The sequence below is a fragment of the Haliotis cracherodii genome, unplaced genomic scaffold (assembly GCF_022045235.1).
Source record: "Haliotis cracherodii isolate W230 unplaced genomic scaffold, xgHalCrac1.p SCAF_10, whole genome shotgun sequence".
NCBI lineage: Eukaryota > Metazoa > Mollusca > Gastropoda > Lepetellida > Haliotidae > Haliotis > Haliotis cracherodii.
The window spans coordinates 41326903-41471081 of record NW_027266265.1 but is presented as its reverse complement, the minus strand read 5'-3'; the positions used below and the strand labels follow the sequence as shown (position 1 = coordinate 41471081).

The window sequence follows — 144179 nt, the reverse complement described above, 5'->3', positions numbered from 1 at the left end:
TGTTTCTTTTATTGTGCTTTCCAAAGATAACTACATTGATAACAACCAATTTGTACTTTCCACCAATTCTCTCCTCCCACAGGTTACACTTCCTTCCTCTGCACATAACATTATATTGCGGGGAACAGTTGATGCTCTGAAGCAATCTCTACTTGTTCCATCATGTCGAGGAGTTTACTTCATGTCAGGGAGTTTACTTCATCATGTCAGGGAGTTAACTTCATCCTCGGAGAGTTCATCAGGTGCATCTGTTACTCGCTCTGCCGAGTACATGACGTCTGTCCTGACCGCGTACTTCCGTCCCTCCATCACCTCCGACCCCTCGTGGAGAATGTCGTGTTGGAATATCAGCGCTGACCCTGTGGAGGAGGGTGGCAGGGCATGGTCAAACATCAAATTACAGGGCATGGTCAAACATCAAAATACAGGGCAAGGTCAAACATCAAAATACAGGGCAAGGTCAAACATTGGCAGGGCAAGGTCAAACATCAAAATACAGGGCAAGGTCAAACATTGGCAGGCCAAGGTCAAACATCAAAATAGAGGGCCAGGTCAAACATTGGCAGGGAAAGGTCAAACATCAAAATACAGCAACACATATAAACTATTAGTTTAACAGCAATATGCACTGATCTGTTCTTACTTCTTTCTACGTATGGACGAATCCCATAATGTTTTCAAATCTGCGCCAAAGGGATTTTTCAATCTACAGCAATATTAGGCGTAGAACACTGAACTAATTGCACCAGAGGTCTACAGTCCCCTTTCTTCCGTGATATAAAGCTTGAGTGACGAGGATGTGATACCCCAGCGTTTAGGATACAATTAATATTTATCTGAACACCTTCTTGTACCTTTTTTACACCGTTTAGGAGATTTTTTACAAAGACTGAAAGATGGACCTGCATGAATGTTTCTTAATGTAATGTTCATGCACAAAAGCAACTTTTTCACACCTGATGTGCGCTTCGGCCTGTGGATATATTTAATACATGTGGTCAGGGTCCATTCTGGCTCGGTAGGGGTGGGATTTCTATAAGAGACAAGGTATTTCCTTCTGTCACTGCTTCAAAACACGCAAATATATTGGGGGTTACAATATTGTTTCACTGTATTTTTTTCTGGAACAAAAGATCAGAATAAAATACCAGTTACTTTGGTCCGGAACACGTACAACGTGTTATGTTGTGTTGTGGTTTGGTTTGGTGTGGTTTGGTGGCGTGTGCTGGCGTGGCGTGGCGTGGCGTGGCGTGGCGTGGCGTGGCGTGGCGTGGCGTAGCAATTTGATGTTGATATGTTTAGTCATTTTGAAGAAGATGGGGTTTCTACGTTTATCGCTAACTGACGGATGGAATATTCTGTAAATACTGTACAACGGTACCTTGCTTGGGTACAACTGGCACCTTCTGAACAGCATCACTGGAAAAGAAAGTTGTGCATCCTCCTTGAAAGCCCTGTAAATATATAACTGCAATGCTAGAGAATAACCAGCCTCGAATTTCCACAGTCAGAATGACAATAGCAGTAAAGCCTCCTGGATCTAAATCTAAGCGTAATCTACACACGCCGTGAGTTTCTTAAAAACAGGGGTTTAAGAGAACATTTCGAAAATGATGAAGATATCCCACCTACCTCATTCAGGAACAGCTGTAGTGATGTAGCTACCCCCACCTCATTCAGGTACAGCTGTAGTGATGTAGCTACCCCCACCTCATTCAGAAGCAGCTGTAGTGATGTAGCTACCCCCACCTCATTCAGGTACAGCTGTACAGTGATGTAGCCACCCCACCCCACCCACCTCATACAGATACAGCTGTAGTGATATAGCTAACCCACCTCACCCTCACCTCATTCAGGTACAGCTGTACAGTGATGTAGCCACCCCACCCTCACCCACCTCATACAGGTACAGCTGTAGTGATATAGCTACCCAACCCCACCCTCACCTCAAACAGGTACAGCTGTAGTGATGCAGCTACCCCCTCCTCATTCAGAAGAAGCTGTACAATGATGTAGCCGTCCCACCCACCTCTTTCAGGTACAGCTGAAGTGATGTAGCCACCCCACCCCACCCTCACCTCATTCAGGTACAGCTGTACAGTGATGTAGCCACCCCAACCTCACCTAATTCAGATATGCATATGCCCGAACAGTGATGTAGCCACCTCACCTCATTCAGATACAGCTGTACAGTGATGTAGCTTCGCTCCATGTTTTTCTTGGTGTAGATCCCATCCTTGTGAATCCTGAAATATTCTCCAGGTTCGTAGCGGAGGAAGCGAAGTCTGAAGACATATAGATGCTGATTACTCGTTAGGAGAAAACACCAATCACAAAAAATGTGGGTCAGCGTGTTAACTCAGGACCCTATCATAAGACTGTGTTTTCATAGGAAAAATGAGAAATTGCCTGCCAAAAAGATTACATTGTTGAAGGGTTTTTCTATTTAAAAATCAGGCTCAAATGCTAAAATAAACAAATATCTGGTTTTGCAGCTGCAGCTGAAACACAGCCCCCAGAATGTCAAATGGCCGGTCCTTTAGTAACCACCAGATAGATAACATTGATACAGTCAAAGTACATTTATGTGGAAGACACATATCTGTCTTACCTTTCATTCAGACCCAAAGCCTTCCTCCCGTTAAACACCTCGGGGATATATGTCTTCACCCTGTTCCATAGCTTCTCCGACTCCTTTGTCGACTCCCACATATATCGGGAACTATTTCTCAATTCCGGTTTCGATTCTTGCCTGAAGAAAGCACAGAATTAACTTCCATCGAAAACATTTCCGTCATATAATGCATGTCACCTTCAACATCTTATGATACAACATATATCAGACTTCTCTCACATCATGTATGTGTTGTATCTGATATATCTCCTACCAACAGTACAAGGAATTGTCACATGTTTCCTTAGTGATGTGTATTTTATCTGTTTCCTTAGTGGTGTGTGTTGTATCTAATATATCTCCCACCTACAGTACAAGGAATTGTCACATGTTTCCATAGTGACGTGTGTTATCTGTTTCCTTAGTGGTGTGTGTGTTGTATCTAATATATCGACCACCTACAGTACAAGGAATTATCACATGTTTCCTTAGTGACGTGTGTTGTATCTGATATATCTCCAACCAACAGTACAAGGAATTGTCACATGTTTCCATAGTGACGTGTGTCATCTGTTTCCTTAGTGGTGTGTGTGTTGTATCTAATATATCGACCACCTACAGTACAAGGAATTGTCACATGTTTCCTTAGTGACGTGTGTTATCTGTTTCCTTAGTGGTGTGTGTGTTGTATCTAATATATCTCCCACCTACAGTACAAGGAATTATCACATGTTTCCTTAGTGACGTGTGTTATCTGTTTCCTTAGTGGTGTGTGTTGTATCTGATATATCTCCCACATAGAGTACAAGGAATTGTCTCAAGTTTCCTTAGAGACGTGTGTTATCTGTTTCCTTAGTGGTGTGTGTTGTATCTGATATATTTTTCATCGATAATACAGTACAAAAAGGAACTTGAGTTGCATGTTACATACCGATCGCCAAGTGTGACCAGAGCTCTTTTGTACCCTTTCTGCTCGGTCTTCTCGATGAACCACTGACATTCCTGCAGAAATAATTAATCTAAGTTTATTGAAGCGACACGAGGAGGGATGGAGTGTAGGGAAGGGAAGAATTGAAACGGGAAGAAATGGAGTCTGATGGGGAAGGGAAGAGGCCAACAGGGAGGGATGGAGAGTAGTAGGGAAGGGTAGAGGTGAACCAGGGAGGGGTGTAGTGTTGTGGGGAAGGGTAGAGGTGAAATAGGGAGGGGTGTAGTGTTGTGGGGAAGGGTAGAGGTGAAATAGGGAGGGGTGTAGTGTTGTGGGGAAGGGTATAGGTGAAATAGGGAGGGGTGTAGTGTTGTGGGGAAGGGAAGAGGTGAAACGGGGAAGGTGTAGTGTTGTGGGGAAGGGAAGAGGTGAAACGGGGAAGGTGTAGTGTTGTGGGGAAGGGTGGAGGTGAAACAGAGTGAGGTGGAGAGTAGTGGGGAAGGGTGGAGGTGAAACAGGGATGGTGGAGAGTAGTGGGGAAGGGTGGAGGTGAAACAGAGTGAGGTGGAGAGTAGTGGGGAAGGGTGGAGGTGAAACAGGGATGGTGGAGAGTAGTGGGGAAGGGTGGAGGTGAAACAGAGTGATGTGGAGAGTAGTGGGGAAGGGAAGAGGTGAAACAGGGAAGGTGGAGAGTAGTGGGGAAGGGTGGAGGTGAAACAGAGTGAGGTGGAGAGTAGTGGGGAAGGGAAGAGGTGAAACAGGGAAGGTGGAGAGTAGTGGGGAAGGGTGGAGGTGAAACAGAGTGAGGTGGAGAGTAGTGGGGAAGGGAAGAGGTGAAACAGGGATGGTGGAGAGTAGTGGGGAAGGGTGGAGGTGAAACAGAGTGAGGTGGAGAGTAGTGGGGAAGGGAAGAGGTGAAACAGGGAAGGTGGAGAGTAGTGGGGAAGGGTGGAGGTGAAACAGAGTGAGGTGGAGAGTAGTGGGGAAGGGAAGAGGTGAAACAGGGAAGGTCGAGAGTAGTGGGGAAGGGTGGAGGTGAAACAGAGTGAGGTGGAGAGTAGTGGGGAAGGGTAGAGGTGAAACAGGGAAGGTGGAGAGTAGTGGGGAAGGGTGGAGGTGAAACAGAGTGAGGTGGAGAGTAGTGGGGAAGGGTGGAGGTGAAACAGGGATGGTGGAGAGTAGTGGGGAAGGGTGGAGGTGAAACAGAGTGAGGTGGAGAGTAGTGGGGAAGGGAAGAGGTGAAACAGGGAAGGTGGAGAGTAGTGGGGAAGGGTGGAGGTGAAACAGAGTGAGGTGGAGAGTAGTGGGGAAGGGAAGAGGTGAAACAGGGAAGGTGGAGAGTAGTGGGGAAGGGTGGAGGTGAAACAGAGTGAGGTGGAGAGTAGTGGGGAAGGGAAGAGGTGAAACAGGGAAGGTGGAGAGTAGTGGGGAAGGGTGGAGGTGAAACAGAGTGAGGTAGAGAGTAGTGGGGAAGGGTAGAGGTGAAACGGAGATGGATAGAGGTGTAGTGGATTGGACCGAGTTACAGTAGGGATAGGTGACGAATACTCGTTTTAGATACGATGTGTTTTATTCATATTGGTTGTGACAAATACTCTCTAAGTATAGTTAAGGTGATAAGTTTTGGTAGTGGTTATAAAAAAATACTCTTTAGGTATTGTTTCGGTGGCTCTCTGATGCTCAATGTTATTTTCGACACTGTTGTATGTTTCTCACCTCTGGTGACAGGACATTTTCCAAAACAAACGCAAGTTTGTGTTTAGAATCCTCTGGGAGATCGACTTTCTTGTACACAATCTCTGGCTTGTCACTGATCTGGATATCAATAAAATATACTGTGAACTAGAAATAAAGTTAGTATTTAACTATACCAATAAACTGATTTTCCTATACTTTTTAGGATTTTTTTTATATTCACAGAAAGTATTTGAAATGAGTAGAATTAATACCATGTGAATATTAAAAAGAATTGCTTTATTATTGCAATGTATGAAAAGAGCCAAGTACAGTTATGGCTTCAAGTTGTGTTATTTCAACTGTCTACACCATTTTGCCACACGAGAAACCTATCAACGGTGCATTTGTCCCTGAACGTGGTCCACATAGATAACACACATGTGAAATTTAGAGATCAGACATTTATGTTAGAGTGAGTGAGTGAGTTGGGTTTAACGCCGCTTTTAACAGTGTTCCAGTTATATCACGGCGTGTCAGCTTAATGTGGGAGGAAAGCCCGAAGTGATGCAGGTCTCACTCAGACGTTTACCACTTCGGTGAAACCCACGAGCACGGGTATGGTGCTGACAAACCTAGAAACATAATCGGGGTGAACCGAGATTCGAACCCACAATCATAGGTTTCTGGTGTGCCCAAGGGACGCAACTCTGCACAGCGAATCGCGGCGCCTTAGACGACTGGGCCACCCCACCCCCCCCCCCCTTTATGTTAGAAGTAGGCGTCCCAATGGGCACCAATGTTTGCTCCCACACATTTCACTTGATACAGAGCTCACTGACATCGATATCATGGGCATCGATCCACGCAATCGGGATACCATGACATGCATCAACCAAGTCAAAGAGCCTGACCACCCGATCTCGTTTGTCGCCCCTAACGACAAGCATAGTCGCCTTTTACGGCATGCATGGGTTGCTGATGACCAACTCTACCCCGGATCTTCGCAGATCGTATGTCTCTCAGACGTGTGAGACATTGTAATAATGAACTGAAGCAATGGAAACGAACATTCTCTAGACAGATTGAACCTGATGCCGAACGCTCACAGACAACTCAACATGATGTAGACAGATGGAACCTAATGCCGAACACTCACAGACAACTAGACCTGATCTAGACAGATGGAACCTAATGCCGAACACTCACAGACAACTAGACCCAACCAGAAGAACATACAACAATAGATCTAGACAGATGGAACAGCTCAAAACTCACAGACTGTTTCGCGCCCATGCTCCTGTGGTTCAACCGATGATCAGTATTTCCAAATTTCTCTCTCCTGCCTTTCTTCTGGGAAATCCCTTTTTACTAATTATAGCAGGAACTGCGTAGAATATTTGCCACCATTTCATTGGTTGCCGCGGTTTCGTACAAATATGCTGATGGTTCGTGTGCTCTATCGATTAGTTGGTCTCACATTCTCCTTTCTGTGTGTGTGTGTGTGTGTGTGTGTGTGTGTGTGTGTGTGTGTGTGTGTGTGTGTGTGTGTGTGTGTGTGTGTGTTGTGTGTGTGTGTTAGGCCATTTGCCCACTAAAGGGTGTCACCGACTTTTTATTTGTTGTCCACAGTGTTTGTGTCAAATATTCAATTAGCAGTCTGTGAAGGTATTATTGTTAACATATTTATTTTTAAGAATTGACGTCAATATGTTTTGCGTTTAGTGTGTTACAGACGTAAAACTAAGTTTACACACCTGTTTAACCACCCTCCCCACAATAACAAATATTGAAGTCAATTCTTAATACCAGGTCATTCTCAGTGGGAATAGGGTGACTTGGTTTGTGTATATATTGCATATTACGTGCTATGTGTAAGTATATATAATATTAGTTTTTAATTCCACAGTCATGGCGCAATACTGCACTCACTCAAACACTTGGTTATATATCCACTAATCAGGAAAATAATTAGTAAACATAATATTTTGATTGGTTTAAGTTTGGCAACTGCTTCACCCACGGGATTTTTTTAAAGCGAAATTCGCAGTATCAAACGACCCTTAAATTGGAAAGCTCGTCCTGTGGTGGGGAGGTTAATGAATATGCATGATTTTCGTCCCAGGTTGTTTCCACCGTTTCTAAACCTGTCAGGAACACATAGGAACAACCAGTATCAGTTCTAAGGACGGCAAGCATGGAAATAATTTCATCTGTCATCGTCTGTTGGTGTGACATGCCGAACTGTACATGCGTATGCAGTCTGTCAGTACAATCTCCCCTAAAAATATTATAATCCATATTATCACTCGTAATCAAAGAATAATTAATTAATTTGTGTTTCGGTGTAATAATGTCCTTTTTTGTTTAAAACATAAATCTATACGATTAATTCCGTCGCATCCATCCTCTGACGTTTAACACGCCCAATGATATCACCATTGACCAATCAAAATATAGTTTTTGCGTATGATAATGAAAATAGATTCTGGGATTTCCTCGCCAAATGGGAAGTAATGACAGGCACAAAATGACAGTAGACATATTTTCCCGACTCAGTAGGCAGTGACACACAACTAGTGAGTATGTGTTTGTATGATCTGCGGTAAATTGACACAGACATGACAAGGCATGATACAATCCCCAGGTTGAGGTATGATTTCAAGTTTCACGTCTTGACCTGTCAACATTCAAGGTTCTGCCACCGTTGGACTGTCTGGCGATGTGTAAAGAAACGGTGACTGGACAATCCGTACCCGTACGTTTTGGGCGGACTCGTACCCAACTGTTAGATACCCGTACCCACTTCTGCCTAATCAACTTGTTGACTCGTACCCAACTATTAGATACCCGTACACACTCCTGTCTAATCAACTTGTTGACTCGTACCCAAGTGTTGGATACCCGTACCCACATACATACAGAGACGAAGTTTAGTGTTTACCTGTGAGGAGAGCAAATCGAAACAGCAGCGGAACCACAATTCAGTCTTCAGCAATGACATCGTTTCTTGTGTGAGGCCATTCCGACATCACGTCACAATAAGATTCGAATGACATCAACAATATCGTCCATATGTCGAAAACAATCCACTGTTGTCTCGTGACGTGATATGACCCTTGGGCATCTATGATTTTTATGAACCCCGATAAGTTTGCCCTCGTAGGTAAGAAATAAGCTTTATTGTAGTGTTTTAAATGAAAGAGCGTACTCCTAGTCCGAGAGCAACAATACTATTTGTGATGAACCAAATTATTTTTTCACCGAGGGCTCTCAACCGCTAGTCGACCACGCTAGCTCGTCAACCAGCATCATAGACACCAGAAAGCTCCAGAGGAAAAACGTACTGTTATAAAGAGAGAGATGATGTGCGTCAATCAATCATTTTTTATTCAGAATGTAGACCATCCAGGCCATTGTTCACAAAATGCATTGTGTTATTACATAACAATTCAAGTTACAACAATGGTCATAATATGTCCCTATAAACATACCTATCAATACACACAGTCCATAACACCTCTATCAATGTGCTGGTGTGAATACAACACATATGATAATATATTAAATTAACTCAGTACCAGCATCCACATTTTGTATGTATATACGATAAGGATAGTCTTCTTTTCAATCTTACCTTAACATTAAACTAAACGATAGATATGCCCCCACTTTCCAAGCTTCAACTTCACTGTTACCCACGGTATTCATACATAGATGATTTTCAACTCCACGAAGATATGTATTGAGAGAGAAGTTGCGAGATATGTTTGCATGAGATGGATCATCACAGGGAATGAATCTTTGCTTGCACTTTATAAACTGTAAATCTTGAAATCAATGCGTCTCCAAATTGATACGACTGCTGACCCCTAGCCAAAAATGGTACTCAATATCAATGCAGCTCCCCCCCCCCCACACACACACACACCTCCCCAGTGGAATGATACATATTCTTTACTAAATCCAACGAAACAGCAAATAGCACCGCTTATTAGCGCTGAGTAGGGCGCTTCAATAAAATCAATAAACAGTGTTTTCCTGAAAGCAACACACAGTTTCTATGTTTATTCTGTTGACTGGCATGAAGGAAGGTCAAAGGCAATACATAGTTGAACCAACAGCAGTTCACTGATTGGTCTGCAGTGAGGGTGTCAACAAACTGGACTGCTTGAGTGGTCAATGATGCCCAGTTTGACAGGAATGGCTAGAACTCTTGACCACAGCATTGATAACTCACCGGACACCTATTTTGTAATTCCTATTCTTTGAATGACATGGTTATATACTTGTTTACAACTGCTGCTCAATAAACTGTGTTTGTGTTTATATTCAATTTGTTATTTTCCCCCAGAAAACACATGGAACCCAGTGTTAGCAGCCGCTGTGACCAACCGATCACCAATTTAGTCACCTTGTATGACATCTAACGTACTCAAAGGGTCGGAAGTACAATGCCAGCCTCAGTGTTCAGCAATATTACCTGGAACCACCATTGTACACATAAACATTAGATTGTATTTGTTTTACATACTTTATAAAACTGTGGCATTTTGTGAAGCAAAGAGTGAGTGAGTTGGGGTTAACGCCGCTTTTAACAGTATTCCAGTCATATCACGGCGTGTCAGCTTAATGTTGGAGGGAAGCCCGAAGTGATGCAGATCTCAGACGTTTACCACTTCTGTGAACAGTACTAGTGGGTCTTTTCGGGTCGTACCTACGGTCGATTAACAATCGCCACGAATAGAGGCCACAGATGCCAGGTTAGCTCTGGTGCTTTGAATACGGGATATTAGTAACAGGCATTTAATGACATCTTGGTTTTGTGAAATACAATGCATAAAGCAGCGCCAGTGTCAAAATAGGGGTGGCAATCTGTACTTCAATGCATCATGATACTGTTGCCTTTAATTGCTCTCAGTATTTCTTTTCTAGTACTGATACAAAAGATTTGAAATAATTGGGATGTATCAAGTTGATGCAACAATTAGATGTAAATCACAGATCAAGGCTATTGTCGTAGGGGATCAACATTGATAACCCCCCTTCATAATACAGTGCTACAGCTACGGTCGTTTCATTGCGTAAAAACAAATGTCGCGTCCTAAACCTTTTTTGATATCTCTGACGTCATACATGTCTATTAACATAGCACTAGACTCCGTGTGTGGAAGAAGCGGGAGTCTACAATTCACCCCAACTGACCACATTGTCGTGACTGATGCATCAAATTTGCAAATATCCTCGACATTTATACCATAAAACGTGCTGAAACCGACGGCCTTGACTGTTGTGACATAAACAACGCTTGAACAAGATTCATAAGGCACATGTGTTATTTTAATGTTTGGCTAAATTTGTCAGCCATCGCCAATAACAGAAGGGATGATGTAAATCCAGCTGGGGTCCATGCAGGTAGCAAGCGTACTGTGAGTCCCCTTGGTCCCTTGCGTGGTGATCTACCTTCAGTTGGTGGCGATCTATAGTTTGTTTTTATATTGTGTTATTGAATGGTAATTTATTTTTACATGCTCTCAAACTGGTTTTACGTAAATCTGTGATTTTCTAGTTGTTATACTGTCCTTCGGCGACAGATTGCTATACAATTTAAATATTAATATATGTTATTAACGTCAAATTATTCTCGTCACAATATGGCTGAAACATTGCCGATGTGACGTTAAACTTAACTCACTCACACACTAAATTACATTCTAACCAATTAAACCCTGCATACAACTGTGTTTTTCAACCCCTTTATGAAGAATATTTTCACAGTAAGCCTAAGCTGGTCCCACCACAAGGCTTTCGGATTAAACCCCACATTACAGCTGCCAATATTGATTTAGATGATATTTCTTCTTACATGCTTTTGTCTTCTCCTCCTTGACAACTTATCAGACTGGAAGTAGACTTTACTCTTGCACATTTTAAAAAATCAGACACAAACCAATAATATATCAACAAAAATATACAAAGTCAGAAATAAATATGAATCCCACCGTTCCATTTTCACAGATGGATCCAAGGATGGTAGCAAAGTCTCCAGTGCTGCTGTCATTGAATCAAAAACCGTATCATCCCGATTACCAGACCATACCTCAATTTTCACCGCTGAAGCCAAAGCAATATTAACTGCTTTGGAATATATCCAAAAACAGCCCAGCTGTAAACGATTCATCATCTTTTTAGATTCATTATTGTGTCAGCAGGCCATAAAATCGAGCTATTCAAGGCATCCATTCATTTCAGATATTTTAGAACAATACAATGACCTTGCTACTGGCCAAAACGACGTCGTCTTCTGCTTGTTGTCAAGTCATGTTGGAAGCACGGGTAACACTGCAGCAAAACCAGCTCTCAACACCACTTCTTATACCATACAGTGACTATTCACCTGTAATAAGATGCTATATCAAAGACCTAATGCAAATGAAGTGGGACACCCAAGTAGGCACTAATAAATTACAAGCAATAAAACCAACTATTGGTAACACCTACTAGGGTTGTCAGTCCAGATTTGGAGAGGTCATTATGCGACGAGAGAGTGAGTGAGTGAATGAAAATGTTACATCGCATCGGCAATATTGCAGCCATATCGCGATGAGAACAAGGTAAACCTCTTGCTTGATAACGGTGTTACCGGTGTTAGAACCTACATCGAAACGTCGCTCTTAATTGTAATAAAGAAGTTGTTCATCCATAAATTCTTATCCTTACTGAGAACAAGGTAATTACTACAAATAAAGACCTGTCGACAAAGGACAGTAACAGGTAAAGTAAATATCACAGTTTAGATATAAAACAAACCTAAACAATAATAAAACAAAGACATTTTCAGTGGATTAGTTCTTATAAATTAAAACCAGGCTATAGACCACTAGCAACCAAAGCAAGACAACCTAAATGGAGATCATGGTGACTTACAGTGCTTTTGCTTATTGCATGGTTCCCGGCAGGACTTATGCCATCACTTTGGCCATCATCGTTTGTATGTAATGCTAAACAATATTTAAAAAAAATAAGCACAATCAATACATTAAAACACTAGTTGATATCATACAATTCAACATAGATGGACTCACGTGTCACTTTCAGGGGGACAATGATTTTACCATTATGCGACGATGTCGTATTGGCCATTCGCGTTATACTCAAAAGGTGAAGATCCTCCCTCTGAGAGGGCACGTAGGTCCCATTTCATTCAAAGTACTTTTCGTTTTCCATGGTTTTAATCGCAGAATACTTGTTGGGTTTGAAATGCTTTGGCTTAAACCTTCTAACACTCACCAATTGCCAGAGTGATGGTGTACATCCTGCTGGGGTACCACGCAGGAAGCTGATGTACCGCAAGTCCCCGTGGTCCCTTGAATGGTGGCGTAACTTTGGTTGCTGGTGATCTCTAGCCAATTTTTATAATATATTGTACTGAATAGTCAAAGTTTTATATCTATAGCTGTGATACTCTAGTTCTTTTACTGTCCTTTGTCGACAGATTTATGTAGTCTATATTTATGTATTATTACTGTACAACTTGATTTCGTCACTATATGGCTGGAATATTGCCGATGTGACGATACAACTTAACTCACTCACTCTCTACTTGTACGTGAGTGAGTTGGGATTAACGCCGCTTTTAACAGTATTACAGTTATATCGCGTATTTAGAATATCAATAAGGTAATCATGAACTATAATCATCAAAGCACATTTTTTAAAGATTGTTTTGGAGACTAGATATAGATCTAGTTTGGCTACATCTGCAAAATCAGATAATGATTTTTTATTAAAACTATGAGCCTTAATATTTTTTGTACCGAAAATCACCATGCAACAATGTCTCTTTATCAACAGTCTGAAGCACAACTAATTTTTTCAAGCATTTTCCTGATGCGGCGTTCACTGTTAACTGACGTTGACGATTTAATTTTTTTGAATGTGGGGTTATCTCGTGCAAATAGGTAGACATGCACCCCATCGCGTCTCCACAGAGATAATCTGCACCTTGATCTGCTATCAAACTGGTTACGTTCGAACGCACACAAATAATCCGTTTTACCTTTTGTTTCAATTAGTATGGAAATGACATATTTCTCTATTATTTCGTTCACGCAGACATAAACAAAAACATCATTACTGTGTACATATTTAGTCATTCTTGTATCAGAGAAAAAGCGTTGGTTATTATATGTATATTTGGTGGAATAATTGTTGTTAAAAAACAACACAGTCGATAACAAACTCCGACTACAATGCAGTTTTGAGAAGGTTTCAGATGTAGAAACTTCCATTGAAGGTATTATACCTTGCACGCTGGCCATGTTTAGGTGCCGGTATGTTCCAATCCTCATTGAAAATCGGTGATATGATACTCAGCCCCGGAATAATAACGTCAGAGAATATTATTACTCGAGTGCAATTTGTTATGCATTGCCCCTTATTGTTTGAAATCGGGAACACTTTCGAAGAATTCCATATTCTTACGATTATGTTCTATAATGTCCAGTCCAGCTGTGTTCATTATAACACCATACATTCCCTGAGGGGTCGGGAGCAAAAGACAGGAAACACCAAGGATCGAGTAACGTAACGTCAGCAAAATAAGCATATCCGTTTGGTTAACCTGCGAAATCAATTTCAGACTGCAACTTTGACAGCCCGCAGCACCCCCAGCTTACGACCCATTAGCGCAAGGATTGTGAGGACATCAAGAACATATAAAGCGAGTGAGTGAGTGAGTGAGTGAGTGAGTGAGTGAGTGAATATTTATAGTCGCATCGGCAATATTTCAGCCATATCGTGACTAAATCAAGCTAGACAGTAATACTACATTCAATTTGATTATAAAACCTGTCGTCAAAGGACAGACAGTAAAATAACTATATCATCACAGATTTATATTTTAAAACTAGTATGGAAAAAGATGTCACGATAAATAACAATACATTATAAAAACGGGGAAAGGGATCGCCAGCAACTAAAGGTCACCATACTAGGAACCGTGGGGACTTATGATACTTCTAGACCGCCTCCGTGGTCAAGTGGTAGAGCGTCCGCCCGGAGAGTGGAAGGTCCGGGGTCCGATCTCCGACCAAGTCATACCAAAAGACGTTAAAAGATGGTACTTGTTGTTACCCTGTCTGGCGCTCGGCATTAAGGGGCTGAAACAAGGACTGGTCGGCTCGGAGTCAGTATACTGTGTCTGAGTGGGGTATTCATGTTAAACTGCGGCATGGTATCTCAGTGAGCTAGCACTATAAATCGGCATCAGTCCGGACAAGCAGCCACACAAACACACACACACGTACATGCACGTCGCTATATGAGTGCGATAATCTTGGACGCGACGTTAAACCCCATTTCACCTCACCTCACCTTATGATACCTCTGCTACCTGCACGGTTCCTCAGCAGGATTTACACCATTCCTTAGCTGTTGGCGATTATCATCAAGTTTAGCCAAAATTAAAACAAAGAAGTATACTACGGCTAAAACGGTAGGGACACAGAGTGGAGGATCCTCCCCTTTCAATATGTACACAACAACAAAAGTTCCCGTGACACCAAGATTTTAGTGTATTTTTCAAACAAGTAAAGTTGGGTTTTCAATATTGTAGTACATGTATGGAATAAAGTCACAAAAACCGCAACTGCTACAGAAAAGCATGCATTCCATGCAAAAGTTGATTATTATGCAAGCCCCATGGATTTCACTACCCAAGAATGGGTATAAAAACATGTGCGTTAGCGGGATTCCATATGCATTGCTTGGCATCGTACTGACAACAAACACTCAGAAAAACAACAAAATTACAAAATTATTTAACATTACGAAATGCCACGCCCGTCCGAAAATGAGAATCTGCGAGCCATTGGTATGCTTGAAGCAGGATCGAGTCAACGTGATGCTGCAAGGCAATTTAACGTCCACAGAAACACCATTTGGTGTTTATGGCAGCGTTGGCAACAGACGAATGCAGTCAGAGACCATCCTCGGAGTGTCAGGCCACGCGTAACCAATAATCGACAAGACAACTGGATTCGAACAACACACCTACGAAATCGATTCCAGCCAGCAACAGTGACTGCACGAAGCATCCCTGGCCTTCGACGAATATCTTCCCAACCCGTACGTCGTCGCCTCAGATGTGCAGGGATTGTCGCCAGAAGACCCACCAGACGTCCCATTTTGACAGTGGTGCAGACGGCGTCAACGCTGGACGGCCATGCAGTGGGGACAAGTTCTATTCACTGACGAGTCTCGATTTCACCTCAGCCACACCGATGGACGGATTCGAGTGTACCGACGTCGAGGTGAACGTTACGCCAATCATTGTGTCATGGAAGAAGATCGGTTCGGGGGCGGCAGCGTTATGGTATGGAGTGGGATTACAGCAAGACAGAGGACCCGTTTGATAGTGGTAGAGGGAAATCTCAATGGACAGCGCTACCGCGACGAGATCATCGGCCCTGTTGTTCAACCGTTTTTGCGTCGTCATGGCCCAGGCATTACCTTTCAACATGACAACGCCCGGCCTCATATTGCTCGATTTGTTCAGGATTCTCTTCACCAAAACAACGTGAATGTCATCCCCTGGTCGGCTCGCTACCCTGATCTCACACCAATCGAGCAAATGTGGGATGAGATGGATCGGCGCCTTCGACGTCAGCCACATGTTCAACAGACACTCCAGGAACTTCGAAACATACTCCAGCAGATATGGACAGATATCCCGAAAACTTTGTGCGACGCCTGGTTCATTCTATGGGACGAAGATGTGTTGCTTGTATCGCAACCAGAGGTTGAACATACACGCTATTGATTTGTAAATTGACATTTTGGCTTGTTCATTTTTTTGAAATCACCCATTTTCTGAAGTCAGTATGGCAAATTAAACCATTTGAAAACTTACAGGAGTCTTTCATCTGATGCAAACCGAAATTGTTTCAGATTTGGTAAAAAACATAACTTTGCAATAAATCTTATTCAGTGTCACAGGAACTTTTGTTGTTCAATATATTTACAATGATGATTCAACCAACTATTAACATCCTACAACTGGAACGTATTCAGCACTGGATTTTTCATTCACAGATTCAAATGAACTCGAATGGTCGGTCAATGATGACCTCTGTGGAAGTGATCACTTTCCCACCATTCTTAAAACTATTAACCCGACTGCTGATCCATCTTCATCTCGATCGAATTTAAAAAATGCAAATTGGTCATTGTATAAAGTATTATGTGATGCACAATTAACCCCTGAACACTTCAAATATATTGAAGATCCAATTAAATTGTTTTGAGGAAAAATATTAATTTTAATTCTGATAATGTGGAAGACTGTAACGCAGTATTTTCATTACATGAGTAGCCCAGTGGTTAAAGCGTTCGCTCGTCACGCCGAAGACCCGGGTTCGATTCCAGACATGGGTACAATGTGTGAAGCCCATTTCTGGTGTCCCCCGCCGGGATATTGCTGATATATTGCTAAAGCGGCGTAAAACCATACTCAGTCAGTCAGACATACTGCCCTTGGGCAAGCTCAAGATACAGCAGCGGATGATGGAAATCTGAGATCAAATATGGACTTTAGGGAATTTTCCTCCTTCGTGGCATGATGCCATTGTGGTCCCTACACCAAAACCTGATCGGGATCATAGAGATCCATCTAATTACCGCCTATATCTTTCACCAGCTGTGTCTGTAAAGCCATTACATGGAGTGGATGGGTAATAACAGATTAGAGTGGTACTGGTGAATTTGGTTTGAGGGGTTTACATAATTTTATACCCCAATTTTTAACAGACAGACAATTTCAAGTAAGATTGGGTGCAACCCTGTCTGGCCATTATAATCAGGATCAGGGTGTTCCACAAGGCAGTAGCTTTTCTGTTACTTCATTTAGTATCAAGATTAACAGTCTTTCAAAAGTTTTAAATGATTCAGTTTATGTATCGTTATTTGTGGACGATTTTAACATTTCTTGTCGTGGTAAAAACATGCACACAATTGAGAGACAACTGCAATTGTATTTAAAAAAATCCACAAATGGTCGCTTGTAAACGGCTTCTAATTTTCTTAAACTAAAACTAATTGTATACACTTCTGCAGAAAACATAGACAGCACAAAGACCAAGAACTATATCTATCTGGCACACCCATCAAAGTAGTTGAGGAGGCCAAGTTCTTGGGGCTGATTTTCGACTGCCACTTGACTTTCTTGCCACATATAAAATATCTCATGGCAAAATGCCTGAAAGCTCTGGACTTGCTGAAAGTCGTATCAAACGCAAAGTGGGGCGGGGATAACACCACCATTCTCCAATTGATCTTTGATCCGCTCAAAATTGGACAATGGTTCCATCATTTATGCAGGCGCCTATAAAAGTAATTTACCAAAACTAGATTCAATTCATCATCAGGGCCTCTGGCTCTGTCTTTCAGGTCTGCAGTGAAACTGAATTGTGCGTTTCGGTCCCAAAGGCGGCAAATGGTGCTGTGGTGGACGTTAACGTGGCGTGCAACAGAAGATTGCGATTCCCCTCTTTGGATACGTCTTATGGCGATGTTCCGATCGGCAGCGCTGAGTCTCGGGATTTTCGAACTTGAAAAATGTTGACAATTGAATGACAAATTGTTGGCTTATGCTTGCCTCTTTATAGACACTACCACGAGTATAGAATGCCATAATTTGCACGTGCAGTTTGCTTGACTGTGTTTGTCTATCACGTTTTTGAACAAGTGTGAAAAACAATGCCGTTTAAGACATTGCGAATCGACAATGGCTGCGTTTTGACGCACCGTTTGGCGAATATCAGGCCGTCATCATTTAGGAGATAAACATACTGTGTTTTCAATGTAGAGGTAGGTTACCTGTAGATTTAACCGCGCTAAATTGAATTTAGAACCGAACGCGCAGCGTGAGGTTTCAAATGTTAAATAACCTACCTGTCCTCAGCACCCCATTGCTGGTCGTAAAAGGCAACCGAATCGGGCAATCCGTTTGTCGTGGGAGTCTGGTGGTTTAGGGCACTGGAGCTGGTCATGCCAAGCCCTGTGTATAATATTGTGTCAAATATGTGATAAACTGCACCAGTGGGTGCCATTGCCTTTAATAATGTTCTGGGTGGCTTTTCCTCTCTGGCACATCACATTGAGGTTGACTTGGTGGTTAAGAAGTCGTCGGATGGGGCAGACGAATGGAGCTGTTTGTTGGCGTAGGGTGGGAGTGGCGTTGTCGTTCTGGACTACAAGTCTGGGAATGTCGTTGCTGTAATTTTTGAAGACATGTCGTAGGTTTTGTAGTTCAGCTTCAGTGTGTTCTGGCGTGAAGCAGATGTTCTTTTACTCGTAAGGCTAGGGTGGCTATTGCTTGACTTGTGGGGGATGATTTGATGAGTGGTGAAGGTACTGGTCAGTGTGGGTGGGTGTTCGAGGTTAGGTCTACTAATGCCTACAGTGACTAATGCCTAACTTCATTCCCCTTTACTATTTCCTTCTATCTCTACCCCTCTTTACTTCCTCCTAGTTTACAGTTTTTGTGGCCAGCCGATTCTTTTTTATTCCCAATTATTAATTTTTATCCTAACCCGTCTGGCCCCGACTGAGAAATAACCGACGGCTGAAGCGGTCGTAAAATCATTAAAACTCTCTCTCTTGGCATGTTAGAGATCTACGAAGAAGGTCCAGTATCATATGTCATGGGCAGTGCTCCAGAGATCCCACAAGCAGTTCAATGACTACATGACCGACACCTGGATTGATGACCATGCTCAGTCTCGGTTGGGATTGTGGAATCATCAGGACAACATTGGCCCCAGAACCAACAATCATCTAGAAGGGTGGCATTGTCATCTTAACAAGGTAGTCCAGAGAGCCCATCCGAACATTTTTGCATTCATTAAAGTGATCCAGAGACTAGAAAAGACGGAAAGAAACAAGCTTGCTCAGTATCTCCATCGCGCCCGTCCACCACCCCGCAAGAGAATCTACCTAGAGAGTAGAAAGGCTACAGGAGCAGCTTCGACTGGGTATCAAGTCTCCTCTCCAATTCCTTGATGCAGCTGGAGGTGTTGTAAAACTGGGCTAACAAAGCAACTAGTTTGTGCAATTCTGTGACTCATGAAATATGATAAATGAAAATGGATGATACATATGGAGGATGTATGAGATGATATATGATGAATGTTAGTCTGATATGTATATAATGTACATGAAATGTGATAAATGAAACTGAATGAAATGTATATATGGATAATGTAAGGTGTGTGATAAAATGGGAGCGTGAATGTGATGTTTTAATCATAATGTACATGAAATATGATAAATGAAATTATGGATGATGTATGATGTATGAAATATCAGAAGAAATGTATGAATACAGAAAAACCACTAAATATCAATTGCTAGTGTTTGTCATTTGTCACTGTAGGCAATAGTACACTAAAATTGGCCAGTTTAACTCTGCAGAGAGGTAGCAGGGTATCACATGTAAAACCACTGAAGCTTATAAATGTTTGTTTTAGACTGTAGGCATTTGTCACTGTAGGCATTAGTGGACTCCTCCGTGTTCGATACACGTCAGTACCTTCAACATTCATCAAAACACCCCCAAGCTTGTATATATTGTGTAGATATGACACCTTCGTGTTAATTGTGGTTATACTAGGCACAAATACAAATTGTTCATGAGTGATGAATTGGTGTCTTCTAATTATAATGCAAAATGAAGGGAAATATTTCAGCAATCCTAACGTCTTCATTCCATCACATTGGATCCAGGACGACGCCAAGCATATATTAGCGTTTTCTCAGAAAAAAAAGATTTTTTTTCTCTTTACGCCGACCCTCGGTGTTTCTACGAAGATTGAAAAACCCCGTCATACGACCCTTGCTCAGAAGCTGTTTGATCAAACTAACAACATTCAAGGTCTCAGTAAACTTTCCCAAACGTTTTATGGTCAACATGTGGAGGTCATTCTGTAACGCATAAGTGACAAGAATGATGTCCTATGCAATTCTCCAATTTGTTAGTACCATATTTTATCGTGTTTTTCAGGTGAACATTTCACTTGCCTTTGCATGTGTTTGTGACAGGTGCTACTGGTGGGTACCCTCACCTTTCGCGAACACTTGGTACATTATCATCACTATACAATAGTTGTTCATAAACACATGCTCATGATATGATCGGAATCATACAGAGATTTCTGTAATGGAAAGGTTTTTGTCGCTTTTATTTTATGTGATGTGCATGGCATTGTAACACAGGGTATAGTTACAGTTAGTGTATTATTGTTTCAGTTCATGCGGTATTGGGGTCACGGGTGGCACGTCCAAGGCGCCGCGATTCGCTGTGCAGAAACCTATGATTGTGGGTTCGAATCCCTCGCCCCGATTATGTTCTAGGTTCGTCAACACCATAACCCTGCTCGTGGGTATTACCGAAGTGGTAAACGTCTGAGACCGGCATCACTTCGGGCTTTCCTCCTACATTAAGCTGACACGCCGTGATATAACTGGAATACTGTTAAAAGCGGCGTTAAACCCAACTCACTCACTCACTCACTCATGCGGTATTACCCACTCATACAGTTGTATGAAGACGAGTAAAGTTATAATGAAATAGTGTCTGGTTAAAGATTGCTACACAAACAGTGGACAAACAGAAGAATTGTATATGTCCAATATGATATCAACATCCATTGTTGTTTACATTTACTAAAGGAACATGATACGGATAGAAAAGTGCATTTCATTTTACCTTTTCAGTGTAATGCAGCTTGGGCATCGTGTCTTCTGTTTAGCCATTGTCAAACAAATAAATATCAGTCAACTTTTAACTGTTGAAATTAAGCTGGAAGGTCGATAGTTTCAATACAACTGTGTTATCCCAGCAACATATAATTAAGGAAAGTATCAGAAATGCACATCCAAGCTTAATTATATCTGAAAATCACTATGTGACAGCTTGTGTGACATTAATGTGGATTCGTCTGCGTACTTCCATGAAAGTCAGGTGACAGACGTTCTACTGGATGTACGCAACATACTTGATACACAAGTATGCTTCTGGGCAGCCAGCCCGCAATTGTTGAGAACTGTTGATGATTCTTACTTTGTTTATACAATCAGCACATCAGATTGATATCACTATCAACGCCAGAAAAGGTAAGCGACGTCTTTCATTATTTTGAGTCTATAAATCTATCGACTTCCTGAGTTTTCCGACACTTCCTATTTCTATCACAGTAAAAGCAACAAAACTATCTCCATAATCACCTTGTACAATTCCGACTGTATAATAGTTTGTTTGTTTGTTGTTTAACGCCGCACTCAGCAATATTCCAGCAATATGACGGCGGTCTGTAAATAATCGAGGTTGGACCAGACAATCCAGTGATTAATATCATGACCATCGATCCACGCAATTGGGATCGATGACATGCATCAACCAAGTCAGCGAGCCTGACCACCAGATCCCGTTAGTCGCCTTTTACGACAAGCATAGTCACCTTTACAGCAAGCATGGGTTGCTGAAGACCTATTCTATCACGGAATCTTCACGGGTTCCGTATAATAGACTATCTATTGCAAATAGTAATGATACCAGTTGGTCGCGAAAAGGTGAGCGAATCTTGCCTCAGCTGTGACACCCTTTCATTCTTTTCTTTTCGATACTGCTTAAAATTATTGACAAAACACAATAAGATTCGACAAAAGTCGGAATATCAAGACATTGACATCAATTACATTTACACATGTTTGGCTTTATAACATCAATATCAAATGTGTGTACGATGGTGCTCGTACATGTGTACAATTAGCAGTGTAACTGTATTAAAAATGTGATAGCCGTGGCAGTGAATGTCGTTAGAGGCGGCTAAAGGATCGGATGATGAGGCTCATTGACTTTGTTGTTGAGGCATGTCTTTGTATACCAATGGTGTGGATCGATGCTCATGATGTTACGGCATTGTCTAGACTCGATTATTTACACTGAGTGAGTGAGTGGGTGAGTGAAGATTTGACGTTATATTTCGTGACGAGATAAAGTTAAACATTGCCAACAAATATATTTAGTTCTCTGTCTCCGAAGCATAGTACAATAACTAGACTATCACAGGTTTACGGTAAAACTGGTTTGAGAACATGTAAAAGAATAAACTATCATTAAACAACACAAAATAAATAAGGGCTACAGATTGCCAGCATCCAAAGTTAGGCTACCAGGCTAGAGATAGTGGGGACTTACGATATTCTGCTGATTCACACCATCCCTTCGGCTGCTGGCGATTATTTGCAATCTTAGCCATCAATTAAAATAACAACTATGCTGTGAATAAAACTAAGGTAGGAATAACATACTTTGAAAGACATTGATTAATTGATTAATGGATGGTTCATTCAAATATAGTTCAGGGTTCTTATGCAGCTTATATCATTTTGCAGAAAAGTATACAATTATTTTTTTATATAGAAAATTTCAACCCATTTTCAAGGGACCATTTATGAATGTTATTGAGACAGATTTGTTACTGCCTCTCTGTTGTGTGCATATTTTACCACAAGATATCTTAAAATCATCCACAAAAAGTGATCCATCTACTGCATCACTTAAAACCTTTGAAAGACATTTATGTTTATACTAAATAAAGTGACAGAAAAAATACTGCCTTGTTTGTTTACAATTGTAATTTTGACATTGAAGAGCAGACACCTCCACTGTCACAGGGCACACCAAGGACCCATTCTGGCACCAAGTCAATGCCGGGACCGTCTTCAGTGGGCAACACAGCACCAGCATTGGTGCCACCAGCTCTCTTCTCAGACGAGAGCCGTTACTGTATCTCATGAGCAGATATCAGAGAGAGTGTCTGGCGACGCCGTGGGAAACGTTATTCGGATACTTGTGTTGTTGAGAGAGACTCGTGGGGTGGTCGTAGCATCATGGTGTAGGGTGGAATTGGTCTTGCACAGAGGGTCGGCCCTGTGGTCTTCCTGAACATCGGTCCAGGGAGAGGCAATGGTGTCACAGCAACTCGGTACATTGATCAAGTCTTGAGACCACACGAAATATCTCATTTGGCACGTCGCCGCAACCACGAGTTTCAGCATGATAACGCCCGTGCCCACACTGCGAGACCAACAAGAGACTTCCTCCAGCAGAATGGCATCAGAACCATGCAGTGGCCTGCCCTCAGTACCGATTTAAATCCCATTGTGCACCTGACATTCATGAAACGGCTGAATGACGTCCGACCAAGGCCGACAACTGCAGCTGAACCGCGTCAGGCGTTCCTCAGAGTGTGGGCTCAAGTGCCTTCATCAACCGACTCATCCATTCCATGTATCGACGTTGCACGGCAGTCATCAATGCACATGGCGGACACACGGGATACTGACTTGTGTTGCCCTTTTCTCAGAGACTAGTGTTGTGTTTCACTTTAAGAACATTTGACTCTTTAATTTCATTGATGATCAGTTTCGCCAAGTTTCATCTTTTTAATATGTCTCAAAGTATGTTTACAAAATAAGGTTTCTCATATATCTATCCATGGTGACGTTTATTTTGCGGTTCAGTATGTAACTTGAGGAAATCTATCACATTTTTCATAAATCATTGCGCTAGATATGTTGGGTTTTACACCAAGAGTCTTTTTACATGCAAATACGTGAACCTTTTCGATATCTTTAATTTTTTTCAATCCCCATATTTCAGCACCGTAAAGTAAAACTGGGTTAATTTTAACATCAAAGATCTTAAAGAATGACTTGTAACTCATAGAACCTGAACTGGCCCGAACTGATGCTTCTCGTATATGTATAGACCAAATTTAGGCTGTTTCTGAAATAAACACCCAAATATTTATAGCGTGTAGTTACATTCAAACATTCACCTTTAGAGGACCAATGTTCATTTTTGGCAAGTTTCCAAACATTTTTGAATACCATAATTTTATATTTGACTCAATTTTACAGTGAGTTTCCATTGGTCACAGTTATGTTCCAAGACATCAATTTGCTTTTGCAAGCCACATGACGTGCTTGAGAACATGATAATATCATCTGCAAATAATAAAAAAGGGTTGAACGATATCTGGATGTAATTGAGTGCCGTTTGTACAATTGTTATGGATTTCCGTTACTAATTCATTTATGAAAAAGGAAAATAAAAACGGACTCAATATACATCCTTGACGGACGCCAAATTTGCCTTTAACATTTAACCCTTGTCTCGTACACACGTTTTAAAATTTTCATATATACTATATATTTTGGAACTAAGTCCACGTGCAGTAAATAATCTCCATAGTTTAGACCTGTGTATAGAATCAAATGCTTTAGAGAAGTCAACAAATAATCCATACCACCCCCCCCCCCCCCCCCCCCATTTTTTTGCTGATATAGCACTGTATCAGAGATTGCAATATAAAGACATTATCCACTGTTGAATATCCTTCCCAAAATCCAGCCTGCGATTCATAAATGTTACCCATGGTATTGGCCCAAGACACAAGTCTCTTGTTGATAATAAAAGTAAATATTTTACTGAAGATACACAAGAGAGTTATCCCTCTGTAGTTATTGACATCATTACAAGCACCTGCTTTATGAAGCGTAATTAAAATACCAATAGACCATGTTTCCGGGAAGTACCCTTCTTCAAACATCACATTAAATAACAATTGTAGATATGAGACAAGATCAGCCGAATGTAAACATAATTCTGAAATGGTGTCATCCATTCCTGGAGATTCGTCGAAATACAATTTGCACGTTCTACATCTCTGGAATTGATTTGGGAACATTTCTCCTCAAACTCTATGGCACTATTCAGTACTTCCAGTACTTTCTCCTCACTCGCCACATTTGATTCAATTTGTGATTCAGGCACTCCATCTAATATTAAATTATTTCTCCTGGCTCTGAATTCTTGGTTTTCTATCTTGGATTCAAATACTGAATCAACGTCTAACCTGAGTATGTCGTACTGACTTCAAATCACTGATATCACTGATATCTCTTCTCATCCTTAATTGAACTTATATCTTCAGATAACCTGTCCTTTGATTCCTTGATTTGATTAGTTGTAGCGTTCTTGGGGTCGCCTAGTTCACTGCCAGAGGGTCCATGGTTTAGTTCCATGTCGCCGGACCTGTGTAACAACATGGGTAGAAACGGGTGAATCCGAGTCATGATTGGAGTGTCCTGTTTTCGACATGTAAACATTGTTTCTCGTCGATAAAATAAGTCACAGATCTCTAAATATATATCTATAAGATATATCGTAAGACACGATTCAGGCTAATGCTTCAACAACTGATAGTGGCTATTATCATCCACTGCTGCAGTATCATAAGCTTGCTCAAGCGCAGTATGTTGTTCGTGTAATGAAAATACAGTAAACTACGGTTATAACGAACTCGAGGGGACCACTAATTTTAGTTGGTAATAACCGTAGTTCGTTATAAGCATACATACAGCATATCTACAACAAATGGTCGGGACTAAAACTAAGTAAGTTCGTTATATCCTTCAGTTCGTTATAAGCGTGTTCGGTATAACGTAGTTTACTGTACCTCATTGAAATCCTCACCGTTATTAGAGTGAACATTTTCTTTTCCTGTTGTTTCTGATATCTCTGAAACTCAGGAACTCAGGAACACAAGTTCACGATGACGAGTGTTTGGCAAGCGTTTCGCCAAGTTTATTTGCAAAGTCAGGTTTAAATTGTTCAGCACATAATATTTTATACAAAGGCCCATTGAGATGAGGAGGGTTCATCATCCGGTTTAACGTAGCTCATTACAGTGGGGAAGTGATCACTTCCACAAGGATCATCATGCACAGACCATTCAAATTCATTGTAAACATCCTCGAGGGACAGATCGAGGGCAGAATACGTTCCAGTTGCAGGATTTAAAGAGGTGTTTGAATCATCATTGCATAAAATATTATCAGAAATAGTATTTTCAATGACTTTCCCCTTATTGTTTGTATTTGTACCTCCCCATAGAGGGTGATGCCCTTTTAAATCGCCCATGATGATGCAGGGATTAGGGAGCTGATCATATAGATTCTGAATTTTTTTGAAGAGCCGGTGAAGGTGGTATATATAAAGAGCACAAAGTAAATGCAATGTGCAATGTAAGGCGGATAACAACGGCTTGAAGGTTAGTATTCGGATGAACAGCACTATGAATGACGTCATGCCTGACTAAAATAGTAGAGCCTCCAGTCGCTTTGTCACCCGGAGGAGAAAATGAATGATGACAATTGTATCAAATGTCAAAGTATTTCTTGGAGACATAATGCAGACGGTTTATAATCTTGGACTGATAAGTGCATCTCATTAAAATTCTTTCTGTGTCCTCTTCAATTCTGTTGGATCGAATTCATCAATCGAGTTACGGTGGCTCAATTTGAGACCTTTCGCGGGAACGTGAAGAAGAAATGCCCCTTCATCTGTCCTGTGCTGATGGTGTAACCTCCAAGTCCAAAGGACCAAACGAGTTAGGTACAGTAAGTTCCGAAGGAGAAGGTGTCCTTGTTTTAATTTGTAGAGAGAGACATGTACACTTGGCCCAAGTTCATTGTGCTTGAGGCCACTGAAGTAAGCAAATTAACATTTTACTCAACCTTTCCCCTGGTAAAGTTGCGGAAGTCTCTGATGTGAACTGAAGTTTGGCGCGCTTCTTGTGGAATGCAAAACTCGTAAACAGGCTGCTACCCTTCTTGAATCCACTAAACTGACAGATATCAGGATCAAAAGTTATGCACATAAATCACTCAAATTCAGCAACGGGATCATCCGGTATCAACTAGATTACCATATAACTCATCCATTTTCACAGCCGAATCAAATGCCATGTTAACTGCTCTAGAATATATAAATAAACAGTCTAAACGCAAGGAATTGATTATATTTTAAGACTCGCTGTCATGTCTTCAGGCTATAAAAACACTTCGTGTCCGCATCCAGTTTACGTGACATAATTAAACTACATAATAAACTTGCTACTGGCCAATACGACATCGTCTTTTGTTGGTTGCCCAGTCACGTTGGGAGCGTTGGTGACACTTTGGCTGATGCTGCAGGTGAAGCAGCTTTCAACAAATCAGTGACACCACTTCTTATCCCATACAGTGATTATAAAACTATCATTAGATATTTCATCAAATACATTCAAAGAAGCAAGACACCCAGGTAGGTATAATTAAATTACATGCAATAAAACCAAACAGAGGTTACACCTACTTTGGATGTCAGTCCAGATTTGAAGAGGTCATTTTAAGACGAAGTCGTATTGGCCATTCCCGATACAGTCATGAATATTTATTGAAAGGTGAGGATCCTCCGTTTTGCATCCCTTGTGATGAAAGAATCACGGTTTAAGCATGTCCTGCTTGATTGTATTGATTTTACCATACTTATTTCAAATCATCATCTCTTAAGGATATTTTAATAGTATTAGTTCTCATTTGATTATAGGATTTTTAATCTGTAACTTATATGGTTAGTGGCTGGATACTCAAAGGGGGTTGAAGTAGCGTAAAATTATTGTCCCCCTGAGAGGATATATAAGCGAAAGTACGTTTATTCAAAGCACAATTTTTTTACGTAGTATATTTGTTTATTTTAACTGATGGCTAAATTGCGTACAATCGCCAGCCACTGAAGGTATGGTGTAAATCCTACTTGGGTCCATACAGGTGGCAAAGGTACTGTAAGTCCCCATGATCCCCTGTATGGTGATCTACGTTCAGTTGCTTGCGATCTATCGCCCTTTTATATTGTATTGTTACAATTAGTGGTATCTTTTTATGTATGCTAGTTTTAAATATTAATCTGTGATATTCTAGCTATTTTACTATCAATCGATGACAGGTTTTTATTTAGTCGAAATATATGTATTAATAATGTATAACTTCTCGTCACGATATGGCTGAAATATTGCCTATGTGACGTAAAACATTAACTCACTCACCACAAATATAACATATATTTCCAGTGTTTGGACATCTCTGTTAAAAGATAGTTAATGTGCGAGTGATCGGCACCATGAAACTAGTAAAACCGAAAGCAGGCTTACTCAGAGTATATAAAATACCTTTGATTGTTAATAGCTTACATATTGTATCCTATTCGTTAAAGTATAGCATTCCTTAAGTGAGAAACTTCATCCACTGGATATTTGCTACTAAATGTGGTCCCCGTAGATATAGTTATCTGTATTCAGAGGTTCAGCATAATTGTCCAAAATTAGGTTTACTGAGAAAACAATATGTGAAATGGTGTTTTTCTCATTGGTAACATCTATGTAAAATGTTGGGGAAAGAAATGGTCATCCCCAATGACACCAATTCTACTCCTCTTCTTGTTACACTGTTAGGGGGAAGAGGTGGGTGAAATGGGGTTTAACGTCGCGTCCAAGATTATTGCACTCATATAGCGACGTGCATGTACGTGTGTGTGTTTGTGTGGCTGCTTGTACTAGTCCGGACTGATGCCGATTTATAGTGCTGGCTCACTGAGATACCATGCCGTAGATTAACATGAATACCCCACTCAGACACAGTATACTGACTCCGAACCGACCAGTCCTTGTTTTAGCCCCTTAATGCCGAGCGCCAGACAGGGTAACAACAAGTACCATCTTTTAACGTCTTTTGGTATGACGCGGTCGGGGATCGAACCCCGGACCTTCCACTCTCCGGGCGGACGCTCTACCACAAGACCACGGAGGCGGTCTATTAGGGGGAAGAAGAAGTGTATCTTAAGCTTAAGGTATACCGTTGATCTGATATCGTTTAATAATTGTCCCATAGCCAATTGCCTTCCACTGATTTACCCACCTGAACTAGAGATAGAAGAGACCAGTGAACCCGTCTCACATGTTTCGTATTTAGATCTATGCACACAGATTCAGAGTGACAAAAAAGTATCCACAACACTGTGAGTGTTCTTTTGGAAACGAACATTGGTTTATTGATTGTGATGTGACATATTCCTCGTAATTATCGCACAAATGAAGCATTGTTTGCGTGAGAATATGAATTCCCTTTTCTCGCTGTTCAGTTTCTACATTCCATGAGGAATGTTGGTCATCGGTCCATGGTCATGCATCCAGGTGTGGTCAGTCGAGCATTTCGTACAGTTAGCTACTTAAATATATACATGGTTAGTTGTGGTATTGTGGATACCATGTACAAGTTCATATCCTGAAATTATTATGTTTATTCGTTCAAATAATAGTGAGTAATTCAGATAAATTCTTCAACAGAGCTATGGCGGATGAGGAGAAAGACACTTGTTTGTCCGAGCTTGGCGCCAAAGGGAAGGTAAGACGATGTTCGTCTCTAATACACTCAGTTGTCTTCATTTTGTATGAAATATACAGGGGGAATACAAATAATTGTATCAATGATTAGTTGAATATCAGTTCTAATCACGCGACTCAATGAAATAAACGTTGCCTTTGTCAACCACCACTAAAACGTCAGTAAAGTAAATCATATGACAAACCCTCTTTTCAGGTACATGATTCACGTAGAATTGAAACATCAGTGAATGTAAGGAAACCACAATGGTCCAACAAGTTTCAAGGTATCATTGCTGTTCTTGGATTCTCAGTTGGACTTGGTAACCTGTGGAGGTTCCCTTACGTCTGTCAAAAGAATGGAGGTGGTATGTATTTAGTTATTTTATCAATTTGTTGTGTCATTTGCCGTTTAAGTTTATATTATCCTCCTCCTTATCATTTATTTTATCATCATCATCATCATCATCATCAGCTAATGTGATTAGAATATTTTGTGGTATGCTTCAACAAGAAATTGGGGTTACCTACCTGAGTTGTTGTTGGGGAGGGCTATCTGGTTCGAGATGTTTCACGAGGTAACAGTTTCTAGAAGGCTGGCTGTTCCTATATACAAGCATGCGAGGGTGTTATAAATGTGGACGCCTTCTACGACTAGATCTAATTGCCAAGTGAGGGCGGGTTGCCTATCGGGAACCACCGACTTATTGCCTGCATCCAACACTGTTTCTTGGACTCAAAAAACGGAGCACGTGTACCATCCAAATCATTCGACTGTGACAAATACTAGACATTCGTGCGTCCACTGACTTGCGTAATAGAGACCACCATGATACGATCGCCCCCAAACCGATTATGGTCACGAATTGTTGCCACTACGCCACAACATAACGATTTCTGACATCAAAAGCCTGATTCGTCTCTGTAAGGCCATTGGCGCACAGCCCGTTGCTGGTGTTGCCTAGCACACCCCAATCTTTGGCGCCTATGGTTATCTCGGGTACTCCTTTCTTAGGACGCCTTGCTTTTGGGCTGGCTGCACAGAGCCAGTTTTAACGTTAGATGTTGAAATTCGCCTTCCTGTTATTTTGTACGAAAGTCTCTATTAATAACAGTCGCAGATTTGCCTCGTTTGCATAGTGCAATTAATGAAATGAGAGCACCTTGTCTTGGTGTCGTTTTTAGACCTGCCACGCTCACGCTCAACTCCAACCGTGTAATATTATTTGTTCCACAGTCGAGAAATTACACTCTTTGATTTGCTGATATACTTGGGATATTGACGTACGGTATTGTACATGTACATCTCAACGGTAGCTACATTCAGATCATTAGTTCCCTTATTTGTTGTCAGTGGTATATCTATTTTAATGTCTATTTATTTCACAACCAAGACCTGGGGAGGTGGGAGCAGTTATTGAATTTAATACAGGCTTCACACTACGATTACTGATATACTTAACCTTTTCGCTAACCATCTGTGTCTTCACAGGGGCGTTTCTGATACCTTACTTCATCTCTACAACTGTGTTAGCAATCCCTCTCTTCATTCTGGAAGTTGCTCTCGGTCAGTTTTCTGCTAAGGGTCCAATTAAGGTTTGGGCGATGTGTCCAATCCTCAAAGGTAAGGACATAAATGTCTATCTATACATAATTCGTTGACTAAAGTGTGGATGGCACACTTATGCTTTTGAAAATTTTAAACCAGTATATAGTTTATTCTGAATATCCTCTAACACTACCAACATATGCTACGACATACGAGTAATTACTGATTATCTGTGAGCATGAAGTCTGTGAGTCCCAATTACTTGATGTTATGCCTACCCATGGTACCAGTGAACATACAATCGAGACATATTACTTTTAGTATGTGTAGGTATAGAAGAAATTTAGTTTTTCAAATATATTCAAGTGTACAGTAGTGTAATTACTTTATTAGCGATAGTGGGGGCACGGGTGGCCCAGTCGTCTAAGGCGCCGCGATTCGCTTTGCAAAGTTGCGTCCCTTGGGCACGCCAGAAACCTATGATTGTGGGTGTGCGAATCCCGGTTCGCCCCGATTATGTTTCTAGGTTTGTCAGCATCATACCCGTGCTCATTGGTTTCACCGAAGTGGTAGACGTCTGACACATGCATCACTTCGGGCTTTCCTCCAACATTAAGCTGACACACCGCGATATAACTTGAATATTGTTGAAAGCGGCATTAAACCCAACTCACTCACTCACTCACTATTAGCGATAGTTACGGTAATAATTATATTAATCTTCGTTGTTGTGGGTACATCTATATCGGGCACACATTATTGTGGTATTCCATCTCAATGACAAACGTCGGGTTGCGAACAATCATGTGAGTATATGGATATATACATTATATGATTATTTGAACATTTCTAGGTGTTGGATTTTGCATACTGTCTATCAGTTGCATCATCGTCCCGTACTACAGCATGGTGTTTGCCTGGGCCCTCTACTACCTGTACAGCTCCTTCTCAACCGTCCTGCCCTGGACCACGTGTGACAACTCATGGAACACACCGCCTTGTATTGCTGTAGGAGAAAAAAGAATAAACACTTCTATATTAACTAACACCACACCCATAGAGGCTATCAACATTTCACATTATCCAAATGAAAACACCGGATATGAACACATTAACCGAACACAAGAAACTACCAATATTTTGGGGCATACATCAACAGAGGAGTTTTGGCAGTGAGTGTTATTTTGAAATTACATTCGTTTACATAACAATAAATAATTACAACAAAGCTAAGGTTACGATCAAGTTTTACAGGGGATTATCCAAACATAAAACTACTCTTTGTGTACTGTACCCTTTTGTATAAGCATAGTCAGCATGCATCATTGAGATGGCAATAAATATTTGCATAAAGCATCCAACCTTTTAGGTTAGACACGTTGTCCAAAGCATTATCTTATAAAGGTACCGTTGTACAAAGCAACCTTAGCGCTACGACTGTCGCAAGTCTATGTGAAGGTATGGGAGTTACGATCACCTTAGCGCTAAGATCCCTTTGTACAACGGCACCCAGAACAATAATAAGTATTGTAATCTTTATTCTGTTGTGAAATATTTGTATTGACAAACCACGAATCATTATCTGGTATAACCCGTATGATAATGGTGAAGAGAGGCTTTAAGCTGACCTGTAGATACAGTTCTCATATCATCTCGGATCATTCGCATCCTCCTCTATGCTCTATTAAGCACCATACATCCTCAGGTACAAAGTTTTAGGTGTTTCGTCCGGGATAGACGACCTGGGCTTTTTGCAACCACATCTCGTCATCTGCTGGTTCATCACGTGTGTTGCCGTCTTTCTTTGCATCATGAAAGGAATCAAATCCTTGGGAAAGGTAACATTCATTTGGTGTAATGGCATTTTAACCCCCCTCTTTTTGAGACATTTAATCATGTCTCTGTCTTCCATGACATCCATAATCCATACAGTCCAATCCTCGTAGGTCCGATTCTTGGAAAAAATGCAATCAGAATATTATGTGGTTGCAATGTTGAACCTTGATGATTATGTCCCAGGACGTCGTGAAGTGTTTGTTATGGTACGAACCAATGGAACTGTAACAATCTTGGTCGCATATAGTGGCCGTGGTGACTGCGGCGTAAAATATCAATCCCCGTTACAATCATCTATAAAAAAGTATTGTCTTTGCCAAGGGTACTGTGCTGAGGTTGTGTCTGTATCTGTGAACAGGTTGTGTATGTGACAGCGTTGATGCCATACGCCCTACTGTTGGTGCTGTTGGTGAGGTCGTGCATGATGCCTGGTGCCGTGGATGGGATTCTCTTCTACCTGACCCCGGATTTCAGCCATTTACAGCACCCTCAGGTGTGTAGTCGCACCTAAACGATCATGGTTAATTATATGGTTAATTCTAGATTCTTATCTTGTGAAGATTTCAAATGTAGCTGGCATCTTTATTAAATTTTGAAAATTGTCTCATACCCGTATTCAAATAAGTATTCCTTATGTGGTCATATGTTTTGATACATGCTGGTTGATGGTGTCCATACTTAGAGACTGTATATAACCACCTTGTACCCCATGCATGTACACCATTTTGAATACATGTATCTCTGTTTGTGTAGGTGTGGTTAGATGCTCTTGTTCAAGTATTCTTCTCTGTTGGTACGGCGTGGGGTACCCTTATTGTCATGGCAAGCCACAATTCTTTCCATTCCAATCTGATACGGTATGTGTATGCTTGTAGTCAACGGAATGGCATCAGAATCTCAGCTCATGTGAATTGCTTTTCCGATTTCATTTGACTCCATTAGACTCCAGTGCCTGTTAAACTAACAGACATCAAAATAAATAATTAAAGAAATATGTTTATGCAGGTAAAAACGTGTAACTTAAATAGCCGATACTCTTACGATTAGATACATCAAACCAAAGACTAATAATTTCGAGAGTACTTTCTCACCTTCAATAATGTACCTAATGTAATAAATCTAACCTCCTGTACTGCTTGTTAACTCCACGTGATATGAATGTATCAGTAGCATTAAGTGACACGTGTATGTCCAAAAAATCAATAAATACCGTGGACAATTATATATACAGGGACTCCATCATCGTAACGGTGATTGGCGAGTTGACGAGTGTATTTGCTGGCTTCGTGGTTTTCGCAACAGTGGGCTTCCTGGCTCACGATTTACAGAAACCTGTAGCTGACGTCATAACTTCAGGCGAGTGAACAATTAAAAACATTTTTCCCATTAGATGTTGCCTACCCTATCCGAATATTCAGAATCGAATGATTTCACACAAAGATAATTTGAGTTCTTAAGCAATTGTAATGTGGAATTGAATACGTAATCAAGACTGATCCAGATCATGAAACTCGACTTAGTATAGGAGTTTAAATGTTGTGGAAATGGGCATATTGAAACATACAAGGACTGCACTCAATACACTAGTTTCGTTTTAAGATTTTCACATCTGGATGGTTGCAGGTCCTGGCATAGGTTTCATCGTCTACCCAGAAGCAGTTGCGCTACTTCCGCTTCCTCAGCTGTGGTCTATCTTCTTCTTCATAACGATGCTGATGATGGTTGTCGACTCCATGGTAACAAAAACAACGTCTTTGAATGCAACTATCCTATTTCGTTATCAATATTAAAAAAAACCAGTCGACCCTTTCAGCAAATGCTTGCATTGGGTTCAGGTCGAATTTATGTTTTTTTACGTCGACATCTAATTGCTTTCAGAAAAATGAGAACTCTCCTTTAAGGGCCTAACCATTTAATATTCTATTTTGTTTGAAGAGACATATTATTTAAGTATTTTCCTTTTGCATTTTATGTGGACAGTTTGGATATGTGGAGACAGCTCTTGGTTGCATGGATGATCTCCTGCCACGGCGGTTTCACACACGGCATCTCCAGTCAATCATGGCTGCTGTGTTTATGGGAGCTGTGTTCATTGCTGGCCTTGTTTTCACCACGCATGTAAGTTTTGTTGATTGTTATAAAACTTAGCCAAAAGATCCTTTACTTATTGATTCCATTTGTCCTGTGGTTCGTTCACCATGTGGTACATACCAAGTCTTATTAATAAATTAAATACAAGAAACATTTGTGAGCTAAATGTTTTTGAGGCATCAGCACCTTCCAAGCTAAAAGGAATATTCGTAACATTAACCATATTTGGAATACGTTTGAGTACGTGTCCAATTTTGCTAAAGTTATTTGAATGTGTGAAGGTGATTAAATATTACATACACAATCTGCATTTTCCCTGTTTATGTAAACGTTTATTATTTAGAAACGATATTCATAAAGATTTGAGACAACATACATATTATCATTTATCAGGATATACTTTGTAAGTACATTTCCACTAATTTGTATATTTTTTTCATCTACATTTTGAAAGTAATTTAATAACCAGTTTTATATCTTCATTAAACTTGTCATGGTGATACGAATATCTGAGTTAAAATTAACGCATGTGGCTAAACAGATGGCAAGAAATGTTTGTAGCCATGAGATTTATCTATGTATTGAGTGGTAGTTTTATGACGTAGTCAGTATTAGTCGAGCTATATATCACGGCGGCCTGTCATAATCGAGTTGGATTCAGACAAACCAGTGGTCAATCATGTGAGCCAAGTCCCACGCCATTGGGGTCATCTCTCAGACAATCAGCCACACCACTGAGCTGACCATAGTGAGATCCAATTTGACCGTGCAGATTTCTGTGTTTTAAAAAAATATCTTTGTGCTATCACAATAAATCAAACTCATAATGAGAAGAATCTTACTTCGAAATAGACAAAGAATTTCTCTTGCGATGGAAAATGTTGATGGATATTTGGATGAGATGACTACATTCCAGGGTGGAGTCTACGTGTTCCAGTTGGTCGACTGGTACATGGGTGCAGTAGCCTGTTTCGTCATTGCCATTCTGGAATGTGTGGGTGTCGGTTGGTTCTACGGTAAATAAAAACGACAAAACGTTTTCAATATTCATGAGAAATCTCGACTGTACGATTCCGACTGTATCATGAGCATGTCTATGAATCACTATCAAATAGTGATGACACCAGGTGTTTGCGGAAAGGTGATTGTATCCTGCCCAGCCCTGCCGCACCCGTCACAGACACAAAAATAGTCATGCAAGGACAATTCAATTGTTCACCTGAAAAAAACATGGGAACATATGGAAAAATGAAAAGGGATTTGCATCTAACATTATGTTTGTCCCTGATGCGTCACATTTGGAAATAACCTCCACATGTCTACCATGGAACTGTTCAAATGAGTGAGTGAGTGAGTATGGTTTTACGCCGCTTTTAGCAATATTCCAGCAATATCACGGCGGGGGACACCAGAAATGGGCTTCACTCTTTGCACACATCTCGGGAATCGAACCCGGGTCTTTGGCGTGATGGGCGAACGCTTTAACCACTAGGCTACCCGACCGCCCCGGAACTGTTCAAAAGCTCTACTGAGGCCTTCAATGGTGTAACCTTGATCAAACAACTTTTGAGCAAGAGATGTATGACGCTCTTTTAATCTTGGTAGAAAGAGCATGCTCGATTGCAAAAAAAGGTTTGTGATATGTACAGTATTGGAAATACTTTTGATTTAAACTCTTTGTATGTATATATGAACCGTGACACTACTTCTGTAAAGTAAATGTCAATATTTCTGTTAACAGGTATATGACTGCGGACGGGATGCATATGATTTCTAGTGCTATTCTGTACATGTAATTTCTATTATTTTTATATGGCTTCTTATACCATTTCCGTATAAAGGTTTGCTTATACTATTTCTGTATAAGCACCTGACTCCATTTACCTTGATTCTTTTTATGTTTGCATTTGTCAGGCGCTGGGCGTTTCTCTGCTGATGTTGAGAAAATGGTTGGAAAACGCCTCCCTGTAATCTACAAATTAGTGTGCTTCATCCTCCTCCCAATCCTCTTGTTTGTAAGTATTCTGAGGTGAGGTGAGGTGAGGTGAGGTGAGGTGAATGAATTTTAACGTCGCTTTCAAAACGTGCATGAACGTCCTCTTATTTGTAAGTATTCTGATGTGATGTGATTTGAGGCGGGGTGAATGAGTTTTAACGTCGCCTTCAAAACGTGCATGCACATAAGCGTGTGTCCGCTTGTAATTATGCCAGTTTTATTGATCTAGGTATGGCACAGCGTAACAAGGATAACACTCAGACACATTATACATTGTTATACCGTGCCAACTAGTCCTTTCCTAATAGCAAGTACCATGTTTCAATTCCTGTTAGTATGATGCGGCCAGGGGGTCGAAGCACCGACGTTCCGTCGTAGATAGTAACATGTGAGGCCATGTCGTTGGCTGATATGTAATCATCTGCATGTCTCATTTCTCATGTCAACCTTACTGAACGCAGTCAGAGATCTCATTACGAAACAGGGCTCAAATCTCCAGAAACATACTTTATGGGAAATCAAAGCATAAATATCGATATAAATGCCTGTCATATGTCATAGTTGTGTCAAAGGGCATTGTTACTTTTGTAAAATTGCAGCTTATTCATATTGTGGTATGGAGAGTTCATATTTGTAACACCACCCAGGTTTTTAGATAGAAATGCGATTAGAAACCGTTGTTAGTAGATAGATATGTGATTGGAGACTGTTGTTAGTCAAGAATCACGCCCTGTATATTAGGAGTCAAAACAACATCTTTACACACTGGCTGGAGTGCTTATGGTTGATTGTGTTATGACACTTTATATATTTTATCTCTCCGTCGGCGTCTGGCCTCTTTTGGAGATCTGGATCACAAGAGATCACATTCTGAACCATGGCTAGTACCCAGGTATATTCGGTATAATTCGTCAGAAAACAACCTGTTTTCGAACAGTCAAGATTTATTGCCTACTGAATGCAATTTTGTAACTAGACATGTTCTCGCATCTTTTTGGCGAATGTTAAGGTCACAGCTTGCATCCACAATTCTTGAGTCTTTGGATTCATGATTAAGTATAGATTAGAATTACCCTCTCAGGAAAACGAAATTATTAATATTACGTCATAAACACTTTCTGTCGGCGTCAAGTTCGAAAGCCAAAGCCAAAGTCACATTGAAAAACTTCTTAACGTTATTATTCTGGCAAAGCATAATACATATATCCATAATACAAATGCTATGGAGCTTGTACATTTGTTACACCAGATATGGATGCAACTTGAAATTGTCTAGCAGCTCATGTTCATGGCAATGAAATAAGACATGCATATAACAGCTTGATTCAGGTTGCCAGAGGACATGCGACTTTCTTTTTGAAAGTTGCCCTGCAATTTGTGCATACTATCGTGAGCAAAATACCGTGAGCAGCCTTCTACCAACTTTAAAATCATTATGCATGCTGTCGAAGAATATACCAAAATTAGGCCAAAAGAGGAGAGGAACCTGTTGAATGTCTTTCAGAGTGGGTTTCAGTGCGTGATGTTGTCATTGATAAGGAAACGGAATTGGAATAAACCCATGCTGTCCAAGCCAGCAGTCATCTAAAGTCTGGCTGCACAGTTACGTATCTATATTCAGAGGTTTGGGACAATTTGTCTGCGAAAACAAATATGTGAATAGCTTGATTATCTTATTAATAACATCTACATAAAATTTGAAGTTTAGACATTTAGGCAAGAAGAAGCTCGCCTGTTAGCACGAATTGCGCTCTCCTTCTTGCGGATCTGTTTCTTTATGAATCATCATTTCCGCTCGGATTGGCAAAGACAAAACAAAGTAATTTGGCCTAGAAGTTTAACTTAAGTTTCAGCTATATCGATGATCTAATATCGTTCAATAACAATCAAATAGGCAATTTCCTTCATCTGCTGTACCGACCGGAACTAGAAATAAAGGAGACCAGTGAGACCGCCTCATCTGTTTCATATTTAGATCTATGCATAAAGATTCAGAGGGCAAAACACTCTCGACAAAACTGTATGAGGAGAGGGATGACTTCAACTTTCCAATAGTTAGCCTACCCTCATGTCAAGCAATATTCCTGTAGCTCCAGCCTTTGGTGTCCACATTTCACAACTTTTGAGATACAATCGAGCATGCTCTTTCCAGTGCAGTGACAAAGATGATGTCCGATCTTTGTCCCTTGTTCCAGTTGTACCATATGTTCCCGTGTTTTGTTAGGTGAACAATTAACTTTCCTTTGCATGTCTTTGTGACGGGTGCCGACCATAGGGCAGGATACGCTCACCAATTCGCCAACACCTCAAATAGTGATGATACCAAACATCGTAATATCGAATCTGCTTTTTGCAGAGATTTCTATTGGATATGGAAATAGTTTTGTCGCTTTATTTATATCATTAAAGAAGCTAAAATAGGACACTTTCTTTTCTTAAAGATGTAGACCACAGCAGTGAGTAAGTGAGTGAGTGTGTGAATGGGTGAGTGGTACAGTACTTTGATAAGTATATATATGTTAGTTATATGATGGTGTGTGGATGGTGGGAGGAAAGCACTAAGTGATGTTACGATGAGACCATAATCACTTTTATAACACCGTGGACCGCGGGTATGGTGCCGACAAACAAATATATTCAACCTTAATCAAGGCGAATCTGACATTTGAACCCACGATATACGAATCCTGGCACACCCAAGTGATGCCACACTGAAAGGCGAATGTATTGTGTAGGACGTACATGTAGGTGGTAACTAGCACATATCTTTTCAGGTTGCTTTGGTTTTTACTCTGGCTTTTTACAAGCCGCCAACATATGGCGAGTACCACTACCCTGGGTCTGCCGTCATCTTCGGCTGGTTTATTGCCCTCGTGTCCGTTGTTCCTATCCCAGTTACCATGGTGATACAAATACTGAAGATGGAAGGGTCCTTGTCTCAGGTTGGTATGCCATATCAGTATGTCCTACATTTGTAAATTAATGGAGGTTTAACGCTCTGGCTTATTTTTCTCAGATGATAGAGTACAAACTGAACCCATTTGTCTTCGCATGTGAAGTTGTAGGTGCATGTCCCTTATGTTATCTGTTCTGTTACCTTTGGTTGTACAACCTCTCATGTTTCAGCGTGTGAGAGCAGCCATGACGCCCACGTCTACATGGCAAAAACACAGAAAGCGACATGGAGTGGAGGACAAACTAGAAAACAGATCTTTGAAGGACAACTTCCTGTTTATGATCGGACGATAATTACACTTGCACATGATGATGGATCAGTATCGGATGTAATCTTTACGTAATCCGGAAAATCAACGGGCAGACCACTTCAAACTTCACTCATTTCTCAAATGAAGCATTATGCAGTAAAACTATATGCAGCTTACAAAAGCACATGCAACAATACACTTGCATGGGTGTCAGTAGGGTTGTGAAGCGATAGCTATGGTACACCCGCTAAAGAGCTGGACACTTCCGGTACGAACATGTTTTGCGAACTTTGTCAATATATTTTGTTTGCATTTCCTTTACTGGGAACTGCAAGCTGTATCAGAAGGAGAGCACAATTGCTGTCACGTTTATATACAACTGTCTGTCTTGCTCTTTCACTTTACTATAAGGATACCATTGCACGTGAGACCAGTGAGAACGATTCATCTGTTTCATATTTAGTTCTGTGCATAAAGATTCAGAGTGACGAATCAAGAGGGGTGGCATCTACTTTCCAATAGTCAGCGTTCCCTTCATGTCGAGCAATATTCCTGCAGCTCCAGCCCTTGGTGAAAAAAATGACACGGCGGAAAACAAAATGGGGCAAGGGTTTTCACAACTATATGTGAGGGGGGGGGGGGGGGGGGTGCATGAAAAACTGACACATTTCTATTTCTATATTATTTTTCAAGTATGTCAGCATAACCTCTGTTGATGTAATCTTCTGATGTATCTGAAAGGAATAAAAACACAAATCCGTTCATTTATTAATTCATACTCTACATTTGTAATATTTCCCAAATAACGTTGGTACCTGTTTTTGTCTGGGCGCGAGTTGGGTGCGTAACGTCATTTCGGGAAAAATGTGGTGTTGTTGAAGGAAATCTGAAGATGGGTTGGTTGGTTAGTTTGTTGTTTAATGCCGCACTCTGCAATATTCCAGCTATATGACGGCGGTCTGTAAATAATCGAGTCTGGACCAGCCAATCCAGTGATTAATATCATGAGCATCGATCCACGCAATTGGGATCGATGCCATGCATCAACCAAGTCAGCGAGCCTGACCACCCGATCCTGTTAGTCGCCTTTTACGACAAGCATAGTCGACTTTTACGGGAAGCATGGGTTGCTGAAGACCTACTCCACCCCGGATCTTCACGGGTCCCTGAAGATGGAAGCCTAAAGCCCACAAGCACGGGTTGGTACTCCCAAACTAAGAATCATGATCAGGCATCTAATCAAAGTATCCTTTGCCGATTGAGGGACACAACTCTGCAAATCGAATCTCCACCTTTTTTAAGGGAGATTTGATTGATTGATTGATTGATTGAGCATGGTTTAACACGTCTTTTAGCAATAATCCAGCAATATCACGGCGGGGACACCAGAGATGGGCTTCACTTTTTACCTACTTGGGATATCGAACCCGGGTCTTCGGCATGTCGAGCAAACGCTTTAACAACAAGGCTACCCCACCGCCACTGATGTGTTTGAGAAGCATATTAGTTATTTCATTGCATGTCAGCTTGTGTGAAGGAATTCCAGTGTACTGCACTTTTCCACATTGGTGAAAGCGGAGTACTTGTACATGTGCGATTTCGACAAGATCATGAACATGTGTTGATGAATCGTTATGAAATGGCGATGACACCAGGCGACCACGAAAAAGGTTTAACTTAGCATATCCTACTTACTTAATTAAACTGGGTAACATTGCCTGAGTGAAAACATTAGTAAGTAGCAAGCACTCGCAATGAAGTAATTAATAATCCGTGGCTGTTCGTTGACCATTATCACATACCTGTGTACGCTGAGTAATTGTTAACCCGTGCTTTATCGACGCAATACATCTAAATGTTGTTTTAAGAATGGCTTAGAGGGAGAATTATATAAAGGCTGTTGATGTGATGGGAACCTGTCCCCGCATTGGGGACATGGATTGTTGATTAAATTAATAAACAGTTGTGATATGAACAATTATCTTTCCTTGAGCAAACTAGTAATTGAGGTAAATGTTAAGTCACTTTGGCAAGTTATACATTTTTTTTTCAAAAAGAAAACGTAGGACAGCATAACAGCTAGCAATATATCACTGTTTGACTTAAAACTAGTTGTAGAAATATCTGATTATTGGAGCAACGGCACGAAATAAAATAAGGTTATAGATCGCGAGCAACAAAAGTGAGGTCACCAAACTAGGGACCAAGGAGACTTACGGTACCCCTTGCTTCCTGCATGGTTCCCCAGCAGGATATACACCTTCCCTTTGTTACAGGCGATTTTGCAAGTTAAGCCAGAAATATTCTGCAGTTTAAATGAATATAAATATAGGTAGATATTATTATACTTTGAATGAGGTGGTCTTACAATACTTTTATTTCAACCCCTGTAGAAGGCATAGTCACGAACAATCTCAGCTGTAATCATGCACTACCGATGAATAAAATACATAACTTTTCACATCCAAATTTGTGAATTAGTTCTCTGAGTAAAGTTGAACTGGAATTAACGTTTACACTGCAATATTTATCCCTTGTAATGGAAAAATCAATAGAGTGAAGCAGGACATGCCTGATCTTGATTCTGGCATCACAAGGGATACAAAACGAATCATCCTCACCTTTCAATAAATAGTCATTGGTATATCTGCTGTGGCCAATACCACGTCGTCGAATAATGACCTCTTCAAATTTGTAATGACAACCGAAGTAGGTGTAACCAATATTTGGTTTAATTTCATGTAATATATTAATACCTACTTGGGTGTCCCACTTCGTTTGCATCAGAGCTCTGATGTGACATGTGATCTCAGGTTTATACACGCTGTATGGAAATTGAAGTGGTGTCACAGATTGTGTTGAGTCCTGCTTTGGCTGCAGCATCAGCCATTGGGTTAACCAACAAAAGATCATGTCGTACTGGCCAGTAGCAAAATCATTATGTGGTTCTATAATGGCATGTAAAAGTAATGTTGACAGGAAAAATTCTCAATGGCTTGAAGACAAGAAAGGGAATCAGAAAAACCCAACTAATGAACTGTTTATATTTTTGTAACTATACTCACACGCAAAAGAAACGCAAGTCGAGTTTGCAGTATACATGTTATTTATTTTCAACAGTAAAGACAAGAAATACTAATAGGGCAAGATTGACAAAAAATTGACTGAAGACAGTTTAATGGATTAAAAGGCAGGTGACATAATTGTTTTTTTCAAATGTTAAAGGCTTACACAATTTCGGGTCAATACCCAAAATGTCTGTCAATACCTGGTGTGACCACCATTAGCATTGATCACTGCCACACATCTCCTGTACATTGAGTGGATCAGACGATTTGTGAAGGCCCTAGGGATCCTCCTGCACACACCCAGAGCAGCTCTGCGTAGTTCATCGGCAGTTGTAGCGACTGGGCGCACATTGTGCAGACGTCTTTGAACCTCATCCCACAAATGTTCGATGGGGTTCAGATCAGGGCTGAGAGCTGGCCCCGGTAAACACGGATGTTGTGTTGTTGCAGAAAGGCCATTGTAGCTCTGGCAACATGGGGACGAGCGTTGTCCTGCTGGAAAATGTGTTGATGTTGTGCAAAAAATGGAACAACGTGGGGTCTGATCACTTGGTCGATATACCGCTGAGCAGTGACGCCGTGTCCCCGACCTTGACCAACATTCAGAAAGCACACGGGTCCAAGTCTGGCATTAAGTCCAATCCCTGCCCATATCATGACGCTAGGTCCACCCCATGGATCCCTTTCCACAACGTTTCTGTCAGCGAAACGATCACCTCGACGCCGCCAAATTCTGACTCTTCCGTCTGCATGGGAGACACAAAAGCGACTTTCATCAGAGAAGATGACACGCCTCCACTCACGATGACGCCAATTGTGATGACCCTGTGCCCACTGAAGTCGTGCTTGTCGATGCCGTGGTTGGAGAACAGAGCGACGTGCTGGTCGGCGACATCTGAGGTTGCTGGAACGGAGACGTCGGATCACAGTGTCCCGGCTAATGGGTCGATTATATGTTCCTATGGTCTGTCGAGCACTTTCACTTGCAGTTAGGAACGGATGACGCTGGTGTTGACGGGTAATCTGCCGATCTTGTCGAGGTGTGGTGACCCTAAGACGACCGCTCCGAGGAAGGTCATCTGTGGTCTGTGTAGCATTACATCGATGCAGGAGACGGTAAATTGTGGTTATGTTAACGTTGTAATGACGGGCAACATCTTGGACAGACTATCCATCTTCAAAACGTCCGATAGCCTGGTTTCTCTGAATTTGAGTTAGGCGTGGCATTGTTGACCAAGGAGTGGTAGGTCCAAGAATCGGCCACGGTTTTATACCCACTACAGTTCGTGCATTTACGATTTCGCCAGAAATAGGTGCATGATAGCCACATATTCATTGAAATGGCGCGTTTTGGCGATTCGTTTTTTATGTTTTATGTTTTTTTACTCAGGGCTGCCAAAATGCAACCAAAAATATTGATAACACCATCAGGCTTCACTACATGCTAAAACTCGTATCAAGGGGCATTACTCTCATGCCTCATTACACCAAACATACTGCTAAAATACATACCGCACTGTGATATACTCATGTGTACACAACAATTGCTAACCATTTGACACAAATGGCAACCTTTGCAAAATTTAGCCACATCATTCCGGAAATTAGGCCAAAAGTGATGGGACAGAATTTGTCACTAGTTTTCTTCACACCCAAATGTTCCTGCCAAAGGCTTTTCATGTGCCAAACTCAAGTCATGGTTTCGATATGAGTTTTGAAGAACAATTGGATGGTAAACCTTCCATTCATTATCAGCAGGTACATATGGCGGCATCAAAACGGTATCTTTGTAATAATAGCAAACTGGAACCTGTCAGCTTCTTCTGAAGAGAGAACCCTGTTGGCAAGAACTTTGAATTCTGCGACCTTCCCCTGTAACTTAACTAACTGCTCCCTACCCAGAGCTGGTTCCTTATTGCTCTCCCTCGAAACATAGACAGGTCAATAGAATGAACCATTAAAATGTCAGACAAATAATAACTGGAATCATTCTCAGATAAAACTTTGCTTAGCCATAGCACGAGTAACAACACACAAAGAAAAGATATCTGGAATTTCCTTTCAAGATGTTCAGCACTTTCCGAAGTGCTGGGCTCAAGACAAACAACGGGATCAGTCAAATATCTTGACTTTTTGTCAACAAACTCAGAACCAGATTTGTTAGAACTAAATCTAGGAGGGGATAAACTATCCTTCCCTGTCTGTAAATACTGACTGCTTAAAACTAAACCTGTGAGTAAGCGAATAATAATCAGCCAAACAAACAGCCTTGTGAAACTGATCCACTTACCGATATGTCCGGACACACATTGCCTGAAATACTCCATCTAAACCGACTGTCTCAAACTATAAAAGTCACACTTGGCCTCCTTTGAAGCACACCACATATCAAACAGTTACCTGTAAGCTTCAGGAACCTATTCATAAGCCTTACTCCTATCAATAGGTAATGCAGAGTAAACTTTCTGAACTTTTCCCTTGAACACATTTTGAACAACATGGTCCACTGATCTTGCGGCCATTTCAAACTGTAAGCCACATTTTCAGAATGTACGAAACACATGCCAACATCACGTTCAGAGAATGGCTGAACAAGTCTATTCTACTTGGAAAGATCAAACTATTCATCACCTGTTGAGGTTGCAATTGGGGAGAGAGATCATTCTGTAATTCAAGTTATTTCAGCCTAAATACTTCATATTTGATGAATCCGAAATTCCCGCTCTTCTTTAAGCCACATTTCTTTTTCCATAGCCAATTTTTCTCTCCAAAATATCTTCCTCAACCAGGAAAGTTATCACATTTTTTTACATCAGCCTTAAGCATACCCGATTTGATGGCAAGTATGTAATGTTCCGCTAATTCGACCAGTTCAGACTTTTTAAGCACAGAGACTTTTTCCGTCGAAGGCTGGCTAACTACATAGTGACTGTTGACGTCACGCAATATTAGACAATACAATGTCTCTGGCAGTGATAGCAAACGTCAGTGATAATAATATATATTCACCCAGCGGCGACAGTGGCCAGCTTCTGAGACGGGCCTAGGCAGGGATGTGAGTGATCCACACACGAAAGCAGGTCTTGATGTGAGTAAATGTATGAGGGATACTTAAACACGTTCTTGTCCCCTTACACATCTTGTGCCCTTAAGCGACACTAGAACATTACAGAATATTCTGCATGAGTCCACGACCTTACGGAAATTTACACATCACACCAGCAATTAAATATACTTCCCGACGACTGCTTACATTAAATATTACTACATTCCTGACCACTAATCAAATCCCAAACACAATGCAATGGGCGTCTACCGAATCTTATCAGAAACAAAGTAACACAGTTCAATTTCTTTTCAACAATAACACACACTGCCATATAACCCAATGCTTATGCCAGATTGTTATTGTGCTATATGAGGGGTTCAACGGTTGTTGTATGAATGCTAATATCAGGACATTTTGTAATTGTGCTATATGTGAGTAGTTCAACGGTTGCTGTATGAATGCTAATGTCAGGACATTGTTATTGTGCTATGTGAGTAATTCAGCAGTTGCTGTATCAATACTAATGCCACGGCATTGTAATTGTGCTATGTGAGTAGTTCAACGGTTGCTGTATCAGTGCTTATGTCACGACATTGTTATTGTACTATGTAAGAAGTTCAACGGTTGCTGTATCAATGCTAATGTCGCGGTATTGTTATTGTGCTGTGTGAGTAGTTCAACGGTTGCTATATCAGTGCTAATGTCGCGGCATTGTTATTGTGCTGTGTGAGTAGTTCAACGGTTGCTATATCAGTGCTAATGTCACGACATTGTTATTGTGCTATATGAGTAGTTTAATGGTTGCTGTATCAGTGCTAATGTCACGACATTGTTATTGTGCCGTATGAGTAGTTCAACAGATGCTGATATTCGTTCACAAAAGTTTTCTCATTTTGCAGGTGAAATGGCGACCTCCCAGAAGTTAACGGAACACATCATGATATGCACGTTTTGTACAGAGGCTGAACTGAAAGAGATGTCTGACAAACACATTGGAGAACTCTACAATCTGAATGTGACATGGATGTGAATGAGAATTACCAGGGATGTGAGGCCGGTGACGCAGATCTGAAGGAGAAGGGAAGAATACACAGGGTCTTGTTCAGACAGGACTCGGACCAGCTGAGTAGAGCACTGGGCGATCTACAGCTGGGTTAGATAGACGTCCTGTGTAAGGTTGTGCCTTCAAGGAAATGGCACTGTATTTGGTAGATATATTTACAAGGGTTTAGTCTCTCGGACACGCCAGCCAAGCTTTATTTTGTGAATGTTCATGACACACATTTTACATGTAATGTGAGAGGCTGGACACAACTGTACATGCAGTGCTATTTATTCATATATAATCTGTTTATTAGTACATATGGTTAATATTGTATAGAATATTGATGTTATATATTTTGATCGTAGTAATTTCGAATCAAACTGCAATTGATAAAAAAATGTATGGAATGAATTTAGAATAGTCCATTGGTAATGTAATGATATGTTTGTAATAACTATGCTAGATTAAGTGTATTTTGGAGATATTCGTACTCCGTCATAAAGACAGCATGTTGTGAGATGTTTTTTGTGTGCGATGGATAATCACAGAGCAGTATTTGTTACGGAGGTATGTACATTATTCCTATCATATCGATCTGGGAGAACGTTGCACGGTTGTGTCACGGTGACCTGCACAGGGGCCCAGGAGAGTCAGTGTTCGATTGGCGGATCATGTCACATTGGGTACGAGACCAGCCAAACCAGTCTAAGTAAGATCAACCGATCACCTTGTATGACATTTGTCGAAATCAAGGCACGAAGTTAAGTAAACTACAAGACTCGGTGTTCCACAATATATACATGAAATTATTATTGTACACATAAACATTAGATACAGTAATTGCTTTGCTAACTTTCGTAAACTGTGGCGCGTTATGACTAACAGAACCGATAGCCTTCGCGTTGCTTTCCTAATTACATTCACTTGGTAACTGAGCGGTCTATGGGAGATAAATCGTGACGGGATGTTTGTTAGGTGCAATAACATACAGTAAACAAGAGTAAATAAAATCATGAACATGTTATCGCAGAGTGTGTTGTTTGTGTTTGTTAAATAAATTAACTGTACATCTATTTGTGATGGTTAACACCGCACTCATCAATTGTGAATAACAGAGAAACCAATGATCGACATCAAGAGCACCATCGAAGCCGACAATCCACCAAATCATGGAGCCGAACATCGCATCAATTGAGTCGCCTCGTGCGACAAGCATAGGTTGCTGAGGACCTACTCTAACCCTTACTCTTTAACTTGGTTTACACTTGGCTGTGTAAAAATGGTTGGCATAAAATAAATCTGGTAAATAATGAATGTATCCTTTGCTAACTATTTGGAATAAGCAGTTTGAACATTTCCGTATGTTGCGCTTTGGTATCTTTGTAAGAAAATGTCTTAAATACATCTGCAAGGAGGATTTCGTCGTATTTGCAGACGAACGTCTTGTTAACAATATTTGTATCAACAAAGGTGGACGGATTATCTTTTCAGTGGAATTACAATAAAATGTTCTGATGATAAAGTTTCTGTTGGCAGCGATAGCGCCATAAATTGTCAAAGGCAAGAGGACATTTTTGGAAGATTTTGAATCCAAACTCAACAATGTAAAATTGTACATAAGTATGGTTTGAGAATAAACTGCGTTTTCTTGTAACGTGCATTTCTCTGTGGAGAAACCATTTGGATTAAAAAAGTAAAGTCACCTGTCCGCGATATGTTTTTCAATAACCCAGTCTCTATTACGTATGTTAAGCAAGATAGCTCCCAGCCATTGACATAATAATAGATGATAAACTTTGCTTTTATTTTATTTCGACTACTATGTACACACACAAAGAGACAAGTCTACACTGAATTGCAGGATAGGTTGACAATAGAATCCACATTTGAACACAACAACACAAAAGCTGACTGACACAACATATATTGCAGAGTCGGAGATCGGAAGGTCTGGGGTTCGATCCCCGGCCGCGTCATACCAAAATACGTTAAAAGATGGAACTTGTTGTTACCCTGTCTTGCGCTCGGCATTAGGAGGCTAAAACAAGTACTAGTCGGCTCAGAGTCAGTATACTGTGTCTGAGTGGGGTATCCATGTTAAACTGTGGCATGGTATCTCAGTAAGCTGACTATAAATCGGCAGCAGTCCGGACTAGTACAAGCAGCCACACACGCACTTACATGCACGTCGTTAAATAAGTGCAATAACCTTGGACGCGACGTTAAACCCCATTTCACCTCACCACACCTCACCTCACCTCATCATTTGTTAAAATGTGCACTGTTCTCATATTGTGCTGTAAAGTCTCACACAATGTGAGGCAAGGAAATGAAGGATAGTGATGCTAGTTTAAGGTAATGCTAGATACTAAGCTGCATAAGCAAACAATCAAAACACATCGCACAGATTCATATATACTAATACACAAAACAAATAAAAAGCAGGAAACCTTGGTTCAAAAGAAACAACTCTCAGTACGCCTGGCTGGATAAGATAAGTAATAAGTTGGCCATGTTTATGTCATGCTCTGCCCATTTACAATCAACGGGCACACATATCCCATACCATAACTTCAACCTGACTTGATGTCCTTGACAACAATATTGAATTAGCTACCAGATGTGAAGAAGTTCGTAGAGTGATACAAATGTCTTGTGTTGGAAATGTGAGCCTGAAGAGATGTTTTCCACTCCGTCACAAATTGTGTGTACAGGACCAGTATGCTCGTTGATGGTAGATTAGCGTTTCTTTTGGGTAAAGACCTGTCGGATGACTTTGTGAGATCAAAACATCCCTGATATTTGTTATCTCCACTTTTTAGAATCGTGAATGAGTTCACCCGTTAGTCTGCAAGACAGTGGACACTTTATTACTTCAAGCAGAAAAAAGTGTCAAATAACAAATCCTTTGTAATGTGAAACCCGGACTATTGTCCATTGTAATTTGCAAAGTTAAAACCTAATTTATATTTTCATGATATGTCAATTCACCCACAATCTAGTAGCGTAATGTTATGGAGGCCTTTCGACTCACTGGTCTGGCACATATGGTACTGTTTATGTTTGTTGCATAAACAATAGTCTTCTTACTGTACATCTCTGTTTGATGGTTAACACCGCACTCAGCTATATTCCAGACAATATTAATGACTGTATCATGTAAATGTCGAGTGTGGATCCGAGAAACCAGTGATTGACACTACGAGACACATTCCAAACCGTCGGGGTACGGGGACACTTAATCAACCAAGTCATGAATCCTGACCGGACCCGGAACTACGACGTGGAGACAATCATTAGTTGCGCCTGACCTATTCTGATCCGGAATCCAAAAGGGGAGGAATATCAAAATTCCGACTGGACATACTGCTCTGCGTTATAACACTGGATACAGATAACGAACCGTTAAGTCAAATCACGATGTTGTCCACACGTAAACTTGACTCTCCCCAGGGTCCCGAGAAGGTGGGAGAGAAAACAACTCACGATTTGATTATGTTGTTGTACTTGTGAAATGCCCACCTAAAGTGTGTGATCACCTGGGGTCCTTAATTGCCAAATAAACATAAAACAGTGCAGCATTAAATATATGGAAAAATATTATAAGAAAGCTACGCGATCAACCACAAAGACCACTGAAGAACTGAGCGTGGTTTGTTTCACGATAAAACATTGTTCTGTCATGACGTCATTTCTGGAGATTCGAACTTGATGACGTCGTAAATTGGACAACATTATTTCTGAGAGGGAAGTGGATCCCCATAGATGTAGCTGGGAAACGTAAACAAAGTGCAATGGCCGAACGATCGCATTCAAAAGTGAGACAATCGGTATTGGGAGAAAGGGTACAGATAATCGACGAGGAAATTGTGAGAAAATGCGGGAAAGACCAAATTAAACATCCCCTGTTTATAAAATCGACTTGTCCGACATTACCGCGGTCGGATTCTATTCAGGGAGTCATCATTATTTAAATACGGGTAGTTCTATATTTTTAAAGCTTGTACTTTTTACTAACATCCTTAAAGAGGCCACACATAGACCCTACTGTCATGGTGTGTGTCTACCATGGTGCGGATTGATTGTTTACATGTATTTGAGTGAGTACTTTATCAAGGATATTTGCCAAAACATTTATATGTGTCTTCAAAACGTTTTATCAGGTTTTATCCAAACAGTGATAATTGAAGTGAGATTTTTTACTCAGTTTTGGGTAGAATTTTGTATTTTCCGATTACGGATAGATGGCCTCGAATTGAGGAAGTGTCAAGGCTTGACAGCGTTATGAGGATCTATACCGAAACGTCGCCTTTTCACTTATTAAAGAAGTTGTTATCCATAAAATTGTGTCTCCTTTGTCATCCGTCAACTTCTAAGTAGTGCCTATCAAACAATTCATTTAACAAGTTGACACCACAATTTCGTCCCTGACGTTTTGTTTATTTTTTCGTCGAGTTTTCTCATATGATTCTCTTTGGTCAACCGAACAGAGGCAATCACTTCATCGAATATGTATTTACAACAGGCACCCTATGGGCTGGCTTACATTGGTAAACTATTGAGTCTATACTTCCGGCTCTGTAAGGGATTGATAAACTGATAACAACAAATGAAAGTCTCAGGGTAATAAATAGAGAATCTCACCAGAGTGTCTTTTGATATCAAATATATCAAAACGAGTTGATAAAAGTGGAAAAATTCCGAGACTTTTTCAATTTGTAGACAGTAATTAGCAGTGTCTTCAGTGTAAAAAAGTACTGCAAATAGCTTCAGTAGCAGAGCCATTAGTGATGTCATTTGATTGTGACGTCATGTAACAGTGACGTCAAAATGGTCTGCAAAGTATTGTGATGTAATTTCATTGCAGTGATATATACAGTGTAGATATCGCTTGATTTCATCCAAGCGATATCTCCTGTGGAAGCCAGTTTTGGATGATAAAGAGAGTACAACAGCACAACTGGCAACATGCCATTGGGAAGAAATAATACATCGAAATGAAGGAAATCTATGACGTCTAATCAAAGGAACTATACTGAATTATATTGAGGTCACCACCTGTTGGTAAATAAATCCAAAAAGGCTAAGCATGTCACTACATAAAGAACATGACAACAATGACACCACAATACCGCCTGATGCTAAATATATTGTACCTTGCAGCTACTTGGGATTCAATGTGATGTACAGAAAGTTAAGATAACTTGTATATTTCGTTCATGTTAGTATAAATGAGATTAAAATGATCAACTATATAGCAAATGGCTGCGGAAGAATGTCGTTTCATTACATCTTATGAGAGCATATGTGTCCAACGATGGTTCCGACATCCTTTTTTAATAAGCTCCGGAATGCATTTACGGGAAATTAAACGACTGAAGAACCAGTATCATGTGGGATTGCGATGCTTGTGAAGTCATCTCAGCCACGTGCGCTCCACCTACGCCCCCATTAATATTGTAATAACTTTAACAGGTACTGTCTCCTTGCTTAGTTCTTTTGTTGCAGATCCTTTCGAGGTTTTGATGAAATGGGGCGACAGCGACCTTTCAACTTTTAAAACAACACAGCAAGTCTCACCAAAGCGAACTTTGGCATCCTTTGAGGGATTACATATATATATATATTACTCTGTGCACTTACTAAGCATTCACCTGATGAAGGAGCAAGACGTAGCTCTGAAACATCGTACAAAGAATAAAAGAAGTTACTATCCATAAAAAAGTGTCATGCGTTCATGTTCTCCCAACTTCTAAATGCCTCTCAAAGATTTCGTCATTGTTAATGACACTTTGAATGGCGTACGCTATCGGGACGACATTGTTCGAAATCATGTTCTGTTCTACGATTGTGGAAAACCAAGGACGTAACGTCACGTTGTTGAAGAATAATGCCCTCTACAGATAGACGTGTTGTAACAGGGGCAAAAATAACATTGCTGTACTGTCTTTGCCGGCTGTTTCGCCAGACCTCTCCCTAAAAGAACATGTCTGGGATGAGATGGTTGGACGCCTATGTCAGGACCAGTGCCGGTAACGCCAGCTCAGTTGCACCAATCATTGGTTGTCATTTGGACCAACATACCCCAGGCTGTTTCCAATCAACCTGTTCACATCTGATACATACATTGTTGATTGAGTCACCAGGTATGGGTTTTATCAATGATTTTTTTTATCTTAAAATATTGATCGGAGTAGTGACCAATATCAATATTGTTATTTTCAAGATCGTAACATTTACACCACTCTATATGAAGCATAGTTACCTTAAGCATAGTATCCGTTAGTATATAACTATCTTAATATAAATATATTACTTGAGTGGATTCGTTAGCCTGTAGGGGGCACGGGTGGCCCAGTCGTCTAAGGCGCCGCGATTCGCTGTGCAGAGTTCCGTCCTTTGGGCACGCCAGAAACCTATGATTGTGGGTTCGAATCCCGGTTCGCCCCGATTATGTTTCTAGGTTTGTCAGCACCATACCCGTGCTCGTGGGTTTCACCGAAGTGGTAAACGTCTGAGACCTGTCACGAAGGGAAAGAATTAATAACCATGTTCAAATACCACATGCCGTTGTGTTTTCACTTCATCGAAGCACTACATTTTACTGCTCTCAGTTTTAAGAGTGGCTCAGATAGAGAATAATGCAAAGCGTTTGCACATGATGGGAATCTTTCCCCGACATGTTCATGTGCATTGGGGATGCGTTATTTTGTTAAATGACTAAACGTTTGAGATATGACAAGGTTCTTTTATACTGTAAAAAGCGACGTTTCGGTATAGATCCTTATACCGTTGTCAAGCAAGACTGAATGAGGGACTTAGTACAATATATATATAGTAGGTGGCGGATTAACTGTAACAACAATTGCATATATGAGTGGGATAACATAGGTAAGGTGTTGACAACAAGGGGATAATACTATCACGATTGAGATATGAACAAATTTCTTTTATTAAGTGGACGAAGGTTTATCATTTCCAATTGTAGGTAACAACTAGTTCCTTTAGTCATTATCTGTTAACGAAGTCAATTCATAGTCATACACAATCTGCTGGGACATAATGGTGATCGAGACTAGAATTTATACATGTAAAATGTTACAGGCCCTGCATTTAGATGAATGCTTATATGTCAGAACAAGCAAATTAGTAACCTGTGCCATAGGTACATTAGTTGATCCCACATTGTAGGTCGCATTTACCAGCATGCAATTATCTTTCCTGATTCACTCACAAACTGAGGTCTGTACACTTTTTGGCTGTATTCACAACGCTGAGTGGAAATGTATTTAGTTCAGATGACTAAATCCAGCATTAATACCCGAGCTTTTATTTTAACATGACATTGAAGGCCTCAGCAAAAGTATTTTTGGTAGACATGCTGAGGACATTTCCAAATTTGATGCATCAGTTACAAACATGCATTTTTTTCACTTTCACAATATGTTCCCTCGTTTTTAACGATGTGTTTGTAATGGTAGCAGAATACGCTCAACTTTTCGCGACCACCTGCCCTGGTAACATCACTTTTGGATTCTGATTCATAACACATGCTTTTATATAATCCGAATCTTCCAGTGGATATTTCTTATGATTATGGAAATGTTTTTTTGTTGCTTTTATTTACGTAACTTACATCTCAAGTTCATGTTTCATGCAGATTGTCAGATCTAATCTTCCTGCTTCACTCATCATACACAAAAAATCATTTGTTCTCATTCTCCATTGTAACCGCCTCCGTGGTCTAATCATTATGGATAGAGTGTCTGCATGAAGAGCGGGAGGTCGGTGGTTCGATCCACGTCCGCGGCATACCAAAACACGTTAATTGATGGTACTTCTTGTTTTCCAATATGTCGCTCGTCATTAAGGCGATTAAACAACGACTGGTCAGCTCGGAGTCAGTGTACTTTGTCAATATACTGTATCGCAGTAAGCCAGCACTATACAACTGGTATTCGTCCGGACGGGTACAAACACCAAGACAAAAACCAACATACAGGTTAAGCCCAATTTCACTTCACCCCACTACTTCTTCATTGCATGCATAGCATGTATTGAAACATCAACTGCCGGGCAAAAGGAAGTATACCCTTGAAAATGGGATCGAACCCCAAAATTACAAGCTGAAAACTTAAGTTCAAAAGTCCAAAACACAACTTTAATACATCACCATCGAATACCCATTTCCCGTTTGTTTCATTTTTAGCCACCATGAAATATGGGTGTGTAGTTTCATTTTCCGGGCCGTTTCACCTTTGATACCTAAATATATCCCAAACACATTAGAATTTTACTGTAAAATCCAAGCACGTTCAGAAAAATAACGAGCCTTTGATCTACGTGTTTAGAATAAAATATCGGAATTGCTGAGTTGGAACGGGATTTGTCGACAGGTGCTCGCGAAAGTCTAAGCGTATTCTGACCAATGTGCTCGCGAAAGTCTAAGGATGATCGTATCCTACCCCACCGAAGGCGCCTGTCACAACCACATGTCAAGGCGAGTACGAGAAACTTATATTGATACATATATCCATGTTTAATATGTTTGTAAATTGTGCAATGAACGTTACCTGGTATAACTGGCTCTGGAATGGTAACAACAGGACTGCGTCATCTTCAATTAGGTTTATATACTCGTACTCAGTACTTTGAGATCTAGAGACGGTCTTCAGCAACACATCCTTGCATTAAGAGGCGACTGCGCTTGTCGTAAAAGGCGACTAACGGGGTGGGGGGGTGGGGGGGGGGGGGGGGGGTGGGGGGGGGGGGGTGGGGGGGGATTGACTCGATTAAAGACCGCCGTCATGTAGCAGGCATATTGCTGAGTGCGGCGTTAAATTACAAACCTTCCATCTGAAGAGGAAATCTGCCAAAACCATGCATCAGTACTATCGACTTTTGACGTAAGCCTGAAAACATCTCCATTCCTCTTTTGTACTGGATTCCAAAGCTCCACTGTATGGGATAAGAAGTGGTGTCACAGACTTGTTGATGATTCTAAACTAACCAAATGTTCAATTGTACTTCGGCTTTTACGGAAACGGCATTGGATATCACTGATTAGATTATTGGTTTCTTAAAACCAAACCAATCGATTATAAACCGTGCGCTCCACAACTAGTTGACGAAATAGGTCGATAATTTGATGGATCAGTATGATCACTGCCAAGCTTTGGTATGGGTTTAAATAACATCAAATGTCCTAAAAATATTCAGTAGAGTTTCGAGGCAAGGTTCAAGCAAATGTTTAGAGTTGATAATGGACATTCTACCATGAATTTGGAATTTACTCGATTCTGATTGGTCAATCAGAGGCTATTAAATCACAATAAACCCCCTCTGATTAAAACAGCTGGTTTGACATGCGCTTCACGGCCGGCGGAAGCTAATATTCATAGAATAGTACTATTTTCAGGCATTGTCAGTAGGCATATTAAAATAACTATATCTATAATACAGGTTACAAAATGCACAGATTCGGTTACTACAATATTCAAAGGATGTGTGGCAATACATTTCGTGCAGTAACACGATATAAACCTACAAAGGGAATGTATTTACGTGTTGGAGACAACAGAGAGCTTCGAATTTTAGCGCTTTTCTATTTACGACTGTGACGTCATATCCTTTGAGGCACAATGAGCGATATGACGTCTTAATGGTGACGTGCGATGTAGAGCGAAAGCCTTGCAAAGCTTGCTTTGTTTTCTTTATGGATGCCTACCTCATGTTAGCTTACCAAGTTGCCGTGCCTATATGCTTTCAATGCCTGTCATATGTTCAAGTGAAGTATTACGGTGTAAACAAACTGCTTGAGTATATACAGCGCCATATTTTGACGGTTATTCCGTAATTCAGATCGATAACCCACTCAAAAGACTGGACTCAACCAATGCCGCTTCACTCAGTATATTTTTTTCCAACACCAAAGAGTTCGCGTTTTATTAAGTCATGGTAGAATGGAGACAAACATACTGTGTTTTCAATGTAGAACTAGGTTACCTGTAGATTTAACCGCGCAAATGTAGCATTTAAAACCTCACGCTGCGCGTTCGGTTCGAAATTCAATTTAGCGCGGTTAAATCTACAGGTAACCTAGCTCTACATTGAAAACACATGATGTTTATCTCCTAATCATCAGCACCAGTTGCAATATCATGAGCTTGTGCTGCATCACGTGCAGCTCATGTGGAGGAAATACCTCATTATGATTATCACCACTGTCAGAATTAAAATTCACCTTTTCTTCTCTTGATGATACTTCTGAAACTTTCGATATATAATTAGACGAAGAAGAATGTTTAGCTAGAGTTTCACCCAACTTTTTTGCAATATAAGATTTTTCAGCTAGTAACTCATTGCCATCTTTGAGATGATGAATACTGCATTTGGAACCTTTCCCATTGATATTTTTGGATCATGTACACTATCTTTGACAAAGGCGTGCGTGAATTATTTTGGAAACATATTTTTCCAAATCTGACGTTTATTTTGTTTAAAAGTTCGTCGAGCCTTGGCACAATTGATTTTTACATTACGCAAATAATGAACAGTAGGATGGCGTCGGAAGTATTTCTCTGTCTTCTTCCTAGACTTCCTTGTCTGTTTTCAGTTGTCAGTAAACCATGGCTTACGAATATGTGAGTTCACAGAGGACTTAGGAATAGTTTCATCACGTATATGTTTCAGTTTGTCAGAGAATAACAGAATTGGGTTAGAAGCATCAATAAAAAGACCTTGTTGCTATTTTTCAGTACAGTTGATCTGAACGGGAGATATATTGCTGGGTCCAGCAAATGTAGCACCAAATCCCTGTCTCCAAAATTAACCATAATCCTTAATACAATAAAGGTATGACTTTCGTGATACGCAGAGAAAAAAATTATTTAAGATAAGTGGAATTAATACCATGTGGATTCTCAAAAACTCAAAGTATTTGCTGGACGTTTTAAAACCTCAGAAAAGAACCAGGTTCAATTCTGACAAAGCATTTGATGTTTCACCATCAATGCTTCACTTTGTACACCACAATCCCGCATGGCAAACTTAAGGAAAACTTCATTCCTTCATCCATGGGTGTTTTGTTACAAGACGTGGTGGCCATAGGTATAGAGCTTCAGGTCAATTTGTCAAATATGAAAGCAAATGTTATTTGAAGTTTACTGAGAAAACAATATCTGAAATGCTGGATTTCCTCACTGATAACATCTATGTAAAATTGGGGGTTAACACATTTAGGCAAGAACTAGGTATCCACATGGGCACTAATTGCGCTCCACTTCTTGCTGATCTGTTTAATCATGCATATAAATCAGAATTTTTCCTCGGGAAGTCTAAACAAGGTAATTTGGCCAAGACGTTTCAGGTATATCGATGAAAGTATTTCCATTGTCATAAGACATTTATCCCAAAAGCAGAGCTCATTTTACGTTTCCAACTGTATCATAAACATGTGTGAAATGATCTATACTGAGCCGCAAAAGAAACGTCACCCCAAGTAACATTGCATGAAAAGTTGTCATTTAAATATCGGGGTAAGTTTTGTCAAAGTTTTCTAAAATTTAACATTATCTTGTCCGGAAAAATGAAATATAAAACCAAAGCAGATGACAATAAAACCGAACGCTCAAACGCATCACGGCAACGGCCATGGTAACCCGATGCACGTGAGTTCCGTGCAAATTGAAATGCACATGCGTTCCCCCATTTCGTGCCCTATAAATATCCACCCAGATCGGATAGCATTCCTTCGTTATTGAATTGCTATCACATGCCAAGATTGACAAGAAATCAGCGACACCAAGCGACACGATTGCAAGCTGGACAAACCGCCCGGCAAGTAGCCATTGCATTTCAAGTCCACATAAGGGCCATATACAGGCTCCAGCAACGGTACCAGACCACCTACACTACAGATGACCGACCAGGTAGTGGAAGACCAAGGGTCACCACCCGACATCAGGATCGTCAAATTGTGCGACAGCATCTCCAAGATCGCTTTTTTACTGCTGCAGAAACTGCTCGCCAGACCATGGGGGCACACCAGCGACACACCGTGCGTCGACGATTGACAAGCAGACACCTCCACTGTCACAGGCCACACCGAGGACCCATTCTGACACCACGTCATCGCCGGGACCGTCTTCACTGGGCAACACAGCACCAGCATTGGCGCCACCAGCAGTGGAGAAGGGCGCCACCAGCAGTGGAGAAGAGTCCTCTTTTCAGACGATAGCCGTTACTGTATCTCAACAACAGATGGAAGAGAGAGTCTAGCGACGCCGCGGGTAACGTTATTTGGATTCTTGTGTTGTTGAGAGAGACTCGTGGGTTGGTCCGGGCATCATGGTGTGGGGGTTAGTCGCCTCTTACGACAAGCATAGTCGCCTTTTACGCTTCCATGTAGTGTCCTACACTGCATGTTAATGGCATTCTTAAGGAATGACTCCAATCAAACTAAATGGTCAATGGTTCTCCGCCTTTCCGCCTGTTACAAAAACTGCTTTGAATATTTGTTATGAGATCATATGGCTCTAAGTACAATGTTAATCTATTATTGACCAAGCATTTCATGGTTTTGCAAACACAGCTGGTCAATGAAATAGGTCGATAAGGTGAGCTATCGGAATGATCACGTCTAAGTACGAGTATAGGAACACTTATAGCATCACACCACAAAGAAGAAAATTCTCCCGATGTCCAGATTTCATCAAATATTATCCAAAGGGTTTCCAAACAGGATTGCAGTATTCATTAAAGAGTTGTTAATTAGAGTAGATACCTCTTTATTTTAATTTTGAACCGATATCAAACTACCGTATTTCCTCTATTTGACGCTACGCCGTCTATTAATTTCGCGAGAGCCCTTGACTCGGAGTGTATTAGAGGCCTGGCTGGTATTAGAGGAAATAAATGTTCGTTTTTCAGTTTATATGGGGGTGATCATTTTTTATGAATCGAGAGCGGAAGGCCCGGGGTCTCAGTGGGCTGACACTACAAATAGGTATCAGTCCGGACAAGTACGCACGCACGCACGCACGCACGCACGCACGCACGCACGCACGCACGCATGCACGCACGCACGCACACAAACTATGCAATAATCTTGGAAGCGATGTTAAAACCCATTTCACCCCACCACATCCTCACTTCGACAAGGTATTTTTAATAGAAAGCATTTGTAAATTAGACTATGACTTTGCACTAATGAAATGGGTTGACAATGATGCACGTGCGCCAAAACTCCATCGCGAATATGATGTTTACAATGCGCGATACAAGGTTCTATGCTATTTCAGGAGGTCCAAAACGAGTTTTATTTATCAATCGCTTGTGCGCTTATACTACACGCACAAGGAGGTACGAGGAGATATGGAGCCCTGAACAAGGACAAATGTGCTTCCAAAGTATATTTTAGGTTTTTTTCTCTTCAATTGTTAAGTATCTAAGTATGTGCTCATGTTATGCCGCTTCCATTGCGAGCATACACCACTAACATTTATGAATAATTTGATCATGTAGAATATGAATATTGTAATAATGAATCATAATCATTCAAGCACAACTTTTTTTGTTTTTTGGGAGACTAGATGTTTGTTTGCTTCGTCTGGAAAACCAGATATGTTCTAATTACAACTATGTTCCTAAATAGTATATTTACAAAATAACACACCCTGCTACAACTGTTTTCAACAGCATAATTATTTTTTTAAGGCCAGAACGTTGGGTTATTTGGTGAAAGTCGGTGGAACTTGATATGCTATCAAACTGGTTACGCTCCAACGCACATTAATGATCACAGTCTTTTTTATTTTTCAATAAGTGTTGAAATGAGATATGTTTCTCTATTATTTCTGTCGAGCGGAAATAAACATCATTACTGTGTACATATTTAGTCATACATTTTGTTTAAGATAAATATATATCTCCAACAATGCGGTTTTGTGAAGGCTCCAATTAAACCACGCACGCTGGCAATGTTTGAGTGCGAATATGTTCCAATCCCCATTTAAAGAACGTCAGAGAATATTTTAACTCGAATGCAATATGTTATGCATTGCCCGTTTTTGTTTGAAAATGGGAAGAGTTTGGAACATCACCTTCGGTATAAGGTGTTTAGGAATTCTACATTCTAACGAGTTAATGTTCAATAGTGTCCATTCCAGCTCAGCTAATGACGTTACACCATACAGTCCCTCAAGGGTCGGAAGCAACAGACAGGAAACACCAAGGGTTGACTACGTTCAAAAGGGCCCAAGGTAACGTAACGTCCGCAAGATAATCATATCCGTTTGGTTAACCTGCGACATCAGTTTCAGACTGCAACTTTGACAGTCAGCATCACCCCCAGTGACCATGACGTCCAGCATGCCAAGTCATCGGACTGCATGGTCAATACGACACATGAGGGTCAGGTTACAGTACTGGGGGATAGTCAAAGTTTCATATTGATAGCAGTATGGCCGTCAGAGTGTTTATCAGATTCGGTGGTGGGAGCGTACGCTTAGGGGAGGCATTACTGCACACCATATGACCCGTCAAGTCGTCATTGATGTCAATGTGACAGGCAATATCAAGTTATTTCTACAGGGGAGCACGGGTGGCCCAGTCGTCTAAAGCGCCTCGATTTGCTGTGCAGAGTTGCGTCCCTTGGGCACGCCAGAAACCTGTGATTGTGGGTTCGAATCCCGGTTCTCCCCGATTATGTTTCTAGGTTTGTCAGCACCATACACGGGCTCGTGTGTTTCACCGAAGTGGTAAACGTCTAAGACCTGCACCACTTCGGGCTTTCCTCCCACATTAAGCTGACACGCCGCGATATAACTGGAATACTGTTAAAAGCGGCGTAAAACCCAACTCACTCGCTCACTATTACTACAGTCTTAAATACGAGTACACACAAATATTATTTCATTGATTTCTTTTATGTTGTCACCCAATGCCACTCAACCCTCTCATTGTGAATAGCCAATCTAATATTGTTGATTAATGGCTACAGTTCAATTAAATAATTTAAAATAACGAAAACAACATTGAATATAAATGTATCTATATGATACATATCTGTCACAGCATCACCCCCACCCCACAGCCATCTCGCAACCAACCGTTGAGTCATTGTCAAACACATGAATAATATCAGTCAACTTGTTGAAGTTCGCCGGAAGTTCGATAGGTTCAACACAACTGGGGGCGGTCAGGTAGCCTAGTGGTTAAAGCGTTGGCTCGTCACGCCGATGACCCGGGTTCGATTCCCGACATGGATACAATGTGTGAAGCCCATTTCTGGTGACCCCCGCCGTGATATTGCTGGAATATTGCTAAAAGCGGCGTAAAACCATACTCACTCACTCACTCACTCACTCACTCAACACAACTGTGTTATTAGTAGATTATTAATTAAAGTATCTGAAAAAGGCAATTCAAGCTTAAGAATATCCGAAAACACTATGCAACAGCTTGTGTGACATTCGTTTGCGTACTTTCATAAAAGTCAGGTGATAGGCGTCCTATCGGATGTGCGTTACATTATTGATCTTCGTATTCATGTGGGCAGTCAGAACAATAAATGTCGAGAACTGTTGCTGATTCTTAGTTACAACAGATTCATATCATTATCAACGCCAGAAAAGGTAAGCGACATCTTTCATTATTTTGAGTCTATTAATCTATCTACTGACAGTTCCTATTCTTATTTCAGTAAAAGCGACAAAACAATTTCCATTATCACCTTGTATGATTCCGACTGAATTATAGACTATCAATTGCAAATAGTAATGATATCAGTTGGTCGCGAAATAGTGAGCTAATCCTGCCCCACCTGTGACAGCCTCTTCATTCTTTTCTTTTCCATACTGTGCAGTTAAAAGAATTGACAAAACACAATGGGATTGGACAAAAGTGACCCAATTACGCGATCCTCTCCTTACTGGAATATCAAGACATTGACAGCAATAATTACATTTACACATGTTTGTCTTCAAAACATCAGTTTCAAAAGTGTGTACATGTGGACAATGGGTGGTGTCACTATCATTTAAATGTGATAGCTGTGGCAGTTATTGTCGTTTGGATTACTTTCCTGTTTGGATCCGTGAAGACCCGGGTGGAAAATAGGTCCCGACATGGGTACAACGTGTGAAACACATTTCTGGTGTCTCCCGCCTTGATATTGCTGGAGTATTGTTAAAAGCGATACTTGATTATTGATTATGTTATTGCCTCATCATCGCTTTTTGAGTACAGGAGTGATTTTACGATACCGTCACGTACTGAATCGGCACATCTTCCGCTCACGTTGAATTAAGCTCGCCTCACGTGGGCCGACAATTATCCGATGAAAGTAAATGTGATAGGTCGTTTAAGTTTGTATGGGATTACGACAAACAAGAGCTCTTTCGATGAAACTTTTGAACAGATAGTGTCCCAAAATTACTCAATAAATCTGTCTAAATAGCGTTTAACAATATTGAAAGCAGCCTAGATTATATCGAAGAAGCGATATGTTTGGCTGGTGCCGATATGAAACGACAAGCCCGTAATGTAAAATCAGATATTGTTGATAATAAATGGTTTGCGCTGAGTGTGAGAAACTGAAAAGGGTAAGATGCAAACTTCTAAAAAGGTTTAGAAAACAGAAAGACACAAATCCGCTGGATGAGTACAAATACATTCTGCAGACAAAAGAGAGATACATTTTATAAACAAAAACAACAGTGTTTGGAAAAAAGCATGTATGATTCTAAAAGATTCTGGTCTATCCTCAAAAGTGTAAATAAAAAGCACGCATTTAGAAATAATATTACCACCAATAATTGGTACCAACACAAATCTTTTGTCATCTCCCACCATTGAAGACCAGTCTGACGCAGAGCCTACAGTACCAGATAGATCCGCTCGATATGACACAAACAAAAATGTTACCGAGGATATTCTTGATTCTCCAATAACGAGGGATGAGATTTTAGACAGCATATATCATCTTAAAGTAACAAGGCAGCTGGTATAGATGATAGTATTCCTGAATTCTTTAAACAGTCTTCAGATTTACTTCTTCCATACTTAGAATTAATAAATAATTTGATATTCGAAAATGGACATTTTCCAAATTCATGGTCGATTGGTATTATCGTCCTAATCCATAAACAAGGTGATATTAATAACGTAAATAATTACAGAGGTATTTCCCTTTTAAGCATAGTCAGTAAGATATTTACATATATCATTAACAAGAGATTAGTGTTCTGGGATAATGCTATGGATAAAAAAAGTTGAAGCCCATGCTGGATTAAGAAAAGGTTATACAACTATTGATAATATGTTTATACTACAAAAAATCGTACAAAAGTATCTAAGTACAAAAGGTGGAAAGTTCTATGCTCTTTTCTTTGACTTTGCAAAGGCATTTGACTCTGTACAACGACATAAGTTATGGCCACTTCTGTATTCCCATGGTCTTAGTTGTAAAATGAGCAAACTTCTATGTAATATTTATGAATATTTAAAAGCATGTGTCAGAAATAACCGAGAACTGACTGAAATGTTTGATAGTGAACTTGGAGTGAGAAAAAGGCTGCATACTAAGTCCTTTTTTGTTCTCATTTGTTATAAATGAATTAGCAACACAAATTCAAGATAAGTGCACAAATGGAATTCAACTACATCCTGACATGACACAATTATTTTTACTATTGTTTGCGAACGATATTATATTATTCATAAGTAGTATTGGCGGTGTCCCGCTATAAACTCTCTCCCCCGGAGAATCTGTTCTGAAATAAAATCTCCCCCGGGCGGATATATTTCGCGCACCGCTCAGTATAAAGTCTCCCCCCTGATTATTCGGTTTGTTGCAATGAAAAATTTATTCCAAGATATGCATACCGATTTCTCTCGTGATATTACGAAAGATGGTGTTGATTATCCTTTTGATGATGTCACATGTTCTATCCTTGACAGCCGTATAACTGAAGACGAGGTGTTGCAAGCTATCAATCAATTAAAAAACTGTAAGTCGCCAGGAAATGATTCTCTTATTTCTGAATTTTTCAAAGCATCAAGTGATTTAATAGTACCATACCTAACAACCTTGTTTAACATGTTATTTGAAAATGCTTCGTTTCCCGAGTCGTGGTGTACTGGTGTTATCATACCTCTGCATAAGAAGGGCGATTACTCAAACCCCAATAACTACCGTGGTATCTCCTTGCTCAGCACTTTTTGTAAACTTTATGTATCTGTACTTAATTCAAGACTTACGTTCTGGTCTGATGCGTATGATAAAATTTGTGACTCTCAAGCTGGTTTTAGGAGAGGTTATAGTACTATTGATAATATATTTATTCTGCAGTCTGTAATCCAGCATTATCTGTCTAAGAAGCGTGGTAAATTATATGTTCTTTTTGTTGACTTTAAAAAGGCTTTCGATTTTGTAAATAGATCTAAACTTTGGCTAGTTCTTAAATCCAGAGGTGTGTCCCCAAAAATGTTAATTGCATTAGAATCCATCTATTCCTGTGTTAAAAGCTGTGTTAAGATCATAAATTGTTTTACAGAATGTTTTGATTGCCCTGTAGGACTTCAGCAAGGCTGCGTAATGAGTCCATTCTTATTTTCTATTTTTATAAACGACTTAGCTTTGTATATAGAATCAACATGCACTCCAGGTGTACAGCTACACCCTGACACTGTACAGATTTTTCTATTGTTGTTTGCTGATGATGTTGCACTTATTGCTGATACTGTGTATGGCCTTCAAAAACGCATAAAAGCTATGGAAAGTTTTTGTAGTAACTATCATCTAACAGTCAACTTGGATAAAACTAAGGTAGTGGTATTTAAAAACGGGGGTATTTTATCAAAATATGAAATGTGGTATTTCAAAGGTCAAAAACTTCAGTGTGTAAGTTCTTATAAATATCTCGGTACCATTCTTTCAAAAACTCTCTCCTGGTCTTTGCATGTTAATAGTGCTGCTTTACAAGCTAAAAAGGTCCTATTTGGTGTCATGAAATCTCTAAAAATGCTTCAACCTCTTCCTTATGACTTGTTTTTCAAAATTTTTGATTCTAAAATATCTCCAATTCTTTTATACGGTGCCGAGATTTGGGGTGTAGATACCTACAAAGAATTAGAGCAAATCCAGATACTAGCATGTAAACGCTTTCTTGGGGTTAAACAATCTTCATCAAATCATGTGGTTCGGGGGGAATGCGGAAGGTATCCTATGTACATATGTGCTTATAAGCGTGTAGTTACTTATTGGTACAGAATTTTACATTTGCCTGAAAATAGATTAGTTAAGAAATGTTATAGATTATTATTACTTGATGTTAATAATGGTAAGATCAACTGGGTCTCTAAAATCAAACACATTCTCTGTTCGTTTGGTTTTGGCTACATATGGGAGATGCAATTTAGTAATGATAGTAGAAGCTTTATCTTGGAATTTGTAAACCGTTTAAAAGCCTCGTCTGAGCAAGATTGGCATGCAGCTGTTTCATCTAGCACTAAATCCCAGAGTTACTCTCTTTACAAAATTTCATTTGGCTTAGAAAGCTATGTCAAGGTAGTAAATGTTTCAAAATTCAGAGCTGCTCTTGCTCTGTTGAGATGCTCCTCCCATCGGATGCGAATTGAGACCGGTCGAGTAATCCTTTGACTCTTGAGAAGTCAATTAACCAAGTGACACTGAGTTACGTTTGAGACGAGCTTGTTTATTGTACATGTAACCCCCAAGCACAAGTTCGTGGCTTGTATAGAGACCTTGATTACCTATTACGAGAACACAGGCGATCTGGACAATTTGGATTTATTGTTTAAAATTCAAACCTCAAAATGTAGTAAAGTTCAAACTTCCATGACAGACTTCCAGTAAGAAGCTGGTTTCAGTTATACGGAAATTCGTTTATACGGACGAATTGTGAAGTGACGCAAGTGTCCGTATAAACGAGGCACGACTGTATTAAGGAAATTAGAGAACAGAGACTGTGTTTGATGTGTAACCAGAATTTTATTGAGGACGAATATCATTTTGTGCTTGTATGCAATACTTATAATAATTTAAGAGCTGAATACATTCCTCCTAAATATTTTACAACCCCTTCTAAAAATAAATTTAATGCTCTTATGTCATCCACTAACTCTAAAATCATACGAAATCTAGCAGTCTACGTTTACAAAGCTTTTCGACTTCGTTCATTACATACAGTCTAAATATTTATTTGTGTATATGCATGTGTATGAATGTGTATGAATATGGATGTATATGTAAACTAGTGGTAATTCTTTTTTCTCCCTCTCTCTGTAAATACTTCTGTGTAATAGGCCTACGGCCTAACACTTTTTGTGAATAAACAATAATATACGCAATGAGATTTTATTCCTGGGGCGAATATATTTCTTGACAGCGGCTTACAGACATAAATTAACGAATTAGAAAAGTGCTGTGATGAATGGAAATTAACTGTAAACAAAGATAAAGCGAAGATCGTTGTTTTTAAAAATGGTGGGAAACTTGCTTAAAAGGAAAAATGGTTTTACAAAGGGGAACGCCTAGAAACTACCTCTTTCTACAAGTATTTAGGTGTATACTTTACAAATCATCTTAGTTGGTCTATGCATGCAAAGCAAGCATCAATGAAGCTCAAAGGGTATGTATTGGTGTGTTAAGACAAATCTTTACTCTTGGAAATATTATTTACAAGTCGTTCTTCAAGATATTTGATTTAAAGATAAGTCCGATATTACTATATGGAGCAGAGATATGGGGACTCAGTAAGCTTGAACAAATAGGAAAAGTTCATTTATATGCCTGTAAGAAATCCCTTGGTGTTAAGTGAGTGAGTATGGTTTTACGCCGCTTTTAGCAATATCCCAGCAATATCACGGAGGGGAACACCAGAAATGGGCTTCACACATTGTACCCATGTCGGGAATCGAACCCGGGTCTTCGGCGTGACGAGCGAACGCTTTAACCACTAGGCTACCCGACCGCCCCTTGGTGTTAAGGTTAATACACCAAGTGTTATGGTATATAGTGATTGTGACAGATTTCCAATCTATATATATTCATATCTAAAGGTTATTAAATATTGGTTAAGATTATTGAATATGACGTCTTATAGGTTCCCGAAAAAATGTTGTGATATGATGGTACTCTTTGATAAAAATGGAAAACGAAATTGGGTAACAGACGTAAAAGACTTGCTGTTTTCTGTTGGTTATGGCTAAGTATGGTGTGAACAAAATATACAATGTCATTCTTATTTCATTAGATCATTAACACAAAGACTAAAAGATATATATTTACAAAATTGGTCTCAATCTGTATCTGAATCAAACAAATGTATTTATTACAAAATGGTAAAAAATGATTTATATCCCGAGCAGTATTTATCTTGTTTAAATATAAAAAAATGTCCGAGTTGCCCTAGCAAGATTTTAATGTTGTTCACACGATTTATTTATTGAAACTGGACTTTCCCCGGGTATTAAAAGAGAATAACGCATTTGTCTCTTGTGCGCCCTAAATGACATTGAAGATGAATACCACTTCCTTCTTATATGCCCATTTTATGCAACATTAAGGGCTAAGTATATACCTGAATAGTACCATGTCAATCCCAATTTCTTTAAATTCACATCTCTGTTAAACAACTCTAAGTACTTACTTTTACAAAATGTATCTATGTACATTTATCATGCAATGAGACACAGAAAAAATATTATGTTATAGACTCTACTACTCTGAATGTACAACTCATAAATGTACTATAGGCCTGTGGCCTCCATCAGTACGGAAATATAGAAATTGAATCGGCGTAAAATCAAACCCACTCACTCACCAACAAGACAAAGCCCGACCTCACACAGCATGACTAATGTCACTCATTACTATGTTCGGTTGCTGAGTGTTTCACACTGGTGTCACCACGCCACACATCACCAACCGTTGCACTCATTACCCTGTTCGGTTGCCGAGTATTTCACACTCTTGTCACCACGCCACACATCACCAACCGTTGCACTCATTACCCTGTTCGGTTGCTGAGTATTTCACACTCGTGTCACCACGCCACACATCACCAACCGTTGCACTCATTACCATGTTCGGTTGCTGAGTATTTTTCACACTCGTGTCACCACGCCACACATCACCACCTGTTGCACACATTACCACCGTCGGTTGCCGAGTATTTCACACTCGTGTCACCACGCCACACATCATGATCACCACCCGTTGCACTCATTACCACAGTCGGTTGCCGAGTATTTCACACTCGTGTCACAACGCCACACATCATGATCACCACCCGTTGCACTCATTACCATCGTCGGTTGCCGAGTATTTCAAACTCGTGTCACTACGCCACACATCATCAGCCTAGTGGTCAAAGCGTTCGCTCGTCACGGCGTAGACCGGGTTCGATTCCCGACATGGGTACAATGTGTCAAAGCCATTTCTTGTGTCCCCCGCCGTGATAGTGCTGGGATATACCATACTCACTCACTCATTCACTCACTCGCTCACTCACTCGCTCACTCAGCCGTTGTGCTCATTCCCATCTTCGATTGCTGAGATGTTTAACTTTAAGAAATCTATGCAAACATTTTGAGGGAAACCTTTCAGAAACAAAATGCCATTTCTTTCAATGCTACACGCATACACTTTGGACATTAAGTTATAGTAACAGGATCGTTATCGTACGAAATGATTCGTAAAGGATATGTTAACCACGAAAAATATAAAGGAAGAAAAAAGTCTTCAAAAACATTTCTAGATATTGTTTGGATAGGCATGTTATTCATTCAGTGAATTCAATACATATCTGTTCCACATCATGCCACCTTCTTCGATAGCAAGGGCTTACGTTTTCATTTTGAAGATCCAGTCACGGGACACCACGACCTTTTCATAACCGTAAACACCATGTAGACGTGTAGCATTGAGTATCATCTTAAAAGATTATCATTGATTCTTGTTTTCAAATGACTCTGCTGTTTCGTATTATTAAGGAAAGAGTTGTGTCGCTTACAATTAGTCGGAAACATGAAGACCATGAATAATTTTCCGAGTTTCCCCAATAATCATTTTTGAGACGGTGAACTATGACATTCACTTTGAGAAGGTCAGGTTTGATGTAGAAAGATGTCAGATACGCTGAACCAATCCTGTGCCAAACACTATAGAAACACACAAACTGATCGTCAACATCAAAGTGACTGAACTTTCTTCCCATTGCATATATAGGTCTCAAACACACTAGTTATATTCGAAGATCTGGGGTAGAATAGGTCTTCAGCAACCCATGCTTACTGTAAAAGGCGACTATGCTTTTGTAAGAGGCGACTAACGGGATCGGGTGGTCTTGCTCGCTGACTTGGTTGATGCATGTCATCGTATCCGAATTGCGTGGATCGATGCTCATGTTGTCAATCACAGGATTGTCTCGTCCAGACTCGATTATTTACTGACCGCCGTCATATGGCTGGCATATTTGTGAGCGCGGCTTTTAACAACAAACCAAACCAAAAAACCAAAACCATATGCGATGACTTTTAAAAGTGCAGGGGAGTTACATAATAGTTTTTGACGATTGATCAATGAGGTAATAATTCAGCAAAGTTACTGTCAGTGAGATATGTGTAAAATACTTTCGAATTATATTGATATTTAATTAAGATTACTGAATGCTTGTGTTACCATTAGACATAGCAATGAGGATAACATATTCTGTTAAGGATAACGCACGCTCAACTAGACTTTCACTGCAAATAATGTACTAGCCAGCGTATGAGCCACTGTATGTGTATTTTGTGCAATTTGACCGTTGTAATGTAATGCTGGCACTTTCAATTAATGCACGATCTTAAACTTAAATCGCACAAAGTAGGTCAGTAAACTATCAATTCGAGACAGATTATCGACATTCGAAACAATAGAGTGACGTCAAAGCTGTATGTTAATTCATGTTCGGCATGTGAATCATGAATTCGTTCTCGTGAATTGTAATTGTTTACTGTAAGTAGTGCACGTACACCTACGTCAACAACCGAGACCAATAGCGGGAAGATGTGGAACATGTCTGAAACAAATGCATTGCACGACTATAAACATGTTACATACACATGTCGTCCATTGGGGTTTCAAGTTACTGCTGACAGTGAAACCTACGTTATACATATTCATAGGCTAGCACAAATCTACATGAAGGTGGATTTAACATAGCATTATGCGGATGTCAACCTTGTACGAATTGTTGTATTATTGGCATTGGACATAAGTTAATCCGTCACCGTATCCGAAATAATTTAACATGGACATACATAACTGGATCGTCTAATACTCGCTACCGTCTCAGTAGCAGGTCACATACGACCGTGGAGATGTCGACTGTCATTTGAGAAAGGCCATTAATTCAGTAACCTGCATGATTGACAACATTGAGTATACTATGTGCATTGGTGCAATCTCGTCAGTCTGCTGGTGAGTGGGCAATGTAATACACTTGATACTCTTTTTAAAGGTGTAAAGAAAGGCACAGGAAATTTCCACTGACAGAAAAACTGACAGACAAATACTGTGTTTCCGGTGAAAAATATTAGCAACGTGTGTCTACAGATCAAGGTAGGTTTAAAATCCACAAAATGTAGTTATGGTTTAACAAATGGAACGGAATGGAACGTATAAAGATATACGAAGGGATCTTACTCTGGAAATGTATTCCTGACACTCAACAGAACATGTTGGCGATGTATTGTTGGGGTGCAAACAACCGAGAAAGACGACAGGGATGTGTATTAAAAATGATCATTAATGAGTCATACCTCCAAGACAGGTCAACTATTCGATTATACGGTGTGACATGACACAATTTGAGGGAGTCTCGTCTACTCATCTCGCAGCCCCTGGCCCAATTCGGCTAACGTAACTGGTGCCCTTTGACGTCGATGTACACGTCTTCCCATTATGTCCCCGGCGTGTTCTATGGGGGAAAAGGTGAGGACTCTGCATTCTCGTTGTGTTGTGCTGCCTGAGGTAGTCAGTTACGAGACGTTCTCGGTGAACACAATCATTATCGTCTTGGGAGACAAAACGTTGACCAGCATGGAGCACAAACGGCTAACAACTTTTAGCGCCAGTATGTTGCCGCTGTAGCACTGTCCAGTGACCCGTTCCTGGGACAATATGAAGTGGCATTCTGGCAGTCATAATGATCTCACACCATGTCATTAAAGTCCCAACCCAAAGTCCGAATGTTACCTTACGTTGACGTTCGTTAAGACGCCCCCAGCATGTTCACGCCTGTCCAGAAAGTCCAGAACATAAAGTCCAGAAAGTCTGAAAATATTACATGAGACCATCGGCGAACCCAGGTTCTACTGCATCGATTTGTTAACGGTGGTACATCACGTGGTCGCCGAGCATGCAGACGATTTCGTATCCTCTGGTCAGAAAATTGAACTCTTGTGGTTTGGTGCTGGTGAACACACAACCAAAAAAAGCCCATTCCCTGACGTTTGGAATAGTGTTGATATTAATGTAAATGCACGCATTTCCAGGCATTCCAAATCATTTCGTTGTTTTGACATGAAGGCCTTGTGTGGGAAGGTACGGAAATGATTTTAGAAATGCACACTATTACATCAGTGTCCATGCCCTTCGGTGTTCCTGTGGGGTCCATGTAGGTAGCAAAGGTACTATAAGTCCCCATGCTCCCTAGTATGGTGATCTACCTTCAATTGCTGGCGATCTATAGCCCGTTTTTACAAGGTATTGTTCTGTTTTGTAATAGCTTTTTATGGTCACATACTAGTTTTAAAAATTGATATCTGTGATAAGTCTAGTAATTTTACTGTCCTTTGCGGACAGGCTTTTTATATAGACTAAATTACTGTTTCCTTAATGTATTTAACACTTTAGTCACGATATGGCCGAAATATGGCCGATGTGACTTTAAATATTAACTCACTCACTCCATGTTCCTGCCAGGTGTGTTATGTCATCTGTGAAATAAGATTGTCACCTATTATAATAGGTTTGAAATACTTAGATAAATTCAAGCCGATTCAACGAGTTGTGTGCCATTTTATTTCCTTTCTTGACCATATATAGGCATCAATGTTCAATCAAACCTCACGAATTACATTTGATAGCAAATACTTATCGACATATAACTAATTCTATTTCTGCATGAGCTCGTCTTCCCTGCAGAGGATGAACACAAAATCATAGCTCGCTAAGTATGACAAAGGATGCGCAGAACGTTAGCGAAGGATATTTAATTGCATGTGTCTATGGATAAGATGAAGCATTTGACCGAGAAATATAACGACAGAAACGTTGCTCCTTAAATGCAAGTAAACACGAGCCTTTAAGTGCTTACTTGTATGAACAACTCAAATATATTCATCGATGACATGTATGTGAAACTTTTGTTGTACTGTCACACATGAATTATTTACGCCTCCATTTTAAGTAAACGACCATACACACATATGTCAGTGAAATATGCAATATGCACCTCACATTAACTGCATGCACCTGTAGTAGATCAATTTGCATAATCATTCAAACGCAACCCTATGAAACGGTATTCCGAGCTGATTTGCCCTGCGGTGACATATTTGTCCTGCGATGACATATTTGTATTGACAAAGGAGAGGTTATATAAGTTCCTGATGATTTTAATGAATGTCATCTCGTGGACATGGCTATAAATTATACTTATGTGTGACAAGTTGCCCCAATCTCTCCGTCACAAATGTATACAAAGCAAGTGTATAATCTGAACTAGGATAAACATGCCTTTCTCAAGACTTGGCCGTTTCAATAATAAACGGCCTTGTCATAGCCCCGCCGTGTAGGTCTGTACAAAACAATGCATTGTATTAATTAATCTGTCGAATCTTCACAAATCATACTTCTGCCATATATTTCCCATATACCACGGTAGAAATTTGGATTCCGGAGGCAAATTCTGGTCAGTTAACAAGGGATTCAGCTATCCGGAAACTTGGTAATACGGACAATATTTGAGAAACACAAGTTTCCGGATAAACGAGATTCGACTGTACACCAAAGGCTGGAGCTGCAGGAATGTTGTTCGAGATACACGGAATGTTGACAATTGGGAAGTTGAAGTAAACCCTCCTGTCATAGTCTTATGGAGTGTGTTTTGTCACTCTGAATCTTTATGCATAGATCTAAATACGAGACTGATAAGGCGGTCTCACCTTTCTCCTTTGTGAGTAGTTCAGGTGGGTAAATCAGTGGAATGGAATTGTCAATTTGATGGAAATGGAACGATATCAGATTATCGATATACTTGAACCGTTAGTTAAACTTCTTGGCCCAATTACCTTGTCTTGACTTTGCCAATCCGACCGATGCAATGGGTATGCCTTCTTCTTGCACATGCTTGGGCTACAAACGTGCTGCTGATATTAACGCATATTGTGATATTGTGACGCATATTGAAGTGTTTATTGACAATGTCATTCCTCAAAATTAAGGACTACAATCTGTTCCTCATCTTATATGGGCAGTTGCTACAGATAGTAACGTACATGTGACGCATATTAAAGTGTTTATGATAATGTCATTCCTCAAAATTAAAGACTGCAATCTGTTCCTCATCTTATATAGGCAGTTGATTTTTCTAACATTAAAAAAACAACACAATTTACTGGTTCTGTTTCGTATAATTAAATCAATATTATTGAATGGCAAACACTAATACCGACGATCTTGATTGCAATGCCGTCTGCTTAAAAATGATCACTCTTCCGATTCATATGCATAAAGACACAGATCAGGTAGAGGGGGACTGGGGGGTTTATTTGGTGCTATGTACATGCCTTCTTCTTGTCTAAGGGGCGGTCGGGTAGCCTAGTGGTTAAAGCGTTCGCTCGTTACGCCGAAGACCCGGGTTCGATTCCCGACATGGGTACAATGTGTGAAGCCCATTTCTGGTGTCCCCCGCCGTGATATTGCTGGAATATTGCTAAAAGCGGCGTAAAACCATACTCACTCACTCACTCACTCTTCTTGTCTAAATGAAAGCGCACATGATTAGGCATCAAATGTGCTACTGATATTAATTTAGCTTATACGTGTACATTTACTACATTTACGAATACTACGGTGGTTATTATTATGTCATTTCGCAAAATTAAGACTATAATTTGTTCCTTATCTTAAATGAGCAGTTGATTTTTCGGATATTTAAAAACAACAACTATTTAGTGGTTCCTATATCAATATTTTTTAATGATAGCACAAATATCGTGATTGTAATATTATTCACCTTAAAAATGATTTCTCTTGCATACAGAAAAAGTCAAACATGTGCATATCCCCCGTGAATACGACGTCACCAGGCGACCTCCATTTGTCGTTGACATCCTATTGCCTTTAATCATGAATATGTTTGTGAATGTTGGTTGATTTATGTTAAAGATAGTTTCGCGCAGCATGATTACAAAAAGCATATCTTATGTGTTGGGAGAATATTATCTGCTTGTGTAAAGTGCATTTTAATATACATTTACAAGTATTAGGTTTACGCACAAGATTTTCAGAGATGTATATTACATAATACTTGGGATGAGTTACCGCGTTTCGGCAGCTTCGGTTCTGTCCCACATAGAAGCACACGTAACACATGTGGCGTCTCCTTGGGCTAGTGACTGTGCCACTTTTCACCCCGCAGTGAATGAGTACCCTGTAGGATGAGATGACAATGGTTGTTAACCTTCTAGGGCAGTCATCTTGGGTTGTATACTCCCCAGGGAGCTGAGAATGAGTCTTGAGTGCACATTGATTTAGTTCCTGGGGTTATAATAGCGCTTTGAGCAGGCCCCTGAATGGTGTGGAAATATGTGCAATATAAATAGCCTGTTATTATTAGATCGAAAAACGAGGACGAATAAAATCTCGGCAAGCTCAACAATTATAACCAGGGAATTTGGCCATGAAGTTTAACTTAACTATATTTTGATCTGATATGGAATATCAACAATATTATTGGTCAAATTTGCAATTCCTTCCATTGATTTACCCACTTGAACCAGGATATAGATTAGACCAGTAGAACCGCCTCATCTCTTTTGAAGTTAGATATCTGTGGCAAAAAATACTATTCACAAGAGAGATGGTCTCTACTTTCCAAAAGTCAATTTTTACGTTGTGTCGAGCAATATCCCAGCAGCTTCAGACTTTGGCGACCACAATTCACAACTTTTGAGAGTTAGATACAATCGAGCATGCTCTTTCAAAGTGTTTTATGGTAGACATGTGGAGGACGTTTCCAAATTTGACACATCAGTGACCAAAATGATATCCGATGCAATTCCCTATTTTGACTTGTAACATACATTCCTGTGCTTTTTCAGGTGAACAATCGACTTGCGTTTGCATGTGTGTGATAGGACTCTTGCTGTGGTTATTTGATTAGGGTTACACCATGTACATGCAAGGCTTCGGGAAAACTTTAAAAAACTTTCATTGTAGACATGTAGAGGACATTTCCAAATTTGTTGCTATGCTTTTTATTCAGATGAAAAGGTGACTTGTTTTTGGATGTGTTTGTGGCAGACACCACCGCCGGGGGAGTATATGCTCACCTTTTCACAGACACCTGGTATCATAAATAGTTAATAGTAATTCATAAACACCTGCTCATGATATAGTCGGACTCGTACAGTGGACTCTGAGAGTTTTGTCGCTTTTATATACTTGTCTAGTTAAGGTACTGACTAATAACGATGAAATATACTCGACAACAAAAGTTCCTGTGACACCAATAATTTAGTGTATTTTTCAAACAAGTAAAGTTTGGTTTTCAATATTGTAGTATATGTATCGAATCAAGTCACAAAAACGCAACTGCTACAGAAAAGCATGCATTCCATGCAAAAGTTGACTTTAACTTTTGCGTTAACGGGATTCCATATGCATTGTTTAGCATCCCGCTGATAACAACCACTCAGAAAAACAACAAAATTACAAAATTATTTAACATTACGAAATGCCACGCCTGTCCGAAAATGAGCGTCTGCGAGCCATTGGTATGCTTGAAGCAGGATCGAGTCAACGTGATGTTGCAAGGCAATTTGAAACACCGTTTGGCAACAGACAAATGAAGTCAGAGACCATCCTTGGAGTGGCAGGCCACGCGCAACCAATAATCGACAAGAAAACTGGATTCGAACAACACACCTACGAAATCGATTCCAGCCAGCAACAGTGACCGCAAGAAGCATCCCTGGCCTTCGACGAATATCTTCACAAACCGTACGTCGTCGCCTCAGATGTGCAGGGATTGTCGTCAGAAGACCCGCCAGACGTCCCATTTTGACAGGAAACCACCGTCAAGCACGTCTACAGTGGTGCAGACAGCGTCTACGCTGGACGGCCATGCAGTGGGGACAAGTTCTATTCACTGACGAGTCTCGTTTTCACCTCAGCCACACCGATGGACGGATTCGAGTGTACCAACGTCGAGTTGAACGTTACGCCAATCATTGTGTCATGGAAGAAGATCGGTTCATGGGCGGCAGCGTTATGGTATGGGATGGGATTACAGCAAGACAGAGGACCCGTTTGATAGTGGTAGAGGGAAATATCAATGGACAGCGCTACCACGACAAGATCATCGGCCCTGTTGTTCTACCGTTTTTGCGTCGTCATGGCCCAGGCATTACCTTTCAACATGACAACGCCCGGCCTCATATTGTACGCCTTGTTCAGGATTCTCATCAACAAAAGAACGTGAATGTCATCACCTGGCTTGCTAGCTCCCCTGATCTCTCACTAATCGAGCACATGTGGGATGAGATGGATTGGTGCCTTCGACGTCAACCACGTGTTCCACAGACACTCCAGGAACTTCGAACATGCTCCAGCAGATATGAACAGATATCCCACAGGACTTGATTTGTAAATTGACATTTTGGCATGTCCAAGTGTTTTATGAAATCACCCATTTTCTGAAGTCAGTATGGCAAATGAAACCATTTGAACACCTACAGGTGTCTTTTATCTGTTGCAAACAGAATTTGTTTCAGATTTGGTAAAAAACATAACTTTGCATCAAATCTTATTCAATGTCACAGGAACTTTTGTTGTTCAGCATATGTCAGAATAAATGGAGAAAATATGTTCCCCAATGAGGATGTGACCTCGATCTCCGCTTAATTAGAACCCACAGCTGTGTCATTCATCTGTATAGAAGACAATTAGCATTTTGATGAAATCATTCATACGCGATTGTATTTTTAGTTTATGATAATAGAATAATAAACGGAAGTAATTAAAAATTCCACGTAATGATGTCTCGCAAAGCATGATTAAACACACATCCCACTTCTTTGTGTAAGTGGTCCACTTGGAAGCGTGCACACAGAAATTGTGCAATTTAAAATGAGATGTTGCCTATTGGTGTGCACGATTCCTCCCACATACAGACTTGTTTCCTTTGGTGTGATGGTTCTTCCTTTCATCCTGCAACCTGTAACCTGGTTATCGACATGGATCCTCAGTATCTATTTGCATATGCCTTGAATGAAAAAACCCAAACTGTTGTATTATGTAACTGTGTCATTTCTATGGTTTCGGATTTTACGCCGCGTTCAGCGAATGCTTACGTCTATCAATATATCGTTGAGTCGTTGGGGTAGCCATATGATTAAGCGTTCTCTCATCACGCCAAACCTCTGGGTTTAATTCCCCACCTGGATACAATATATGTGACGCACATTTCTGGTGTCCCGTGCCTTGATATTTCTGGAATATTGATGAAAGCAGCCTACAACAATCGATACCCACTCACTCACTCAGTCATTCCCTTTTGGTAGTGTTTCATAAGCATGTACACTGTACTATTATGGATATGGGAAGGGTTTGGTCGCTTTTATGTCCTCGGTGTTTAGTCATATTTTGGTAAAATAACGGCGGGGACAGCATAAAGGGGCTTCACACATTGTGTCCCATGTGGGGAAGCGAACCCGGGCCTCTATGATTCCGTCCACATCGTGATTATGTGTTTATGAATCACTATCAAATAGTGATGATACAGCTGTTCACGAAAAGGTGATCATGTCCCACCCAACCGGTTGTACCATGGAGTTGTTGGAATATTGATCCATAGAAAGGGAAAGTTGACCACTGGAAAGTTGAAGTTATCACCCTTGTCATACAGCCCTGTGGATATGTTTTGTCACTCTGAATCTGTATGCATAGATCTAATCATATGAAACAGTAGTCCAGGCGGTTTCACTGATCTCTATTTCTAGTTCAGGTGCGTAAATTAGTAGAAAGGAATTGGCAATTGGGAATTGAACGAGCAATGACATACCTGAAGGTAAAGTTGAACTTTTTGGCCAATTTACCCTTTGATTTGATTTTGCCAATCCAATCAAACATTAAGATTCATAATCATAAAGAAACAGGCCAGCCCAAGGGGATGCTTACTTCTTGCCTAAATGTCCTGACTCAGAATTCTACATTGATAGTTTCGATGAGGAAGGACAGCATTTCACACACTGTTTTCTTATTGATTTCGATTTAGACGAATTGTCCTGAACTTTTGAACGTTTGGTTCATACTATGTACAGCAATTAGAGCTCAAACGTGAAGGGGTCTGCCTCCAACATGCATGCTAAGTCCATGAGTCTGTGTATGGACATTCTCCAACACCTTAAGACTATAAATCCCGCGAATAGTTTTCAAGACTCAGGGTTTGCATTGATATAAAGTTTCGCTTATTAAATATGGAATATATTGTAATATTAAGTTACCTCGTTTTCGTTCTCAAATACCCCTATGGGGCTACCATTGAATATTACCTATTTTATATTACTTTTCATTAATAATACTATTCCTATTGGTGTCACAGTTGTAGGTTAGCTTCTTTCTAATATTTTTCTTTTTGTAATGAATAGAAATTAATAATCAATATCCCTCAGAGTAAGGTAATTGTGTTTAGTAATTGTGGTCCTTTGAAGACATATGAAAAAATATAATTTGAGAGTCCGTACTCGAGATCGTATCAGGTCATATATATCTGGGTGTACAACTATCTTGATCAGGCTTTTTGTAAGTAACACAGAAGACGTTAGCGCAAAAGTCATCAAAGGAAGGAATACTTCAGTCGTCATGGATGTCTGTTTTCAGATATTTGATGTAAACGTTTATGTAGCCAAGGTTTTAGAATTTCATTCATCCTCTGACAATGAAACTAGTACTGTCCATGATCGCTGTTGTTAATGTCTTAACAGACGTTTACCTAATATCGTAGGTAGAATAATTGTTAACAGGGTTCCTATTTAAGTTGTACACTATGTAAATATCATAAAGTATTGGTTGAGATTTATGTCACAAGTAGAAAATGCTATTCTTAAACATATAGTTTTCCGTATTTATGAGCATTGACTGGTTAAACATGTTTGACATCTACTGTGAAATTTTTGTTGTATTCGTGTGGCTTTCTTCAGTTTCAGGTGCAACAGAGTGTGGGGAATGGTGTTTTATTTGTGTCTACTTATAAGCATGTAATGGTAATTAGAATCTTGTGTTGATGTATTTATATTTGGAATGCTGTTATGTACTTCTGTTGCTCTAGCCATTCTCTTATGTTAGAAAGTGGAAGAAAATATTATATACCGAGGAAAAAACGGTAAAGCCCATTTTGTGTTGTACCAAAAATAGAAATATAATCATTTTAGGTTACAAGGCACATGTAGGAAGATATTAAAATCTGTGTCGTCTGCGTTGTATTTAGTACACTTTATGTTATTGTTTTATTACCGTGTTATCTCCATGCTGTTCCGTGCTAGTTTGCAACTTCATCTATACTCTCTGTTAGGAATTGTATGCTCTGACAATGTATAAACGGCGGGAGTGTCTTTTATTGGATGACATGCATAAACCAAGTCAGCGAGCCTGAGCACCAGTCCCGTTAGTCGCCTCTTACGACAAGCATAGTCGCTTTTACCGGCAACCATGGGTTGTTGAAGACATATTCTATCCCGGATCTTCACGGGTCCTGTTGCTATGTAATGTCGGAGTTATAATTCATAGGGTTCAGCATCGGAAAATTAAAAAGAGTTTGCATTATATCTCTCTTGTATCAAAACTACTAATGTAATAATGAGTATCAGTATTTAGCAACATGCCAGCTATTTCATGACAGTAACTGGACAAACAAGTGACTAAAAGGATCAGCAACGTTTCATGCAATCGAGTGATCATATTCATACATATATCTCATAAACTTATATGTTCTATCTTTAACACCCCAGTCCACAGCTTGACTAAAAGCGCATTCTGATACACAGATTCAAAGGCAGCCTTAAGGTCTATGAAGGCACAGTACGGTCTACCTTACTTCTGCAACAAATATTTATTTATTTTTGTATTAATAACAAATATGTTTGAAAGCCTCTTCTGAATCCTGCCTGTTCAGCAATGATGAACAGTTACTAAAATTTGCCTTAAACAATTAAAGTAACATATTAATACAAATGTGTAGTGCATTTTAAAACACCACTGTATCCCCGGCTTATCGAGACTTCAGCAGCAATACCTCCAGTAAACTTATCAAAAGTTATAATTTGGTCAAGTTCAAATTAACTATTTTTAATGTTTCTATCTTTTTATATGAGATAGCTACGCGATAAATCACAAAGAACAATGAAGAACGTCCACGAAGAATGTTCACGATAAAACATTGTTCTATCGTGACGTCGTTTCTGGAGAACTTGATGACGTCGTATACTGGACGACGTCATTTTTGAGAGGGGAGTATCGAATGAGCTGTTCCCCGTAGATGTTTTTGGGCACCGCAGATAAACGCGGTGGCTGAGCGATCACATCTAAAAGGGGAAGAGATGACAATCGGTATTGTTGGAAAAGGTACAGGTAATCGACACGAGGATTGTGAGAATATGTGGGAAATACCCACCTGTGCATAAAATTCTATTGATGGAGTCATCATTATTAAAATACGGTTAATTATATTAAAGCTTATACATTTTATCCATATTCTTATAGAGGCTTACATAATATTCATATCTCATATAAGAAATAAATAACTCCCACTCGTCGTTTATTTCTTAATTATACACAACTTGTAGTTTAACTTGTTGACACACAGGTCTTTGTATTTCTTTGCAGTTGTATATTGCTGACGGTCTCCTGAACTATTGGAAGAATTTAAAGCACCCAACTGTGCTCATGGGATATGACTGGCCTCAAAGCTGTCTTGACCATACCAGTTATATCCCTTTGGAAAACGATGATCACATGCATCGTTTTTTCTCACAGGGTTTAGCACCGGTTTGCATCACGTTTGCAAACAACCCAAATGCAGTGTCACGGTCATAACTGGCAAAACATTTAGAGAATGTAGTGATCTTAATCGTTGTTTGGTTCATCCAGTTCTGCATAACGTCTAATTTATCCTCGTGCCAACTGAATCGAGTTTTAGGGTGATTTAACATATGATTCTTTCTTAGGTTTATTAAATACACATTAAAAAGAGAATGTAACTTGAAGGTGGCTTGACTGTACTTGATCGACTATATCAAATTATGAGAAATGTGGAAGTGAATTTTCCACTGCTATGACGTAATCAACCACGCTCTGGTCTTCATTTGCCAAGCCTGTGAAACTTCCAATCCAGGCATCTGCACAAAACCTCCCATTACATATTCTAAGTCAAGTCAAGTAGTCCTAAACCTCTGGTGTTAAATAAACCTTTGAGGTTCTAGGTAAATATAAATTGTCAATGCAAGAGAACAAGCATTGAACAAATCTGTGACACCATTCTATTGTCCATTAATTTCAGGAATGGAGAATTGTTTGTTTATCTCCAGCAACATTTCAATTAATTTGCATGGAACTATTTCTTTACTTTGACAATTGAAAGATTTCAAGTTTTTTTGGAAAACATGTGCCGCCGGAAGGGTTCGAACCCGCATCATATGATTTGAGGACGTCTACTAGTTGACCACAGATATGGCGACATATGACGATATAGTGTGAAATATAACTATTAAACAGTTTGCATGATACTTTAAAGCTATTATGTATTCAATGTTGTTTCTAAGCAGATTAATGAAAGCAATGTTCATATTTAAAGCAATTAGTTAAACCTTTGGCGAGAAAAAGGTAAAACTAGGTAAATATATCTTACTATATAGTGGTCGCATTTTACAAGTTTTTAGTAATCGTTATCAATTTGGAGTTTGTCATATCTCATGACTGCTGGCGTTTGTCAAATGCCATGCGATGAGCAATTGGTGTACATGTGGCTATGCAACATTGCTCATTCCTTTGTCCAGAGACAGACATAATTCCTAGTCCCGCCTGGGATAATTATGTGTGTGTTTTGGCACAGACATAGTGGTTTGAATGCGGCATGAGAGATGGTTGATATCATCTTGCCATATTTCTTCCCAGGTTATAACCTTTAAATATTTGACAAGTTTCAAGAAACTATTTCAAAGAAAATTGATGTGAATGTACGATCGTGCTTGACAGTAATGAAAGAACGATGTTACCAAGGATACCTTATATCACGGGGATTGTAATTTGAACAACGCCATGACTTTAGTACTTTATGGCAGCATAAAGTACAGCCGGTACCTTTCATCTTTTAGCATCTTTGAATTATAGTTTATGTATAGTTTAGAGCTAAAATATGTTTTAAAATTATACTGGAGCTCGCTTGACGTGCGTCTTGTCCCCATACCACCAGCTGGCGCTCTCTTCAAGTAGACTTAATGTATGCGCCGAATCTCGAAAAACCAGGATACGATGCCAAACCACACAATCTTTGACCAGAAATAATCTGTTGACTTGATATATTTTGCGCATGGTTTTGTCAGTAAGTTGACAATACACTACACACCTTCTTCTAAGCAGTCCACTACCCCTGTGTCGAGTTGGCAGAAAAGGCAAAGGTACAGAAGAAGTCGAAACCAACTAGACACGCCAGCTCCATGCTGTCTTAGATCAGCAAAGGGGGTATCATTACACAAGTGTGCGAGTATTTTTGTGATGTTACACAGACGTGACATGTCAGGGTATTTATTCTATTTCCCTTCGCAGGATGGATCAAGAATCAAACGAAGAAACAACTGTTTTCATTAATAAGGAAAACAAAAACGGAGGTGAAACAACCGACCCAGACAGATCAACCCCAAAAAGGGCCAAGTGGGACCGGAAGTTGGACTTCATCTTGTCCCTAGTTGGGTACTCAGTGGGTGTGTCCAATCTGTGGAGATTCCCCTATTTATGTTTACGAAATGGCGGTGGTAAGTGTTATTTGTAATGTATATGACACTGATTATGTTGTTGTTTAACACGGCACTCAGCATTTTTCCAGCTGTTTGACAGTGTATGACGGCGGTCTGTAAATAATCGAGTCTGGGCCAGGCAGTTTATGGGGTATTGCTTAGTGCGGCGTTAAAAAACAACACATCCTCTCTGACACTGATATGAGATTAGATAATCGTGTTCATTTTTTTATGTCAATTTAAGGATATAAAAAAATCCCAAAATAAACCAAAAAAATGTGTTTTGTCAGAAAATTAATACATGACAGCGTTTACAAACAAAGCTAGTTCATAAGGAATTATATAATAAGTGTACCCTAACATTTTCCAGGTGAATACATTACAAATTTACTGTGTTAAAATACTATATGGAGAATCATTTAATATGCAGTATACTCAAAGACAAAAGTGATTGTGATGTGGAATGTTTCACTGACAAACCTTTACATGTAGTTTTGGATTTTGAGGACGCCAACTATTTTATGAATCACGGAGTAGACACAATTTATGGATAGCAACTTCTTTAATTACTGCAAAGGCGACGTTTCGATATAGATCCTGCAGAATATATATAGTAGGTGGACGATTAACAGTAACAACAATTGCATGTACCAAGTTCATCATTCAGTCTTACTTGACAACAGTATACGGATCTAAACCGAAACGTCGCCTTTACAGAAATTTAAAAAGTTGTTATCCAAACAATGTGTCTACTTTGTCATACATCAACTTCTAAGTAATGCCTATCGAACAGAATAATCACGTCAGATACCGTCTCTGTATCGCAAAGATTTCGTACCAACCATCTTCAGCACAGGTTTCAGACAGCAACTCTCACAGCCCGTACCATAGGTCGCTACATCTCTCATTTAGGCTTTCGTCTTGATTATTGCAATGCCCTTCTGTATGGGTTACCAAAATACCAGCTCGCAAATATTCAACGTGTTGAAAACGTAGCTGCCAGAGTGGTAGCCCGTGCTAGAAAGTACGAACATTGTACACGTGTACAAATGCAACTACACTGGCTCCCGATCGGAAAGCGCATCAAATTAAAAAGACTTGTGTATACTTAACACTTCATGACATCGGTCCACCTTACTTCAGTGAATTCATACATCAATAGCAACCAGTAAGATCATCCTGACCTGGTAACAGCCAGCTCGTGTTTGTGCTCCAGACCAGAACTATTTCACTTGATGACCGATGCCTTGCAACATTCCCTTCAACATCAAAAGTGCCAAAGATATAAACGAATTCAAGACACTGTAAAAGCATTTTTAATCCAATCCGTCCACAACTCTCATTGAACTCTCATTGTCCACCAGACTCATGCAAAAGCGCCTTTGAGCAGGTCTAATCTTGTAATTTGCATTCTCTCTTAGTTTAACTCATGACAAGCTTTTGTTATTCATCCAATACTAAAAAATATATTGTTTTGAAGGTGCTTTTCTCATCCCTTTCTTCTTCTTCCTGCTTGTGACGGGAATTCCGTTGTTTTACATGGAGGTCTGTTTGGGGCAGTTTTCCGCAACAAGTCCACTATTCGTTTGGAAGTTGTGTCCTCTTTTCAAAGGTAGGATCATTGTAAATAACTTGTTTTGTAAGCCTACAACGAATCACCTGTTTCATTAAGACGTGTACCATGTTGATCCAGATCATTATTTTGAGTGCACGTGTCCTCCTCCTCCTCATTAATAAAGGCAATGGGTTATCCTAGAATTAAAAGCGTTCTCTCGTCACGCCAAAGTTCCGGGTTCGATACCCCAGATGGGTACAGTGTGTGGTGCCGATTTCTGGAGTAACCGTCATAATATTCTTGGAATATTCCTAAAAGCGTCGTAAAACCATACTCACTCCGTCCAACGTCCATCGTTGCGACTGTGTACACATGAAATTCCTGCACTTTCAATTTTAAGAATCATATAATACTTCGTTTTTGTATCCATTATTTCAGGTATAGGATGGGGAGCATGCATTGTGTCAGGAATAACATCTATCTACTATGTCGCTGTAATAGCATGGAATATATTTTACCTGATAAATGCCTTTTATCCAACACTGCCCTGGTCTACTTGTGACAACTGGTGGAACACTGGCTCGTGTATTGGTCCTGTACATGGTAATGCCATTACCCTGAACAGCAGCATGGCTGTGGCTCTGCTCAATAGTACACCATCTTCACTGCTGGAAGTCATCAATGAAAGCAGTGCCCTCTCGAGGAACACTTCCATGATGAATGTATCTGTAGCTGTAGAAGAGGCCAAAACAGCCACCGAAGAATTCTGGCAGTATGTCAAATTCAGCTTTGCTCAACCAGTCCGACATAAAATTCCAAATCTTTTGGCAGGAAAGTTCCACTTCTCATCAACTTCTACATGGTGGCATGTTGATTTAACGCATTTGATAATTAAACTTGTATCTATGACCTCTTTTCTTCTACATGACGTTTACGTCAAACGCAGTTTTTAGCATGATTTACCAGGATTAAAATAAGAACATCTAATGCAGTGTTGATGAAGTAGTACCCTCCTTGTCTATTTAAGGTACTACGTGTTACGCAAGTCTGACAGTTTGGAAGAAATGGGGAGCCTCCAGCCTCACCTGGTGGGATGTCTCTTTGTTTCCTGGCTGTTAGTCTTCCTGTGTCTAATTAAAGGTGTAAAGTCGCTGGGCAAGGTACATCCATACTTTTTTAAATATTTTTACACCATAGCGTAATCAAGTGGGCTTTTCATAGTAATCAAGCCTTCGATAACAAAGCGACAAAACCCTAACCTTATCCAATAGAAATCTCTACGTAAAGCAGAGTCGATTGTACAATTCCGACTACATCATGCTCATGTGTTTATGAATCACTATCAAACAGTAATGATACCATATGTTCGCGAAAATGTGAGCGTATCCTGCCCCATCGGTGGCACCCGGCACAAACACATGCAAAGGCAAGTCAATTGGTCACCTGAAAAAAAAACCATGGGAACATATGGTTCAAGTCAAAATAGGGAATTGCATGGGTCATCTTTTTTAACACTGATGCGTCAAATTTGGAATGTCCTCCACATGTCTACCATAAAACTTTTTGATCGCTTTACCGAGGCCTTGAATGTTGTAAACTTGATCAAACAACTTCTGCACGTTAAGTGTGTCTTTTGTTACGGCGCAAAACCTGGAATGTGGCACTGTGCAGAAGCTTCTTTCATTTGTTGATCACTTCGGTATCTCTGTGTGTTCATTTCTGTTCACATATCATTTGTGACTTACCTGAAGCAAGAGGTTTATAGGTCGTCCAGAGAACATCATAGCAATACCATATATATGTACAAGACTTTGGCAGTTTTTCTCAACAAAAAGGTGAGACGGTTGGCCCAATCGTCTAAGGCGCCGACATTCGCTTGCAGGGTTGCGTCACTTGGCACCTTTGAAACCTATGATCGAATCCCGGTTCGCCCCGATTTGTTTCCAGGATGTCAGCACAATACCCGTGCTCATTGGATTAACCAAAGTGGCTAACGTCTGTGACGTGCTTCACTTCGGACTTTCTTCCCATATCAAGCTGACGCCACGATGTAACTGGAATACTGTTCAAAGTGGCGTTAGACCCAAATTTCTTATTCATAACATGTGGATTTGTCGATGTTTGGAGGGTAGTTTCACAGGCAATGTACGATCATTCATCAGAAAAAAATCGTATCTGGTTAGGATCCTCAATGTGTGACTGAAAAAAAATGAAATGTTTGCTGACAGATGGGCCTCCAAACATTATTCACCCATCGTATCACCAAATCGGAAAAGTGACCATATGTTCCTGAATTTGAAATAAACAGTTTCCTTAAATGTCCCACAATATTTGAAATTGCAGGAACCACCAACAGTTTAACTTAACTAAATTAACACCATTTTGTATTGGTGCTGTTGAAGCATATGCCAGAAAATGCGCCAATACAAAAAGATCAACCTTTTGAATGCCGTTGTTCACAGAAGAAATACAACTCTCAGAAACAAACCAACTTCATTTCTGTCAAGACACACATGACTTTTCAACTGTATTTGCCACGATCAAACATTATAGACAAATGTATCCACGGTTATTGTAAAAAATGGAAACGAATGTCTTCTTAAGTTTACAATAAGGAGACAGCATGAAATGCTGGGCTTCTTCGTTGATTACGTCCATGTGAAATTTGGGGTTAGGTAGGTATCCGGATGAGCACTTAACAATTATGCTCCACTCATTGCTGGTCTGTTCTGCAAATGAATCTGAATGGTTGCGAGGATTGTCAAAATTAAACTACGGGAATTTACCCAGACTTTCCATATAAGGTATATCGATGATCTGATACCATTAAATAATGGTCAAATAGCCAATTCCTGTCCACTATTTTACCCACCCGAACTGGGAATAAAAGACCATGAAACCCTCCTCATCTGCTTTCAACTTTCTAATACTCATCTTTCCCTTTATGTCAAGAAATGTTCCAGCAACAGTTTCAGGGTGCCATTGCTGACGCAAGATTTGGTCGCGTTTTCATGAGCCCCAGGTATCAGTGATGTTAGTGATTCATAAACATATGTTTATGACATAGCCGGAATCGCACAATGGACTTTATGAGATATTTCTTAAGGTTAGGAAATTGGCTTTGTCGCTTTTATTTTCATATGATGAAGGTGGTGTATGGTGTACACAGTGTGATATATGATTAAAGTACACACCATTATATATTTTAAAATGGTGTATGGTACATGTCATATATGATTGTAGGTGGTTTATGTGACGGCGCTCTTCCCGTATCTCCTCCTGACCATTCTGCTGATCAGAGGGCTATTGTTACCCGGGGCTGTGGATGGAATCAAGTTCTATGTCTACCCTGAATTCTCCAGACTAGCAACTTTCAGTGTGAGTTTAAATAGGACTCCAAAATAATATTGTCGAGTAGGTGCATGTATTTGAACAACAGCCCTGGCGCGTCAGATGACTATGGGAGAAAGTGATTAAGGTCTTAGACTTTTCCAACATTCGTGAACAAGGATTCCCCCATGAACAAAGATCATAATCAGGACGAATCCTTGATTCGGACACACAGTCGTAGGATGTGATGAATGGGCCATCTCTGCAATTTAATACCCCTGAATGCTGTGCCCATATATGGCGATTACTACACGAGTTGATTCAAAACGTATCTAACGAGCGAAAGGTATCTGACGGGCACGAGTGCAGTAATCCGTTCCTAAAATCGCACCTTTGAAGCATCGAATGGGTGCAGTTTATCTATTCATTTGATCACAGTGGCGCGCAGTAATACATAACACCATGGGCATGAGTGCTTTAATCCGATGTGCTGCTTCTCATAAATATTGTGACGCAACTCAAAATGGTTTTTTGCCACATTTGTTGATTATCAAGGCGAAGATGATAATGCAAACTATATAGATCAGATCAAGTAACACGCTTGATGCCGAGTTAAATATTTTCACCTCAAAGAAATGAACGAAAATGTACAACAATGTTTACTTCCGTATGGCATCACTACCGGTGACCGACTTTTACAAAATGCCGTGTGCACTGACAACAGAGACGGGATTTTCAAAGGAGGATTTTCGTTGATTAAGGGATTTTACGTAAATGTGTCATGTAAGTAATTAGAAACAATCAGGCCATCTGCATACTGTTTTATATTTTCCAGTGCAACCAAGAGAATTAGTCAGAAATGTAGATAACTAAAGTCGACGTTGTGCGTGATTTTGCGTCAGTCATGGCGTCACTTTTACGATTTCTGTTGAATGTACCTGATCATTGTATATTTGTAATTCCATAATTCGTGCTCCGATAATTTTCCAATAAAAATTCTCAAACGCGTGAGCAAATGTATGCAACAATCAAACGAATGGATCTCTCACAATACGAGAAAACGCTAGATCTAGATTGTGTAAAATCTGAGTTTTGCTTTATTCACATTTCAACAAGTACAGTTTTCCGAGCACAGTGTTCGTTTCCACACCAAATTAATTTCGCTTGATTTCATCTAGATAATTTGCATTGGTGATAAAGACCATTTGTCATTTAATTCTAAAATGTATGGGATATTAAAGGATGCATATATGGCAGCTGAGTTTGAAATATACATGATCTAAAAGCGTCTCATAACCGGCATTCGTGACACGTGATTTTGTAAACACAATCCAATATGGTGAAACGTACATGTCGGTGTTCGTGTTTGCGTATTTTTCAAAACATTCTAAACGATTCTAGGCTTGTCGTCGAAGTTTCAGAATTATTATCAGTGATTTGACGAAAAGCAGATACCCGAGATCATTAATATGCTATACTTAGAATTAAATTCTTCGAGTAAATATCCGACATATAGATTTCTAGACACACAATAAATAACGCCCCGAATGGTGATTTGGCGAGATTTACGATGTGCCTAATTTGCAGAGGTCACTTTCAGTAATTTTACTTTGCCTAAAATGTCAGTGGATGATATCACAGGAGAGGAAATTCAAAACTGTGTATGTGCGTGATGTATTTTGAATTTTATTCAACCACGAAGTGAGGATTGAAGAGGAGGGACATATATGGTGTAATTTGTTTGATTTACGTACTCTCTGAGCAGACATGTACACACTGTCTCACCTGACAATATGAATGCATGTGTTTCTTCATATTAGTATAGATTATATGTACAGGAAATCGACACATATATATTCATTACCAGCGCACACGGGTACATGTTAGAAATATCAATGTTGAATTTGATTGAAAACAAATATAATTGTGATTTTTACAGGTGTGGATCGAGGCAGCTATACAGGTGTTTTTCTCACTTGGTCCAGCATGGGGATCGATAATGACTATGTCTAGTTTCAATGACTTCAACAACAACTGCTTCAGGTAGGTGTCATGTTGTCGTGCAGGTATACACACCTGTATACGAGTAAGGGAATACTGCATGTCTGCATCTATCTACACACTACTGTCATATCCAGAGATCATTACTAATAGGGCACAAAAGACCACGTGGAGATTCCGGGTAAGAAAGGGTCTCCAGATCAAACCTGTGCTGGCCGTAAGAGGCTTAATGGATTGGGTGGTCAGACTCGACGACTTGTTTGATAGTGTGTCATCATACACAGCATGGATCGTAGCTCTCAATGTCATTGGATTGTTTGGTACAGACTGGAATATTTACAGACCGCTTTCGTATTGCTGTATTATTGCTAAATGTGGTGTTAAAGAACAACAACGCAAAAGGTCTAGACATAGGATACGCGGATGACTCCTTCACGCACAATAATATAATGGTGAAGGTTTTTAACTAAGTTGAATGTTGTGTGCCAGTGAAGATGCATACATGTGTACACGTTATTGAACTCAGGGACTCCATCATAGTTAGTCTTGCTGATGGTCTGACCAGCTTCTACAGCGGCTTTGTCGTCTTCTCCGTGGTTGGATTCATGGCCAAAGAGGCCAACGTTAGCGTCACAGATATAGCTACACAAGGTAGGTCGCTTTGGCATATGTATGATATTCCAAGTCACAACACATCCATGTAAAGATCATATATGCTGACGTAATGAATGTAGAAATATCAGTTTTACCAAGCTGAGAAACACCATTCAGTGTCCGTTGAGACACCAGCTGTATATTAGTAATGAAATATTGTTCGATGGAATTGTTTCAGGCCCTGGTCTAGCATTAGTAGCCTACCCAGAAGCGATCGGCAAATTGCCTCTACCCCAGCTGTGGGCCGTGTTCTTCTTCCTTATGTTGATCATGCTGGGCCTCGACACTCAGGTGGGGTCCAACACTCACACTAGTGTTTATTGAAACAAAGACTTATTATTCGACTAACATAAATATATCATCAAACAAACTAAACCAACTGATCAAACATAACATATCAAATAAACACTCCGCTAGTGTCTTACATGGGAAAATAGGCAAACAAAATATACATAATTGACTCTCCGTAAGTCTTTCATGGGAAAATAGGCAAAACAATGTACCAAATAGACACTCCACTTGTGGCTTAGATAGGAATATAGGCAAACAAAATATATCAAATAGTCACTCCAGCAGTGTCTAACATAGGAAAATAGGCAAACAAAATATACAAAATAGACACGCAGGTAGTGTCTTTCATACGAAAATAGGCAAACAAAATATACAAAATAGACGCTCCAGCAGTGTCTAACATTGGAAAATAGGCAAACCAAAAATACCAAATAGACACTCCACTCGTGTCTTTCATGGGAAAATAGGCACACAATAATACAGAATAGACAATCCAGCATTGCCAAACATAGAAACACAGGCAAACAAACTGAACAAAATAGACCCTCCGGTAGTGTCTTACATTAGGAAATTAGGGCGTATCGATGGATGTCGGGACCGTATGTTGTGCTCCTTGGGAAAATAGGCAAACAAAAAATACCAAATAGACACTCAGCTCGTGTCTTTCATAGGGAAATACGCACACAATAATACAGAATAGACAATCCAGCATTGCCAAACATAGAAACACAGGCAAACAAACTGAACAAAATAGACCCTCCGGTAGTGTCTTACATTAGGAAATTAGGGCGTATCGATGGATGTCGGGACCGTATGTTGTGCTCCTGAACATGTTGCCTACGGTTCTAGCACTGGTTTGACTCAACCCAGGAATTGTCCGTGCTGTTAATGTGCCAGTTTGGTGTAGATTCCGAAGATGCACCAACCTTGTCTTGAACCTTGGTTGTCTTTTTGTTGTGACGTCACACGTGGACGACCGGCCCGTTGCAAGTTTTGAGTGTTGCCCTGCTGTAGATAACTAAAGAGATGGTATTGTTTTTCGATGAACATTAAAATGTGTGGCAATTTCGTTTTGCGCCCTTCCTGTTTGCATCATACCCATCCCTTTAGGTCGTTGTTTTAGCAAGTCGTGACTTGTACATTGTGAATAACGCTCTTGAAGTCAAGGAGAAGTCTTCATGAACATGTTATGAGAAATGCATTTATTTATTTCAGTTGGTTTTCTTATATGAAGCACAGGTACATTTTACAAATACAGTAAAGTACGGTTATAACGATCTCAAAGGGACTACTAATTTTAGTTCGTTATAACCGTAGTTCGTTATAAGCATATATACAACATGACTACAGCAAATAGTCGGGACCAAAAAAGTAAGTTCGTTATATCCGTCAGTTCGTTATAAGCGTGTTCGTTATAACCGTAGTTTACTGTAGATATACATTAAAACAACCAACAACAGTGCATGCTTCAATATCGTCAAGCTGGGGTAGCATATGAATGCTATAGATATCAAGGAGAACATTTAGTCACAACACTTCCTCAGGAGAAAAACAACTCGCGTGCTTGCTTCGAACAGTCACAGTTGAAACATCAATTGGTTATCAATATAAATAAAAAAAGCTGCGTTGAAGTCATGTGTAAAGAGGTATTTTTAACGTATTCACGAAAACATTTCACTGATCCACGCAGCACATAATGCTTTATGTTATGCGCACAATAACCTTTGTATCTCATTCGAGTCAAATGAATAACTCATCATTCAGATAAGGTTCAGTATTCGTTGGATCATGTCAGTGACATCTTGCGTTTCATGATCACATAGTCAAATATTGATAAAGCGTATGAATGAGGGTCGCTAAGTATTATTTTCTCATCATGAAAATAGAATTTAAATAGATAGTAGATAATGTTGAGAGATACTCTTTAAACGACATGTCGGTGGTCTGTAAATAATCAGTCTGGAATAGACAATCCAGTGATTGACATAATGAGAATAGGCCAACTCAGTTTGGATATCACTACATGCAATCAATCAACCTTTATTGTCACCGAACCTGATCCATTTTGTCGTCCCTTACGACAAGAATAGTTTGCTGGGGACATACATTCGGACCAGGAATCCCCATGGGTTCCACCTAGCAGTGCCTGCATTACCTGGATATAACGTGGTACAAGCATTTTATGGGCATGACATGAGACTACTACCCTACGAATATAACAAAACCCCAAATTCAAAACTCAAACATATAACGTTGATACCATCTGTAGCGACACACACTGTTGTCTCATACAGTTTATCTCCTGACACCATCAAAGACATACAGTGTTTGTATTTGCAGTTTGGGATGGTTGAGAACCTTGTAGTCGGCATCATGGACGCCTTCCCACGACGCCTGAGCAAATACAGGACTTTAGTCACGGCAGGCGTGTCTATGACCTTCTTCCTACTTGGCCTTCCGATCACAATGAATGTGAGTCAACTGAAGCGTGATTAACAATTTCGAAACTTACTTCAAAGCGAGACAATTGTACATTATTCTAGATATCTAATTATCACATACTGGGTATGATAACGCCAATGGAAGAAAACAGAATCCGTTGAGGAAATGTACGGATATAGATGCAAATTTAAGGTCAGATATGTATCTTTCAGTGTTAACATACAAACAGACCTCGGCCTAGTCTAGTTGACGATCGAGTCATGATTGACCAAAGAGGATCTGGACAAGTTACTGGGATAGTTGCTCACAGTCAAATTTAAATGTAATTCAGATTAGTCAGGTCATTGTGACTGATTATGAAGGATAACATGAACGACTATTACAGTAGAGTTTTTGACCCATGTCAATTAAAATGAGGGTGTTATTTGAGGCAAAATTTAAAAATACCCTATAAATTTAATTATGCAACTGCAGTTCGGGGTAATGGCCCCCAGGTTATCGCCCCTTTGTAATCACTCCCAGAAATAATGGAGTTTACCTGTCCTGTGTTGTGTAATTGAATTTCAATAAGTTGTAGAATACCAAAATCCGACACGTTGGCAATATTAATTTGAATGTTCACTCTGAAGCAGTTCTTATTCTAAATGATTTGAGTCTCTTGACCATATTTGACACCTGTATTTCCAGGGAGGAATCTACATCTTCCAGTTGATGGACTGGTTCACGACAGCATTCTGTTTGTTTGTCTGCTCCTTCCTGCAATGTATCGTAATTGGTTGGATTTATGGTAAATATTTGAATACAAACTCACTTCCAGGGATTATTCGCTATATCAGTCACCATGTGTGCATTACAGTCCATTACAAACAGAACAATGCTTCACTCATCTACATGTGTTTTTTATGAAGTTCATCTTGTAATAACACCTCGCAACGAATGTAATGACCAGTAATTTTGGCTTTTTCAAATAGTATTTTTGTATCAACTTCTACGAAATGCCATTGAGTAACACATTTGGTACATATCATGATACAGCCAGTTTCAGAGTCGTGGTTAATTCTACAGGCATGCAACTTGCTTGGATCATCCTACTCCACTCCTTCAAATACAGAAAACATGTGAAGGTTAACGTATTTTTGTGAAAAGCAGCCATTGCTTGTTACTGTCGTACCTTTACTTGCGCAGTCCTGAGATATGGTAGTTGGTAGCACCCCTGTCAAGATAACAGAAGGATGGGTATAACAGTAACCTTGAGTGTGTTGCTGTGTGTGGCTGTAGTTTATGTGTAGACTTTATTTATAACAACAGATTATGTTGTACAGTATTGTTTCATTTGATTCACGCCTGCAGTTGTTGATGTACATGAAGTTCATTTGTCAGAATGAAACGTTTACCTAACAACAATTGCCAGGTGTGGACAGGTTTGGCCGAGACATAGAACTGATGTTGGGGAGACGCCCTGGGATCTTAATGAAGTTCTGCTGGTGCATCTCTACCCCGCTCATCATGTTGGTAAGAAAAGAAAAGAAAGAAAGTTTGTATTTCCTAATTCTCTTTTGTAACACGACAATGACAGTGTGTTTGATATTTCTGTCGTCAACGTGAGCGCCTATCTTGACTTAATGTCTATCATGTTATGCATGTTACAGACCATCTTTATCGTCACGTTGAGTGCCTATCAGATGCCAACCTACGATGGGTACACATATCCAGTGATAGCTCGTGCCATCGGCTTTGTATTCGCTATGCTGCCTATCATTCCTTTGCCTTTCTTCATGGTGCTGGAGCTGAGCAAAGCCAAGGGCACGTTGTGGGAGGTGAGCTACCCGAACCAGCCAGATATACAGCTTGGTCTGGTTGTAACCTGATCGTTTGTCTTGCTCCTACAAAGGCCGCCTTACAGACGCATGACGTTATATTAGAATTTAACTTATGTGGGATGAGATCAGGTCAAATGGTGTTAAACGTCGCGTTCAAGAATGTTGCACTTATATAGCGACGTGCATGTGTGTGTGTGTGTGTGTGTGTGTGTGTGTGTGTGTGTGTGTGTGTGTGTGTGTGTGTGTGTGTGTGTTTGGCTGCTTGACGAATGTACTATTCCAGACTAATGCCGACTTTAGCCCACTGAGGTACCATGCTGCAGTTTATATATTACCATGAATATACTACACATACACTGTATACTGACTCCCCTTAATGCGGAGCACCAGCCACCAGGTACCAGGGGGAGACAAAAATGCAAAAAATGCAAACACATCAAATAATAACACCTTGCAACAAAATTATTGTTGTTTCAGGTCATTTGTATGTTCAACAGTATGAAGAACGTTTTTTCAAGCACCTTCTGAGACCTTCTGATAGTCGGTCACCAAGGACTTCCTTGCATATCTGTAATATTCGCAGTAAAATACGAAATACTGTTGATTAATAATGCTTGCATGCAAAATAGGAGAGCCTGCACAAATATTTCACAGTAAAAATACCTTTATACCGTTAACATATTCCAGATCATTTCTTAAAAAACAAATATTTTCAAGAAAATCAGCATCAATCATAGCAAAGTATATATTGAGGGTATGAAATGTGGTGCCTGGTTGAATTGTACTCGGCTACAATTTCTTCACCTTTCTAATTGACATAAAATTCTGACAACAAAAATAAGTGTTCGTCAAAAGTGTTCAATTTTGATTAATCGCATTGATTACACAAATTAAAATATTAATTATGTGTTCACAAATAATTGAGAATAATTGATTAACTTTTGGGAAATATAAAAATGCACCTACTCTCGCTCCTGGGTAAAGTCATATTTCTTCCAAGATGCTAAATTCTATCTGATCATTGTTTTGCCACTTTGATCATTGAATTCTTCAGTTTCTCGAATTTCTTCTGTTTTACCAACTATATTTTTACTTTTCTGTCATTTCAGAGATTCCTCTTCACATTGCGACCTGCTTCTGACTGGAAACCATCAAAGAAGGAGTACCAGCATGGTTATAAAACTGACGGTCATGAATTTATTCTGCCACTGAAGTCTCTATTACCACGCCGAACACATGTTCGCCAAAAGTGAGCATTCCATTAATGCGCATATCTGTAATGAGGAATTCACTATCATTACACGTCAGAAACTGTTATGGAATATGCTTGTAATTTGATACATTAATGGCTTCAATCTTTTGCCTGCGACAGGTGAATTATGTAAAACTATTAATTAAAGTCGTTTAGTTAAATGTGACTTTGTTGCGTTTTTTTTATATCTACTTGCATATTGCCTGAATATTGGTCATAAAAAAAGAAAAATTAAAAATACAATGGATAATGAATCTAAAGCCGTCAATACACAAAGTGATACTGGACTCTCATGGTACTAGACAAAGGAGATTTTGGTATGACAATATCACTATTCCAATAGCTACAGCTTTATGAGTATATAATACCAACAAAAAAAGGAACTACATGTACTGATTGGAATGTAGCTATCGTTGAGGTTTACATAATACCGTGGCGTTGCATTTGAATGCAACGTCTAATCACAATGGAATTTCACATCATGCATGAACAGCACGTGTTACACGTGCACACAGAAACTAAACTGTATGTGGCTATAGAAGAACCAACAATCACCAATGCATTTGAACTAATTTCACGCTTCAAAATACCCACGAGACAGTATCTCAATGAACTGACGAAATGGCGAGTTGTGGGTTGTGCGCCAAAGCTATTACGTCATGTTTACAGACATGCCTCTGATGCACAGGTGGCAGATAACGTTTTTGCCAGCGATGTATTCATTAAAATATTGAGTAAAGTTTGTCAAATTGAAAAACATATTGCCCACAAATCAACAAAGTCCATTGTTATCACAAGAAATCCAAGCAACTGACTTCAACCTCTGCACAAAACAAGCGACGGAAGCATTCATAGAATATTTTGTTTCTGTCTTAGTCTCAGGACTGTCAACTGTCTTCTTCAAATGTTGTAAACAAGCCCTCCACCATTAGATTAGTTGTTCATGCCAACTGCCTTGAATGTAAATGTATTATACCACACTATATATTTGTTGTTGTACTTTGAAATGGAAGGCATTTCTTTCACAAAACCACACTTCAGAATTACAGTTAACTGCACAATCAGTAAACGTTAACGCTGACAGATCGCAGATACAAATGCTATCGATTGGAATGTCAAGCACACCTGTATATTACAATTCAATAACCACACTATCGACATATTTTGATATGCGTTTGCGGCTATGTCACTCCATGACATTAAAGTTGATTTAATGGGAATGGGTAAATAGCTTTAAAATAAAATGTTGTAAAGGTAACCTGCTCATGCAATATAGCAACAAAAATATACCGTCCTTGGTTCTTTGGTGAACATTGGTAATACTTATCACATCGAAATTAGTTCAACTACAACTTGAATAGTACACAAATAGAATTCCCCATATCAAGCTGTAATTTATCTCACCCCAATCACTGTTTTGATTCCTTGATAATATGTGTTTGCCAATAACAACAATAAAAACTAGGGACACATGCGGTTGTGGCTTTTATTTACGCCACAATCAGCACATCCTCTCGGGGCAAGAGTGTACACTAGCCCGTATCAAATCCAAGTATCCACCCTTGCCACTTCGAGGCTAATTTTCTTAGCTCAAGCTGTGTCCCTTGTGATGGAAACTCGACATCCAATCAGATCGATATCCTTATTTGGAATGGTTTCACAAAGATGACTAGCCGAGCATAGGACCTGGTCGAGCAAATAACAAAACGATTTGAGATCTCAACCCTGACAGACAAACAAAACAAGACTGCTCGGTAAAGATTACTGTCGTATTTCGCTCTTACAATATTGAGGCACTGCACATTGCAGTGACAGGAAACGTTCAGCAGGGATAGTGTTAAACTAGCACTTCTTCTCAGGCACTGTGATAAGCGATCCTGTTGTTTGTGTTAACAGAAAATAACGAAGTTTGCTCTCCAATATATATATATATATATATATAAACACTTGGGCGAGTTGATTGAAGACTTTGAACGACTTCGAAAATATTGTCTTTGCTAAATTTTTCGAATATTTTTAGCGCAAATTCGACAGGCGACCAGTCCTCTCATATCATTTCTCAGAAACGTAGGCTTCAAATGGCAAGGGTGAAAACTAAACTTGGGCATAGCCTAGAGGATACCTTGGCCTCGGGAAGATGCAGTCAGGCGTAAGCTGTCTCAAGGAAGTCTGACCGTTATCAAATCAGTTAACGAAAAGGTCCCCAGTACCTAACGCTTGTCCACAGACCGGTGGAAATCATAATGAGGCGATCAATCTCGGTTTTAGGACTGACCGTGCATGCTCTGATAGTGTCTGTGGTAGCCTAAAATTTGTGCAGTTCCCCGTGATGTAGCTCGCACGCTGCTGATTACATTCACGTGGTTTTTCTGTCAGCTCATGCTACAGGGAGGGCACGTCCCTGTCGTATTCCAGATTCGGAATCCACGTGGGATCTACTAACTACGTGTTTCTGGTATACATGTTATCCCTGTCACGTATCCTTATTGTGAAGGATTTGGATATAAATAGCATTAGTTCTGTTTATTAAAAGAGTGAGTGAGTAAACATGGTTTTACGCCGCTTTTAGCAATATTCCAGCAATATCACGGCGGGGGACACCAGACATTCGGCTTCACACATTGTACCAATGTCGGAAATCGAACCCGGGTCTTCGGCGTGACGAGCGAACGCTTTAACCACTAGGCTACCCGACCGCCCGGTTTATTAAAAGAAATAACACGGGTAAGTATAAAGTTAAAATAATTTCTCATATTATGGGTAAGTTTCCAGACAGGATAAAGCCAACGGAAATAAACGTTATCCGTTTTGGTCATGTACGGATAAAGATGCAAGTATAAAAGGTCAGGTAGGTACTACTTTCAGTGTTTACAAACAAACATGGCGTCGCCCTTGCCAGTCGGCTCGTTAATACAATGTTTATTCCTAATTACCTTCCGAAAACACACTCGCGTGTTTACCTCTGTTGATCTGTGTTGTGTTTGAATTGCAAGAATTAAGACATATTTCCATGAACATTTAATGAGGAAATAGAGGGTACGGGTGGCCTAGTCGTCTAAGGCACCACATTTTGCTGCGTCCCTTGGTCACACCAAACACCTATGAATCCAGGTTCGCCCCGATTATGTTTCTAGGTTTGTTCCCACAGTTAAGCCCAACTCAATCACTCGATACTGAGGAAATAGATTGTCCTATGCTGGTGCTTTACAAACCCGTCGACACATATGTGTCATGGGAGCTGTTGGGAATACACAATTAAGCAGTTTGCTTATCTCGTCGCTTAGACTAACATACAGTCCCTGAAATAAGGTTCTGTATATGGTTCTGTATAAAATGAAGTTAGAAAAAGTATATAAAGAACCCTCATTGCAAGGCCCTTAAATTTAGAGCTGAAAAGGGAATGGGCAATGCCTGCAAAATGATAGCAGTGACAGTGGAGTTGGGGGATGAATGTTGTATTAAACATATATCCTTTGGTGTCAGGTTTTAAACCACTTTCAAAAGTCACACTGTTTTCAGACGACATCCGGTTACGATCATGATCACCAAAGGAGTGAGTGAGAGAGGGTATTATTATATCATGTGATTATGATTATGTGATATATACCATTAAAACAAAGTAGGGGATACTCCGAAATAACTTAAAATTAAATATAACTCCGCACAGCGAATTGCGGCGCCTTGCGGATTTCTGGATTAACATATTGTTTCAATTTGGGAATCGACGTGTAACAATATGAAACATTCTAGTTAATTGTGCACACATACATAAATATCTCATGACAGAAGAATTGGTGCCTTGATATGCAACAAGAAAGCATCTTGTTTATTTCCAGGCCATCCTGATCATCGTTTACTTCTACTACATGCATGGTTGAAGGCTATCTAGATCGTTTATTAGGCAAACGACAGTGATCTCCATTTCGCTTTGAACCACCACCCCGCCCTGTCGGTAAGAGTTAACTAATCGGTGCGCAAATAACTGTGTCAAGCCTACTGCAGCGTTAGTGTCGAATGTTTATTATATAGATAGGGACAATTTTGTTGTATATCGTACATTTTTGTTAATAACAGTCCTGTTATTTGCTGATATTACCGACAGTAAGTTAGGTAGCTAGAAGATCCACTGACTGCTGCGTTCCTTTTGTAGGCTAAGCGGCACTGTTTGTGGAAATATGTATTAGAAACATGTATAAGACAGTATAAGGTACTGGAACCGAAATATAATATACCTAGGAAATATCTGACAAATAGATGATCGATGGTTGTGCGCTGAAATGTTATAACGTTGGATCTCGAGGGCGAAACATTAAAGTGTCTTATGATACACGAGGTTTGCGGACACTGGCTGGGTTACACCAAAACAAGCGGTTTGACACTGACATTTGGTGAATTAGAGAAATTAGGTAAATAAGCAACATTATAAATGCATAAATAACTTATAGAATGTAATGATGAAACAAATTGAATTAGCTTTTTATCAGTACTGATTGTACTCTACAGCTTTCCAGTGCACATGCAGTGTCCCAGAATATGAAATTGCATAGACACTACACAGTTGTTTGACTTATTTGAGTTGTTGACTGACGAATAACAAATATTTTTTTTCATCCTATGCGTATGCCTTCATATATACGTACAACAATTGTAAATATACTACCTGTGTAAAACATTATAAAGCTGAGAACTGAGGAAATAAATATTACTCGCATTCACACACGGAAGCAAGTTATAGTAGATATAGTAATGAATGAAACTTGAAACGTTACAAACTCTCTGCGGAGGCTTTTCTCATTTTAGTGTATGTTACAAAAGAACAAGTGAACACATGATATAAAATTTATCCATTTTTTGTTTAACTTCAACACATTTATATCAAGAATAGGCTTATTAAAAAGTCCATGGATAATGCTGTGTTGCGCGTTTTGGTTTTGTTTCCATTTTTACAGTATATACTGTAACAAAGTAAGAGAAGGTCTGGGAAATAGGATTCCCCTTGATAAGTACCAAATTAACAACTGTTGTTTATTTAATGGAGAGGTTTTCATGAGAAAAAAACATCGACTACTAATTTCTTTTCTCACTTTCCAATTTAATTAATTTCCAATGTTGTCAGTTCTTCGAAAATGTTAAGAAGGTAATGAGCCTGTTTAGCTGTTGAGCTGTCTCATCTATCACTAATTTGATGCTTTCTCCATGTTCTACCATTTCCAATATCCTCCACTAGTTATTAGAAACGGTTAGCAAAACATTCTTGATTCCATCCTCCATGCACGCAAAATGATGTGAAAACTGTATGTAATCCATACAATAAATAGATATTCATTAAACAAATATTGATGGGTTTGGGAAACTGGCACCCATTGGTAGGGAAGTGTGGGGAGGGACCAACCCTTCATTCATTCTGAATGACAAAGGCATTGAATTAAAAATATATTGCTTTGTTCATTTCATAGACTAGCAAATAGGCAATGATTTTAAAGTCAACACAGTCAATCAATATGGACTTAACGGTTAACCATTCATCACAAGGGATACACTTAGGGAGTTTGTCCTCATCTGTTTCAAGCAGATATTCGCGGGTAAACCGACTGTGGCCAATACATCGTCTTAAAACGACCTCATTATGTCTTGATTGACAACCCAAGTAGGCATGACCGATTGTTGGTTTGAATTCATGAAGTTTATTGACTCCTACCTGAGTGTCCAACCTATTTTTGCATACGATCTGCATGTAACTTTTGACAGACGGTTTGAAATCGCTGTGCAGGATAAGGAGTGGAGATAACGGTTTGTCAAGAGCTGCTTCAGCTACAGCATTGGCTGTTTAGTTACCTGCTATGTCTACATGACTTAGAACCAGCAAAAGACGATCTCACATTGGCCAGTAGAGATCATTTAAATGTTCTAAAATGTTAAGGATTATGGGATGAATTGAGGAAATACTTTTAAGTGCCTAACGGCAAAACAATGAATCTGAAACGATGAGGAGTTTTGAAGATTTGTTTTGTTGTTAAATATTGGTCGAAGCTGTTAAGATAGATTTGACCTCAGCAGTAAAGATCGAACTCTTATCAGAGATTCGTGAGGAGAGAGCTATGGATCAAGTGATGGTGGCACTTTTCCACCATCCTTGGACAAGTCTGTAAAAATGGATCTGTGAGAATTATTTTTTTGTTCGTAATTCGTTATATGCTTGTTGATAAACCAAAGAATTTGCTTCAGACTCTTTAGGGTGGGTGACAGTGAGGTATGATTCCATATGGTGGTATCAGGTTAGACACATTTCGAAACTGGTTTTCATACAGAGGGTTGAAAACACAATTGCTCGCCGGGTTTGACCGACTGGAATTCAATTTAGTGATGTATTGCAGTGATAATTTAATGCAGCATTGTTCGAGGGAAGGTTCATCAGCTTCCACATACAAACTGTCCACATGAGATGCCCTAAACGCTCAAAGACAGAGCCTTAGGCCTTCGTGGTCTGTTGTGTCTAATTTTGCAAAATTGCTTTTGCAGGCTCTACCATAGACACTGGAACCATAGTCTAGTTTAGAGCGCATTACCGTTCTGTTAAAGTGAAGGAGGCTTTTCTGGTCTCCGCCCCACTCGGAATTTGAAACGACTTTTAGCAAGTCGAGAGCCTTCAGGCACTTTGCCTTTAGTATTCCTTACGATGTTCCAGTATAAGTATATACCCTTAGTAATAGACAGGTGGTAACTATGGTAACGACAGAGAGATAAAAAACGCAGGTTGGGTTAGTATTATAATTTACTTCCTTGGTTAGAGTTAATATTTAATTATAAGTTGACTTTTTTTTTAACATTTGTTCTTAAGATGAAAGAAATATTGGCGCAGAACCTAGCAATGAACATGAAAACCGTGATGCAATCGCGTTACTTTATACAACCCAAAAGAAACAATATATAAGGCGCCGATTTAGCTATTCATTCCTTATCTTATGATATCTGTAATTCATTTATTGATTCCAAAGAATGAATGTTTTCACAATTTTGATTTTATGATATCAAATAATATATTTTATCATATAAACAATCAAATTTGTGATATTTGAAAAATCAAAAGTAGTTTTTGATATAACAAATTGTGAGAATTATATTTGCTTGAGTGTTTTGTCAATGGGTTCCAGCGTATCGATAGACACACATTTATTTACACGTCTCCTACTAAACTGGGTGCATTTTTGTTACCCAATCAATCTTTATTCATGGTACCGATGAGGCCAAAGGACTATAGTACATTGCCTGGGGCGTGTTACAAATTCATACATTTCTTAGTTTCACAGCATGATAAATGATCACAGATAAATTTCTCATAGTTTCTGAAAAGTCACATGTCATTGATTTACAAAATTTCTTTCCATTTGGGTTGTGGTAGAATAGTTAATACAATCAGTTTTACAAATCCTTCTAAGACTATGTTCTCTTGAAATACCGATATCTGGCTGTTTCGAGAGATCATGTCAGCTACATCAAGATCGAGAAAGAGCTGTTCTAAACTTTACACTTAATAGATAAGGTTCTAGCATTATAGTTGTCGTAATTTGCTTTTGTAGAACTGGACTAGGAACCATGCCATTTGGGGATGTTCATATCTTTTAAGGCCTGTGACAAATGGCTGAAAGAAAATATAACCATGTAACCACATTCGGATATCATGTTTTTAACTTTTGATGCCCAATTGTTTTTTACCATGGCATCATATTATAACATTTACTAGGGTATCTTGAAGATTGAATATTTAATACCTCGTTTCAGTATTTCATAATGTTTTAATAACAATAGATATTCATTCCGCATTCAGCATATATTCTTGCGTTTTCTGTGCTAGATGTTACACCCAAGAACTTTTAACATGCATATAAATGTCTCTTTTCAATAACATCCAAATGTTCTAGGCCCTAAATTTCCGATCCTTACAATAAAATCGGGATGCTTTTTGTATGAAATATTTTAATGTAAACGTTAAATGTAATATTGTCCAAAACTCTAAGACTTTTTAATATGCCTCCAAAGGTTTTCTTGGCTTGCAAAGCAATGTTATGTGCATTATTTGACCAAGTTAATCTACTTGTAAAAGACACAGCTAAGTATTTATAAAATGGAACAATTTCTACAAGTTTCTCGGTTTTCCCATGTTAATTACTCAATGTTTAGTGTTTTCAGGGGACCCTCCTCGATAAAATGAAGCAGTACTGACCACATGAATTGTTCCTGATGGTCTTTAGCCTTTGTCTCCATTTTTGAATTGTTCATGTAGATAGGTAACATAACATTTATATATATAGTCATATTCAGGTGATGTCTCTGCATGTATGTAATGGAAAACTTCTCGAATTTAATCAATTTTCCTCCTGGCTATTCTGGGCATGTGGAACATCAGCTTTAGGATTACAGATGTATCATAGTATTTTAATGTGATTTGAATATTATTCTTCACCATCTTACTATATGCTTTATATGATACATTTATGTCACCATAAATTACAATTACTGTCTGTAAGCTCAACACAACTGACACATTCTCTGAAACACATGATTGTAAACTATTAATGTACGTTGAAAAGAATATAAACTGAACTGCAAAAGAAACGACACCATGGATATTTTATAAGAAACCTTATTTGTCCAAACACTGTAAACATACTTTGAGACATATTAAAAAGATGAAACTTGGCAAAACTGATCATCAAGGTTGAAATTAAAGTGTCAAATGTTCTTAAAGTTAAACACAACACTAGTCTCTGAGAAAATGTCATCACAAGTCAGTATCTCGTGTGTCCGCCATGTACATTGATGACTGCCGTGCAACGTCGATACATGGAATGGATGAGGCGGTTGATGAAGGCCATAGGCACATGAGCCCACACTCTAAGGAACGCCTGACGCGGTTCAGCTGCAGTTGTCGGCCTTGGTCGGACGTCATTCAGGTGTCTTTGAATCTCGTCCCACAGGTGCTCATCAATGGGATTTAAATCGGGACTGAGGGCAGACCACTGCATGGTTCTGATGCCATTCTGCTGGAAGAAGTCTCTTGTTGCTCTCGCAGTGTGGGCACGAGCGTTATCATGCCGAAACTCGTGGTTGCGACGACGTGCCAAATGAGGTACGGCGTGTGGTCTCAAGACTTGATCAATGTACCGAGCTGCTTTGACACCATAACCTCACCCTGGACCGATGTTCTGTAAGGCCACAGGGCCGACCCTCTGTGCAAGACCAATTCCACCCCACACCATGATGCTCGGACCACCCAACGAGTCTCTCTCAACACTACAAGCATCCGAATAATGTGCCCCACGGCGGCGCCAGACTCTCTGTCTTCCAATCTGCTGTTGAGATACAGTATCGGCTCTTGTCTGAGAAGAGGAGTCTTCTCAACTGCTGGTGGCGCCAATGCTGGTGCTGTGTTGCCTACTGAAGACGGTCCCGGACAGAATAGGTCCTGGGTGTGGCCGGTGACAGTGGAGGTGTCTGCTCGTCAATCGTCGACGCACGGTGTCCGCACTAATGTGTCGCTGGTGTGTCTCCATGGTCTATCGAGCAGTTTCCGCAGCAGTAACAAAGCGATCTTGAAAATGCTGTCGCACAATCTTACGATCCTGGCGTCGGGTGGTGACCTTTGGTCTTCCAAACCATGGTCGGCCATCTGTAGTGTTGGTGGTCCTGTATATGGTCCTTACATGGGCTTGAAATGCATTGGCTACTTGCCGTGTGGTTTGTTCAGCTTGCAATCGTCCAAGGGACTGGTGTCACTGATTTCTTGTCAATCTTGGCATGTGGTAGCAATTCAATAACGAATGGATGTTACCAGATCTGGGTGGGTTTTTATAGGGCAAGAAATAGGGGAACGCATGTGCATTTCCATTTGCATGGAACTCACGTGCATCGGGTTACCATGACCGTTGCCGTTAACGCTCGATTTTATTGTCTTCTGCTTTGTTTTTTTATCATCAAATTTCATTTTTCCTGACAAGTTAATGTTAATGTTTTTACAAATATTACCCATATATTTAAATGACAACTTTTCATGCAATGTTACTTGGGGCTACGTTTCTTTTGCGGTTCAGTATATATTGTAAATGCCAAAATGATGTATCAAGAGATATTGACAAAAGCGCATGGAGTTTATTCTACCGACATGTGAAGACAGCACTACTTCATCCCTTTTAACTGACGCGGTCCAAGGTCAACTTTTACCTATCCTGGCGGCCAATATGCAACTGCCGTCTTATACACAATCCCGCACTCGCGTCTTCCTGCGTTACGGCAGTTAGTAGAACCCTCTCCCTCAAATGTATCCTCCAAGACATAACCTTCTCTCGTTAAGTAAATTCTACTCTTTCTCAGCGTCTTTGCTACCGAGCTGAGACAAAGAGACCAACCACCATAAAGTAATTAAGGTCCAATATAAACAAACCTCATAAATATTATCACTGGAAGTCATACTACAGACGTTCAATGTCAAATCACACAAATGTTTCAATGACAATAACTTTTTCTTGGATCATGTATTCTCTTAAAACCACAACAAAACTCAAATTCTCCTACTAAATCACGTCTAAAAACGAGACGTTTGCAAGTACATACCTAATTGTGTTATATTATTTTTGTCAGGATATCAAAAGTTGCTCTCCTTGTAAATACCTCGAATTTCAGCTTTACCTGGGTCCTTATTTCGTCAAAAGTGTGTTCCCTCTGAAATGAGTGTGTCACACGGATTGCGATGATTAGGCTCCCGATAGACCGATGTTTTAATTTTTGTGTGCAAAGGCATGTTAGTTTTGAAGTATGAAAGGGTATTAGATACCTGATTTTGAACAAACAGAATCACGCACTTTTTCAGTATCACGGTTGAATGCTATTTGTATGCCATATAGGCATAGCAGTATTTGCCTTTGAATTCCGCACCGTTGTGTTCTTACATTTTGTGTCAAGTCAGCAACAATGCCGCAAATGGAGAATTGTTGAATTTAATTCTTAAATGTTTCCCTTACATATAAGATATGCTCATTGTTCTATTTATGTCGTCTTGGGTCTATATTATGCCTGTTACCGTTTTTAAAATCATAAATGTATATGACCTGTATATTGTCGTTGTACATGTATCAAATTTGAATCAATAATGTCAAGAACCGCAGTTTACTTTGTAAAAACACCCAAGCACAAAGCTGTTATCAAGCAACTGTATCGTGATAACGTCAAAGACACAGTTTCTTGCAGTATCTGATATTTTTAGAAACGCTAACACTAACTCACCGGTACAAAGTAGACAATGTTGGTGATATAAATATACTTTATTTGAATGTTAATAATGAATACAAACATATCTATATATTCAATTTCAATCACGGAATTTGCAGGTAATAAAGCTTAATTTTACACAGGTATGGGTCAATAATCATCTATGCTCTTTATTTCAATAACCTTATGGTCACAAATAGCACTACCCGGTAACCCAACCTGACTAGTCTGTTATACAGACCTTGAAACAAAATTAGGAAAAGAACCTATGTGCAAGTCTGTATAAATTTAGCAAATCCAGATGTCTACAGTTAAGTCATTCAAATTCCTTGCTTCTATCATATTTAAAAGAGATGTCTTGTGTTATTATTTTTTCAGAGACCCAAGTTAAGTGACGGCCTGGAATATGAGCTACTTTGCCTTGATAACCAGATACATGTGGTTGACCAATATGACGGCCAGCATAACATGAAACAATGAACGTTCCTTCACATGCTTGTACTAACATGACCGCCCATGTTTACTAACAAAACATTAGGATACAACACGGTTACTACAAAGATATATCATGCAAACATAAGTCAAGCTTCCATAATTGACAGGATTCTATTTGGTCTCCCTACAAGGCATGAGAGACGTCAACGGCAACACAAACTCGTGATTGTCCGTCTGGTAATCGGGCTGGTAATCTTTCAGAGCTGGTTTCCAATCCTTTGAAGGTCGTAGTGTCTGGTAGAACCTCTGCAATCAAAGAAACAAAAACGATGTATCTGCAAAGAGCAATATAACACTTTAAAAAAATAGTCATACTTGTACTTTCCACTAGCAAAAGTTCAACATTTTATAGTCACTAGTTCTGAACATGATGTAAGAAGTTTTTAATCCAAGCCAACTGTCAAACTACATGATGCTTGACAAATGATCAAGTACAATTATTTTTCTCCAACTACAAATGCATGGTATTCAACACATATTTTAATCATAAATATTATCATTCTTAACTATGAGCAAGGTCGATTGTAGGTAGGATCGCATTCTAATAACAGTTTATTAGATTGTGCGGCACAAGTAATGGTACAACATTAACTGACCTGCCATAATGTCCCTTTGGCCCTGCTGAGCTCCCATACCATAACTACAGGTATAGGGAAGATAGGTAGCATGGAGAACAGGAACCCAATGCCCCGCGCTGCAGCAGGGTACGTGTACCCGTCGTATGTGGGCATCTGGTAACCAGTCACAGTCGCAACAAATACCACCTGTGGATTAGAAAACAAGATTAGTTTACTGATATCCGTAATTGTGGTAATCTGTTGTCCCTTATGAGGGAGGAATACCATCTTAAAGTCTTACCAACAGGATGATAGGGTTAGAGATACACCAGCAGAAACGCATAATGACACCCGGTCGTCTTCCCAGCATCAGCTCTATGTCACGGCCAAAACGTTGTACGCCTGGGAAACATAAACTCAATGTCAGCTACCACGTTCACGCAAAATATCCAGTCATGCACATGTAACTTGAGTTTCTATAGCTTGTCATGTAAAGGCACAAATCAACTTTTAGAAAAAAAAGCATACATGAAACAAATCCTACGAGACAAGTTCTTCATTTGACGTTTGGGATTAATGATTTAAAGACAAGCGAGCAATGACATGTTTACATGGTGTAACTGAGATATATTTCTGATAGGTCATTGTATTGGTTCTGTTCTTAGTGTGCGGCGCCAAAGAATACGTAGAATAACAGTATTTACAGGACACAATATCCTCTTAGTTGAAATCAGATCGCGGTTTATGAACCTTACCATATATCCAACCAATGATGACAGATTCGAGAAGCCCGGTGATGACCAAACAAAAGGCGGAAGTAAACCAATCCATTAACTGGAAGATGTAGATACCTCCCTGGAATGCATTTTGTTTTAATACAACTATGTGAGTAATGTGAAACTAGAAGGTTTGTTGAGATTCAAATGCTAAGAGAAACAGTACCCTTTTGCATGTAACAAGTTTGTGTGTGGATCTATACTTGCAGCATTATATTTGGTCAGAAACATGCCCAGTCGCAGCAGAGAGGTTGTGACTGCTAACGGAGGCACACTCACTACTCAGAGCAGTGGCATTTCTTTTCTGAGTGCGGCAACAGTTCACATTGCTTTTGTTGTGTTCATAATTAATGGTATTAATTTACACCACCTGAACTAGAAATAAAAGAGACCAGTGAAACCGCCTGATCTATTTCATATTTAGATCTATGCATAAAAATTCAGAGTGACAAAAGCTATCCACAAGACTGTACGACAAAAGTGATGACCTCAACTTTCAAATAGTTTCAACTTTCCATTAACGTCGAGCAATTATCCAGTAGCTCCAGCCTTAGGTGTCTGCATTTCACAATTTTTTTAGGTACACTGGATGATGTCCAAATGGAAATGTTTATATTTTGTCGCTTTTTGTTTCATTACGCTACCGAGTAATACTCTTTCCATGCCATGTGATACTTTTTCATTCTGTTCCATGGTAATTGGCTATGATTGAACAGTGTTTCAATGTATTGGTAAGTTTATTTTGATATTGAACAATCACTTTTACACACAACACCTTTTTTTGTTACTATTGTGTGGAAATGTGTATGTGTTTTTGGTTAAGCCAAGCTGAAACGTGGTTATAAGGATGCATTCAATAATCATTTCGGATCTTTGTAATGTGTAATATTTCAAATTGGGGACATACATTTAGCGTTAATGGCAGCGAAACCAGGAAGAAGAGAATGGCCATTCCTCCAGTTACAAAGGTCCTGTAACGCTGTAACTTGTGTGGGAAGGCGTCGACAATTCCTGCCACAAGGTTTTCAAACATCCCAAACTGGAATTACAGAATTAAGACATTACGTTGAACACCTTGAACCATCACTAATTGATAGTGATTCGTAGACACATGTTTATGATATTGTCACAATTTAACCACGTGCTCTTCAGCAGACATGTCTTATGATTATCGAAATTGTTATGTCGTTCGTATTATCATTAATATATTTACAAAGGAACGTTTACCTGAAGCCAGCATAAAACTGTATGCAATGCCAGTCATTTTATCTCATTGCACTGAGTCAGAAGGATACGACATTTGTAGGTATTGATATTATTTGACATACATTTTATTGTAACAATACAGAGATAAATAGTAATTCATCAGTGGAAGAATAAGTGATTAAAAAGGTAGGCATTAACATTGAATATATGACTGGCACTTTCTTATTGTTTGACATAATGTGAACAAAATCTGTTACCTGACTGTCCAGGCCAAGCGTGAAGAGCATTAGGAAAAAGAGCACGGCCCATAGCTGGGGAAGAGGCATCTTGGTGATGGCTTCTGGGTAGGCTACTAATGCTAGACCCGGGCCTGAAACATTGAAATATAATTTTCAGAAAGCTAATGTGTCTTTCACTCGAAATGATTCTCGTTGGCAAACCGAAAAAAAACTGTTAAAACCAATAATTACTTCAAAGTACTATTGCTACATTTATATGACTAGATGACTAGATGATGTTTATGTTAGCTGTCCTTATGGAATGATCATAACACTAAAGTACTGTCAGAAATCTAGAAAAATGCTTTTTGCCCGTTGTAAAAGGATAGACTCTTTCACAGACTGTTGCTATTGAAATATCGATCGACTAACAATCGACCTACATGTGGTTTGAAGTATTTCAGTCACAAGGAGTCCTATCGACAATTTTACAGGAGAAAAATCAGAACGAAAACAGATCAAAGAATGAAAGTTGTCCAAAACGGACTATAGCAATATGCGCACGTGACTCCGTTATAATGATAATAAAGTAGTCCACATAAAACATCTAACCCGCACCAAAAAATATCATTGGAGAAAATTCTAGATGTGCGTCTTCTAAAATAACAAAATGATGCTGCATTTGTTTTGTCAACACTGCTCCCATTAAGCATGTTACATTACATTTGCACAGCCATAGCCATGGTCCTCGACATTGCATCTGTACTAGAAAAGTTTAGAGAGATAGAGGGAAACAATTATTAGTTTAGATAGGGTGTATTACCGAACTCCCCAAGCTATGGGGATTTCAATTCATACCAACAAGTCTACGGTATGATAAACAAAACAGAGAACGTATATGGGTGGTCTCAAAAATAAAACCGGGATGTGAAAGGATATTAGACAGCTTTGATACAGAGTGATTAGGCGTATAGTTTTCAAGCTTTCTGAGCAGAAGGTACCTCCGACTTGTAGTAAAATTTGGGAGGAAATTGAAAACAATTAATGTTTCCCGTACTGCATTAAATATTGTTCTCCACGAGATTTTCGATACACTGAGTATGGCGATGACTGAGCAGTTTTCAGGGGAAAATATTCCATCCTGTCTGAGGTCACATTATCTCCTCACCATTCATAACTATCGCAGTCAGGGCTTCCAGGTCATTGGCCTAGATGGAACCTAAGTGAATAAGAATTGTTCCACTGACTACATGTGGCTACCGTCAGATGGACGAAAAGCACCATTGGAGCCATCAGATAAAAGGTAATCGTCTCATTGTTTTCCACGCCGGAACCTTTTGATTTTTGGCTTATTGATGGATATGAGCTAGTTTTCGAGGCGAAAGAAAAACTGGTGAGTATCACAAGGACTTGTTTGGAGATAATGTGTTCATGATGTAAACATCAGTTACCGCTAAATCCTCACAACCTCAGTGTCACTGTCACTGGATAACGTCAGTTAATATAACGGCCCGTGAAGATCCGGGGTAGAATAGATCTTAAGCAACTCATGCTTGTCGTAAAAGGCGACTATATATGTTTGTCGTATGAGGCTACTAACGGGATGAGGTGGTCAGGCTCGCTGACTTGGCTGATGCATGTCATCGATCCCAATTGCGGGGATCGATGCTCATGTTGTCAGTCACTGGATTGTCTGGTCAAGACTCGATTATATACAGATCGCCGTCATATCGCTGGAATATACGGCGTTTAACAACAAACAAACAGTTCATATAACGTTGGGAACCAGACTCTGTAGCGCCAACCATGAGTAGTCAGAAGGCGACTATATAACATCTTGCAATGTCGATTTCAGACAATCTGAAACGCAAGTTCAACTCATGGAGAAAATTCGCCTGAATAAAAAAACAGTAAAGTACAGGACATATGTCCTGGTGGCACTACACGGTCACGATGTCTTACCTACGCCAGTCAGACGTTGTGAGCTCAACCCTATAGAGCCTGTCTTGGCTAATTGTTAAGGGTTCGTGGCAAGACATAACACAACATTGAAACTCACGCATGTCAAAGGGAGGGTCAACGTAGTCTTTGCTAGATATCAGCTTTGTTGAACCAGTTATCATACCTTTGGGTGATGGTGCAGATTTATATTCATCACCAGTGGAGTCAGATGCTATACCTGAAGAAATCATCTTTTAGAACATCATATACTTCTTGATTCAAAACACCACAACCTTCCAATACTCATCCCGTCGCACAGCTATAATTTTTACAAGCAAATTTAATGCAGTACATATTCTAAATTGCTATCCCATCAACGCATACCTCAGTTAAGTACAATAACAGCAAATATTTTGAGACCACCCCCAAATCAGGTGACATTTGCACCTGTGAGAATGCACGGGCCGGTGTGAGGTCAAAACCTAGGGACAGGTGTTAGGTTATAGGACGTTTCACACATGCATGACCATACACGAATATTTTCTAAGTTTATCATCATCTTACCTGTAAAAGTACCTTTTCAGACTAATCACATGATGATTTGCGCTATTTTCATAGAATTCGTAACTATTATCATATAAAAGCATTTTTCTAGCATTTCGGGCAATACTTGTCTCAATAATCAGTTGGGTATTCACTGAATATTAATTACGTCCTATAATACCCCAAATATACATATTTGCAATTTGGTCATATATTATCATTTTATTGAAGGGGCACATTTAATACACAACATATAAACAAAACAAACAACAAATATACTTTGAGCAGAATGCATGCTTGAGATAATAAACACAACAATGAGCGTAGTGTTCAGCTCAGGCATAGATGAGGTGAGCTGCGTTCCTTCGTGCGAAACACCCTGCTCGGGGCCGTTTGTACCCTTGCAGACGAAAGGCCATTCTAAACAGTTACATTTAGATATAAATATTGTAATTGCTCTGTTGAGGATTTAAAAGATATTAGATGCTGACTAAGCACAACAAACGATGAGGAGAGGACCTTATTGACTTTAGATACTAAACAGTAAAGGTTGGGAAACAATGGACTGCTTAAGAAGGAGGCACATGTTAGATTATCGGTGACATGATCCTTATTACAGTATACAAAACAAATAATAAAAGGTGTAAGTGTCACACTGTTACAAAATCACTACCCCCGGGTATTAACATTTTTACCCATTGAAATAGCATCAGACGTGTCCCATCTTCGTAACATTAGGGGGGCACGGGTGGCCCAGTCGTCTAAGGCGCCGCGATTAGCTGTGCAGAGTTGCGTCCCTTGGGCACGCCAGAAACCTATGATTGTGGGTTCGAATCCCGGTTCGCCCCGATTATGTTTCTAGGTTTGTCAGCACCATACCCGTGCTCGTGGGTTTCACCGAAGTGGTAAACGTCTGAGACCTGCATCTCTTCGGGCTTTCCTCCCACATTAAGCTGTCACGCCGTGATATAACTGGAATACTGTTAAAAGCGGCGTTAAAGCCAACTCACTCACACTCACTCATAACATTAGAATTTTTGTTGTAACTGACAAATGGTTATTTACTAACCTTCTGTAGCCACCTCAGTGATGCTGAGGTTGGCCTCTTTGGCCATAAATCCAACCACGGAGAAGATGACGAAGCCACTGTAGAAACTGGTCAGACCGTCAGCAAGAGTTACTATGATGGCGTCCCTGGGAAGATTTATATTTGCATCTACAATATACTGTGTGTGGTAACGTTTACTTGATCATTAATACATTTATTAATATATAATGTAAACAAATGATTTGATTTATATATTTCTTTCGTACAATTTATTCTCATTTTGACATCTTGTATTTTACAATTGTTGGTTACTTCTTAAAACCTCTCACCTGATGACTTTTAGATGACACGTTAATATTTTACTAATTATTTGTGTTACTATTTCCATAGTCCTGCACCATGACTGTTTTTTTGGGTCATAAAATAAACATATTCAACAATCAAGAAACGTATACAAAAGCCAGATCTAGCTAGCTCTATTGCACATAATCAGCATACGGAATGGTTTTTTTTAATTTCAAGAGTCACTATTTCCATGGAAGTATCACATTTGTGTGCACTTTATTTAGTTCAATGTTTATTATTTACACGTCATTATGGTCAGTCAGTTTGACTGTATCTTTTGCCCGGGGCAACAGACTGAGAACTGATATAATGACATATTTATTAATTGATTTCCCAAACTACATGTTTCCAAGTTGTACCAGGGAAGGAGACCGTGAAAAAATGAAAATGTCACAGTTATAACAAAACAGGATCCACGCCCTAACAAAGTGTCATGACAGCAGTCTATCGCCTTATTATAGCCGAATTAAAGTGGAGCTTGGAGTTAGGCATTGACAACACCAAACACTGGTATGCCTGCCCCTATCGGATCACTAATGACTACGGCATAAAGATAAAAGATAATAAACTCACACCCATCCCAGTATATTTTTTTTGTTTTATTTAATATTCAGATATTATATATTGTCTTTTATTGTATACATGTGTGTGTCATTTGTAGTAAAATAAAAAAATATGAGTCATATTTCATTAAAGGTCATATTTCACAGTCATTAAAATAAAAACCAGTATTTTCATTGCCTGGGATGACGAAGCAAGTTTCATGCACTGTTACCGCCCTTGAAAGTTAACTCCCTTGGATCGTCTGCTGGCGTAAAACCGAAACAAAACAAGATGAGTAACAACGTTTCACCCTGTGATACTTACTACTTAATATCATACAACCTTTACATTACAGAAGAGTAACACCATGCTGTCCGATGTGTTCTTGTTTGACTTGAGTACCCAAACTTGCGATGAGGCAGCCCACTTATCTTTGCCATCATTGTCGCTTCATTTTATATATGTATCAAAGCGCTTTCCCACTTATGCGTCACAAAACATCTGAATATATTTTTTAAAGGATTCATGTTCTTCCAAATATGGAGAATCGACAATATATATAGAAAATGATAAAAAAACCCAACAGAATTATGTATGTATTCATAAACACTTATTATATAGTCTGAATCGTACTATCGATTTCTACTGGATATGGAAAGTGTTTTGAAGCTTTATTGACATGAACAAAGCCGATTCTCTCTCTCTCTTTCTCTCTCTCTCTCTCTCTCTCTCACACACACACACACACACACACACACACACACACACACACACACACACTGCTACAGACGGGATAGCTGGTTTTGATTGCAGTCCTCGTTTGGCCCTTCCTATCTAAGTATTGGTATGAAAGTCAACTTCTATTTCAAAAACTAATTTACAGATATCATTAAAATATGTCCATTGAAGTTGGAGGACATTTTTCTTTCGAACCCATCCCCATGCAGTATTTCTTCATGTTGCACAAAAAAAGCCAAACGCATCCTATTTCGATAAGTGATCCTGAATTCAAATATAGCCCTGATTATAATAGCGTTACATACAGTCGACTTTATCGAATATCTAGAGAAAATAATTGGATGAAAAGAATCGCGTTCTTTAATTTAAATTTTGCAAACAAGGGAATTGGTGCCTTAAATTCTCAGACAAAAATCAGTTTCCCCAAATGTCCCACAATATTTCAAATTTCAGGAACACCAACAATTTCATGTTCCTATACGAACACAATTTCATCCAGGATGTTCACTTGTAGGAATATGCTGCAGAATCTGGACTTGGCAGCTCATGATGTAAATTCCACTACTTGTGTATGCCAAGACTCATCATAATGCTATCAACCCCTCGGCCATGTTATCAGGACTTATCTATTGTTGACAATGACAACCTTCGTCAGTTATTAGAATATGGACCAAAATACCGCGAGAAACGTCATACCAATTGGGATCACAACATTACAATCATTATGGATGTTGTCGAAGAAAATGCCAAAATATTGGGCCAAAAGAGAAGAGGAGCCTGTGAGTGTCTTTCAGAGTGGGTGCGTGATGTTGCCATTGGTAGAATGCACAAACTTGAAAATAGGAAACGGAATTTGAATAAACTCATTCTGTTCAAGCCAGCTGTCAGGTGTCTGGTTACCCTACGTGAAAAGTTTGTTTTTCTTTCCACTGACAAGGCCTCAAATAAAATGAAATCGTTATATGAAAATAAAGCGAAAAAACCCTTTCCATGTCCAATAGAATTCTCGAGTCGATTTTACGATTCCGACCACATCATGAGCATGTGGCAAACTTAAGGAAACATTCATTCCTTGATCCATCAGGCTTTTGGTACAAAACATGGTAGCCTACAGACACAGTTACGTATCTATATTCAGAGGTTCAGGACAATTCGTGAAAAATGAAAGCAAATGCCATCTGAAGTCTTCTGAGAAAGTAATATGTGAAATGCTTGACTTCCTCATTGATAACATGTACGTAAAATTTGGGGATAAGACATTTAGGCAGGAAGTAGGCATCCCCATGGGCACCAATTGTGCCCCCCCCCCCCCCTTCCCGCGGTTCTGTTTCTTTATGCATAAAAATCGGAATTTCAGCTCGGATAAGCAAAGTCTAACAAGATAATATGGCCAAGAAGTTTAACTTATGGTTTAGGTATATTCATTATCTGATATCGTTCAATAACAATCAAATAGCCAATTCCCTTCCACTGATTTACCCATCCAAACTAGAAAGAAAGGAGACCAGTGAGACCACATCATTTGTTTCATATTTACATCTATGCATAAAGATTCAGACTTCAACTTTCCCTTCATGTCGAGCAATATTCCAGCAGCTCTAGCCTTTGGTGTATTTGATACGGAAAGGGTTTTGTCGCTTTATTTATATTAATTATTTTGTTTGTTAAGTTGTAATGTGGAACTATTTTGTGCACACGCTGTCGACTAGTGTAGTGACTGAGAATGTAACTTGGCCAGCTGTTGGAAAACCTTCCAAAATAATGGAACCAAACACAGTAAATCACGCATGCCGCAACAAACCGAGTGCGCACACATTCAATTGGTTGTGATCTCCATTGAAACTATGGCGGGTTTTAATCATTAGGATGCACACTTTATGGGGATTGTGTCTTGTTCATAATTTGGTTATTCTATATATAAAGAATGTACATATTCTATATTTTGTTTGCTCTCTGCTGGTTTTCATAGGTAGGCTTGGAAAATGGGGCATTTTAGTATCAAAATGAATATTGTAAATATAATATTTCATGCTTTTTGTCATTTCATGAAGTGTGCAAAAGTGTTTTTTAAACTTCACTCGATGAGATATACATCGTATTTGACAAAAATGAACGAGTGTCGGTCTCTATATATTTCATAACACACGTCACATCAATTCGCCTATTTCATTTGAAAGGTGCAACTGTATCGGAATGCAGCTAGTATGTAGGCATACTTTACAGAAATAATGACAATAATAACACTCGAACCACCTGAAGCAGTTGTTGTGGAATTTGTTGTAGCTGGCCATAGTGATGACTGACCCCCAGGCTGCTCCAAGGGAGAAGAATACCTGCAGGGCTGCCTCAATCCACACCTGCAAGATACATCAAGTAAGGCGGACATGATCATTGTGCATGTGTTGCATGTTAACATTTATTTGTATTACATTTCAATTGCAAGGGTGATACCTATGTTTTTTTTACTCACGGGGTGATGAGGTCGCTAATCACATGAAGTGCTTTCAAGGTCAAGCTGGAGTTATTTTTTATTCACATAATTCATTACACTTCTCCAAGATGTGTACTAGGGAAATGAGTCTTTCTGTGTATTAAGTTTCGCATTACACTTGTGTTTTACCAACACGGAACTGAAACAATTAAATTGAATAGCCAATTCTGTGGAAGAGGCAAGATACTTTAGTCTTGTGACAGTAGGTATGCATTTCACCAAACAACGCATGGTGGTTTTCTGGGTCTCCTGTTTTGGTAAGCAATTGCAAAATTTGTTTCTATATTCATGGCCATTGCTTAGCCATTTCTGTTAACACTGTAATATAATTTGGTATATGATCGGTTAGTTGTGGATTTGTCCTGTTTTTCGAATTTTGTGTATTGTATGTTTTGAACTTGACTTCTTGCTGATCTCTCACAAAATGCATTTGGTTGCACTATAAACGTTGGATGCAAAGAAGCTGAAGTTTAAGCTATTCAAGTTGTTCATTATGAACAGACAGAGCCTGCTGTCTGTGCGGCGTCAGGCAAGAAACCAACACGTAATTTTGTATGCAAATTGTGTGAGTGGCAAGTGCTACCGGTAGGGCAGGACATGCTTATCTTTCTTGCAAACACCTGGTGTCATCACTGATTTTCAATGATCCAATCGTCATTTTCGAAATGGAATCTGTTCCGGAGGATAATCGAGACAGTTTATTCTCTTGCTTTGACGTTTTCTTTTTACCTGAATTTGGTCTGAACTTCCGGGGTTTGGTTATAAGCTCAATAGCATTTTTGAATTGTGTTGAGATAACTACAACAGAAATGACATTAAAACTGTCCAACACTGTGTTGCAATGGGAACACATTTCTTAAAAAAAATGTTGGGCTTCTCGGGTCTGTCATTTGATCGTCTGCGAGGTTTTCATGAAGCCGTATCATAGCAGAAGTGATGCTGTGCGGCGTCAGGCATTAAGCAAACACTTTTTTTTATCCAAATTGTGAGTGGTGGGTGCCACTGATTTTCGCGAACACCTGGTGTCATCACTTATTTTTAGTGACCCATTCATATAATTTTCATAGCTGTTTTGCTTTTTTACATAAACAATACTTCCGTCTTTTGCGGCGGATAATCGTGACTGGTTATTCTCTGGCATTGTCGTTTAATGTTTATAAGGGCAACCGTCATGTAAATGGAGATTCTTTGAGGTTTTGCATGATTATGACTGCCTTCGCAGTTGTCATGGCAAACTGTAATGTAATTTGGTATACGTTTAGTTAGCAGTGGAACTAAACTTATGTTTTGATCGTTCTCTTGGTTTTTCTCATTTTTGCCTCTATGAAAATATTTTCCTCTGAAATTATCAGACTGAGGAAGCTGAACTTGGGCATGTGATATCATCATTTTATCCCCAAATCATTGCGATTTTTGTGTGGTATTTCAATATCATTGCTCCCAACGTCTTTTGTCAAGTCTCTTTCTATTGCTGACATATCTAGGTGCCATATTTAATAAGCTATTCATATCGATTTCCGTGCTAACATAACATACATGAAGAGGTATTTAAGTTTTTAAACTCCATAACTAAAGATATGACTTACAGAATAATTTGCAAGCTTTGAAAAGTCTGGGTATATGTAAAACTTGATGCCATCTGCAGCACCTGGTAGAAGCAAGCCTCGGATCAGCAGAATCGTCAGCAGGATGTATGGAAGCAGTGCTGTGACATACACCACCTGCAACATGTATTGGAAAATAAGCTTGCAGGCAATTGTTGAACTGCAGCGTTTGGGTTTCTTTTGCAGTTCCTTTTGGAAGGACTGATCCCGATTGTCACACGTGACCATACTCTAGAAGATGACAATACCTTGCCGAGAGATTTGATACCCTTGATTAGGCACAGGAAAATGAACAGCCAGGACACAAAGAGACATCCCACGAGATGAGGTTGTAAGGTTCCCATGTCGTCCAAACCATCAGACTTCCGTAACACGTAGTACCTATGATATGTGTGGATAAGCAACACGAGTTAGTTTTATAATTTCGTCACCCACAAATTAAGTGTGTAAGTTGGTGTGTGCCATTCATTTAAAAACAAATATGTACCAGGAAATCATTCCGTTCCATGTTTGGATAAACTAGATAAGCTACCATTCGAAATCAGTGATTCTAAATATTCAGTAGTTGCAAGGAAGTCAGGGATAAGAATGAAAACAAACGTTATTTCTCAATTTACCACAATGCTTCTGTTAGCATGTCTTTTCAGGTGATGTTCATCTCACTGATAAAGTGATAAACTATAATTCTAAAAGATAACTAACTTTTAACTAGCTATGGCTCTTACTGGTGATATATGCAAAAGACTGATTTTCATTTCCAACCTCTAGTTGCTGACAAAGCTTCCATTCGATCGCAACAGAGAACATTACAATATCTTGAAAACGCGAATGCCATAGTGGTTTTCAGATGTGTACCCTTATCAAAAGGAAGTTAACAAATAGTGTACGTACTGCCAAAATTCCTCGGCTGCTGTTTTGTCACCAAATCCAGTCCTGGATACATTACTAAGAGTTATGTTGCCCATGGAAGACCTGAGAAAGACCGTTGCATTATCGTAGTTATAACCAACGTCGGAGGCTGCGACTGGAATTGTCGAGTTCAGCTCAGTGCCATTATCATGCACAGGGCCGATACATGTGTCCGTGTTCCACCAGTTGTCGCACGTGAACCAGGGTAGTGTTGGATAGAAGGAGTTGATGAAGTAGAACATGACCCAGGCTAGTACGGCCACGTAGTAGATACTTGTGATCCCAGAGACAATACAACATCCCCATCCTATCCCTGAAATGTTTAAAGTTAACTAAAAATGTTTTGGTGAAAAAATTAGTGTAGTTACCAGTCGGGGTTGACCATAGATGGATAACATGTTTATAAAAATATTATACTTGCCACATTTGTTTCACAATCTGTGACTAAAGATCCATGTCATCAGATCACTTTTGAAGAGAATCAAATCCATAAACTTGACCTTTTGTATGGCTAGGTGTCACGAATCTGCTAATGCCCCGGTCACGTGACCTCTCTTCTCTCAGGCTTTATTTCAGACACAACTCGGCGGTCGTCGTTGTTGTTCAGTGTCATTGCATTCTGTGTTAGGGAATTAGTGGCCCGACTATTTTATTCTCTTGCGATTAAATGGCACACTCATACCTTGTATTGATGTATGTTATCTCTTATATATTCTTGTATTGAGTGAATGAAAATGGTTTTACGCCGGTTGCGAGTGAGTGTTATAATGTCTGTAATCATAAAAGTTGAACTGTGTTAGTTAGAATAATGCAAACTAAAATCCTTTGGAGCGTACATATAATCATTCGTATGATCATGTTTCTGAATGATAGAATCGGAAAAGCCAGGGCTTTACTTGAATGCTTCAGTCTGTGTTTAATTGGGTTTAGGGGCGGGGTCGTGAGAATGTACTATTTATTGTTGATACCATCAAAAGACATCCAACTTAGTATGGCTTTTCATTTTAGATTCAAGACATATTTGTGCGCTTACATATATTCATCGGGATTGTTCAGGACAATTTATGAGAAAATGAAAGCATATTTCATCCAAACTTTACTTAGCAAACAATATATGCTTAACTTCCTTATAGATAACATAAGGCACTTAGAAGTAAGAGATTTAGGCAAGAAGTTCTCATCCCCTCTTTGTTGATCTGTTTCTTTATGAATATGAATCGTAATGTCAACACAAGGGAATTGGGCCACGACGTTTAACTTAAGCTTCAGTTATATCTATGATATGATATGGTTCAGTGATGGTCAGATAGTCAGTTCCCCTTCACTTATTTACCCACATGAACTTTTTCATACTTTGATCTTTACATAAAGATTAAGAGTGACAATAACTATTCACAAGGCTGTAATACAAGAGGGATGACTTCAACTTTCCAACAGTCAACTTTTCCTTTATGTCGAACAATATTCTAGCAGCTACAGACTTTGGTGTCTACATAATCACAACTTTTGAGGTACAATGAGGTACAATGGAGAATGCTGTTTCAATGAAGAGAAGCAAATAGACTTGTTTAAAAAATGTTTGTATACACGTAGAACCCATTTCCAAATTTGACACATCATTGACCAAAATCCTGTTCGATTCAATTCTTATTGATTCAGGTGAACATTTTACATGGCTGGTGTAATATTTTGGATATCTAAGTAAGAGTGGCCATGTATATAATGAAAGTCCTATTTCTAAAATGTATATAAAATAGCGACATCAAACATGTGACCAACCTTTGAAGAGAGGGCAAAGTTTCCAGACAAACAGCGGACTTGTTCCCGAGAACTGACCCAAACAGACCTCCAAGTAAAACATCGGAATTCCAATTGCAAGCAGGAAGAAGAAAAACGGGATGAGGAAAGCCCCTACAATTAATGAAAAAATATCCTTCAGTTATGCAGATCTTCATTTTGTGAATACTGTTCGTTTAGTAATATTGAACTTCACTATTGAGGCAAAGCGGGTACAATCGGCGTGGTGCACATGTTTTTGTTTAGGGAAAATACAGTACGTAACGTCTGACAGTCCTTTATACATAAAACAGTAGGACAAAATAAGTCATCAACAAGACATTACCTCCTCCATTGCGCAGGCAAAGATAGGGAAACCGCCATAGATTAGACACTCCCACTGAATATCCAATGAGGGACAAGATGAAGTCCAACTTCCGGTCCCACTGGCCTCGTTCGTGTTTATATTCTGTCTTTTCTTCTGGTGTAGGTTTCACATAATCACTAGAGATTTCATTAATAAATGATGTTGTTTCGTCTTTGTGTACATGATCCATGACCTGTGGCGTTTGATAGAAAGAAAATGTTGACAAAAAAAATTCCTTGATAACTAAACTTATAAGGTCAGATTGGCATAATTTTCAGCCAACTAAAGACAAGGGTGAGTGAGTTAACACAATAAACATTTTTAAATGGCACAAAAGCCGTCCTGTGGATATATTGTAGCAAGTCAATACAACATGAAGCAAAAAAAGGTTCTTTGGGTATTTGTCAACAGGCAATGTTTGACGTCATCAGTTATCAATACAGGTAACCTGAGCATTATTGTTAGCTCATCTCAAAAATAGTCATCTTATAAGATCCCTCTCAACAGTTTTGGGGACTCGCTCCCCACTAGAAGTCGCCCAATCGGTCACTATGCTGAAAAAAATGTTTAATCCTTAAATTTAACCAATTGATAAGAATGCAAACGTTTCAGATTCTAAACATTCTATTACATATATAACATGTATAACATGTATATATATTGAGTAACATGTTTCAAATTGTCAGTTTTGTCTGAGAGGTTTACCTGATGTGGTATCACACAGAAACCGACATATGTCTTTTGAATAAATACATGATTTCATTGCCCTACGATAAAAGACTCTTTGCAGTTTTGGTAAAGCTATTGTTACAACTGTAGGTCTGCTGGACACGTATATTCATCTTATTGATTCGCGAAAAGGAGGGTAATTAAGTAACTCGGGAATGCCCCTATTAACTGTATTCCAAGTCCTGTGAACATGTTTACGGTTAATAAAAGTGGCAAAACCCTTTTCCATAAACACAAGAAATCGCTGCTAAATTGTACGATTCTCACTGTATCGTGATTATGTATTTTGAATCACTATCAAATAGTGATGATACCAGGTGTTCGCGAAAAGTAAAGATGCTTAGATTTTGGTGATTGTCACGGTGCTTAACTAACCATTCCGCCGTCAAAGCTAGAGTAACGACTCACCCAGGGAGGAGCACACTCGTAATTGTAAAAAGGTTTTGGATAGCGCACGTGAATGAAAAGTAAATAAATAGACAGACCGATTGCATTAAGGCTCATTAACAATCATAAATCAACTAATAGTTTTATAATGTGCTAATCAGTTGGCTGAAGGCGCAGCTTCGTCGCGAAACCCGTGGACTGACCAAAATGTGCAGCATGTAAGTGATTACAGCCGAAAATTTAACAAAGAACCCGAAGGAAATTCACATAAAATACATAAGCAATAACACACAAGGGGGCGCTCCAACAATCTGGAACATGGCACAGGTTATGAGGTTATGTAATGAGATTCCAACCCGAGTCGTGTTATAGATCATGCGTATGTTTAGTTAATAAAAGCGACAAAACCCTTTCCATATTCATAAGTAATCATAAAAGCGATAGTATGATTCCGACTATATTATGAGCATGTGTTTATGAATCATTACCAAAAAATTACGTTCGCGAAAAGGTGAGCGTATCCTGCCCCACCGGTGGCTACCGTCACAAACACATTCAAAGGCAAGTCAACTGTTCACCTTAGAAAACACGCGTACATGTCAAAATAGAGATATTGCATCGAACATCATTTTTGTCACTGATGCCTCAAATTTGGAAATGTCCTCCTCATGTCTACCATAAAACCTATGGAAAGCTTTACCGAGGCCTTGAATGTTGTAACCTGTGAGAGTCAATTATGTTGTTTGAAATCTTAGCAGAGAAAGCATGCACGATTATATCCCAAAAGTTGTGAACTGTGTTTCCTACATGTCCATGTCCACAGAGAGACACAAACCATCAGCCGAAACCAGGCCAGTCTCAGGGACAAGGCGAAGCATGACAGCGGATCCATCTCTTCTATCTACGAAGAAGACCTAACAGGTACATATTTATAATGGGTGTAAATCCTGTAAGAGGCATCAGGATCCATGTCCATACCGGGGGTCCCGTACCACAAACCACGTAGACGGATGGCATTCATACATGAACGGATTGGACACTCGTATCCCAACCTCTTCAAATTTATTGACATCGTGAATACGGGACGAAGTAAAAGCAACACAATTTATGGATAACAACCTTTTTATTTACTGTAAAGGCGACTTTTCGGTTTAGATCCTAAAACCGTTGTTATGCGTCTGTTTTCATAAATTGTGTCTACTTTGTCATTCTTTATCTTGTAAGTAATGCCTATCAAGCAATTCAGGAACGAAGTCACAGTGAAATTCTAATGTTCCAGTTACAAGCTAGACGAAGACAGTCACTAAGATAGAAAAAATATAACACCCTGGATAACCAACTGGACAAGGAGAAAAGAAATTCATTGGAGTTAAGAACCAATCGTGTATACAGATGTTGTGTCCTACTTTATGTGACTCTGATTTTTTTGTAAACTGATCGTGATTGTGATATCTATAAAATATAACTTATAGTTCGTGTACTGCATATAATATCAATAATGAGAAAGCAAGCAATGTATGAAATAAAAGCATATGTACGAAATCACATCAAGTAAGCAGTGTTAGTGGTTATGTTACTAATATCAATTATTGTCAAATTGTCGTATGGACCGTTTGAATTACTAATGCGCCTAAATCACAACAGGTACTAAAATAATTGCAACTAGAACAACGACAATATCTACTCCACGACAAACTAATTATCAACAATAATGACAACCACAACAACAGCAAACATTGATATTAGTCTAGAACTCCGACTACTGTTGCTACTACTACTACTGCCAAAATTACTACTTCATATAGAGAGTTCAGTTGTCAAGTCAGTCAGGGCGTCAATGGGAGAGTGAGTATATTAGCTTCACGCAATGTCCTAGTCATGCACAACACGAAAAAGAAGCCAGCCAGGGTTCTTCAGAAGATTTCTAGTCATATGTAAATGTAACCCTAAAGGAAAACCATCGTCACCCTGTGTGACACTTAATGCTATCATAATCGATGTAACTATCATAAACAAGTGTTTTTTTAAGCCAACTCATATCTGAGTATTTTTTAATAGGGGCTAGTATTGTGCACTACCACTAGTAGCTAAAGTGATGACGTAAATCCTGCTGGGGTATCATGCAGGAGGCAGAGGTACTGTAAGTCCCTATGATCCCCTAGCCTAGCTGTGGTTACTGGTGGCCTATAGCCCGTGTTTTAAAACTGTATACATCATATTGTTGTGCTCAAATGTGTTTCATAAATTGTTTTTAAGTATAGTATGCTCAAATATGTTTCACAACTTGTTTTTAAATATAACTTTGCATAACTAAATTGTAAATATATTAACTTGGTCTCGTCGCTATATGGCTAAAGTAATGCCGATGCGACGTTAAATTTTAACTCACTCACGAAAGGAAAACTGTGCAGGATTTCGTTCTCTCACAAGTATCAGCACGCACAAACACAGATGAACAGTAATGTCTGTCATTGTGTGATATATACGACAACTTGAATTAGTAAGTGTTGGCACAGCACAGCATGGTGAGCTTTCGAAACAATTTATCAACAGATTTAAATAAAATAGTCAAGGACACACCCTTATCCTCTATTATCAATATGTTAAATTTTGCAAGCATGTGTACAGTTGTAAACATGCTACATTTCAAAGAGTGAAAGTTCACAACAATTTCGCTTTGTTTTCTTTTGTCAACACAAATAAAGGTGGTGCAATCGCCGGGCGTGCGACGCGACGACTGAATACAATTCAGCTCGGAATACTGTCTGCGTTTCAAAAGGTTATAAATACGACTGATATCTGATACTAATGTCTTTTCAGTTACACTTGAAATGGTTCGTCTTATGTGAATACCCCCCTCAATGTTGTTGTGTGCCTGTCCAAAAGAAAGAACGCATATAAAACTAGACGTTTTAATTAACATAGAAAGTTTCTCCCATCTCGGACTAGCAAAATATACTCACACGCAAAAGAAACGCAAGTGGTTTAGGAACCATAGGAACACATAATCGACACATTAGCCGGGACACTGTGATCCAACGTCTCCGTTCCAACAACCTCAGATGTCGCCGACCAGCACGTCGTCAAAGTTCTCAAACCACGGCATTGACAAGCACGACTTCAGTGGGCACAGGGTCATCGCAATTAGCGGCATCGTGAGTGGAGGCGTGTCATCTTCTCTCATGAAAGTCGATTTTGTGTCTCCCATGCAGACGGAGAGTCAAAATTTGGTGATCGTTTCGCTGACAGAAACGTTGTGGAAAGGGACCCATGGGGTGGATCTAGCGTCATGATATTGACAGGGATTGGACTTAATGCGAGACTTGGACCCATGTGCTTTCTGAATGTTGGTCAAGGTCGGGGACACGGCGTCACTGCTCAGCGGTATATCGACCAAGTGATCAGACCCCATGTTGTTCCATTTTTTGCACAACATCAACAACACATTTTCCAGCAGGACAACGCTCGTCCCCATGTTGCCAGAGCTACCATAGCCTTTCTGCAACCATACAACATCCGTGTCCTCCGTGGCCAGCCCTCATGATCAGCCCTGATCTGAACCCCATCGAACACCTGTGGGATGAGGTTCAAAGGCGTCTGCACAATGTGCGCCCAGTCCCTACAACTGCCGATGAACTACGCACAGCTGCTCTGGGTGTGTGCAGGAGGATCCCTAGGGCTTTCACAAATCGTCTGATCCACTCAGTGTACAGGAGATGTGTGGCAGTGATCAATGCTAATGGTGGTCACACCAGGTATTGACTGACATTTTGGGTATTGACCCGAAACTGTGTAAGCCCTTAACATTTGAAAAAAACAATTATGTCATCTGCCTTTTAATCCATTAAACTGTCTTCGGTCAAATTTTTGTCAATCTTGCCCTATAAGTATTTCTTGTCTTTACTGTTGAAAATAAATAACTTGTATACTGCATACCCGACTTGCGTTTCTTTTGCGTGTGAGTATATATTCACCCTATCGGTTTGAGTGTGTATTTGTATGATAATTGAAATAACAAAAAATGAAAAAATCTATAAAAAGAAGGATGATGTAAGCCTAACCGTAACACATCTAGTTTAGTTTACTTATTGAAGCCTTTGACAGGCATATATACTCAACAACAAAAGTTCCTGTGACACCGCTATTTTAGTGTATTTTTCAGACAAGTAAAGTTTGGTTTTCAATATTGTAGTACATGTATGGAATCAAGTCACAAAAACGCAACTGCTATGTTGTAATGTGCGCCAAGACCCCTAAGGTTACAGCAAGAAAACCCTTTCCATATCTAATAGAAACCTGCTAAAAGCTGAGTCGATTGTATGATTCCGACTATATCATGAGCATGTGTTAATGAATCACTATCAAATATTGATGATACATTGTACCAAGTGTTCGCGAAAAGGTGAGCATATCCTGCCCCACCGGCGGCACCCGTCGCAAACGCTTGCAAAGGCAAGTCAATTGTTCACCTTAAAAAAAAACACCGGAACATATGGTACTAGTCTAATAGGGAATTGCACCGGACATCATCATTTGTCACTCATGCGTCAAATTTGGAAATGTCCTTCACGTCCAACATGAAACTTTACTGAGGCTTGAATATTGTAACCTTGATCAAACAACTTCTGAACAGGAGTTGCTACTCTCCGTCCTGTCACGATATACATTATTCACTGTTGTATCTCAATTATAATTTACGATGTAGTCCAATCATTTTGTGTGTAAGCTTGTATAGACATTATTTTAATAGTATTTGATATATTAACGTGTATTTGTGTCTCGTAAAGTTTATAAGGCTTGAAGTTGCTAGTTTTCCTTATGTTACTGCCATGATTGTATACACTGTAAATGCAAAGTGTGACATATTAATAAAATACATTCTTCTTCTTCATAATTAGTCAAAATTGATATTGATCAGTGCCTGCGAAATACATTTCAGTTTGTCATCGCATGCATATGTTGCGTTCTTTGTTGCTCCTGGCTGCAATCGTATTGCTATGGATCATTAATACTGTTACTAGATTTGTCTGGATGTCCATGCCTCATTATCTCAAAAGTCCGGCTATCACGACGTTACACCACAGTCCCACTGTTTGCGTCACGCGTTGCCTATGCGTGTTTGGGGAATGAACTTCTAGGCAGTTTTGTCAAGGACTCCCTAGCCTTCAATAACATCGATATACCCACCCAAACTGAGACGTCCTGGAAATAAATACTATCTAAAAACCAAGTGAGTGAGTGAGTGAGTTGGGTTTAACGCCGCTTTTAACAGTATTCCAGTTATATCGCAGCGTGTCAGCTTAATGTGGGAGGAAAGCCCGAAGTGATGCAGGTCTCAGACGTTTACCACTTCGGTGAAACCCACGAGCACGGGTATGGTGCTGACAAACCTAGAAACATAATTGGGGCGAACCGGGATTCGAACCCACAATCACAGGTTTCTGGCGTAGCCCAAGGGACGCAACTCTGCACAGCGAATCGCGGCACCTTAGACGACTGATTAACAATAATAACTATATACCATACTTAAACCAAATCATTTACAATAGCTGACTTAGATATCCTCTCCAGGCACGAAACCCAATGAATCTTTTTATAAGAGACCACCCACTGTAGGGCACAAAAAAAGTACAATCAAATGACAATCAATCCACTCGGTTTCCCTATAGTCAATTGCAAAATCCAATAACAGTGGATCTTTCCTTAATTACCCCAAAAATTGTGCTGGGACGTTCATAATGACACCTAAGACAATTAACCATTGTCCCATCACAATTTCTTTTAATACAGTAATCAAACCATCTCCACCTTTAGACTCATCATTGGACCTAAAAAAAAACTAACTCTAAAAATATTTTCAGAACTTTACAAAAATATCTCACAACATTGACATGACAACCATTCAAAAAAGCACACTTAAGAAAAAAGTCTCTTAATAAATCAGAGAGAGACCATTCAAAATTACAATTGGCCAAACACTTAAGAAATAAAAATAAAGAAAATATTAGGGCAGCAAATGAAAAACATTGGAAAACTTTGTGTATTACCCTAACATACTAGAATCTTGTGGAAAAAAATCAAGGGGAATTCTAAAACAACTGTCTCACCAAATATTTTGAATCAACGAATAAAGCCAACCGCCCATTTTTCGAAGACCAGTAGCTCCACCAACCAACCAAAACTAAAAGCGATAAGACCCTTTCCATATTCAAAAGTGTGTTTCATGAATCACTATCAAATGGTGGTGATACCAAGTGTTCGCGAAAAAGTGAGCGTTTCCTGGCCAACTGGTGGCTCCTGTCACAATCACATGCAAAGGCAAGTAAATTATTCACCTGAAAACAAACCACGGGATCATATGGTACAAGTCAAAATAGGGAATTGCATCGACATCATTTTTGCCACTGATGAGTCAAAATTGGAAGTGTCCTCCACATGGTCACCATAAGACATTTTGAAAGTTTTCTTCTGAGGCCTTGAAAGTCGTATCCATGATCTAACAACTTCTGAGCAAGAGTCGTATGGCGCTCTTTGAACTCTTGGTGCAAAGGGCATGCTCGATTGTATCTCAAAAGTTTTGAGCTGCGGGAATATTGCTCGACATAAAGGGAAAGTTGAAAATTAGAAACTCCATATTACTAATTATAATATACCAAACTCCATACAATATAAAGCCATAAAAATAGCCATGGGAACCGGACCTGGTATCTCCATATTTACATTTTTATTATTATCTGGCACTATATCAATACTCCCCCGAAGACAACAAATCAGCCTCAAGTACTTGGCTGGGGCACAACATCATATATATATATATATATATATATATATATATATATATATATATATATATATATATATATATATATATATATATCCAACAATCATAACAAAATATTACCATACCAAAAACAATACGCAGAAAAACTAACGTAAACACCACACAAGCCTCTTACCTAAAACATTTCCTTAAACTCATACATAAAACACATACTACAAACACCACTACCAGACAAATACATACGATACAAACTTCCACCTGACACAGACACATCCTTAAACACTAAAATTCCAACTACATTTAAAAATTACGAAAGCAGAAAAATCAGCAAAAATCTCTCCACCAGACGCATATATACACAGATGAGTAATTAAATAAAAACAAACAACTGGACTAGGTATCCATGTTACACAACCAAAAGAAAATACCACAAGTTTTAATTGACTAATTTTTACTCATAGCAAAAGCGGGGAACTTTGCTGGAATATTGCTGAGTGCGGCGTTAAACAAAAACAACAATAATGAACGAGAGAGAGAGAGAGAGATTACATGCTTCAGACAACGTACCTTTAGCGTGTAAATACCTCCAAGCTCCTAGACCCGGCCCAACTCGTCAGTCTAGATATAATCTGGTGTCTATGTTTAAGCTGTTTGATATAATGTAGAAAGGGCCATGGTCGTAATTTGAATAAGACCTGCTTCCGCTATTGTGTAACATGTGGTGATATTGTGTTTCGTAAATGTGCTCCTGTTCATATGGCTTTTCATTGGATTTTAACAAGAGAGTTTGTGTCACACTAATACGGCGTTTGAAACTGAATTTGAAAAGGCCGAATACGTTTGTATCAATAACTGGCAAACACAGTTTCAAACACCAGGTTCGTACAGACCTTGTCCAATTTATGAAATGTTTTGGGTTTAAAAAAAAAAGGTATGGCTCTACGGATTACCCACAACCAACTGTTTTCCCATAGACTTAAAAAGGCTGCAATAAAAACACGATTTTTGGCTAGTTAAGCCAGCTCCTTTTCCAAGTACAGGAGGCTGAACACACCAACACAGTTCCGCACCAAATGTCACCTGCTTGAAAACAGCTGTACTCACATTCGGCACAAGTCATCTTGGTCAGCGCCAAATATTGATAAATATGGTCAGTTTTAATTACTGAGAAGATGTACATTTAAAAGACATAAAAATCTTACACAATATCATACAATCACACCCTGCAGATATATCTCGATTTACACTGAAGAAAACGAAAACGTCACAGTCACCACTGGTTCTGATTTCGTGTAGTAGAGCCTAACAATGTTTATGATAATGTCATTTATCAAACTTAAGACTATAATTTGTTCCTCATCTTAAATGAGCATTTTTTAAAGACCATTTATTGGTTCTTTAATCAATATTTTTGAATGGCAAACACTAATACTGGCGATCTTGATTGCAATGTTGTTCACCTTAAAATTGATTACTACTGCATTCAGAAAAAGCCAAACATGTGTGAATACACATGAATACGTCGTGAGACAACAAGACGACCTCCATTTGTCGTCGAAATTTTACTGCCTTCAGTCATGAATATTGTAGTAAATGTTGGTTGATTAATGTTTAACCCTCTAGTAACCAGCGTATCACCAGTGATACACAGATTCTAAATTCTTCTGAGTCAGCTGAATAAACATATGAGATGTAATCAAATCCTTCTGTAGTTTCACAAGTTGATATATTTTCAGATCATATTTCATTTTGTAGTGAAGTCCTAATTTTATATCTAACTTGGCACTTCCTGTTTTGGTCTTCTTGACATGTGCTCATGGTGCCAAAAAGGGTATGACGTCAATCCATCGACATCCAGGAAAAGGTAACTTAAATGTGTATATAAAGTATTGTTTTCGATTCTTGAATAGTTTTGTTTATAAGTAGATGTCATAATTTGGTGAAAATAATTGTATTTTGTGACATACAACCAAATAAAAAACATCTGTATCACCAGTGATACAATGGGACATGTTATTTTTCTTTGTATCAGCAGTGATACATTTTGGATATTTAAAGAATCTTAGATTTATTTGCTTAGGTGGTGACACTTTCAGGCCCAACTCATGATAATAAAAAGTTACCAAATCAACTGACACACAATGAATTGTGAAATTCAATTACATTACTGTTTGTCTTCAGAAAATGGAGAATATCCTTGAAGCTGATCTTAGTGGTAGTGAGTATGAAACATCCTCCGACGAGTACATTCCGACATCAGAAAGTGAGTCGGAAGATGAGGTTGATGTTACACCAAAGAAAAAGAGGAAGGCTGTAAAGAATCATAAGTCATGTACTACTTTAACTTTGATGACTGGTGATTCGTCAGACAATGAAAACCTGCCTTTAGCCGAAATAAGGAGGAACCAGACAGCTGACTCTGAATCCGATGATGACATTCCAATTGCTCATCTCCGACAACGATACAAAGCAGCACAGGAGGAAAAGGAAACAGAAGAAAATGAATTGATTTCACAGTTGCTTGATACTCCCTTTTGGGAAAATGAAGAATTCTTTCCCCCAGACCCCACATTTAAAGGAAGTCTTGAAGAACCTCCGATAGATGGACGAATCAAAGAACCAATTGAATATTTTACCGAAATGATTACTGATCAAATGATTGAAAACCTTTCACATCAAACCAATCTCTATTCCTTACAGAAAGATGGCTTATCTGTCAATACAACTTCTAGAGAAATTTCAATTCTAATTGGAATTTATCTCCGTATGGGTTTGGTCGTTGCTCATTCAGTGCAGGCATATTGGGCTGTGGAAACTAGATATCCAATGGTAGCAGATCTCATGTCAAGAAACCGATTTCAGAAACTTGTTTCTTCCCTCCACATGACAGATAACACAAGTATCACTGAAGAAGATAAGCGTGACAAGCTTTGGAAGCTACGTCCGTGGCTGGAGGCCTTGAAAGAGAGATGTAAGGAGATCCCACAAGAAGAACATAGTGCTGTGGATGAAGTTATGATCCCGTTCAAAGGGAAGTCCTCGGTGAAACAATACATGAGGAACAAACCTCACAAATGGGGGTTCAAGATGTGGGGCAGAGCTGGGGCCTCAGGAATACTGTATCAATTTGAGGTGTACCAAGGAGCAGCCATGAATGTTAAGGAACGCTCCCCACTTGGCATGACAGGTGAGGTAGTCATACGTATGACATCAACAATTCCTGAAGGTCTAAACTACAAGGTTTTTGCAGACAACCTTTTCACTTCTCTAGGTTTGGTGGACCATTTGAACAAGCAAGGAATCCTCTATGTTGGAACAGTGAGGATGAACAGGCTGAAAGGGTGTGAACTGAAAGACCAGAAGACCCTAAAGAAAGAAGGTCGTGGAAGTATGGACTCCAAAGTAGAGTTCAACACTGGTGTGATTGCACTGAGGTGGTATGACAACCGCACAGTTGATCTGGTTTCATCCTATGTTGGAAAGGAACCTGTGCATGAAGTGAAGCGCTTTGACAGAAAGGAGAAGAAGAATATCATGGTCACCTGTCCCAAGATAGTACAGGAATATAACACATTCATGGGAGGAATAGACCTGCTGGATTCTCTGACATCTCTGTACAAACCTGGAGTCAAATCAAGGAGATGGTACATGTACATCTGGTTCCATACCCTCCACATTGCATTGATTAATGCATGGCTTCGCTACCGCAGACACAGCAAACTTCTTGGTGTCCCTCATCACATGAAGCTTTGTACATTTCAAGGACGCATAGCTGGCAGTTTGGTGTCCAGGAAGCAGACCGTTGGCCGTCCTCGAGCTACTGACTTCAGTCCTCCACCATCACGCACAGTAAGACGTGGTCTCTTGCCTGCAGAAGTCCGTTTGGACCAAGTGTCTCACCTTCCTGAGTGGGCTGTCAAACGTGGACGATGCAAGAACAGGAACTGCACATCCCTCACATATGTGATGTGCTCTAAATGCAGAGAGTATGCATGCTTTGTCAAAGAGAGGAACTGTTTTGCACAGTTCCACATTTGTAAATAGACCCTTGTAATTGATCAAAAGAACCTGTTTCAGTGAGAGAAATAACCTGCATGTGTTTTGTTACTGTTTGGATTCAGTCAGAGACTGTCTTTGTGCTTCTGCAAAGTGTTTCAGGATTTGTCGTTAATCACTGAAAGTGATTATACAGTTTGCATTTCATTCCATTATTTCTTTGTATTTATTTTTCATGTTGCTCAAGATTTCTAGAGGAAAAATGGTTGTGTTCATTCAAGAGAAAATGATAGAATAATAAACCAAAATAATCTCTTATCTATGTTTTAGTTGTTATTATTTAGATGTTTGGCATGAGTGCTGAGTTCCAGTACGTATCACAGGTGATACATGGCAAACCCAAAGCACTAATACCCATCGTATCACAGGTGATACAAACAGAATTTTGTAAACAATTGAACAAACAGTGGAAATCAACACATCTCTGTCTTAGTTTGACCACAGGTGTGTCAAATTTGGATTTTAAGAATTTTTGGACAACTAGAAATAGTTCTGGTTACTAGAGGGTTAATGTAGTTTTCGCACAACATAATTACAAGAAGCATATCTGAAATATGTATTATCTGCTTATGTACAATGCAATTTCATATACTCTTACAAGGATTACGTTTACGCTCAAAGACAATCAGAGATGTATACATATACATATGTATACAGCATATGATGCATATACTTAGTTGACCGTACGAGAGGCGCTAGACACCTTGAATTATATTGCTGGGAAGCATAAGGTGTCTTTAGACACTATTATCAAAAAAATGTTACAGATCTCGCTATAATTGCCTGCAGCGAAGCGTAACACATGTGGACCAAAAAGCATTGTATTACTGTTTGCTTGATGTCACTGGGACATTGTCACGCCGAGGTTGAGAAACGAGGACGTATCAAATATCTCGGCAATCTCGATCGGATACGCTCTTCTGCATGCATAATGAATAATTTATTACAACTTGCTAAACTGTTTACAGGCAGCTTTACTGAGAAACAAGAGTGTATCAAATATCTTGCTCATACGGTGTTGTGCATGTATAATGAATCACAATTTGCAAGCCGCGTATTAGGCTAGATTTCACTGTGAAGCGAGGATGCATCACATATCATGAGAAGATGAGCGCACATAGTATGTTACGAGTGAGTTGTGTCATCGGCCATGCAAAGCTGCACTTGTTGGGCACACGAGGTGGTTTAATTGGGCAGAATTACGCCAGACCCTCAAAAGATCCCTCACTGGTTAGTTTTGACAATGAGAAAATATTTATGAAATTCCATTTGAAAACGTCGTTTCAGTTCAAATTAAAAGAAAGATATTTGGCCAAGAAGTTTGACGTAAACCTCGGGTATATTTTAACCTGATATCTGTCAACAATGGGATCAGGTGGTCGGGGTCATTGACTTGGTTGATGCATGTTATCGTATCCCAATTGCGTGGACATCAGTCCCTGGATTGTCTGGTGCAGACAAACAAACTGTCAACAAAATAATATTTATGAAATTCCCAGTTGATAACGTCGTTCCAGATCAAAATAACACAAAGGAATGTGACCTAAACGGGAAGTTTAACCTAATCCTCAGGAATATTTTGTTCTGATTTATGTCAATAATGGCCAAATAGGTAATTCTCTTCGATTGAGTTACCCACCTGAACTAGTGATCAAAGAGGCCAGTGAAACCGCCTTATCTGTTTCATAGTTTCATACATCTATGATTAAAACGCCAGGGTGTCAAAAACCTATCCACATGACTGTATGATAAGGGAGGTGGTCTCAACTCTCCAACAGTCAACTTTGACGTTATGTCGATCATTATTCCAGCTTCAGCCTTTGGTGTCTACAATTCACAACTTTAGAGAGTTAGATACAATCGAGTTTGCTAGGATTTCACGTAGCGTTATATGATTCTTGCTCAAACGTTGTTTGATCAGGGTTACAATATTCAAAGCCGTAGTAAATTGTTCAAAGGTTTTATGGTAGAGAACATTTCCAAATTTGACACATGAATGACCAAAATGATGTCCGATACTCTTCCATATTTTGACTTGTAATAAACGTTCCGTGTTTTTTTTTGCAACAGAACAGGTTTTTTTCTCGAGGAGTTAAAGGTTATTATATGGCAGTTTTCAGTTATTATATGTGCAAAGGAACGCATTATATTTTAATTTTGTTTGGAAGACATTATCACGGGAAAGGTAACCAACCAGGCGAGTAGGCCACGCATTTAGGGACGTAACACTTACAATTCTTAAAACGACAGGGGATGTGATAAGGGTCTGGTCAGTACAACCTCTGTGATATGACCTTTTCTTCGTGACAAAATTGTACTTGTTGTTAATGTGCCCGGCGATCGACATTAAGGGGCTTAAACAAGGACTGGTCGGCTCGGGGTCAGTATACTGTGTCTGAGTGGGGGTATTCACGTTAAAAGGCGGCATGGTATCTCAGTGGCTAGCACTATAAAATCGGCATTAGACACACACACACACACGCATAAACACACACACACACACACACACACACACACACACACACACACACACACACACACACACACACACACACACACACACAACGTCGCTATAGCAGTGCAATAATCTTGCACATGACGTTAAAGCCCCGCTTCACCTCACCTCGTCTCACTTACATATCAATTATGTTTACAAAGATGTTTCATGATCGAGACAGGAAACATCATATATAAACTTCATACCAAATTCATTCAAATGAACTGCGCATGTTTTTGTACAGATATTTCAAAACATTATGAACAGTATGCATGAGTTCGCTTCATGAAATAATACTGGTAATCAAAGAAAATGTTAGTAGCTTTGATAAACATACATGATTCATTTACGTGTGAACTATACATGACGAGCCCTGTGGCCTAGTTGGGACTTGGTGCTCTCCTTTGTCGTGCAGATGTGAGCTCAATATAATTAACGATGCATATTAGGAACTAATTCATTATCACAATTATACTGCATTGATACAAAATTGCCTTTGGTTTGGAAAACGATGAACACAGTAGACAAGCTCACAATATTAATTACTTATTCACGTAAGAAAATAATTATGTCACAAATTGTTCTTTTGTGATACGACATACATGCATGTTATACTCAAAGGATTAACGGATTATCATAATCTTACGCAAGTGTGGATTCATTGCCAGTTGGGAGGAATCTAATTATTGAATACAGATACACTTTTTCTCTTTTCTCTAAATATTGCACTCTCATTTGAATGGTATTTATCCGTTTTAACTGAACTGTCAATTCATGTAAGCGAAAAGATCAAATTTGTTGACAGGCTAACCACTGCTTTTTTAAAACTGAAAGTCACCATCTGTGATCACCACAGCCTGTGCGCGATGACTGAAATACAGCCATTATCTGCAGATCTGTGTCTATATTGTTATAATTCAGTGACCCACTTGTAATAAACACGACAATGGAGCTATATGGCCACCCATGGTCTCCATAGTTTTGTGATTGAACGTGTGTTTCTTCCGTACACGTCGGTGTGTGTGGGGAGTAGGTCATTCCTGATTTTGACACTTCAGGGAAAGGTTGTCAAATTGCTCTCAACCATTAGTGAGTGAGTAAGTGAGTTTGGTTTTACGCCGCTTTTAGCAATATTTCAGCAATATCACGGCGGGGAACACCAGAAATGGGCTTTACACATTGTACCCATGTCGGGAATCGAACCCTGGTCTTCAGCGTGACGAGCGAACGCTTTAACCACTAGGCTACCCAACCGCCCCTGATCCATTAGTATAATTGTTTTTCATTATTGACGGTAAGGTAAATTTACTCGTAAGCTCTTTTCTATTTTGCTCTAATGCAGTGCTTGGAATGACATTTTCATGAAATTAATGGAAATACAAAATACCAAGCCTCATCTGTTTCCACAGGGTTTGAAGGTGATGCAAATGTTTATTTACATATGTTAAAAACGTGTTGAAATTGTATTGGAATGTTTGTCTGTCACACACCATATCTCAAGAGTTCCAGACGTTTGAAATATATTGGATATACGTCAGTATTATCTGCAGTATTTATGTAACCTGATATCAAGCCCCAGTGCTGAGGTAATCGCTTATTGCGCAAGTGATCCTTTGTGAGTGAGTGAGTGAGTGAGTGAGTGGATATTTATAGTCACATCGTCAATATTCCCATATCGTGACTAAATCAAGTTAGACAGAAATAATGCATTCAATTGTCGTCAAAGAACAGTAAAATAACTAGAGTATCACAGATGTATAGTTTAAGACTAGAATGGAACCATAAAAAGATATCAGGATAAATAACAAGACATTATAAGAAGGGGACCAGGGATCGCTAGCACCTGAAGGCACGCCACCATATCAGGAGCCGTGGTGACTGACAATGCTTCTGCTACCTGCACGGTTTGATCCTTTGTCTGATGGATGAGTCGATTAATGATACCGACACACAGGGTCTAAACCAATCGGAGGAATGTGTATTTGGATCAATGTCAACGGTTGCAAATGGAAGTCAGTTTTCCATGTCTTACAGAATGTATTGCAGAGATTGTGAGTCAGTCAGACAGTTTTGTAGTTTCTACGGTCCCTTCTATCATAGTCCATGCCCATGACGTCGACTGTTTGATAATACGAGAGTGAGTGAGTGAGTGAGTGAGTGAGTGAGGGAATAAGTATACAAGCGTATATAGTAGAATCAGCATATAATATAGTGTGGTAGACATTTGAAAGACAATTCCAAATTTGACGCATCAGTGACTAATATAATATCCGATTTGCCTTTGCTTATAGCCGAGATTTCTTATGAATATGGAAAGGGTTTTGTCGCTTTTATGTGTAGAATTGCAGCTTCTTTTCTTGACAAAAAAAGATGACATGATACTGATTATCCATAAATTGTACAAAGTATTATGTATAGGATATTGCAATTCTTAATGTAAATGCAAAGTGTGACCTATTAATAAAATACATTCTTCTTCATCATTAGTCAAAATTGATATTGATCAGTGCCTGCGAAATACATTTCAGTTTGTCATCGCATGCATATGTTGCGTTCTTTGTTGCTCCTGGCTGCAATCGTATTGCTATGGATCATTAATACTGTTACTAGATTTGTCTGGATGTCTATGCCTCATTATCTCAAAAGTCCGGCTATCACGACGTTACACCACAGTCCCACTGTTTGCGTCACGCGTTGCCTATGCGTGTTTGGGGAATGAACGTCTAGGCAGTTTTGTCAAAGACTCCCTAGCCTTCAATAACATCGATATACCCACCCAAACTGAGACGTCCTGGAAATAAATACTATCTAAAAACCAAGTGAGTGAGTGAGTGAGTTGGGTTTAACGCCGCTTTTAACAGTATTCCAGTTATATCGCAGCGTGTCAGCTTTATGTGGGAGGAAAGCCCGAAGTGATGCAGGTCTCAGACGTTTACCACTCGGGTGAAACCCACGAGCACGGGTATGGTGCTGACAAACCTAGAAACATAATTGGGGCGAACCGGGATTCGAACCCACAATCATAGGTTTCTGGCGTAGCCCAAGGGACGCAACTCTGCACAGCGAATCGCGGCACCTTAGACGACTGGGCCACCCGTGCCCCCCTAAAAACCAAGATTAACAATAATAAATATATACCATACTTAAACCAAATCATTTAAAATAGCTGACATGGATATCCTCTCCAGGCACGAAACCCAATGAATCTTTTTATAAGAGACCCCTGTGTTCACCACCCACTGTAGGGAACAACAAAAGTACACAGATAAATACGGTAAAATGCTAATAGACTGGATAGATAGCAATAATTTAATTTGTCTTAATGACACGCGCTTTCCCTATAGTCAATTGCAAAATCCAATAACAGTGGATATTTCCTTAATTACCCCAAAAATTGTGCTGGGACGTTCATAATGACACCTAAGACAATTGACCATTGTCCCATCACAATTTCTTTTAATACAGTAATCATACCATCTGCGGCTTTAGACTCATCATTGGACCTAAACACCCAGCTAATAAAATACAACTTCAAAAAAAATTGGAAGAACTTTACAAAACTATCTCACAACATTGACATGACAAGCATACAAAATATTGACACGGATACCTGTAATACAAGCTTTACCAACATAATACATTAAATAGCCTCCAAATGTATCCCAGCATCTACATATAAGCGACAAAACTCTTTCGAAAAATCTTAATACATCTCGATTTTACGATTCCGACTATATCATGCCATGCCGTCTATACCAGGGCATGCCATGCATACCACCCACTTCAATGATGGAGCACAGAAATTAAGAATGCTCGAAAAGCAAACTTAAGAAAAAAGTCTCTTAATAAATCAGAGAGAGACCATTCAAAATTACAATTGGCCAAACACTTAAGAAATAAAAATAAAGTAATTATTAGGGCAGCAAATGAAAACCATTGAAACACTTTGTGTATTACCCTAAAATACTAGAATCTTGTGGAAAAAATCAAGGGGAATTCTAAAACAACTGTCTCACGAAATATTTTGAATCAACGAATAAAGCCAACTGCCCATTTTTCGAAGACCAGTAGCTCCACCAACCAACCAAAACTAAAAGCGATAAGACCCTTTCCATATTCAAAAGAGTGTTTCATGAATCACTATCAAATGGTGGTGATGCCAAGTGTTCGCGAAAAGTCGAGCGTTTCCTGGCCCAGTGGTGGCTCCTGTCACAAACACATGCAAAGGCAAGTAAATTATTCACCTGAAAACAAACCACGGGATCATAGGGTACAAGTCAATGTTGTGCCATATATATATATATATATATATATATATATATATATATATATATATATATATATATATATATATATATATATATATATATATATGATGTTGTGCCCCAGCCAAGTTCTTTAGGCTGATCTGTTGTCTTCGGGGGAGTATTGATGTAGTGCCAAATAATAAGAGAAATGTAAATATGGAGATACCAGGTCCGGTTCCCATGGCTATTTTTATGGCTTTGTATTGTATGGAGTTTGGTATATATATATCCAACAATCATATCAAAAATATCACCATACAAAAAACCCCTAAAACAATACGCAGAAAAACTAAAGCTAAACACCACAGAAGCCTCTTACCTAAAACATTTGCTTAAACTCATACATAAAACATATACCACAAACACCACTACCAGACAAATACATACGAGACAGACACATCCTTAAACACTAAAATTCCAACTACATTTAAAACTTACGAAAGCAGAAAAATCAGCAAAAATCGCTCAACCAGACGCACATATACACAGATGAGTAATTAAATACAAACAAACAACTGGACTAAGTATCCATGTTACTCAACCAAAAGAAATTACCACAAGTTTATTT

General features: G+C 39.5%; 5 protein-coding genes across 5 annotated transcripts in view; 3 read left to right on the top strand and 2 right to left on the bottom strand.

Moving 5' to 3' along the window:
- The window catches only part of LOC139450700 (uncharacterized), a 6794-nt gene extending 174 nt beyond the window's left edge, over positions 1 to 6620 (bottom strand). The window contains exons 1-7 of the mRNA XM_071232507.1: positions 6495 to 6620; positions 5259 to 5357; positions 3546 to 3616; positions 2612 to 2752; positions 2171 to 2285; positions 1382 to 1454; positions 1 to 359 (exon numbers count right to left, since the gene is read on the bottom strand). The exon at positions 1 to 359 is cut by the window's left edge and continues 174 nt beyond it. Coding sequence (XP_071088608.1) covers positions 202 to 359; positions 1382 to 1454; positions 2171 to 2285; positions 2612 to 2752; positions 3546 to 3616; positions 5259 to 5357; positions 6495 to 6512 — 675 coding nt within the window. The 5' untranslated portion in view covers positions 6513 to 6620 and the 3' untranslated portion in view covers positions 1 to 201. The remainder of the gene's footprint in view (positions 360 to 1381; positions 1455 to 2170; positions 2286 to 2611; positions 2753 to 3545; positions 3617 to 5258; positions 5358 to 6494) is intronic.
- A 22890-nt stretch (positions 6621 to 29510) lies between these two features.
- Positions 29511 to 40263, top strand: LOC139450691 (sodium- and chloride-dependent GABA transporter 1-like). Its single transcript, XM_071232497.1, has 14 exons — positions 29511 to 29564; positions 29760 to 29910; positions 31035 to 31166; positions 31945 to 32263; positions 32797 to 32929; positions 33286 to 33420; positions 33681 to 33784; positions 34159 to 34283; positions 34551 to 34663; positions 34908 to 35045; positions 35935 to 36034; positions 36933 to 37033; positions 39789 to 39956; positions 40141 to 40263. Exons 1-14 carry the CDS (start codon positions 29511 to 29513, stop codon positions 40261 to 40263), a joined length of 1896 nt encoding a protein of 631 aa, XP_071088598.1.
- Positions 40264 to 65357: 25094 nt separating this feature from the next.
- On the top strand, positions 65358 to 98036 carry LOC139450681 (sodium- and chloride-dependent glycine transporter 1-like). The gene is made up of 14 exons (XM_071232487.1): positions 65358 to 65393; positions 84503 to 84708; positions 86171 to 86302; positions 86684 to 87017; positions 87273 to 87405; positions 89489 to 89623; positions 91515 to 91618; positions 92103 to 92227; positions 92409 to 92521; positions 94862 to 94993; positions 95651 to 95750; positions 96375 to 96475; positions 96613 to 96780; positions 97893 to 98036. Exons 2-14 carry the CDS (start codon positions 84504 to 84506, stop codon positions 98034 to 98036), a joined length of 1926 nt encoding a protein of 641 aa, XP_071088588.1. The 5' UTR covers positions 65358 to 65393; position 84503.
- Positions 98037 to 109408: 11372 nt separating this feature from the next.
- LOC139450673 (sodium- and chloride-dependent glycine transporter 1-like) lies at positions 109409 to 133399 on the bottom strand. The gene is made up of 14 exons (XM_071232474.1): positions 133319 to 133399; positions 124834 to 125047; positions 124491 to 124622; positions 122694 to 123024; positions 122051 to 122183; positions 121785 to 121919; positions 119961 to 120064; positions 116103 to 116227; positions 112589 to 112701; positions 112033 to 112164; positions 111105 to 111204; positions 110651 to 110751; positions 110389 to 110556; positions 109409 to 110038 (listed from the first exon to the last, which is right to left on the bottom strand). Exons 2-14 carry the CDS (start codon positions 125042 to 125044, stop codon positions 109904 to 109906), a joined length of 1920 nt encoding a protein of 639 aa, XP_071088575.1. The 5' UTR covers positions 125045 to 125047; positions 133319 to 133399; the 3' UTR covers positions 109409 to 109903.
- A 1536-nt stretch (positions 133400 to 134935) lies between these two features.
- LOC139453825 (piggyBac transposable element-derived protein 3-like) lies at positions 134936 to 136795 on the top strand. Its single transcript, XM_071235283.1, has one exon. It carries the CDS (start codon positions 134936 to 134938, stop codon positions 136793 to 136795), a length of 1860 nt encoding a protein of 619 aa, XP_071091384.1.
- Positions 136796 to 144179: the final 7384 nt, after the last annotated feature.

Coding starts and splice junctions, on each gene's coding strand:
- LOC139450691 (XM_071232497.1), top strand. CDS start 29,511: ATGGCGGATGAGGAGAAAGACACTTGTTTGTCCGAGCTTGGCGCCAAA. Junction 32,264..32,796: donor TCAACAGAGGAGTTTTGGCA/GTGAGTGTTATT, acceptor ATACATCCTCAG/GTACAAAGTTTTAGGTGTTT. Junction 33,785..34,158: donor TTCCATTCCAATCTGATACG/GTATGTGTATGC, acceptor TTATATATACAG/GGACTCCATCATCGTAACGG.
- LOC139450681 (XM_071232487.1), top strand. CDS start 84,504: ATGGATCAAGAATCAAACGAAGAAACAACTGTTTTCATTAATAAGGAA. Junction 92,522..94,861: donor TGCTGGGCCTCGACACTCAG/GTGGGGTCCAAC, acceptor TTGTATTTGCAG/TTTGGGATGGTTGAGAACCT. Junction 95,751..96,374: donor CGTAATTGGTTGGATTTATG/GTAAATATTTGA, acceptor AACAATTGCCAG/GTGTGGACAGGTTTGGCCGA.
- LOC139450673 (XM_071232474.1), bottom strand. CDS start 125,044: ATGGATCATGTACACAAAGACGAAACAACATCATTTATTAATGAAATC. Junction 110,752..111,104: donor CATCATTGGTTGGATATATG/GTAAGGTTCATA, acceptor TATGTTTCCCAG/GCGTACAACGTTTTGGCCGT. Junction 110,039..110,388: donor CCAAAGGGACATTATGGCAG/GTCAGTTAATGT, acceptor CTTTGATTGCAG/AGGTTCTACCAGACACTACG.
- LOC139453825 (XM_071235283.1), top strand. CDS start 134,936: ATGGAGAATATCCTTGAAGCTGATCTTAGTGGTAGTGAGTATGAAACA.